The sequence below is a fragment of the Lolium rigidum genome, chromosome 2 (assembly GCF_022539505.1).
Source record: "Lolium rigidum isolate FL_2022 chromosome 2, APGP_CSIRO_Lrig_0.1, whole genome shotgun sequence".
In the NCBI taxonomy this organism is placed as follows: Eukaryota; Viridiplantae; Streptophyta; class Magnoliopsida; order Poales; family Poaceae; genus Lolium; species Lolium rigidum.
Genome location: NC_061509.1, coordinates 13,482,407 through 13,626,585, shown reverse-complemented (window position 1 = coordinate 13,626,585; position 144,179 = coordinate 13,482,407). Strand labels below are relative to the sequence as shown.

The 144,179-nt window shown below is 44.8% G+C and overlaps 4 protein-coding genes across 4 annotated transcripts; all 4 read right to left on the bottom strand.

The window, feature by feature from the left end:
- Positions 1-62,757: 62,757 nt before the first annotated feature.
- Positions 62,758-63,329, bottom strand: LOC124689235 (auxin-induced protein X10A-like). The gene has a single exon (XM_047222791.1). The coding sequence runs from the start codon at positions 63,139-63,141 to the stop codon at positions 62,758-62,760; it is 384 nt and encodes a 127-aa protein (XP_047078747.1). The 5' UTR covers positions 63,142-63,329.
- Positions 63,330-76,935: 13,606 nt separating this feature from the next.
- Positions 76,936-77,460, bottom strand: LOC124689234 (auxin-induced protein X10A-like). The gene has a single exon (XM_047222790.1). The coding sequence runs from the start codon at positions 77,317-77,319 to the stop codon at positions 76,936-76,938; it is 384 nt and encodes a 127-aa protein (XP_047078746.1). The 5' UTR covers positions 77,320-77,460.
- A 21,942-nt stretch (positions 77,461-99,402) lies between these two features.
- Positions 99,403-99,792, bottom strand: LOC124689233 (auxin-responsive protein SAUR21-like). Its single transcript, XM_047222789.1, has one exon. It carries the CDS (start codon positions 99,790-99,792, stop codon positions 99,403-99,405), a length of 390 nt encoding a protein of 129 aa, XP_047078745.1.
- A 4,747-nt stretch (positions 99,793-104,539) lies between these two features.
- Positions 104,540-122,076, bottom strand: LOC124689232 (protein SEMI-ROLLED LEAF 2-like). Its single transcript, XM_047222788.1, has 19 exons — positions 121,924-122,076; positions 121,458-121,532; positions 121,249-121,364; positions 120,966-121,080; positions 120,737-120,865; positions 119,731-119,778; positions 119,359-119,561; positions 119,070-119,266; positions 118,708-118,994; positions 118,375-118,524; positions 117,800-118,261; positions 117,513-117,662; positions 117,121-117,196; positions 116,835-116,962; positions 116,361-116,561; positions 116,129-116,266; positions 115,940-116,059; positions 115,523-115,738; positions 104,540-104,880 (listed from the first exon to the last, which is right to left on the bottom strand). Exons 1-19 carry the CDS (start codon positions 122,074-122,076, stop codon positions 104,740-104,742), a joined length of 3,105 nt encoding a protein of 1,034 aa, XP_047078744.1. The 3' UTR covers positions 104,540-104,739.
- Between the last annotated feature and the right edge of the window lie 22,103 nt (positions 122,077-144,179).

Sequence of the window (144,179 nt, the reverse complement as noted above, 5' to 3'; positions counted from 1 at the left end):
CCGGTCTCGGCGGCGCCGTCCCAGGTATCGTCATCGTCGCCGGTGTCGGCGGCGGCCCCCCGGCCCTCTCCCTCGGAGGCGGTGTCCCGGCCCTCGTCGGTGGCCCCCTGGCCCTCTCCCTCGGAGGCGGCGTCCCGGCCCTCTTCCTCATCGTCGGTCGACTCGGCGGCGGGCTTCCGGGGCCGCTCGTAGCCCTCCCAGAAGTCCTTGTTGGCCTGTCTCTCTTCTTCGTTCTGGCTCCTGGGCCTAGAAGTGCTGCCCGACATGTTTATTTGCACTTCATTAAAAAGAGGCAAAAAGTTAGTACAAAAGTCAACAAAAAAATTCGGCATGACCGTTGCTAATTTTTCTACGTAGGAGTGCCCATTTCTCAACCGAAACGGAAGTTAATCAATGCTTCGGGAGAAATGGGCAACTCAATGAAATCCCTGCAAAAATATCCACCATATACACCATATATCCAACATATCCACCATATATCGGCCATACAAAGTTGCCCATCTACAATACATCAAACAAAAGCCAACATAAACCTGGAGCATCTATTTCAGCATATTTTTGAACCTGGAGCAGTACAACAACAATGACTTTCTTAACCTGGAGCATCTATTTCAGCATATTTTTTTTAACCTGGAGCACTACAAAAATCCTGGAGCACTACCACCTGGAGCACTACACAACCTGGAGCACTACACAACCTGGAGAACTACACAACCTGGAGCACTACAAAAACCAGAGTACATTAAAGCTAACACTTCAAACCAGAGAACTGCACTTCAAGTTTTTAGCTAACATTAATTCATTATATATGGGCAGTACCATTGGTACAACATATAGAGAACTGCACAAAAGCATATACAAGATAATGAGCATGAGCATGAGCATGATCATTTCATAAATGAATTCAAATAGTAGCAAGCCAACCAGTAGCTACTGCCAACATGTGACTTCAAATGAAAATGCTATTATTCCAGAGATAATTAAATAGCAGAAGCTTGAGCATCATATGGAAATGCTAGTGACTTCAAATGAAAATGCTATTACTCATAAATATACATTACAAAAGGCAGTAGCTAGTGACTTAATTTTTTTATAAATTCAAAGAGAATTATTCTCCAAAATGGGTCAGAGACAAGCCACTGGGAATATTCCCCAAAATGGGTCAGGAGAGCCTGTCCATTTTTGGTTCAGGAATATTCTTCAAAATCTGTCATATTTGGTCAGGAGAGACAATGCATGTACTGATGGTTCTTGCTAGGAGAGGCATTTTTGGTTCAGAGGAATATTCTTGCTAGGGCAGAGGTGGCCGAGGTGAACTAAATCCTAGGCAGTAGTAATTGGCGAGACGGAGAAACAACAACAAATAGTAGGTTGTAGCTTGTTCATTCAAATAGTAGGCGGTAGCTTTTTATCTCTAAATTCAAACGAGTAGCATTTCATGTACTAGTAGCATTATTATCTTGAAACCCCAAGCAGTAATTCAAAATCAACAAATCCTAGGCAGTAACATTTCATTTTATTAACCCAAGCATTTTCATTTTATAAACCTAAATTTTCTACTGCCAACAAATCCTAGCATCAATTCAAAATCAACTAGGCCGTAGCATTTCATTTTATTAAAAAACCTACTGCATTGTATTGAAAAACCTACTGCTTTGTTCATTTTATTGAGCCATGTACATCAACAGAGTAGTAGCAGCTTCATCTTAATATTCATTTAAACAAACTTCATTCTTTTTCGGAGAGAACTTCAAGAACTTTATTAGCTCTACTGCAAGCAATGAATTAAAAAAAACAGCAAGCAATGAATTTAAAAAAATAGCAAGCAACATTATTCTTGATAGCATTTATTTAGATGCAGTGGTTTATTACTCCAAGTAAGGAAGCAATTCTACTGCATTCATTTGCTACAACATTAGCTTGTTCATTTTTATTTGCTACTGCATTCATACTAACCCTCTTTTGACTCTCTGTTACAAAGCAAATTGAGCATGATCATTTCAAACTACCAATATAATGGACAAGCATACTGCAATAAAGCATCTGCCAATTCAAACCATCTCCTAGCAATTTTTATATATGAACCATTTGCAACCAATTTTTATGAACTACTTCATGAGTATTGCATTTTAATTACGTGAGTAGGCAGTAGTTTGTTCATTAAAATAGTAGGCAGTAGCTTTTATCTCTACTTACAAATGTATCTGCACATTAAAATGGGTCTAGATACAATCTAAACAAAGTTATTTTGCAAATGGCAAGCTTGACATGGCACTGATGATGATCAAATGGCAAGCTTGACATCATTTATTTTGCATTATTCTTGACAACATTTATTTTGGTGAAGAACCAGAGAAGAAGAAACACTGAACAAACACTGAATTGGCAAAATTGTACTGCTATAGGCATTCATAGGCAAGCAAAATTGTACTGCTATAGGCATTCATAGGCATTCATAGGCAAGCAAGTGGGGATCGAGCACAGCGGATTGGGGACGGGCCGGCGGGCACATGACAGTGTGGGGAGGGGGACAAGGGAGTGGGGAGGGGGAGAGGGGCTCTCACCGAACGGCGGCGGTGGCAGGGCTACGGTGGTGATGGCGTGGTCCTCCTCCTCCTCCTCCTCCTCTGCGGCGGCGGCTCGGGCTCGCGCTCGCGCGTCCTCCTCCTCAATCTGCAGCGGCGGCTCGGGCTTGGGCGTCCTGCTCGGCGGTGGCGTGGCGGTCCTCCTCCTCCTCCTCCTCGGCGGCAGCGGCGCTAGGTGGCGGCGCTTGGCGGTGGTGGTGGTTGCGCGAGAGCAGTGTGGCGCTAGGGTTGTGAGTGGGGAAGAAACTGCTATTGAGCGGGGAAGAAAGGGTCGATCGAGTTATTTCACCAAGTGTCCAAATTCTGTGGCGCACCCCTCTAAGTGCGCCACAGAATTAAGCTTTCTGTGGCGCATCAGCTCTGACATGCGCCACAGAATTCCTTAGTTCTGTGGCGCACCTAAAGGGGCGTGCGTGCGCCACAGAATTTAGACACTTAGCAAAACAAAACGGTTTACTGCTGTGTCCTGACAGATACATAGCACTAGTCTAGTGGTTAAGGCCAATGTTAGGCAGTTAGTAGCCAGGTTCGAACCCTGGCTGCCACACAATTTTTATTCCTTTTTTCATATTTTAGTTACATTTCAATAAATAACACAACATTATTTAGTAATTAGTAGGGAATTATAAATTACTTGTCTCATACAAACATGTTCTTGTTTCTCTCACACACATGCATGTACTTGTCTAACACACACACTCACACACATGTGATAGACCAAAAAAGATCTTCTTCGTCCCGGCTTCGAGCTCTAGCGTCTCTTCGCAATCTTCTTGCCCTTTCGGTTGTTGGCGGTTGAATACTTTATGCTGGCCACCTTGAGATTTCTTCGCTTGAACGGACAACCTTTAGAGGGTAGGGAGGTCTTCCTTCTTACTTTACTAGTAGTAGGCATGTCAAAGTGCCTGTCGAATTCCTCCTCGATCTTTGGGTCACCGTTCTTGTCCAAGTCTTCCTCGTTGGCGTCTCCTTGCATTCCTATGATGCTCCTCTTGCCCCTCCTCACGACAACACGGCTAGGCCTCGATGGATCGGTGATGAAGAAGCATTGGTCAACTTGGCTACCGAGTACCCATGGCTCATTTTTCGCGGATGCGTTCTTCCATTTTGCATCGGGTATAACCATGGTGGTGAAACATCGGCCTTCTTTTTCGACCTTCTTGGCCCATCTCACACGAAACATTGGCACCGTCTCTCCACAGTAATTGAGCTCCCATATCTCCTCGATCCTTCCAAAAAATCTTTCCTTGACATTAGTCTCGTCATCGGCGTATGACAACATAGTTACTCCTGAGTTTTGATTTTCACTATTTCTGTCCTTTTCCTCGGTGTAGAATCTGTAATCGTTGATGTTGTACCCCTGATAGGTCCTTATGTTATGCCCGGGGCCCTGTGATAAGGTGTATATGAGTTTTTCATCTTCGGTAGAAGGCCTTTTTCTCTGTGCTTCAACCAGTTGAGTTTGCTTGAACCAACGCGTGAAGCTGGAGTTGTGCTCTTTGGTTACGTCACCCATCTTCCTCGGCCGGCCCATATCGATGTAATTCTGCTCGATCATGCTTTTATGCTCTTGCACTAAAGGTTCGATCAGTTTTAAGTGTTGTAGCGCGACCCGGTGAGCCCTGTCAAAGTCGTCGCGTCGATTGGCAATGCCGACATGGACTGAGCGGTAGCCCTCGCGGTGACCGACTCTAGCCAGCCTGCCGAGGTGCGTCCTGGGGGTAGACCAACATGATCCTCGTCGTCCTCGGTGCTTAGATAATTCGGCGGAAGGAGATGCACTCGTAGGTCGAAACCCCTTGGCCATGCTTGCGTACGGACGGGCCCTATTGCGAACGTGTCCTTTCATGACACCGTTCTGCCTTTCGAAAGGCATCATGTTGTGGAGGAACGTCGGGCCGAGCTGCTTGATGTCTTCAACGGCATGGAGAAGGAGATGGACGCATATATCACAGAATGCGGGCGGGAAGTAAATCTCGAGCCCATATAGTATCACCACGATCTCATCCTGTAGCATCTTGAGCTGCCTCACGCCGATCGACTTCCTGGTGATAACGTCAAAAAAGTTGCAAAGGCCAAACAGCGTATCACGGACGTGCTCGTCCATTATGCCTCGGATCGCAACGGGAAGTATCTGCGTCATGAGCACGTGGCAATCGTGAGACTTCATCCCGGTGAACCTCTACTTCGCTACGTCCAGATATCTGCTTATATTCCCCGAGTAACCGTGAGGAACTTTCACTCCTAGGAGGCACCTGAAAAACTGCTCGAGCTCCTCCGGACTCGTTGTGAAGCAGGCAGCGGGAAGCAGCACCGCGTTCTTCTTAGCCCTTTTGCGGAGATGTTGAGTCCCTTCCGTATGATCATCATTCTCATCATCGTCGTCGTCAGTATCGGGGGCTTGAAGATCTTTCCTGATGCCAAAATGTTTCAGATCGTATCTTGCTTTCGGTTCATCCTTGGACTTTTCTGAGTTGCAAAGAGTGCCAAGCGGACTCTCGGTAACGTTCTTCGTAATGTGCATGACATCGAGGCTGTGGGGCGTGTGGAGGACCTTCCGGTACTCCAAGTCGTGGAAAACAGACCTCGCTTTCCATACACCGAGCAGCGGCTCCGGCTTTGGTCGCTTCTTTCCCGGCGTCGGGCACTCCTTCCAATTTTTCGGAAGATCATCGATTTATGCACCGCTCCTCGGGCGTGGGGGTCCATCGGGCTCATCTTTACCATTGAACAGGTCACCGCGTTTTCTCCACGGGTGATCCAAGCGAAGCCACCTTCGAGCACCTGAGTACACGGTTTTCGAGGACCCTGGATCCCTTGGTAGCTGTAGATGCGGCGTCTCGTCCATGCACTTCACACAGCCGTTGAACCCGTGGCTGACCGGGCAGATACATATGGGTAACTAGGATAGTCCGTGACCGTCGTGATCAACGCGGCTCTCATATCGAAATAAGTTCTAGTGTAGGCGTCCCACGTACGGGGTGGCGTCTTCCACAACGTGTCTAACTCCTCTTTCAGCAGCCCGAGATACAAATGCATGTCGACACCTGGTTGTTTCGGCCCCTGAATGAGAATACTCAGGTGTATGTACCTTTGCTTGGTGCACAGCCAGGGGGTAGGTTGTAAGGCCATACAAACACAGGCCAGGTGCTATGCGTGCTACTCTGGTTGCCGAATGGATTGAGTCCATCAGTGCTCATACCCAGCCTGATGTTCCTTGCGTCGCCCCCGAACCTAGCAGGGAAGGCGATGTCCAATGCTTCCCATTGTCCAGCGTCTGAAGGGTGTGTCAGCACATACCCCATCTCCGGATCTTCTTCGGGCTTCTGCCTTTCCGCGTGCCATTGCATGAGCTTTGCTTCCTTAGGGTCCACGAAATACCGCTGCAGACGGGGAGTGATAGGAAAGTACCATACCACTTTTCGAGGTACCTTCTTGTTCCCAACCTTGTACCGTCCGTGGCCGCACACCGGATATGTGGTTCTGTCCTTGTACTCGCACCTATAAATCACACAATCATTAATGCAAGCGTGGTATTTTTCGTGCGGTAGGTCAAGGGGGCACACGACTTTCTTGGCCTCCTCGATACTACTTGGCAATGTGTTCCCCTCCGGGAGACGATCGTGCCAGAATTTCAAGTTCTTGCTGAAGCTGGAATCGGTCCACTTGTTCTGCGTCTTCATCTGCAGGTAATCAAGCGTTACATGCAAGCGCGTATCATGCGGACGGCACCCAGGAAAGATCGGAGTCATCCCGTCTTCCTCCATTTGCGATAGCTTCGCTCTCTCTCTAGCTGCAACTCTATCGTTGCTCGTCTCCTGGAGGAGCAGATCTTGAACATGAGAGTCCCGCAAGGCCGAAATTAGCGGGGTCACGCCGGAATCTTCTTCTTCATCATGATGATCTTCTCCGCCTCTTCTTCTTCATGATGATCTTCTCCGCCGACTTCTTCTTCATGATGATAATCCCCGTAGACATGATGATAGTCTTCTTCATGATGATAGTCATGTCGCTCGACATGGTCTTCATGCGCACCATTTGATGGGGCCGGCCGCGCCCGGTTGTCTTGCATGAAACCGCGCCTCGGCCAGGTGCTCCTCCAGTTGTCCGGAATCAGGGTTGATCCAGCGCTCGAGTTTGCATGATCGACATGGACATCTTATCTGGCGCCTATTGTTCCGAATCATGTCCTCTTTCGCGTCTATCTTGTATCTAGAGATTCGAGCGGAACTCATCGAGAGTACCATGCTTGCCTCGCAAATGATATACATATAACAGGAAATTAGAACCGCAACACATGCACACACATGCATGGGCCGTACCTCTCCTCAAGGTATTACATGTAGCGAAAAAATTCGGCATGACCTCTCCTCAAGGTATGACATATGGGTAGTGCAAAAATTTGCCGAAACGGAAATGAATCAACATTTCGGCAAACATCCGTGCACCACACCGGCACACACACACACACAAGCGCTTCACCTGCAACAAGCATCCATATACACGCAACAAGCATCCATACACACGACGGCCACACAAGATCTACAAGCATATGCATGTCTCCTCCAAGCATATGTATGTCTCCTCCAAGCATATGTATGTAACTACTCACCTTATAGATTCGACACCGAGACGAGACCGCGATCGATGAGTTCGAGAGGAGGAGAGAGTATGGAGAGCCTTCTCCTCAACTCCAATTATGTACCAACCAAAGTAAGTGCAATAAATACCCAAGCAAGTGAAAGGTAGAGCCAAAATGGTATGAGAGAGAAGGGGGGACGAGCTAGATGGAGGAAGAAGAATGGCTTGTGTAGTGTGGTAGGTGGGAGGTTGGCCCACTTTTGTATATCTGGTTCGCTAATTCTGTGGCGCACCGAGCACATAATACCTTATTTCCGTGGCGCACCGGGAAAGCTGCGCCTACGGAATAGCTTATTTTTGTGGCGCACCGAGTACCTGCGCCACAGAATAACCATTTTACTGTGGCGCACCCGGGTCGGTGCGCCATAGAAATAGTAAAACCAATGATTGGGGGTGACAGGGTGTGAGCCCCACTAAGTTTTTGTGGCGCACGGTCTCCTGGTGCGCCACAAAATTAAGCTATTTCTGTGGTGCACCTTACCTGGTGCGCCACAAAATAACTTTCTGTGACGCATTTTTAACGGTGCGCCACAGAAATAAGCTCCGCCTATAAGGGTTTTCCTGCTAGTGTACATGCTTCGTATTTTCTTAGCATCCATACTTTGTATGTGGAGGTGTACTGATTAAGAGGATGGTGGGTTAAGTCAAGGTGATAGGTATACATATAAGTTTTGCTCTTCAGAATGCATGATGCGCCCATTAGCCTTGCACGTGGACTTGCAATTTTTTTTGAAAGCCTTAGCTAATAGGATTGCGCCTAAGATGGATTCCCTGACTGCTGTGAATCAAAGTGCATTCATAAAAGGGAGGTCAATCCATCACACCTTCATGCTTGTTAACCAATATGCAAAAACATTTCATCGAAAGAAAGTCCCAACTCTGTTCTTGAAACTTGACATTGCCGGGGCGTTTTGGAAAAGCACGACTTTGGTAGACGTTGCATATCTTGGTTCATACTACTATTTTTTTTTCGAAATGGAGGAAATATCGCTCCAGCTTCTGCATCCAAAGGATGCACACGGCTTTTTTTTATTAAATTATTCACAACACCTAAGAAGAGCAATATAAAAGATCAAACTCGAAGCCACCTCGCTAAACCTACAGAGGGATGAAGGGGGTGACAATTCACCAACTCATATCATCCAAAAACCAAATACCTTCCCAGGCTACCCAATAGCAGATGAGAAGCACATCCAGTCAAGCAGACTCTCAGCATACGCCAACGCACACGCCATAGAAGTTGCTACCGCCGTCTTCCTCGACTCCATCTTCAAGAGAGATCATCGCATTGATCATGTCAGGCCTGCCATCGATGCCTCCACGGCGGCCAGACGACTCCACCATCCTGCGCGTGTCCATCACACTGCATTCGTCCCGAGACACCACTACACCATGCCGTGGCGACTCGACTACACCGACACAGCAAAAACACACCGCTCCACCTCAGCACCACCGCCATCCGTTGTCTGCTCCAAAAATGATACCCACAACAGGGAGAACGGCGTTGCGCGTCGTCATCGTCCGATCCGGGAGACCCGGGTCTAGGGTTTCCCCGGAGCAGCACCGGGCGAAGAACGCAGACTCGCATAGACAATGCCTTCAACAAGGTAACGACGAAACGTGCCGCCATCATCCGCCATGACCGAAGTCCGGGCCTGCTTTCACCGGCAGCTGCGCCTTGCCGAGTGTAGTGCCAAGACGGGCAAAGATGACACCTTCGACAAGGTAACGACGTCGACCGACGTCGCCATCATCCGCCAAGACCGAGGTCGAGGCTCAGTTTTCACCGGCCGCCATGACACCCCGGACTAGATCACCATTGCCGGAGACCTGTGTGAGATTGAACACTCGCAAACACCAGGGTTCTTATCAAGAGCACATGGGGAGAAAACTGGCATGGCCGAGGGCTGAGACAAGGTGACCCAGTTTCCCCAATTCTTTTCATATCCATTTTGGATGCCCTCAACAGGGTTTTCTGCATTGCTGAAGAAAAAGGGCTCTTACAGAGTTTACATAGATGGGAAATTAGGCATAGGCTATCTCTTTTTGCTGATTATGCAGTAATGTTTCAAAGGCCTGAAAATAAGTAAACTTTTGGCGACTAGAGCATTACTGAAATTATTTGGTGAGGCCTCTGGATCAAATGCAATCTTGGAAAATGCGCTATTGCACCAATTGCTTGCACAGACTTGGACATGCAGGAGGTGATCCAGCCCTTTCCATGCCAAGTTGTGGATTTTCCATGCACTTAACTTGGGCTCCCCATTTCCCTGAACTAAGGAAGACAGATTTGCAGGGAATAATAGATTCCATTGCCAGACGGTCTTGCCACATGGAAAATTCTGATGCTAACTCATAGCGGAAGGCTGATCCTGATCAAAACAGTCCTCTGAGCCATTGCAGTATATCATATGCTCTCCTTCGACTTGCCACCTTGGGTGATTAAAAGCATAAATAAGATCTGTAGAGCTTTCTTATGGCATGAAGCCAGGGAAGTAAATGGGGGGCATTGCTTGGTGGCATGGAACCAAGTGTGCAAGCCCACTCAATATGGGGGACTTGGAGTTCATAATCTGAAAATGCTAAATGATGCCCTAAGGATGAGGTGGAGGTGGTTCGAAAAATCAGGCCCTTAAAAGCTTGGACAGGGTTACAATTTAAACTGTCAGAAGAAGCCAAGGAAATGTTCAAGGCAGCAAATCAGTGCATTGTGGGAAAAGGAGATAGATTGAACTTTTGGATTGATAGATGGATCAGTGGTAGGAGTCCTTCCCAAATCGCACCTGGCTTAATGTAATTTGTTCGAGCAAGGGGGCAAAAGAAGGACAATCTCAGAAACCATGCACAACAACCAATGGGCGCAGAACATCCGTGGTACATTGACGATCCAAGCCTTAGCACAGTATATCGATTTTTAGGTCATCATCATTGCCAGCGTTAGCAGAAGAAGTGGACACCTGCAGATGGCGCCTTACACTGTAGCTTCCAGTTATGCTGCACTCTTTCTGGGCACAACAAAAGCTCATTATGCGCGGTGGTCGCCCCGTCGACCCTGCGTCAGATCTGAAGTCGGCGGCCGGCGGCTGCGCAGTTCCCACCCCAAGGCCATGGAGCCTGGCGTCCTCGCCGGATCCGCGGGCTTTGTTGGGGTGGCAGGGTCGGGGGCTCTGGCCGGGAGAGATCCTTGGCCGGCGGGGCGGCCACAGCGTCGGCGACGTCTCGGACGCCGTCATCCTTCTTGGAGGCGATGCTGAGGTACATCCTCCTTCCCCCACCCTCCCCTTGTGCCCGGGTGAAAACCTTAGATCTACGGATTGGGCGGCGACGGCGCTCCGGCATCGTTCTTCTCCTTGGAGACGTCGCCTTGGGACGGCGGGAGGTGGGCGTTCTGCGTGTGTGTTTTGGTCTGCTGGTGGCGGCGTTTGCCGTCTCTTTTTCGGCGAGCTCTGTCTGGAAGCTGAAGTCTTTTGGGGTGCCGGTGAGGTGGCCGGTGGCGATGCTCGTTGTTCTTTTCGTGCGGTGATCTTGTCTGGCGATGGTCCTTGGCACCCTGCCCAGGTGCTCTTGCGTGCTCTAGGGTGAGCTGCTCCGCCTGCTGATGGTTCGACGCCCTACGATCCAGGGTGAGAAGGTTGGGGCCTTCTTCGGAGGTGGAGGCGGATGACAGGCTGGCTGCGTTGCGCCAAGACTTGATGTCGACAGGGCTCTCCGGTGGCGAGCTGCACGGCATTGCTTCTCCTAAGCTTTGCCTCCCCCTTTAGATGATGTCATCAAGATCAAGTTGCGTTCTTTGTTATCTTTAGTGTGTTTGGTCCTTGATGTTTGTAAGCTGTTTTCAGCACTTTGTAACTCTGCCGTTGTGGCTTTATTAATTTAAAACTGGACCTTTGGCCTTATTTTTTTTAAAAAAAGCAGAGCATCCCTCAAGGGATTTTTTTTTCACATGGCTGGTCATGAAGAAGAGATGCTGGACCGAAGATCACTTAAGTAAAAGAGGCCTCCCTGCGCCGGTACAATGCACCTTCTGTGATCAAGATGGTCAAACTATGAACCACATTATATGACTGGCTGCCTTTTTTCAAAGGAATTGTGGCATAGTTTGTGTAGACAGAGGTAGATGCCAAACATCACTCCGCCTGTAGATGTTACCGTCACAGATTGGTGGTATCAAATGTTGCAGTCGTGGCTACAGCAGAAAAGGAGGAAGCTTGCCACTATGATCATCGCAAGAATGTGCTAGTATTTGAAAGATGCAGCACACAACAACACTGTCGGAGGTAGTGAGGAAAGCAAAGCAAGAACTGGAAGAGGTATGGTCCCTCAAATGGGCTGTGTGTGGCGAGTGGGAGGACTCGAACCACATTTTCTTCCACTATGCCCTCGCTAAATTTATGTGGGCTTCTGGGATGTGTCTGGAACCCTGCAGGGGCAGGGGACCTAACAGCCATCTCACAAGGCCTGACGGGACACATAAGATGCCGATTGAAGGAAAGTTTATCGCCCAGCCAGCTGACTGTATGTTCAAAATGATTATCTATCAGCAGGTTTGGAGACTGCTTTGCAGGCCAGGAGACAGGCTAGCGCTTCGTGAAGTGATGGGACTGCTAATGCGAGGACGAGAGAAGACAGTTGATCCTTTTGTTCCTCTAGCTATATGTAGTTGCCTATGACGTGCTTGTGAACTTTGATTGTCGGTGCTTGCGTGTGTGTTTGTAAGCTGAATTGGTGGTTGTTAAACTCTTGTGTTGCAGCCGGTTTAAGGTCTTCACTTTAAAAAGTTATGGGATGCAGCAGAAAAGGAAGCGGGGCATCCGAGAGGAGTAGATTAAATTCTGTAAGCAAACGGCAAGGCCGTGTGTAATACAATTCTTGTAAAAACTCCTTTTTCAACCATATTGCGATGACAACAACCAATTTGGTTGCCTGTCCTTGAAAAAAGAATGCACTTGAACACGTGAAGAATTGCTATTTTATCCATGTAATCCAGACATCAGACAAGTTACTACTGTTGTGGAGGCTTAGGCTTGACCAAACTGGAATCGCAGGCCACGATCTTGAGCTTGGGGATTTTCTCCGACATCTCCTCGTTCCTAAACATGACGTCTCTGAGGTTGAAAGTCCAGACGTTGTCGCAGTAATTGTAGGTGCGCAGACTGCCCTGCTGGGAGACAATGAGGGGGAGCATCATCGATCTAAATGCAATCGATGGATGGATGGAAAATTATTTACTTCATGTAAGTATGGATTTAGAAGCAATCTAAATGAATGTAATGTCCTAAAACGACTTAAAAATGACATGGCAAGTAATAATTCTTCTACTTCGAAGTAAATAAGTTGTCATATATATATTTCAACATCAACTATAAGGCACAGGAAAATCAGTAGCGATGCTACAACTTAATTTGCAGACAATATATATGTGTATCTCAGCATTCCCTTGAGACCTCTATGCGTAGGAGATCATGAGTAGAGATGGGTACCTTGAAGAAGGCCCTGCTCGTCACCTTCTTCTCCAGCGCGGCGCTCATGGACTACAAACAACGCAAGGTGATCAAGACAATGGGACTCATCACCATGTTTATATAGGGTTTTGTCAGTTAGCGTTGGTACCTCATCGAACTGCAGGAGGACCCGGATGGCGAGCTCGGGGGTGAGCGCGCCGCTGAAGACCATCTCGTCCAGCGTCTCCGTGAGACTCATTCCGATGGCGGACCGCCGGTACATCTCGAAGGCGGCGGCCATTATCCCTTTCCCTGCCACGGTATCAGAGTTGAGAGCACCACGAACAGTTTCAGTAAGATGCCCTCACCACCCTGGTACCGATCGCACGCACGGATTTGGACGACATCTCACGATTCACGAATCATATACACAATTGTTTTTCTACCGCAAGCCGATTAAATCTCGCAGTTCGCTCCTGCCTGTTGAATTAATCGATCAACACCCGCCGCCTCACCTCGATCGCCGACGTCCCTACGGCCCTGATTCGCAAAGAGAGACGAACCCTAGAATCCTAGATGCATATGGGTCGCGCATCTCGCCACCCACCGACTCCGGCGGGCGAATTAAGCCCGGGTTCCCCCGCCTCCGCCCCGCAGCAACCCAAGAAAATCCCCCGCCTAAAAAAGCGCACGGATCGAACCGCGGGGAGTCAGGCTGGCTCTTACCGCGTGCGCGCGCCGGCGTTCGGAGGGCGAGGCTGTTCGGATCTGGGACGGCGAGCGAGCGAGGCCTCGAGCGGAGAGAGAGGAACGGGAGGAGGAGGATTTTCGAATCGGGGTGGTTATATATGGACGCGGTGGAGAAGGTATATATAGGCGGAGGTGGAGTGCCGCCTCGGTGGGCTCTAGGTCGGTTGCTTTGCCGTGAGTACAGGAACAGATGTCGACTTGTCACCACCTCGGCTAGGTCATAAGAGCAATAATCTCCAACGGGAGCTACGAAAATCGCACGCTGCTCACCCGTTTGCGTCGGTCTAAATGATCGAATTTGACTGCGTATTTGTTTAATTACGTTGGTGTCCCCGGCCGCAGGACATAATTTTTTTAAGGGTTTTCCATTCTTTAAGAGAAACTTAATTTACATAGTGGTGAATAAAGAAAAAAATAAAAATAAAACTAGAGGGCGCATGTATCGCCTGCTACCCGAGCCTACTCCTCGTCATCATCATCGAGCACGGAGAAATCCAGTTGGCAGACGACGGAACATACGTCGGTGCTACCGGTGGTGGAGGTGGAGGTGGAGCAGCCGGGTTGAACGACAGAGGTGGAGGCGGCGGCGGGTGCGGGACCGAGTTCTGCAGCGCATGTTGGAGGGCCTCATCCCTCTGTGAGGCATGCCGGCATGATGTCGGTGGCGTACCGGGGCAGCGGCGGACACATCGGCCATTCCACCTCTGACACGAGGATCCGAGCCTCGCGATCTCATCGTTGGCCATCGTCGCCGGCAGTTTGAACTTCCGGCCCTCCGTCATGGCCGTCTGCCACTCGTGGAAGACGCAGCCGATGAAGTCGTCTGAGTTGTCCTTGGCCTCCTTGTTGTGGTAGGCCAGCGCGTCGTCATCCTGGGAAGGCGCGGGAGGAGCCGGTTGCCGTGTTCCACGAGGAGGCGCGGTAGGGTGCGCGCTAGAGGCTGGTCAAACGGGAAGTCTCAGTCATTGAGGGATCCCGCCTTCCTCCTCAGATCCGTCCCGGTCTCGCGCCAGGTGTGCCATACATTGGAGTCCACGCCGAAGGCAGGATCGGCACGGAGGTCCGCCGACAGGTACTGCTGCCTGCGCCGGATCTCAGCGATCCTAGCCGGCTCGTGATGAGGCACTGATACGCGTACATCACGCGTCCGTTGGGAACCCCAAGAGGAAGGTGTGATGCATACAGTGGCAAGTTTTCCCTCAGTATGAAACCAAGGTTTAATCGAACCAGTAGGAGCCAAGAAGCACGTTGAAGGTTGATGGCGGCGAGATGTAGTGCGGCGCAACACCAGGGATTCCGGCGCCAACGTGGAACCTGCACAACACAAACCAAGTACTTTGCCCCAACGAAACAGCGAGGTTGTCAATCTCACCGGCTTGCTGTAACAAAGGATTAGATGTATAGTGTGGATGATGATTGTTTGCAGAAAACAGTAGAACAGGTATTGCAGTAGATTGTATTTCAGTAAAGAGAATTGGACCGGGGTCCACAGTTCACTAGAGGTGTCTCTCCCATAAGATAAACAGCATGTTGGGTGAACAAATTACAGTTGGGCAATTGACAAATAAAGAGGGCATGACCATGCACATACATATTATGATGAGTATTGTGAGATTTAATTGGGCATTACGACAAAGTACATAGACCGCTATCCAGCATGCATCTATGCCTAAAAAGTCCACCTTCAGAGTTATCATCCGAACCCCTCCAGGTATTAAGTTGCTAACAACAGACAATTGCATTAAGTATTGCGCGTAATGTAATCAATAACTACATCCTCGGACATAGCATCAATGTTTTATCCCTAGTGGCAACAGCACATCCATAATCTTAGAGATTTCTGTCACTTCCCCAAATTCACGGAGACATGAACCCACTATCGAGCATAAATACTCCCTCTTGGAGTTACAAGCATCTACTTGGCCAGAGCATCTACTAGTAACGGAGAGCATGCAAGATCATAAACAACACATAGATATAAATTGATAATCAATATAACATAGTATTCTCTATTCATCGGATCCCAACAAACACAACATATAGAATTACAGATAGATGATTTTGATCATGTTCGGCAGCTCACAAGACCCGACAATTAAGCATAATGAGGAGAAGACAACCATCTAGCTACTGCTATGGACCAATAGTCCAGGGGTAGACTACTCACACATCACTCCGGAGGCGACCATGGCGGTGTAGAGTCCTCCGGGAGATGATTCCCCTCTCCTGCAGGGTGCCGGAGGCGATCTCCTGAATCCCCCGAGATGGGATTGGCGGCGGCGGCGTCTCCGGAAGGTTTTCCGTATCGTGGCTCTCGGTATGGGGGTTTCGCGACGGAGGCTATTTGTAGGCGGAAGGGCAGGTCAGGGGGCCACACGAGGGGCCCACACTACAGGTCGGCGCGGCCAGGGCTTGGGCCGCGCCGCCCTAGGGTGTGGCCACCTCGTGGCCCCACTTCGTCTCCTCTTCGGTCTTCTGGAAGCTTCGTGGCAAAATAGGACCCCGGGCGTTGATTTCGTCCAATTCCGAGAATATTTCCTTACTAGGATTTCCGAAACCAAAAACAACAGAAAACAAGAATCGGCACTTCGGCATCTTGTTAATAGGTTAGTTCCAGAAAATGCACGAATATGACATAAAGTGTGCAAAAAACATGTAGATATCATCAATAATGTGGCATGGAACATAAGAAATTATCGATACGTCGGAGACGTATCAGCATCCCCAAGCTTAGTTCTGCTCGTCCCGAGCAGGTAAACGATAAACAAAGATAATTTACTGGAGTGACATGCCATCATAACCTTGATCATACTATTTGTAAGCATATGTAGTGAATGCAGCGATCAAAACAATGTAAATGACATGAGTAAACAACTGAATCATATAGCAAAGACTTTTCATGAATAGTACTTCAAGACAAGCATCAATAAGTCTTGCATAAGAGTTAAATCATAAAGCAATAATTCATAGTAAAAGCATTGAAGCAACACAAAGGAACATTTAAGTTTCAGCGGTTGCTTTCAACTTGTAACATGTATATCTCATGGATATTGTCAACATAGAGTAATATAATAAGTGCAATATGCAAGTATGTAGGAATCAATGCACAGTTCACACAAGTGTTTGCTTCTTGAGGTGGAGAGAAATAGGTGAACCGACTCAACATAAAAGTAAAAGAATGGTCCTTCAAAGAGGAAAGCATCGATTGCTATATTTGTGCTAGAGCTTTGATTTTGAAAACAAGAAACAATTTTGTCAACGGTAGTAATAAAGCATATGTATCATGTAAATTATATCTTACAAGTTGCAAGCCTCATGCATAGTATACTAATAGTGCCCGCACCTTGTCCTAATTAGCTTGGACTACCGGGATCATCGCAATGCACATGTTTTAACCAAGTGTCACAAAGGGGTACCTCTATGCCGCTCGTACAAAGGTCTAAGGAGAAAGCTCGCATTGGATTTCTCGCTATTGATTATTCTCAACTTAGACATCCATACCGGGACAACATAGACAACGAGATAATGGACTCCTCTTTTATGCATAAGCATGTAACAACAATTAATTTTCTCATTTGAGATTGAGGATATATGTCCAAAACTGAAACTTCCACCATGGATCATGGCTTTAGTTAGCGGCCCAATGTTCTTCTCTAACAATATGCATGCTCTAACCATAAGGTGGTAGATCGCCCTTACTTCAGACAAGACGAACATGCATAGCAACTCACATGATATTCAACAAAGAGTAGTTGATGGCGTCCCCGAGTGAACATGGTTATCGCACAACGAGCAACTTAATAAGAGATAAAGTGCATAAGTACATATTCAATACCACAATAGTTTTTAAGCTATTTGTCCCATGAGCTATATATTGTAAAGGTGGAGAATGGAAATTTAAAGGTAGCACTCAAGCAATTTACTTTGGAATGGCGGAGAAATACCATGTAGTAGGTAGGTATGGTGGACACAAATGGCATAGTGGTTGGCTCAAGTATTTTGGATGCATGAGAAGTATTCCCTCTCGATACAAGGTTTAGGCTAGCAAGGCTATTTGAAACAAACACAAGGATGAAGCGGTGCAGCAAAACTCACATAAAAGACATATTGAAAACATTATAAGACTCTACACCGTCTTCCTTGTTGTTCAAACTCAATACTAGAAATTATCTAGACCTTAGAGAAACCAAATATGCAAACCAAATTTTAGCATGCTCTATGTATTTCTTCATTAATAGGTGCAAAGTATATGATGCAAGAGCTTAAACATGAGCACAACAATTGCCAAGTATCACATTATCCAAGACATTATAGCAAATTACTACATATATCATTTTCCAATTCCAACCATATAACAATTTTAACGAAGGAGAAACTTCGCCATGAATATTATGAGTAGAACCTAAGGACATACTTGTCCATATGCTACAGCGGAGCGTGTCTCTCTCCCATACAATGAATGCTAGGATCCATTTTATTCAAACAAAACAAAAACAAAAACAAACCGATGCTCCAAGAAAAGTACATAAGCTGTGATGGAATAAAAATATAGTTTCAGGGGAGGAACCTGATAATGTTGTCGATGAAGAAGGGGATGCCTTAGGCATCCCCAAGCTTAGACGCTTGAGTCTTCTTGATATATGCAGGGGTGAACCACCGGGGCATCCCCAAGCTTAGAGCTTTCACTCTCCTTGATCATGTTGTATCATCTCCTCTCTTGATCCTTGAAAACTTCCTCCACACCAAACTTAGAACAACTCATTAGAGAGTTAGTGCACAATCAAAATATACATGTTCAGAGGTGACATAATCATTCTTAACACTTCTGGACATTGCACAAAGCTAATGAAAGTCAATGGAATCAAAATATCCATCGAACATAACAAAACTGGCAATGCGAAATAAAAGGCAGAATCTGTCAAAACAGAACAGTTCGTATTGATGAATTTTATCGAGGCACCAGACTTGCTCAAATGAAAATGCTCAAATTGAATGAAAGTTGCGTACATATCTGAGGACCACTCACGTAAATTGGCATAATTTTCTGAGTTACCTACAGAGAATTTTGCCCAGATTCGTGACAGCAAAGAAATCTGTTTCTGCGCAGTAATCCAAATCTAGTATGAACTTTACTATCACCGACTTTACTTGGCACAACAAAATACTAAACTAAGATAAGGAGAGGTTGCTACAGTAGTAAACAACTTCCAAGACACAAAATAAAAACAAAGTACTGTAGTAAAAACATGGGTTGTCTCCCATAAGCGCTTTTCATTAACGCCTTTCAGCTAGGCGCAGAAAGTGTGTATCAAGTATTATCAAGAGATGGTGCATCTACAGCGGGGTGTGGAGTTTTCTCAACCATGCATAGTATATTGGATACATAAGTTTTAGCTTCTCCCTTTTCATTAGTCTTGGGCTTGCTACTCTCATCAAACAAATTTTCAGGAACAAGCCAAGCATAGTTATTTTCTAGTGCTTCATGCATTGCTAGGAGCTTACATGATATTGGTGCTTTGATCTCCCCACCATCATTAATATTATTAGTGTACTTTATTCTATCCATATCCATCTTTTCAAGGAGACTAACAAAATTGGTATAAGAACCAAGCATATCATATTTAGCAAAGACCTTTCTAGCCTCTCTTGCTATACCACCAAATTCTCTAAGAAGGGTTTCTAAAATAAAATCTTTCTTTTCCCCTTCTTCCATATCACCGAGTGTAAGAAACATGTGTTGGATTATAGGATTGAGATTAACAAATTTAGTTTCCATCATACGAACTAAAGCAGCAGCGGCAATTTCATAAGTAGGAGCAAGGTCTACCAAGTGTCTATCTTCAAAATCATCAATGGTACTAACATGGTTGAAAAATTCTTCTATATTATTTCTCCCAATTATAGACCCGCGCCCTACCGGCATGTCTTTTACGGTAAAATTAAAAGGAAGCATGTTGAAACAAGTAAAGCAAATATAAGTAACTAATTTTTTTGTGTTTTTGATATAGCAAACAAGATAGCGAATAAAGTAAAACTAGCAACTAATTTTTTTGTATTTTGATTTAGTGCAGCAAACAAAGTAGTAAATAAAACTAAGCAAGACAAAAACAAAGTAAAGAGATTGCGATGTGGAGACTCCCCTTGCAGCGTGTCTTGATCTCCCCGGCAACGGCGCCAGAAAAAGAGCTTGATACGCGTACAACACGCGTCCGTTGGGAACCCCAAGAGGAAGGTGTGATGCGTACGAGCGGCAAGTTTTCCCTCGGTATGAAACCAAGGTTTAATCGAACCGAGTAGGAGCCAAGAAGCACGTTGAAGGTTGATGGCGGCGAGATGTAGTGCGGCGCAACACCGGGGATTCCGGCGCCAACGTGGAACCTGCACAACACAAACCAAGTACTTTGCCCCAACGAAACAGCGAGGTTGTCAATCTCACCGGCTTGCTGTAACAAAGGATTAGATGTATAGTGTGGATGATGATTGTTTGCAGAAAACAGTAGAACGAGTATTGCAGTAGATTGTATTTCAGTAAAGAGAATTGGACCGGGGTCCACAGTTCACTAGAGGTGTCTCTCCCATAAGATAAACAGCATGTTGGGTGAACAAATTACAGTTGGGCAATTGACAAATAAAGAGGGCATGACCATGCACATACATATTATGATGAGTATTGTGAGATTTAATTGGGCATTACGACAAAGTACATAGACCGCTATCCAGACATGCATCTATGCCTAAAAAGTCCACCTTCGAGGTTATCATCCGAACCCCCTCCAGTATTAAGTTGCTAACAACGGACAATTGCATTAAGTATTGCGCGTAATGTAATCAATAACTACATCCTCGGACATAGCATCAATGTTTTATCCCTAGTGGCAACAGACACATCCATAATCTTAGAGATTTCGCCACTTCCCAGCATTCACGGAGACATGAACCCACTATCGAGCATAAATACTCCCTCTTGGAGTTACAAGCATCTACTTGGCCGGAGCATCTACTAGTAACGGAGAGCATGCAAGATCATAAACAACACATAGATATAAATTGATAATCAACATAACATAGTATTCTCTATTCATCGGATCCCAACAAACACAACATATAGAATTACGGATAGATGATCTTGATCATGTTCGGCAGCTCACAAGACCCGACAATTAAGCATAATGAGGAGAAGACAACCATCTAGCTACTGCTATGGACCCATAGTCCAGGGGTAGACTACTCACACATCACTCCGGAGGCGACCATGGCGGCGTAGAGTCCTTCGGGAGATGATTCCCCTCTCCGGCAGGGTGCCGGAGGCGATCTCCTGAATCCCCCGAGATGGGATTGGCGGCGGCGGCGTCTCTGGAAGGTTTTCCGTATCGTGGCTCTCGGTACTAGGGGTTTCGCGACGGAGGCTATTTGTAGGCGGAAGGGCAGGTCAGGGGGCCACACGAGGGGCCCACACTACAGGACGGCGCGGCCAGGGCTTGGGCCGCGCCGCCCTAGGGTGTGGCCACCTCGTGGCCCCACTTCGTCTCCTCTTCGGTCTTCCGGAAGCTTCGTGGCAAAATAGGACCCCGGGCGTTGATTTCGTCCAATTCCGAGAATATTTCCTTACTAGGATTTCGAAACCAAAAACAGCAGAAAACAAGCAATCGGCACTTCGGCATCTTGTTAATAGGTTAGTTCCAGAAAATGCACGAATATGACATAAAGTGTGCAAAAAACATGTAGATATCATCAATAATGTGGCATGGAACATAAGAAATTATCGATACGTCGGAGACGTATCAGGCACCGGCGGGACAAGCACCCAGGGGCAGCTGAGCCGCCAGATAGGTGCACCCCCCCTTAGTGGTGGCATGACGTCCAGTTGTTGTGCATGAGTCGTGCTAGGTCGATGGGAAGTAGGACCATGTTCGGCCACATCTCCTTCTTGATGCCGCTGGCGGATGCCTTAGAGTCATGCTTCTTCTTCTCCATGGTGATGCGGCAGCGCGCGGTGGTGAGGGTGGGAGCAGAGGCGTTGGTGGTGTGGGCGATAGAATGAACGATCCCGATCACCTTTAAAAGGTTGGGCGCGCGCGAGACACGATGCCATTGATGGCAGAGCAGAAGTCCAGCCGTCGCCCGCCATGCCTGGTGCGCACGCAGAAGGCGAGGCAACGCCATTGATGGCGAAGGCTGCGGCGCAGACGCGGAAGCGAAGACCGCCGAAGCGATGCACTCGAAACAAGCTTCGCGCATACTGCCAAGTGGGCCCGTGGGACTAGCGAGTGGTCACGCGGAGCTTCCACCGAGACGCAAATTTTGGCCTCGTTTGCGTCTCCACGGATAGCCCGGTCACTATGCGTTAGGATGCTGGCATTTTTCGCCCGCGTGGTCGCAAATGTCGCTCAACGTCCATTTACATCACCCCGGTGGAGATGCCCTAATCCCACGCGAGCCTTGTGAAAGTGCATGGAGCCCCCATGTGTGGTTTTGGTAATTAATGACAATCCCTATGGACTAATGTTTGCATTGAGTTATATTTGTAGGGGTTGTCCATAGGCAATGCTTGAACCATATGTTGGCTTCAAGATTGCAATAAGAAGCAAATGAAGGAGATCAAGTGTCAAGTATGTCTTGAAGATGAAGATGAAGTGAGCCCTCAAGTTACAACATAATGAAGTGCAAGTTCAAGATGAGCCATCTCGAAGAGAGCCTTTGCTTGAGTCTTGCCATCCATATGGTGATCATGGATATGGTGATCATGGTGGATTATGGGGGAGCAATCCACAAGACTTCATCAATCAAGCACAATCAAGAAAGGCGTTCCATCTTGTTGAGGTCAAGATCATCATCATCGAGCTCAAGTGGAATGCGCAAGTATAAGGTTTGCTCTTGATAGGGTTTCTTTCTCACCGGTCTCATAGTGTAGTTGGAGACCGGTTTATAGTTTAGTTGCCGTACTATCAAGAGGGCTCTCGAGTGAGTAACTCGATTGTATCATTCGGAGAGAGCTCAAACCTTTGCATCCTTGCATCATCTTTCTTGGTTGTTATTTGGACCTTATCCATGTGATGTTTTAGAGCTTGTGCTTATTCTCATGACAAGCTCTAGTTCATCGAAAACGGATTTCGCATAGATCACTTGTTGCGTTTTCGAGTTTGGCTCATCATCTTTCTTGGTTGTTATTTGGATCTTATCCATGTGATGTTTTAGAGCTTGTGTGCATTCTCATGACAAGCTCTAGTTCATCAAGAATGGTTTTTGCTTGGGCAACTTGTTGCATTTTCGAGGTTGGAGGTTTTACCGGTATGTCTTTCTTAGATAGGTTAAACCTTTCATCATTTTTTTCTATACTCCTTTGTTGTACTATGATAGTTCCCTGCATGATCTTGTAGAGCTTGTTACTAGCTTCGAAACGAGTCCAAGATCATCAAAATCGGAGTCCAGATACTCAAGTTATGCTTTTTCTAAGTTTGCCCAAAGAGTGGAGTTTGGGCTGGCCGGTAGTACCGCCCGAGCACGGCCGGTAGTACCGCCCGCGGTACCGGAAAAGAGGCCGTGCCTCATGATACGTCTCCGACGTATCGATAATTTCTTATGTTCCATGCCACATTATTGATGATATCTACATGTTTTGTGCACACTTTATGTCATATTTGTGCATTTTCTGGAACTAACCTATTAACAAGATGCCGAAGTGCCAGTTCCTGTTTTCTGCTGTTTTTGGTTTCAGAAATCCTAGTAAGGAAATATTCTCGGAATCGGACGAAATCAACGCCGAAGATCTTAGAATCCCCGGAAGCATCCAGAACACACGAGAGAGGCCAGAGGGGGGCCACAGGCCCACCAGAGCATAGGCTGGCGCGGCCTAGGGGTGGCCCGCGCCCCCCTATGGTGTCGTTGCCTCGTTGACCTCCTGACGCCGCCTCTTCGCCTATTTAAGCCCCCTCGACCTAAAACCTCGATACGGAAAAGCCACGGTACGAGAAACCATCCAGAGCCGCCGCCATCGCGAAGCCAAGATCTGGGGGACAGGAGTCTCTGTTCCGGCACGCCGCCGGGACGGGGAAGTGCCCCCGGAAGGCTCCTCCATCGACACCACCGCCATCTTCATCACCGCTGCTGTCTCCCATGAGGAGGGAGTAGTTCTCCATCGAGGCTCGGGGCTGTACCGGTAGGTATGTGGTTCATCTCTCTCCTATGTACTTCAATACAATAATCTCATGAGCTACCTTACATGATTGAGATTCATATGATGATGCTTGTAATCTAGATGTCGTTATGCTAGTCAAGTGGGTTTTACTTATGTGATCTCCGGAGACTCCTTGTCCCACGTGTGTAAAGGTGACAAGTGTGTGCACCGTGTGGGTCTCTTAGGCTATATTTCACGGAATACTTATTCACTGTTATGAATGGCATAGTGAAGTGCTTATTTATATCTCTTTATGATTGCAATGTGTTTTGTATCACAATTTATCTATGTGCTACTCTAGTGATGTTATTAAAGTAGTTTTATTCCTCCTGCACGGTGTAATGGTGACAGTGTGTGCATCCGTGTTAGTACTTGGCGTAGGCTATGATTGTGATCTCTTGTAGATTATGAAGTTAACTATTGCTATGATGGTATTGATGTGATCTATTCCTCCTACATAGTGTGAAGGTGACAAGTGTGCATGCTATGTTAGTACTTGGTTTAGTCGTGTTGATCTTTCATGCACTCTAAGGTTATTTAAATATGAACATTGAATTGTGGAGCTTGTTAACTCCGGCATTGAGGGTTCGTGTAATCCTACGCAATGGTGTTCATCATCCAACAAAAGAGTGTAGAGTATGCATTTATCTATTCTGTTATGTGATCAATGTTGAGAGTGTCCACTAGTGAAAGTATGATCCCTAGGCCTTGTTCCTAAATATCGCTATCGCTGCTTGTTTACTTGTTTTCATTGCGTTACTACTGCTGCGTTACTATCGCTTGTTTACTCGTCCTGGGCAAAGCACTTTTACTGGTGCCGTTGCTACTGCTCATACTTATTCATACCACCTGTATTCCACTATCTCTTCGCCGAACTAGTGCACCTATTAGGTGTGTTGGGGACACAAGAGACTTCTTGCTTTGTGGTTGCAGGGTTGCATGAGAGGGATATCTTTGACCTCTTCCTCCCTGAGTTCGATAAACCTTGGGTGATTCACTTAAGGGAAACTTGCTGCTGTTCTACAAACCTCTGCTCTTGGAGGCCCAACACTGTCTACGGGAAAAGGAGGGGGGCGTAGACATCAAGCTATTTTCTGGCGCCGTTGCCGGGGAGGAAAGGTAAAAGGCACTCATAGTTCGGTTCTAGGTAACAGTACTTTTACGGCACCATTGTGTTTGTGCTCGAAGCTATTTCCTTTAGATCCTGCAATTGCATCTTTTTGTTTCTTGTTTACACTAGTTAGGCATAATGGAAAACAACAAAAATATGAGAGATCTTTATGAACTTTATCTTGAATTAGGACATGATGTGTTTGAAGAGAGAATTAAAAAACCCATGGAACTTTATATGCATGCTAATGGGAATGTTATTAATATGAATGCTTTGAACACTATTGTTGCTAATGCTATGGAAAATTCTAAGCTTGGGGAAGCTGGTTTTGATGAGCATGATCTTTTTAGTCCCCCGGGCATGGAGGAGAAAATTTACTTTGATGATACTTTGCCTCCTATTTATGATGATTATAATGATAGTAGTCTTTTGTTACCGCCTGTTATGGAGGATAAATTTGATTATGATTACAATATGCCTCCTACATTTGATGATGAGAATAATAATGATAGCTACTTTGTTGAATTTGCTCCCACTATTACTGATAAAATTGATTATGCTTATGTGGGTAGTAATAATTTTATGCACGAGACACATGATAAGAATGCTTTATGTGATAGTTATATTGTTGAGTTTGCTCATGTTGCTACTGAAAGTTATTATGAGAGAGGAAAATATGGTTGTAGAAATTTTCATGTTACTAAAATACCTCTCTATGTGCTGAAATTTTTGAAGCTATACTTGTTCTATCCTCCTATGCTTGTTACTTTGCTCTTCATGAACTTATTTATTTACAAGATTCCTTTTCATAGGAAGCATGTTAGACTTAAATGTGTTTTGAATTTGCTTCTTGATGCTCTCTTTTGCTTCAAATACTATTTCTTGCGAGTGCATCATTAAAACTGCTGAGCCCATCTTAATGGCTAAAAAGAAAGAACTTCTTGGGAGATAACCCATGTGTTATTTTGCTACAGTACTTTGTTTTATATTTGTGTCTTGGAAGTTGTTTACTACTGTAGCAACCTCTCCTTATCTTAGTTTTGTGTTTTGTTGTGTCAAGTAAAGTCTTTGATAGCAAGGTTGATACTAGATTTAGATTACTGCGCAGAAACAGATTTCTTTGCTGTCACGAATCTGGGTAAAATTCTCTGTAGGTAACTCAGAAAATTATGCCAATTTATGTGAGTGATCCTCAGATATGTACGCAAATTTCATTCAATTTGAGCATTTTCATTTGAGCAAGTCTGTTGCCTCAATAAAATTCGTCTTTACGGACTGTTCTGTTTTGACAGATTCTGCCTTTTATTTCGCATTGCCTCTTTTGCTATGTGGGATGGATTTCTTTGTTCCATTAACTTCCAGTAGCTTTGGGCAATGTCCAGAAGTGTTAAAAATGATTGTGTCACCTCTGAACATGTGAATTTTTGATTATGCACTAACCCTCTAATGAGTTGTTCTAAGTTTGGTGTGGAGGAAGTTTTCAAGGGTCAAGAGAGGAGGATGATATACTACGATCAAGAAGAGTGAAAAGTCTAAGCTTGGGGATGCCCCGGTGGTTCACCCCTGCATATATCAAGAAGACTCAAGCGTCTAAGCTTGGGGATGCCCAAGGCATCCCCTTCTTCATCGACAAATTATCAGGTTCCTTCTCTTGAAACTATATTTTTATTCGGCCACATCTTATGTACTTTACTTGGAGCGTCTGTTTGTTTTTGTTTTTGTTTTTGTTTGAATAAATGCTTGTGTAGGAGAGAGACACGCTCCGCTGGTTCATATGAACACATGTGTTCTTAGCTTTTAATTTTCATGGCGAAGGTTGAAACTGCTTCGTTAATTGTTATATGGTTGGAAACGGAAAATGCTACATGTAGTAATTGGTATGATGTCTTGAATAACTTGATACTTGGCAATTGTTGTGCTCTTGTTTAAGCTCTTGCATCATATCCTTTGCACCTATTAGTGAAGAAATACATAGAGCTTGTTAAAATTTGGTTTGCATGAGTGGTTTCTCTAGAGTCTAGATATTTTCTAGTGAGGTGTTTGAACAACAAGGAAGACGATGTATAGTCTTATAATGCTTGTAATATGTCTTTTATGTAAGTTTTGATGTACTAGTTCGTGCTTGTGTTTGCTTCAAACAACCTTGCTAGCCTAAAACCTTGTATCGAGAGGGAATACTTCTCATGCATCCAAATACTTGAGCCAACCACTATGCCATTTGTGTCCACCATATCTACCTACTACATGGTATTTCCTGCCATTCCAAAGTAAATTGCTTGAGTGCTACCTTTAAACAATTCAAAATTTATCACCTCTGATTTGTGTCAATGTTTTATAGCTCATGAGGAAGTATGTGGTGTTTATCTTTCAATCTTGTTGGGCAACTTTCACCAATGGACTAGTGGCTTCATCCGCTTATCCAATAATCTTGCAAAAAGAGTCGGCAATGGGATTCCCAGTCCCAAATTAATTAACAAAAATAGACACTCCTCCATGGTATGTGATTGTTGGACGGCACCCGAAGGATTCGGTTAGCCATGGCTTGTGTAAGCAAAGGTTGGGAGGAGTGTCATCATAATAAAACTAAAATAAAAAGGCACTCCTTCATGGTATGAGATTGTTGGCAGTGCACCCGAGGATTCGGTTAGCCATGGTTTGTGAAAGAAAGGTTGGAAGGAGTGCCACACAAAAATAAAATAAAATGGGAGCCGCTCTTTGAAGGTTTGTCTGGCAAGGGGGTTAGAGTGCCCACTACCATTCGTTGACAACAACAAACACCTCTCAAAATTTTTCTTTTATGATCTCTATATGTTTTCAAAACCAAAGCTCTAGCACAAATATAGCAATCGATGCTTTCCTCTTTGAAGGACCTTTCTTTTACTTTTATTGTTGAGTCAGTTCATCTATCTCTCTCCATCTCAAGAAGCAAACACTTGTGTGAACTGTGCATTGATTCCTACATACTTGCATATTGCACTTATTATATTACTCTATGTTGACAATATCCATGAGATATACATGCTACAAGTTGAAAGCAACCGCTGAAACTTAATCTTCCTTTGTGTTGCTTCAATGCCTTTACTTTGAATTATTGCTTTATGAGTTAACTCTTATGCAAGACTTATTGATGCTTGTCTTGAAGTACTATTCATGAAAAGTCTTTGCTATATGATTCATTTGTTTACTCATGTCATTTACCATTGTCTTGGATCGCTGCATTCATTACATGTGTTTACAATAGTATGATCAAGTTTATGATGGCATGTCACTCCAGAAATTATCTTTGTTATCGTTTACTCGCTCGGGACGAGCAGAAACTAAGCTTGGGGATGCTGATACGTCTCCGACGTATCTATAATTTCTTATGTTCCATGCCACATTATTGATGATATCTACATGTTTTGTGCACACTTTATGTCATATTTGTGCATTTTCTGGAACTAACCTATTAACAAGATGCCGAAGTGCCAGTTCCTGTTTTCTGCTGTTTTTGGTTTCAGAAATCCTAGTAAGGAAATATTCTCGGAATCGGACAAAATCAACGCCGAAGATCTTAGAATCCCCGGAAGCATCCGGAACACACGAGAGAGGCCGGAGGGGGCCACAGGCCCACCAGAGCATAGGTCGGCGTGGCCTAGGGGTGGCCCGCGCCCCCCTATGGTGTCGTCGCCTCGTTGACCTCCTGACGCCGCCTCTTAGCCTATTTAAGCCCCCTCGACCTAAAACCTCGATACGGAAAAGCCACGGTACGAGAAACCATCCAGAGCCGCCGCCATCGCGAAGCCAAGATCCGGGGGACAGGAGTCTCCGTTCCGGCACGCCGCCGGGACGGGGAAGTGCCCCGAAAGGCTCCTCCATCGACACCACCGCCATCTTCATCACCGCCTACTGTCTCCCATGAGGAGGAGTAGTTCTCCATCGAGGCTCGGGGCTGTACCGGTAGCTATGTGGTTCATCTCTCTCCTATGTACTTCAATACAATAATCTCATGAGCTGCCTTACATGATTGAGATTCATATGATGATGCTTGTAATCTAGATGTCGTTATGCTAGTCAAGTGGGTTTTACTTATGTGATTGGTAACCCACAAGTATAGGGGATCGCAGCAGTCTTCGAGGGTAGTATAACCCAATTTATTGATTCGACACAAGGGGAGACAAAGAACACTTGGAAGCCTTAACAGCGGAGTTGTCAATTCAGCTGCACTGGAAACAGACTTGCTCGCAAGAGTTTATCGATAGTAACAGCTTTATAGCAGTAGCAGTAGTGAAATAACAGCGAACAGAGTAACAAAGACAGCAGTAGTGATTTTAGTAAACAAGCAGGATTAAAATACCGTAGGCACGGGGACGGATAACGGGCGTTGCATGGATGAGAGAAACTCATGTAACAATCATAGCAGGGCATTTGCAGATAATAATAAAACGGTGTCCAAGTACAAAGCAATCAATATGCATGTGTTCCAATTATAGTCGTGCGTGCTCGCAATGAGAAACTTGCACAACATCTTTTGTCCTACCAGCCGGTGGCAGCCGGGCCTCAAGGGAAACTACTGGATATTAAGGTACTCCTTTTAATAGAGTACCGGAGCAAAGCATTAACACTCCGTGAACACATGTGATCCTCACATCACTACCATTCCCTCCGGTTGTCCCGATTTCTGTCACTTCGGGGCCATCGGTTCCGGACAGCGACATACGTATACAACTTGTAGGTAAGATCAATAAACAATGAATATCATGATGAAACAATAACATGTTCAGATCTGAGATCATGGCACTCGGGCCCTAGTGACAAGCATTAAGCATAACAAGTTGCAACAATATCATCAAAGTACCAATTACTGACACTAGGCACTATGCCCTAACAATCTTATGCTATTACATGACCAATCTCATCCAATCCCTACCATCCCCTTCGGCCTACAGCGGGGGAATTACTCACACATGGATGGGGGAAGCATGGCTGGTTGATGGAGAGGCGTTGGCGGTGATGATGGCGATGATATCCTCCAATTCCCCGTCCCGGCGGAGTGCCAGAACGGAGACTTCTAGCTCCCGCGACGGAGTTTCGCGATGTGGCGGCGTTCTGGAGGCTTTCTGGCGATTTCGACTTCTCCCCGTGCATTTTTAGGTCGAAGGCAATTTATAGTCCGAAGGAGGGCGTCGGAGGCCGAGCGAGGGGGCCACACCACATGGCCGCGTGGGCCCCCCTGGGCCGCGCCGCCCTATGGTGTGGGGCCCTCGGGCCTCCACCTGATTTGTCCTTCTGGCTCCGTCAGTATTCTGGGAAATAGGGCCTTCTGCATAAATTCCGAGGATTTTCCTGAAAGTTGGATTTCTGCACAAAAACGAGGCACTAGAGCAGTTCTGCTGAAAACAGCGTTAGTTCGTGTTAGTTGCATCCAAAATACACAAATTAGAGGCAAAACAATAGCAAAAGTGTTCGGGAAAGTAGATACGTTTTGGACGTATCAACTCCCCCCAAGCTTAGCTTATTGCTTGTCTTCAAGCAATTCAGTTAACAACTGAGCGATAAAAGAACTTTCACGAACACATTTGCTCATATGATGTATATATTCTCATGCTATGGCTAATACTTAAGCAGTTCATAATGAGATACATGCAAATAAGATCATTCAACAGCTATGTCAATCATGGAGAGGTACCAACAATTAATAATAAGCGTCATAAATCATGTATATAAGCAGGATTGCAATATTCATAAGAGAGTATGATAAAGTGGTATCTCGCTTGTCCATATTTGATCAGCAAAACATAAATGCTCAGGCACCTCTGAAGTTCATAGAAAGACTAGAAGTAGTGATTGTCAAAGATAAAAGCATCAAAGTTATACCACAATCAATCATATTTTGAGACAAGCATATTATACTAAGAATGACAGTTGTGCTCTCAAGATAGTGCTCAAAGAAAGAATGGAGACAAAACATAAAAGTAAAAGATTGACCCTTCGCAGAGGGAAGCAGGGATTAACATGCGCTAGAGCTTTTCATTTTTAAAACAGGAGTAAAATTATTTTGAGAGGTGTTTGTTGTTGTCAACGAATGGTAATGGGTACACTAACTACCTCGCCAACCGGACTCCCAAGAGCGGCTCCCATGAATTATTTGCATGTTTATGTGGCACTCCTTCTAACCTTTCTTACACAAACCATGGCTAACCGAATCCTCGGGTGCCTGCCAACAATCACATACCATGAAGGAGTGCCTTTTTATTTTAGTTTTATTATGATGACACTCCCCCCAACCTTTGCTTACACAAGCCATGGCTAACCGAATCCTTCGGGTGCCGTCCAACAATCACAAACCATGGAGGAGTGTCTATTTAGGTTAATTAATTTGGGACTGGGAATCCCGTTGCCAGCTCTTTTTGCAAAATTATTGGATAAGCGGATGTGCCACTAGTCCATATGAGAGTCCGTCAAAAGTAAATGACAAGGTTGAAAGCTAAACACCACATACTTCCTCATGAGCTATGAAACATAAACACAAATTGAGAAGCATTTTGAAGGTTTTAAAGGTAGCGCATGAGAATTTACTTGGAATGGTTTGAAATGCCATGCATAGGTATTTATAGTAGACACTTTGGAACAACTTGGTTTTCAGGTGTTTGGAAGCACGAGCAGCGTTCCCGCTCAGTACAAGTGAAGGCTAGCAAAAGACTAGGGAGCGACAAATCAAGAGAGCAAGAATCGTCATAATCATGCTTGCGGCAAAATAAATTAACGGAGGCATAAAAGTGATACAAGAACTCGAAGCAATATAAATCATCGAGGCTTAATTGACTTTGGTTCAGTCATATGCATGCGTGAGCATGTGCCAAGTCGATATAAATGAATTATTCAGAGGAGGATACCACAATGCCATACTTACTTATGAATAAAACAATGCAAGCAAACATCCATGACATGCTACTCATATTAATAAATTGGAGCTAAACATGAGAGATCATAAACTACTAGACTTTCTCAAATAACATATACCTCACATGAACCAACTAAGCATGCTCACATGGATGAGTATATGTACAAAAATGAAAACAAATAGAGTTCATACCAGCCTCTCACCACAATCCAATTGTCGTAGATCGTCATTATTGCCTTTCACTTGTGTAGCTTGGATAATATAAAATGAAAACCACGCTCCAGCCACCGAAGACCATTGAACTCATGATGAACTTATCAAACCAAAGAAGAACAGCAAATATTTTTGGTGTTTTCGAATTGGAAACAAGAACAAAAGGAAACAAGCAAACAAAGCAAAATCTTTTTGGGTTTTCTTATAGCAAACTAGCAATAGCAAATAAAGCGAAACAAATGCAACAAACCAAAGCAAATAAATGATGAAGAGAAACAACAGAAATATTTTTGGTCTTTTTGTGTTTTGGGAAGTAAACAAAGCAAAAACAAGAAATAGCAAACTAGAAAACTCGCATAAACACAAAGCAGCAGAAATTCGTCAAACTTGACAGCAGTACAGTACTCGATTTTTAATAAATTCTTCCACTGCTCAAATCGAAAAGTGTTCAACTAATGAAAGTTAGATAACAACCTGAGGAACATGCACAAAAATTGGCTTCGCAAAATACTGTTCTGGATATTTTTGAGAATTTTTACGGTAACAGTCCAGAATCTGTTTTCAGGCAGCACTTCCCCAAATATCATCTTCCTCTCATTAGAAAACCACTCAAACAAACAAAACAAGTATATACAAGTATCCAGCAATCATAATATGCAAAGAATAAGTGATGCCGGTATACCTCCCCCCAAGCTTAGGCTTTTGGCCTAAGTGGAGTTTAACCCCAACGAGGGTCGCTGTTCCTCGCCGGTGGATAATTCATGGCGTAGTCATAGTAAAGTTCCTGTGCAGAAGAAAAGCGTGAAGGCTCCACATGCCCAACATGTTGATGCGAGGAACTTGCTGCATCGGACGATGAGTCGAGGTGTTCCTCAGCCTCCTCCGTGTTGTCTCTTGCATGATGGCCTCCTCCCTCTATGTGTGCATTCAGTGCACCTTCCGTGACCGACCAATCCTCCCTGGAATCAAGGTTAAATAGAACAGGCGCAGGCAATCTTACTAGTTTCTCAGTTTTCTTAGTTATTCTCCAGACTTTCTTATAAAATGTCATCTTGTAAAACAGGTTACCCAAGTTAGACGAGTCAGAAACAAATTCATGTCTAATCATAGAGACTATGTCAAGTTTTTATATGGAAAGTGGAATGTCAAGATGATGAGGTTCTACATTATGCAAAGCTAGTAAACGAGAGGCGATGAGACCTCCACAAATTCCACCTTTCTCACGGTTAGTAGCAAGTCTATAAGCTATCAATGCCCCCAAATTATAAGTCCTACTACCTTGCAATGCCGCAGCTAGAAAAGCTAAATCCGGGATAGATAGTTTACCACCAATCTTTCTAGCAAGAACGCATTTAGTAATGAAATAGGCAAAGTAGCGGATAGCCGGGAGCTGAATGCTAGTGATTTTACCACTATCCTCTGAGAGACTCCTTCCATAGCAAATCATCTTGAAGAGGCTTAAGATTTCTTGCGGCGATCCCCTTATCTTCTCGCATGATCCCCATTGCGGTACTCTAATTGCTGCACAAAAATCACCGAATGGCAAGTTGACAGCTTTATTATAAATTTTATACCGAACCGTGGGGTTAGATCGCGACCAATTGAACTTAAAGTCCTGCACAACAGACATAGTTAATTTTGCATATTGGCTTGGTTCTCCTTCAACAAAATCACTCAGCCCTGCACGAGAAATTAGACTCCGAACATCTTCCAATATTCCTGCACTTCTCATGAAATCCGCGCACGGGTAGTAAGAGGGGTATACTCCCTCTTCACGGTTCACTCTCATAACTTGTTGGACCTCCAATTCTTGTTGGTTAAGTTGATATCTATTCCACTCCATTTTCTGAAATTTTCAACAAACAATATAAAATTTGATTTGGTGACATATAATCAAGGGGAACTACTATAGGAACTTGCTAGAGTACTAATCATGCATCAAAACTAGTTTATACAACTTAGAACAAGCATGCAAGCTCACTAAACATGTTACCTACAACAGCAAAATATTCAAGATATACTCAACCAAACGAAATTCTATTTGGATAGGCGGAGGAGTCACATACCGGAGAGCAAATGTGCCAAATTTCAGACAGAAATCTGGGCTGAGCAAAGAGATCGAAAAATCCTGAGCTCTTGAGCAAAAACGCGAGTGAGAGAAAGCTGGTTCGAGTTTTTTCGGGAGAGAGAAGACTCTGGGAGAAAGAGATGAAGTAGTGGGGCAAGGAGGGGCCCACACCGCACCAGCAGGTGGTGTGGCACCCTGGGGTGCCCCACAGGTCATCCTCTGGTGCTCCCAGGTGCCTCTTCGAAAATAGGACCAACGGTATAATTTTTGTGAATTTTTGAAAACTTTGAAAAATGCACATTTCTGGGTATTAAGTTTATTATTACTGGCCAGAAATTTTTTGAAAACTCTAATTAAGTAAGGAACTTTGCAAATCAAAAGTGCTACAGCAAGTAAGACAAGTGGAGTGAGAAAGAGATGTTGTTTACCGCCTCTATGCATATAAAAAGTATTCGTTAACAAGGTTGATCAAGTCTTGCCACCGAATAATTTTTACATAGCATAAGAAGAAATAAACCTCAAATCAATCATGTTACCTTGAATTGTATTGATATGGATCCAATCATAAGATTTTGATAACCTTCTTTAGGCTCATATATAGGACAATCAATAGTTCCAATTTTGATAGTTCTCACATTAGAAATAGTATTGACTCCACATACTTTATCAATCTTCTTGGGGAAATAGACAGTATGCTCCTTATCATCAACATTGAAAATAACCTTTCCTTTATTGCAATCAATAACAGCCCCTGCGGTGTTAAGAAAAGGTCTCCCAAGAATAATAGACATATTATCATCTTCAGGCATTTCCAACACAACAAAATCAGTTAATATCAAGCAGTTAGTAGTAACTTGAACAGAACATCCTCACATATACCAACAGGATAGCAAGAGATTTATCAGCCATTTGCAAAGATATATCAGTAGGTATCAACTTATCTAGATAAAGTCTCTTATAAAGAGAAAAAGGCATAACACTAACACCGGCTCCCAAGTCACATAGAGCAGTTTTAACATAATTATTCTTAATAGAACAAGGAATAGTAGGTATACCTGGGTCGCCCAATTTCTTCGGAACCTTGCCATTGAAAGAGTAATTAGCAAGCATAGTGGAAATTTCCTCATTGGGGATTTTCCTCTTGTTAGTAACAATATCTTTCATATACTTTGAATAAGGAGGCAATTTAATAGCATCAGTCAAAGGGATTTGCAAAAATAAAGGTTTCATCCAATCACAAAATTTATTATAGTGTTCTTCTTCTTTTGATTTTAGTTTCTTAGCAGGAAAAGGCATTTGCTTTTGCACCCAAGGTTCTCTTTCATTACCATGTTTCTTAGCAATAAAATCTTCTTTAGTATACTTTTTATTTTTATCATGCTTTTCAGGTTCATCTTCTACCTCTTCTTTATCAGAAGCATCATTCTTATCATTATCATTATCATTATCATGTTCATTACCACTTTCAGTTTCAGCATCGGAAATAGAAATACTATTAGGATCATTCACAGGTTCAGAGGATTCTACAACATTCTTATGTTTCTTCTTCTTTTTCTTCTTAGAAGGAGCACTAGGTTCAATGCGTTGAGAATCTTGTTCAATTCTTTTGGGGTGCCCTTCAGGATATAGAGGATCCTGGTAGAGACACCACCTCTAGTTGTTACTTCATAAGCATGTTTCTCTTTAGAATTATTATTTAGCAAGTCATTTTGCACTTTAGTGAGTTGATCAATTTGAGTTTGAATCATTTGAAAATGTTTAACAAGCACCTTAACATCATTGGAGGTTCTCTCCACAATATCATGCAAATTGCTAATAGCTTGAGAATTTTCCATTAGATGATTCTCTACTCTCATATTAAAATTTTCTTGCTTAACAATATAATTATCAAACTCATCTAAGCATTGCGCAGAAGGTTTTGAATACGGAATATCTTCCCTAGTAAAGCGTTGAAGGGAGTTTACCTCAATCATGGGTGAAGGGGGAATTATCTCACATATATCTTCTATAGGAGGTAGATTCTTCACATCTTCGGATTTAATACCTTTCTCCTTGAGAGACTTCTTAGCTTCCCGCATATCATCATCATTCAATTCAATTAAACCCCTCTTCTTCAATATTGGCGTTGGAGTTGGTTCAGGTGTTTCCCAATCATCATGATTCCGGCTTATTCTAGCCAATAAATCTTCAGCTTCGTCTGGAGTTCTTTTCCTGAAAACACAACCAGCACAACTATCCAAATATGCTCTAGATTCAATGGTTAGTCCACTATAAAATATATCAAATAGATTATTCTTTTCTAAATCATGTCCAGGTCTAGCTCTGATAAGAGAACAAAATCTTGCCCATGCCGCAGGCAATTTCTCTTCATCTCCTTGATCAAATCTGTAAATTCTCTGTAAAGCAGCATGTTGAGCACTAGCAGGAAAGTATTTTCGAAAGAAAACATCACGCAAATCAGATGGACTTTTAATAGAACCAGGAGGCAAATTATTATACCAAGTTTTAGCATCATCCTTTAATGAGAAAGGAAAATTTTAATGACAAAGTAAGTACGCATCTTGATATCATCGTAAAACAAGCTACTCATAGAAGAAAGTTCATTCATGTGTTCTACAAAGCACTTTCTTTTTCAGTACCACAAAAGGGTGCTTTCTCTACAATAGCTATATGAGATAGATCAAGAGAAAAACCATAATCTTTATCCTTAATGCATATAGGAGATGTGGCAAATTCAGGATCAGGAGATAGCTTATGTTTAACAGTATATTGTGCGAGAAACTTTTTAATGTTTCTTGCATCAGTAATAGAATTGCATTTATCAATAAAATCATCATTAAGCTCCACATAATCTTCATCAGGATCATCACTAGAATAATCAAGTTCGTGTGAACTAACAGTGTAGTGGCATTTTCATTAGGAGTTTCAAGCATTTTCAATTTGTCTAGACCTAGCAATTGTAGCATCTAGAAAGGATCCCAATGAACCACTATCATCAAGCACAGCAGAAACATTATCAATATTATGAGAGTTTTTAGATTCAGCAGACGTACCAGCTTGCGAAGCTTGCGGCGGTGAAACAAGTTGACTTATCACAGATGGTGAATCAAGTGTAGCAGAGGTACTCAGAGTTGTACCTTTTCTTGTAGTGGATGGTAATATGGCGACTTTAGAATCGCGAGCTTTACCCATGATGGAGAATTTGCAGCGAACAATATCAATCCAAGTGAACTTCCAAATAAAGCTATGCTCCCCAGCAACGGCGCCGTAAAACGGTCTTGATAACCCACAAGTATAGGAGATCGCAGCTAGCCTTCGAGGGTAGTATAACCCAATTTATTGATTCGACACAAGGGGAGACAAAGAACACTTGGAAGCCTTAACAACGGAGTTGTCAATTCAGCCGCACTGAAACGTACTTGCTCGCAAGAGTTTATCAAGAGTAACAGCTTTTATAGCAGTAGCAGTAGTGAAATAACAAGAACAGAGTAACAAAGACAGCAGTAGTGATTTTAGTAAACAGCAGGATTAAAATATCGTAGGCACGGGGACGGATAACGGGCGTTGCATGGATGAGAGAAACTCATGTAACAATCATAGCAGGGCATTTGCGGATAATAATAAAACGGTGTCCAAGTACAAAGCAATCAATAGGCATGTGTTCCAATTATAGTCGTACGTGCTCGCAATGAGAAACTTGCACAACATCTTTTGTCCTACCAAACCGGTGGCAGCCGGCCTCAAGGGAAACTACTCGGATATTAAGGTACTCCTTTTATTAGAGTACCGGAGCAAAGCATTAACACTCCGTGAACACATGTGATCCTCACATCACTACCATTCCCTCCGGTTGTCCCGATTTCGTCACTTCGGGGCCATCGGTTCCGGACAAGCGACATGTGTATACAACTTGCAGTGTAAGATCAATAAACAATGAATATCATGATGAAACAATAACATGTTCAGATCTGAGATCATGGCACTCGGGCCCTAGTGACAAGCATTAAGCATAACAAGTTGCAACAATATCATCAAAGTACCAATTACTGACACTAGGCACTATGCCCTAACAATCTTATGCTATTACATGACCAATCTCATCCAATCCCTACCATCCCCTTCGGCCTACAATGGGGGAATTACTCACACATGGATGGGGGAAGCATGGCTGGTTGATGGAGAGGCGTTGGCGGTGATGATGGCGATGATCTCCTCCAATTCCCCGTCCCGGCGGAGTGCCAGAACGGAGACTTCTGGCTCCCGCGACGGAGTTTCGCGACGTGGCGGCGTTCTGGAGGCTTTCTGGCGATTTCGACTTCTCCCCGTGCGTTTTTAGGTCGAAGGCAATTTATAGTCCGAAGGAGGGCGTCGGAGGCCGAGCGAGGGGGCCACACCACATGGCCGCGCGGGCCCCCCTGGGCCGCGCCGCCCTATGGTGTGGGGCCCTCGGGCCTCCACCTGATTTGTCCTTCCGGCTCCGCCGCATTCCGGGAAAATAGGGCCTTCTCGCATAAATTCCGAGGATTTTCCCGAAAGTTGGATTTCTGCACAAAAACGAGGCACTAGAGCAGTTCTGCTGAAAACAGCGTTAGTCCGTGTTAGTTGCATCCAAAATACACAAATTAGAGGCAAAACAATAGCAAAAGTGTTCGGGAAAGTAGATACGTTTTGGACGTATCAGTGATCTCCGGAGACTCCTTGTCCCACGTGTGTAAAGGTGACAGTGTGTGCACCGTGTGGGTCTCTTAGGCTATATTTCACAGAATACTTATTCACTGTTATGAATGGCATAGTGAAGTGCTTATTTATATCTCTTTATGATTGCAATGTGTTTTATATCACAATTTATCTATGTGCTACTCTAGTGATGTTATTAAAGTAGTTTTATTCCTCCCGCACCGTGTAATGGTGACAAGTGTGTGCATCCGTGTTAGTACTTGGCGTAGGCTATAATTGTGATCTCTTGTAGATTATGAAGTTAACTATTGCTATGATGGTATTGATGTGATCTATTCCTCCTACATAGTGTGAAGGTGACGAAGGTGCATGCTATGTTAGTACTTGGTTTAGTCGTGTTGATCTTTCATGCACTCTAAGGTTATTTAAATATGAACATTGAATTGTGGAGCTTGTTAACTCCGGCATTGAGGGTTCGTGTAATCCTACGCAATGGTGTTCATCATCCAACAAAAGAGTGTAGAGTATGCATTTATCTATTCTATTATGTGATCAATGTTGAGAGTGTCCACTAGTGAAAGTATGATCCCTAGGCCTTGTTCCTAAATACTGCTATCGCTGCTTGTTTACTCGTTTCATCGCGTTACTACCGCTACGTTACTACCGCTTGTTTATCGTCCCGGGCAAAGCACTTTTCTCGGTGCCGTTGCTACCGCTCATACTTATTCATACCACCCGTATTCCACTATCTCTTCGCCGAACTAGTGCACCTATTAGGTGTGTTGGGGACACAAGAGACTTCTTGCTTTGTGGTTGCAGGGGTTGCATGAGACGGATATCTTTGACCTCTTCCTCCCTGAGTTCGATAAACCTTGGGTGATCCACTTAAGGGAAACTTGCTGCTGTTCTACAAACCTCTGCTCTTGGAGGCCCAACACTGTCTACAGGAAAAGGAGGGGGCGTAGACATCACCTCACAGATGGTTTCCCGTGTGTTTGGGGCGCTCGGCGGTACCCCGGCCGGTACCTCGGCCGGAGGCTCCGGCCTCCCCCTCCCGGCCCGCAGCTCCTTCGCCTCGCTCTCCCTCACGCGCGCAGCATACACGGGCGGTAGTACCGCCCCTAGCTGGCCGGTGCTACCGGCCCCAAGTCGAGGGACCCAACGGGCAGAAAAATGTGCCCCTTATTTAAGCCTTCTTTCCTCTCTCTCTCTTAGTACTTCTTCTTCAACCTTTGGCTCTCCACCATTGTTGCATCTTGAGAGCTCCTCCTCTCCCCCAATCCCTCCATGATTCTTGCTCAAATTTGAGGAAAAGAGAGAGGTGTTCTAGATCTATATTTGCACCAATCATATTCCCCTCTTTGTGAGGGAATCTCTAGATCTAGATCTTGGAGAGAAATTTTGTGTTCCTCTTCTTATATTGTTCTTCCTCTCTTATTCCCCCAATAGCTTTAGTAGCTTTGTTGGAATTTGAGAGTGGAGGATTTGGGCATCTTTGTGGTGTTCTTGCCATTGCATTTGGTGCATAGGTTTGAGTCCTCCACGGTGATTCGTGGTGGTGAAAGCAAGAAGGTTGTTACTCTTGGGTTCTTGGAACCCTAGACGGATTCTAGACCTTTGTGGTGATTTGTTGGGAGCTTCCGATTAAGTTGTGGATGTGTGCCCCAATCTTTGTGTAAGGCCCGGTTTCCGCCTCGAAGGAAATCCCTTAGTGGAACCGTGACCTAGGCCTTTGTGGCGAGGGTCACCGGAGATTTAGGTGAGGCGCCTTCGTGGCGTTCGTTGTGTGGTGTGAGTACCGCATCTTGGCGTGAGGCCTTTGTGGCGTTGGTGTGCATCGAGCAACCACACCTCAAGGTGAGCCTCTTGTGACGTTCGGGAGCACTAAGCCACCGCACCTCTCCAACGGAGATTAGCACTCGCAAGAGTGTGAACTTCGGGATAAATCTTCGTTTCCCGCGTGCCTCGGTTATCTCTATACCCGAGATTTTTACTTATGCACTTTACCTTGTGATAGTCATCGTGCTTGAATATATATATATATCTTGCTATCACATAAGTTGCTTGCATTGCTTAGCATAAGTTGTTGGTGCAGATAGGTGAACCATAGTATATAGGCTTTGGGCTTGACAAAGTAAACGCTAGTTTTATTCCGCATTTGTTAAGCCCATCTCGAAAAAGTTTTACGCCTATTCACCCCCCCTCTAGGCGACATCTGTGTCCATTCACCTTGTTTTTCTAAAGGGTAACGCTAGGCGTCGGGCGCCTGAAAAACGATCCAAAAATCGGTTGTCTTCCGCGCCCTCCGATCGCAATCCAACGCCCACAATCAACCGCAATGCATGTTTTGTGTTTAGCCCCCCAGATTTTCGAAACTCAACCCGCACTCCTTGCCTTCCCCAGTTAGACCCAAAAGGTATATCTCTTTAGATCCGACCTTCTCACTATTTACAACAAAAATGCCACTATATGACAGATTCTAGTCATACATATTGCAACAAAAAATCTCTTATTCTGTTTACAATATATAAATATAATTACAACAAAATCTTCACAGCAAAATTTTAAAAATTAATGTTATAAAATGTGGTTTAATAAAAAATATTTTGCTACAGGTTGGTTTACAACAAAAAATGACAACAAATTACAACAAATCACCAAAAAATTACAACAGTAAATTAACTACAAAATCTACATTTTTTTCACAACAGTTATTATGCCAAAAATATATTTACAACAAATCAATAATATATTTGCAACATTAATTAACAACGAAAACAATAACTAATTTGGGCATTTACAACAATGGTCAGCAACAATTTTAATAGAAAACAACAATTCCCATGCTAAAATTATATTTACAACAAATCGGTAGTATATTTACAATATTAATTAACAACAATATCAATAACTAATTTGGGTGTTTACAACAATAGCCATCAAGAATTTTAACAGAAAACAACAACTCCCGTGCTAAAAAAATATTTATAATAAATCAGTAATATATTTACACTATTAATTAACAATAAAAATAACAACTAATTTAAGTGTTTACAACAATAGCCAGCGGACAATTTTAACAAAAAACAACAGTTATCATGCCAAAAAATATACTTACAACAAATCAATAATATATTTACAACATTAATTAAGAAAGGAAAACTACAAAGAAACTACCGTACCAAACCTGTTTGGCCCAAACGTGCTAGCTATACGGGTTGCCGATCACATTGGTGTTGGGCTAGCTACGTGGGCCTTAGCGAGTGGCTGGCGAGAAGCCCAAAGGAAACGCTAGCTAAAGGCCAACGCGTCCTGCGGCGTCGGAACACACGACCCCCCCCCCCCCACCGCGTCTGATGTAATAACTCACATCATCTCCCACCGCAGAAAAGTATTCATCCTCATTATAGCTACTGCCGCTGCATGTTGAAATTTCGGACCTGCTCCATCCCTGCAAAATACATAGGCCCCTCGGCCATCCCAGAATTCGCGACCGCTTGTAGCAGCCATACCCTCACCCTCACTGCTGCTCCCTAGACATAGACGACGGAACTCCTTCGGTCATGAGCCCCGCCGACAGGAAACTCATTTGTAGCATAGGCATCCAATACCATATCCCCATGGCTTTGCATGAGACACGACCATCACAGGAGAAAACAAGCTCTAACCCCGACCGCTTGTAGAACTCGCAAGTAGGGCTTGTAGGATCGGTGGCCGCCGCTTTCAGCACTGGCAATACACATTTAGCATCGCCAACGGCACCGCTTGCAGCAATGACAGTAGGGCTTGTAGCAGCTGGCAGAGGATCGGTCGTAGCATCAGCCGGCGGCCGGTTTTAGCATTGACTACTGGAGCTCGTGGCACTTGCAGTAGAGCTTGTAGCATCGGCGGTGGGCTGTCCTAGCAGCGGTGCCGTCCGGTAGTATCATCGGGGCGCCTTGTCTCAACATCGAATGCGGCCCGGCCGTCATAGCAACGCGAGGCCAACAACGTAGTGTGTGCTCTATATTGCAGTAGTGGCCGAGGATGGGGAGCTCGCTCTTGGAGGCGGGTTTAGTAGCAAGCTGAGGGAGAGGTCTCTGTGGGGGCCGCTTGTCCACTGCGCACTGGCAGAGGGTGGTGGACTGGTGGCGGGTTGATCTTCCAGGTGATTAATATCATTTTCCTTTTTTGAGAGAAACTTTGTTTTGCTAGTAAAATAAAATCCATGGTAAAAAAGGAAAACTAACAATCGAAGGCGGATGTGATGTTCGTGTTAAGACTAGTACATGCTTTCCCTAAGGCAGCCAGCTCCGTCCTCCTCTTGCAGTGATGACGGTAAGTCACCACTTCTCCTAGTAGGGTTCCAGGTAGATCTACATTGTTCCTGTTGTACTAGATCTTGAACGGATGTAGTGTGCGTGATTTGGCGGGCTGCATTGATGGCATGCTAGAAATAGATGAGTAAGATGTTGACCCTTTTGCGATTGTAGAACAACTAGGTTGAACTTGATCTTGTCCCTAGTATGTTGAGTTGGTTGTTCACCATTTTGTGCTGCTAGGAATAGTTGGTTTTAGTTTTCCGTGTAGTTGTACAACTGGATCTTGGATACTCACTGTCCAGGTTTATGTGCAATGTTTATGCTCAAATCCACTTCAATGTTTACATGCATCTGTTTCTAAATAAACAGTGATGTTAACTAAAGATAATCTGGCTAAAATAAATTGGAATGGATACCAAAAGTGTTGCTTTTGTGATTCTAATGAAACTCTTCAGCATTTGTTTCTTGTTTGTCCTTTTGCAAAATTATTTTGCGCATGGTTTATTTAGCTTACAACATTCCGCCTCCTAATAATATTACTGATATGTTTGGTAATTAGTTGAATGGTGTAAATAAAATTGATAAAGCTAGGATACACATTGGAGTTTCATTGTATTGGGCTATTTGGACAAGCCAAAATGATATTTTTCAATAAACATAAGGGAATATATTTTTTGCAGGTTATTCGACGGGTTGTGCAGTAGATTCAGCTATGTGCCTAATATTCTCCCGGAGGATTAGTGGGAGTACGTGGTTATTGGATGCAACTGCTTGTTGATGGTTGTTCGGGAATTCTTTTTCCAGACTACTGGAGGGTTGTCATCTTATTAGACTCACAAATGTTTAGTGTTTTGATGCTTCTCATTTTTCTATTGTTGATACATGTCTCAACCTTATCTAATCCATCATTGTAATAATGGAATGATATATTGGTACTTCTCAATAAATGAAAGGCCGTTTGCATCTATTGATGTAGTCGAGGCTAGGGTGTTGCCCCCATGTCGAAAAATATGCATATGTTTGTAGGACTCGTTCTGCAATGATTTCACCCAGTCTCTAGTCCCTCTTGCAGAATTCGAGATCCCTTCTGTGTCGATGAGAGCCAGGCACGAGCAAACCCTCCACCCAAGATAGCTCCCTTGTATCTTTAGCCCCAAGCATCTAGAGCTTTATGAGTGTCGTTGCTGCCAATGTTCAAGCCAAGATTGCCAACGCCCAGAAGAAGGTGCACATGAAGGGGACCATGAAATGGCTCCCTTACATGTCCACCTTTGTTCTGAACAAGATTTCTTCCATCATCAAGCGCGGAGTGCGCACTGAGAAGGGTTTCAAGGAGATCCATCTCAACGCTTGCACCAAGGCCTTCTTCGAGCACTGTGGCGTTAAGGTGTCTGGAACTCATGTGTACAACCACCTGAGGAAGTGGAGGGTGCGTTGGATCCACATTAGCAAGCTGAGAGACGTAAGCGATGCCCAATGGGATGATGATACCTACACCATCCTCCTATCCCAAGAGAACTACCAAGGTCATGTCGTGGTTAGCTCAGTGCCTCCATGATCTCACTTCATCACAAGTAACAATGCCTTCAAGTCTAACAGACTCTCTGTTGCAATCATAGACACACCAGAAGGACGTTGAGTTCCTGAACAAGACCATCAACAACTATGTGTAGATGCAAACCACCTTCTCGTATGATCTTGCCACCGGCAGGTATGCTAGGGGGTCAGGTGAGCCCCTTGGTACTCATGTTGCACCTGAGGATGCTGACACCCAAGACTCGGACACTGTCGTCCTTGATGGTCCCGAGAAGCAGCCTGATGATCCTCCATCGCCACCTGGTGGCAATGGCAAGAGGAAGATGTACGCTCTAGGTGACGACGAGATTCAGGCCTTTACCAGCATGACCATGTAGGATAACGTTGCATAGAAAACAAAAAATTTCCTACCGCGAACACGCAATCCAAGCCAAGATGCAATCTAGAAGACGGTAGCAACGAGGGGATTATCGAGTCACACCCTTGAAGAGATTCCAAAGCCTACACGATGAGGCTCTTGTTGCTGCGGTAGACGTTCACTTGCCGCTTGCAAAAGCGCGTAGAAGATCTTGATCACGGCGCCACGAACGGGTAGCACCTCCGTACTCGGTCACACGTTCGGTTGTTGATGAAGACGACGTCCACCTCCCCGTTCCAGCGGGCAGCGGAAGTAGTAGCTCCTCTTGAATCCGACAGCACGACAGCGTGGTGTCGGTGGCGGTGGAGAAATCCGGCGGAGCTTCGCTAAGCGTGCGGGAAGTGGAGGAGCGGGGCGGCTAGGGTTTGGGGAGAGGGGGGCGCCGGCCACTAAGGGGTGTGGCCACCTTGGTGGTTGTTGGGGTGGCCGGCCCCCTCCCCTTGGCCCTCATTATATAGGTGGAAGCCCCAAGTGTTGGACTACAAGTCTCCGAATAAGATCCGAACCCAAAACCTTCCATGTGATAGGGAAACCTACCTAAGGTGGGAATCCCACTTGGGGTGGGATTCCCCCTTCCATGTGGGGTGGCCGGCCCCCATAGGGGGAGTCCACTTGGGACTCCTCCCCCTCTAGGGTTGGCCGGCCATGTAGGTGGAGTCCCTTTGGGACTCCGCCTTCCGTAGTGGTTTCTTCCGGACTTTTCTAGAACCTTCTAGAACCTTCCATAGAACCTTCCGGATCATTTTAAATCTCATAAAATGACTTCCTATATATGAATCTTATTCTCCGGACCATTCCGGAACTCCTCGTGATGTCCGGGATCTCATCCGGGACTCCGAACAAATATTCGAACTCCATTCCATATTCAAGTTCTACCATTTCAACATCCAACTTTAAGTGTGTCACCCTACGGTTCGCGAACTATGCGGACATGGTTGAGTACTCACTCCGACCAATAACCAATAGCGGGATCTAGAGATCCATAATGGCTCCCACATATTCAACGATGACTTTAGTGATCGAATGAACCATTCACATACGATACCAATTCCCTTTGTCACGCGATATTTTACTTGTTCGAGGTTTGATCATCGGTATCACTCTATACCTTGTTCAACCTCTTCTCCTGACAAGTACTCTTTACTCGTACCGTGGTATGTGGTCTCTTATGAACTTATTCATATGCTTGCAAGACATTAGACGACATTCCACCGAGAGGGCCCAGAGTATATCTATCCGTCATCGGGATGGACAAATCCCACTGTTGATCCATATGCCTCAACTCATACTTTCCGGATACTTAATCCAACCTTTATAACCACCCATTTACGCAAGTGGCGTTTGGTGTAATCAAAGTACCTTTCCGGTATAAGTGATTTACATGATCTCATGGTCATAAGGACTAGGTAACTATGTATCGAAAGCTTATAGCAAATAACTTAATGACGTGATCTTATGCTACGCTTAATTGGGTGTGTCCATTACATCATTCATACAATGATATAACCTTGTTATTAATAACATCCAATGTTCATGATTATGAAACTAATCATCCATTAATCAACAAGCTAGTTAAGAGGCATACTAGGGACTCTTTGTTGTTTACATATCACACATGTACTAATGTTTCGGTTAATACAATTATAGCATGACATATAAACATTTATCATAAACATAAAGATATATAATAACCACTTTTATTATTGCCTCTTGGGCATATCTCCTTCAGCCTCCCACCCGCACTAGAGTCAATAATCTAGATTACATTGTAATATACCTAACACCCATGGCATTCCGGTGTTGGTCATGCTTTGCCCTAGGGAGAGCTTTAGTCAACGGATCTGCTACATTCAGATCGTGGTGTACTTTGCAAATCTTTACTTCTCCATCTTCGATGTACTCGCGAATCGAGTGGTAACGCAGCTTGATATGCTTCAGCCTCTTGTGTGACCTTGGTTCTTGTGCATTGGCGAGGGCACCCATGTTGTCACAAGAAATGACTAGTGGGTCCAATGCACTAGGAACCACACCGAGCTCTACAATGAACCTCTTCATCCATACCGCTTCGATGAAGCCTCCGAAGCCGCTATGTACTCTGATTCCGTTGAAGACTTCGCCACCGTGCACCGCTTCGAGCTTGCCCAGCCTATCTGCAAAGACCATTCAATATAAACACGTACCCGGATCGTGACTTAGAGTCATCGTGATCAGTTTTCCAACTTGCATCGGTGTAACCGCTTACAACGAGCTCTTGGTCACCTCCATAACAAAGAAACATATCCTTAGTTCTTTTCCAAGTACTTCAGGATATTCTTGACCGCTGTCCAGTGGTTCCATTCCCGGATCACTTTGATATCTGCTAGTCAAACTAACAACATGTGCTATATCCGGTCTAGTACATAGCATGGCATACATGATAGATCCTATCGCCGAGGCATAGGGGATATTACTCATCCTTTCTCTTTCTTCTGCCGTAGCCGGTCCTTGAGTCTTACTCAAGACCTTGCCTGGTAACATAGGTAAGAAACCTTTCTTACTTTCGTCCATTCTAAACTTCTTTAGAATCTTGTCCAAGTATGTACTCTATGATAGCCCTATTAGGCGTCTTGATCTATCTCTATAAATCTTAATGCCTAATATATATGATGCTTCACCAAGGTCTTTCATTGAAAAACTATTATTCAAATAACCTTTTACACTGCTTAATAGTTCTATATCATTCCCAATCAATAATATGTCATCTACATATAATATCAGGAATGCTAGCTCCCACTCACTTTCTTGTAAATACAGGCCTCTCCATGACACTGTATAAACCCGAAGTCTTTGATCACCTTATCAAAGCGTCGGTTCCAACTTCTTGATGCTTGCTTCAGTCCATAGATTGAACGCTGAAGTTTGCATACTTTGTCAGCATTTTTAGGATCGACAAAACCTTTGGGTTGTACCATATACAACTCTTCCTCAATGTCTCCATTAAGGAACGCCGTTTTGACATCCATCTGCCAAATCTCATAATCGAAAAATGCAGCTATTGCGAACAAAATCCTCACAGATTTTAGCTTCGCTACAGGTGAGAAAGTCTCATCGTAGTCAACTCCTTGAATTTGTCGGAAACCCTTTGTGACAAGTCGAGCTTTATAGACAGTAATATTACCATCAGCATCTATTTTTCTCTTGAAGATCCATTTATTCTCGACAGCCTTTCGGCTATCAGGTAAGTCTACCAAAGTCCATACTTTGTTATCATACATGGATCCCATTTCAGATTTCATGGCTTCTTGCCATTTGTTGGAATCTGGGCTCATCATCGCTTCTTCATACGTCGCAGGGTCCTCATCATTGTTATCCACAATCATGACATTTAGACAAGGATCATACCAATCAGGAGTGGCACGTTCCCTTGTCGATCCGCGAGGTTCAGTAGTTTCCTCGTTCGAAGTTTCATGATCATTATCATTAGCTTCCTCTCGTTGCCGGTGTAGGCGGTACAGTACAACTTCCGGTCATCGCGCTACTCTGATCAACAAGTATAGATTCATCAATCTCATCGAGTTCTACTTTTCTTCCAAGTCACTTCTTTAGTGAGAAATTCTTTCTCAAGAAAGGTTCCGTTCTTAGCAACAAAGATTTTGCCTTCGGATCTGTGATAGAAAGTGTACCCTATAGTTTCCTTAGGGTATCCTATGAAGACGCATTTCTCCGCTTTGGGTTCTAGCTTGTCCGGTTTTAACTTCTTTACATAGGCTTCGCAACCCCAAACTTTAACGAACGACAGCTTAGGTTTCTTGTTAAACCATAATTCATAAGGTGTCGTTTCTACGGATTTTGATGGTGCTCTATTTAAAGTGAATGCGGCTGTCTCTAATGCATAACTCCAAAATGATAACGGCAAATCAGTAAGAGACATCATAGAACGAACCATATCTAAGAGAGTTCGATTACGACGTTCGGACACACCGTTTCGTTGTGGTGTTCCCGGCGGTGTCAATTGTGAAAGTATTCCGCATTTCTTTAAATGCATGCCAAACTCATAACTCAGATATTCACCTCCACGATCAGATCGTAGAAATTTAATCTTCTTGTTACGTTGATTTTCTACTTCACTTTGGAATTCCTTAAACTTCTCGAAAGTTTCGGATTTATGTTTCATGAAATAGATATACCCATATCTACTCGGATCATCTCGTGAAGGTTAGAACATAACGATAACCACCGCGCGATGCTACGCTCATTGGTCCGCACACATCGGTATGTATGATTTCCAATAAGTCGGTAGCTCGCTCCATCATACCGTAAAATGGAGTCTTAGTCATTTTTCCCATTAAACATGCTTTGCATCTATCAAGTGACTCAAAGTCAAGTGATTCAAGTAATCCATCGGTATGGAGTTTCTTCATGCGTTTCACTCCAATATGACCAAGACGACAGTGCCACATATAATTAGAATTATCATTCAATTTAATTTGCTTAGCATCAATGTTATGTATATGCGTATCACTACTATCGAGATCTAACGTAAATAAGCCATTCTTTTCGGTGCTCGACCATAAAAGATATTATTCATAAAAATAGAACAACCATTATTCTCAGACTTGAATGAATAACCGTCTTGCATTAAACAAGATCCAGATATAATGTTCATGCTCAACGCGGGTACAAAATAACAATTATTTAGGCTTAAAACTAATCCCGAAGGTAGATGTAGAGGAAGTGTGCCGACAGCGATCACATCGACTTTGGATCCGTTTCCAACGCGCATGGTCACTTCATCTTTCAGTAGTCTTCGTTTATTCTTTAGTTCCTATTTCAAGTTACAAATATGAGCAACCGAACCAGTATCAAATACCCAGGTACTAGAACGAGAACCAGTGAGATAAACATCTATAACATGTATATCAGATATACCTTCTTTCTTCTTCTTGACAAGGCCGCTCTTCGCATCAGCCAGCATACTTGGAGCAATTACGCTTCCAAGTGTCCCTTCTCCTTGCAGTAATAGCACTCAAGCATCGTGCTTAGGGCCGTTCTTAGGTTTCACAGGAGGCGTGGCAGCTTTCTTGCCACCCTTCTTGAATTTTCCCTTAGACTTGCCCTGTTTCTTGAAATTGGTGGTCTTGTTGACCATCAACACTTGGTGCTCTTTCTTGATCTCAATCTCAGCAGCTTTTAGCATGCCAAAGAGTTCAGGTAACTCCTTGTTCACGTTCTGCATATTGTAGTTCATCACAAAGTTCTTGTAACTTGGTGGCAGTGATTGAAGGACACGATTAATTCCCAGTCTATTAGGAATCACTATTCCCAAGTCACTGAGTTTCTTCGCATGCCCGGTCACGGCGAGCATGTGCTCACTAACGGAGCTGCCTTCTTCCATCATACAGCTGAAGAAATGTTTTGATGCTTCATAGCATTCCACGGCCGCATGAGTCTCAAATATAGCTTTCAGCTCATTCATCAACTCATGAGGATCGTGGTGCTCAAAACGTTTTTGAAGATCGGATTCCAGACTGCACAGGATGGCACACTGAACTTGAGAGTACCGAGCTTTCCGAGTCGCGTAAACAGCTTTTACTTCATCGGTTTCAGTTTCTGCAGGAGGGTCACCTAGCGGTGCATCAAGCACATATTGCAGATTTCCGCCGAGAGGAAGATCCTCACATGACGGAACCAGATCGGTGAAGTTGCTACCGTTGCTCTTAAGTTTTTCTTTCTCTAGGAACTGGTTAAAATTGATTGGGGACGCCATCTCTACAACATATATTTGCAAAAGTATAGACTAAGTTTATGACAAATTGAGTTCAAATTTTAATTCAACATAATTAAAAACTAGGTGAACTCCCACTCAAAACAATATCCCCCGCATTGTCTTAGTGATCACACGAACCAAATCTACCGCACCTAAGTCCGATCATCACGAGACAAGGTGTGATTTCAATGGCGAACACTCAAAGTGTTCATCATATCAACCATATGATTCATGCTCTACCTTTCGGTATCACATGTTCCGAGACCATGTCTGTACATGCTAGGCTCGTCAAGGCCACCTTAGTATCCGCATGTGCAAAACTGTCTTGCACCCGTTGTATGCACTTGTTGATTCTATCACACCCGATCATCACGAGATGCTTCGAAACGACAAGTCTTGGCAACGGTGCTACTAAGGATGAACACTTTATTATCTTGAGATTTTAGTGAGGGATCATCTTATAATGCTACCGTCGCGATCTAAGCAAAATAAGATGCATAAAAGGATTAACATCAAATGCAGTTCATATGTGATATGATATGGCCCTTTTGTCTTTGCGCCTTTGATCTTCATCTCCAAAGCACGGACATAATCTCCATCTTCTTCGGGCATGATCTCCATCATCATCGGCGTAGCGTCAAGGTCAATGGCGCCGTCTTCATGATTGTCCTCCATGTAGCAACTATTACAACTACTTTGAAATACTACTCAACATGAAATTTAAAGACAACCATAAGGCTCCCGCCGGTTGCCACAATACAATAATGATCATCTCATACATATTCATCATCACATTATGGCCATATCACATCACCAAACCCCGCAAAAACAAGTTAGACGTCTCTAATTTGGTTTGCATATTTTACGTGGTTTAGGGTTTTCGAGAGAGATCTAATCTACCTACGAACATGAACCACAACGTTGATACTAATGTTGTCAATAGAAGAGTAAATTGAATCTTCACTATAGTAGGAGAGACAGACACCCGCAAAGCCTCTTATGCAATACAAGTTGCATGTCGAACGAGGAACAAGTCTCATGAATGCGGTTATGTAAAGTTAGTCCGAGCCGCTTCATCCCACTATGCCACAAAGATGCAAAGTACTCAAACTAAAGACAACGAGAGCATCAATGCCCACAAAACCATTGTGTTCTACTCGTGCAACCATCTATGCATAGACACGGCTCTGATACCACTGTAGGATAACGTTGCATAGAAAACAAAAAATTTCCTACCGCGAACACGCAATCCAAGCCAAGATGCAATCTAGAAGACGGTAGCAACGAGGGGATTATCGAGTCTCACCCTTGAAGAGATTCCAAAGCCTACAAGATGAGGCTCTTGTTGCTGCGGTAGACATTCACTTGCCGCTTGCAAAAGCGCGTAGAAGATCTTGATCACGGCGCCACGAACGGGCAGCACCTCCGTACTCGGTCACACGTTCGGTTGTTGATGAAGACGACGTCCACCTCCCCGTTCCAGCGGGCAGCGGAAGTAGTAGCTCCTCTTGAATCCGACAGCACGACGGCGTGGTGTCGGTGGTGGTGGAGAAATCCGGCGGAGCTTCGCTAAGCGTGCGGGAAGTGGAGGAGCGGGGCGGCTAGGGTTTGGGGAGAGGGGGGCGCCGGCCACTAAGGGGTGCGGCCACCTTGGTGGTTGTTGGGGTGGCCGCCCCCCTCCCCTTGGCCCTCATTATATAGTTGGAAGCCCCAAGTGTTGGACTACAAGTCTCCGAATAAGACCCGAACCCAAAACCTTCCATGTGATAGGGAAACCTACCCAAGGTGGGAATCCCACTTGGGGTGGGATTCCCCCCTTCCATGTGGGGGGGTGGCCGGCCCCCATAGGGGGAGTCCACTTGGGACTCCTCCCCCTCTAGGGTTGGCCGGCCATGTAGGTGGAGTCCCTTTGGGACTCCGCCTTCCGTAGTGGTTTCTTCCGGACTTTCTAGAACCTTCTAGAACCTTCCATAGAACCTTCCGGATCATTTTAAATCTCATAAAATGACTTCCTATATATGAATCTTATTCTCCGGACCATTCCGGAACTCCTCGTGATGTCCGGGATCTCATCCGGGACTCCGAACAAATATTCGAACTCCATTCCATATTCAAGTTCTACCATTTCAACATCTAACTTTAAGTGTGTCACCCTACGGTTCGCGAACTATGCGGACATGATTGAGTACTCACTCCGACCAATAACCAATAGCGGGATTTGGAGATCCATAATGGCTCCCACATATTCAACAATGACTTTAGTGATCGAATGAACCATTCACATACGATACCAATTCCCTTTGTCACGCGATATTTTACTTGTCCGAGGTTTGATCATCGGTATCACTCTATACCTTGTTCAACCTCGTCTCCTGACAAGTACTCTTTACTCGTACCGTGGTATGTGGTCTCTTATGAACTTATTCATATGCTTGCAAGATATTAGACGACATTCCACCGAGAGGGCCCAGAGTATATCTATCCGTCATCGGGATGGACAAATCCCACCGTTGATCCATATGCCTCAACTCATACTTTCCGGATACTTAATCCCACCTTTATAACCACCCATTTACGCAGTGGCATTTGGTGTAATCAAAGTACCTTTCCGGTATAAGTGATTTACATGATCTCATGGTCATAAGGACTAGGTAACTATGTATCGAAAGCTTATAGCAAATAACTTAATGACGTGATCTTATGCTACGCTTAATTGGGTGTGTCCATTACATCATTCATACAATGATATAACCTTGTTATTAATAGCATCCAATGTTCATGATTATGAAACTAATCATCCATTAATCAACAAGCTAGTTAAGAGGCATACTAGGGACTCTTTGTTGTTTACATATCACACATGTACTAATGTTTCGGTTAATACAATTATAGCATGACATATAAACATTTATCATAAACATAAAGATATATAATAACCACTTTTATTATTGTCTCTTGGGCATATCTCCTTCAGACCAAGGCCATCAAGGACGTCGCTCATGACATTAGGAAGAACAAGCCCACTGACGTGAACCCCGGCCTGTACTAGGCTGTGATGGACTTTGTTGGTTTCATGGAGGAGCACCTCATGGCGACGCTGAGCCACCTCATCGGGCATTAGCTTTGTGGGCACGAGGGACACTCACAAGATCCTCTGGCTGAGGACCTTCCTCGGCAAGTACTACAACTAGGCTGGTTCCTACCATGGGGTTCGGGAGGCATGCATGGATGTGATGTTGATTATGATGATCATGACTTGATGTATATTTTGTTGGTAGCTAGGGTTTACAAACTTCTGATGGCATGTAGTATAATGAGGTGGTAAATACTAACCCCTCATATGATGGTGAACTGGCGGTGTTAGGATGACACCCACTTTTGATGTGGTTGTAGGTTGACACCATAGTAGTTAAGGATGAACTTGTGATCCACTTTTGGCAATGATCATGCATGCTCCATTTAGTTTCAGATCTTGTGTGAACTTATAATGCTTTTCAAATTACTTTTTTCGTGATTTTGATCATGTACCTTACTTGTTCTTCTTTCTGCTATTTAGCGGTATACGGTGTTCAAAGGGAGGCAACCAGGGATTTAGAATTCGTGGAGGATCTGCCAAGCACAAGTGAATGGCTTCTCCAACAGTATCTGCAGAGGGTCGATACCTTCGATCCGGTGTACCGGATGTAGTATAGTTGCTTTTTCCCTAGAAGATCTAGGTTTATATCGATCCGTGGGAAGCAACTACCGTGGTGGTTTACTCAAGCAAGATCTTGTTAACTTGTAAAATTTTCGTCTCACCGGTCCTTCAACTTTACTTGGGGTTTGTGAATCAATGAATGGAGATAGGCCAGGGCTAAGGTTTTACCTACAGCTTTGCATACATGTTACGGGATAAAAGATAATAATAATCATAATTATAATAAAATCAATTCAGATTACATTCTTGTGGGCGATGCATCATTATGTAATATAGACTCCAGTCGAGCTAGTTGTCTATAGACTATTGTCCAACCTATTCACTCCAGTCGAGTTGGTTGTGAAAGATGATTAAGTGATCCATGAACCAAAACATTGAGATTAATGACATCATCGTTATTCCCTAATGGATCTCAAACTACCACCATACTCCCCCTAATGTCACTGGGTTTCGCAAAAAGCAACATATTACCACTAATCTCACCTCATTACCTTTATCAACAATCTCGATCTAGGGTACTTGGCAAGTCCTAGATTGAGGTAGGAGATAGATATACACAATCATACACATATTTAAATGAAAATTGAGCACAACACCCATGTAGAATTAGATGCACATGATGATGCGAGGACTACTCACACATGATAAGATCAACAATCATAAACATTGCAAATGAATTCTTAAGATTAATGTAAAATAGTCTTACAATGCCACCAATTGTGACGAACTCAAGAGTACAAGTAGAATCTATGGCTAAAGAGAGGTTGGAGGATGGAGATGTTGATGAAGATGGCGATGGAGCAACGACTCCCATCTCCTCAGATGCGATTGGTGAAATGGATCTCAGGGTAGCTTCTGATTTATGTGTGGTGTTTCTTCTCCGCGTATCTTTTCAGGCGGTTGTGATGTCCATCATATATAGGCCCCTTTACGAAAGTTGTTCTGTTTAACAAGGGGGAAGGCGGTGGCACATGGCATGGGAGCGTCGTATAGGCGGTCTGCGGTCGTACTATTGCTCCCCAAACTCCTTGCTGCTTCTCTTCGTGGCCTCTTTGACTTAGGGGATTTGGAAACTTGGAAATCTTCATTAACTGCTCTTGATTCTTTCCAGAAAATGTCCATATCTGCACAAGGAGAAATAAAAGAAGGGATTTTTAAATCTTTGCAATAACTAGTGATTAGTGGCAAGTTGAGAGAGATATTTCATCAAATACTCGATCAATATCAGACTTAAACATGGATAAAGATGGTTATTTTTCACAGCCATCAGTATGAGATACTCTGGAGGAGGTACAAGAGGAGTTCCAAAATTTCTTGGCTTATCAGGACATGCCTCTTCACGCTATGCTTGATCAAGCTATGCCTTCTCGGCCAATTCAGCAACAGCCAATGCCTCATCACCCTATGCATCACTAGCCACTGCCCCATCATCCTATGGCTGTTATAAGAATTCCATTAGCGGAGGTAATACCTCAGTCAAGAGGCATCATGCATGCTCAAAGATGGCATTATCGTTGCTCTCTTGGTGGTGATCGTCAAGTTTATTGTGTACTAGTAGGTAGCGTGCATGATCGGATGTAACTGTGTGGCAGGACATGTGTTGGTAGCCTCACCAAAACGTTATGCAAGGTGACCATAAATTCCCTCATGTGGAAAACAAACAACTTTGATTTTGCACTACAATAGCCAAAATGGAGTTGCACACGAAACCAAACAAAGTGGGGAAAGTTGCCCAACTCATGCGAGCAACACGCATGCATGCCACCAAATGGGCTGCACAATTTGACCCAGTGTCTGTTTCTAGCGAGCAGTGCCCACCCCATCACTGCCTAACTGGGCCAAAAAAAATTATGCGATCTACCAAACACACCATAACAATATTTACATTCAAAGCGCATCAGAAAATTGTGATAAACCCTGGACTCCGGTCGAAATTGGCCAGACGGTGCCCAGCACAAACTCTCCTCAGCCGCTTCCTGTACGGTCTTTCAGGTTATGGGTGATAAACAATATGATTGAAGATGAGGCCAACACGCACATCCGAAAACACGAAAAAAGGTGTAGTCCGGCGCTTCGCCAAGAAGGCGTTCCAACGGAGTTTGCATGTTAATGACGTGACTAGGGAGTCGATTGATGAGAAAGCATGCTGTGGAAAATGCATCACTCCAAAAGCGAAAAGGAACCGAAGCATGAGCAAGAAGGGTTAAGCCAGTTTCCACGATGTGGCGATGTTTACGCTCTGCGGTACCATTTTGTTGGTGTGTGTGCGGGCAAGAAACTCGATGAGATATACCAATATTACTAAAGAATTGGTTGAGTTTAATGTACTCTCCTCCACAATCAGTTTGAACATGGATTATTTTTCTATTGAGAAGACGTTCTACATGACGCTGGAATTGCAAGAAAATATCAAAGACATCATTCTTGCGTTTGAGAAGATATAACCAAGTAAAACGACTGTATCCATCAATAAAACTGACATAATAAGTGTGTCCACTAACAGAGGTTTGAGCAGGACCCCATACATCGGAATAAATAATCTCATGTGGTGCTGAAACTACATGAGTGGAAAGGGAAAATGGCAATTGATGAATTTTGCCTTGTTGACAAGCATCACAAATTACATTATTATGCAAATCTAACGAAGGAAGCTGGCGATGATGCAATATGTGTTGAACTATGGGGGTAGCTGGATGTCCTAAACGACAGTGCCACTTCTCGCGTGACACCTTTATTCCACTGAAGACTTGTTTTGCAGGAGAGTCATCAAGGCGATAAAGACCTCCGTAACACCGACCGCTAAGGAGTATGGCCCTCGTGTCCCGATCCTTGACAAAGAAAAAATGAGGGTGAAACTCAAAGAAAACTCTGTTGTCTAAAGTGAATCGACGAACCGACAAAAGGCTACGAGTAACGGATGGAACATGTAAAACTCCTTTAAGGTGCAGAGATTGAGATGAAGGAGTAGGAAGACTAGAATGGCCAATATGATGAATTTGCATACCATTCCCGTTTGCGGCGTGGACTTGATCATTGCCGCGGTAGTTCTCCTTCACCGTGAGTTTGTCGAGCTCGTTGGTGAGATGGTCGGTGGCGCCGGTGTCCATGTACCACCCCGGATCAACCGAGTGAGAAGAGGTGTGACCATGGCCATGAGTGGTAGCTGCAGCCACTTGACGGTCCATGTAGCGTCCATCATTATCCACACCGAGGTACTCTTGTTTGAAGCGTTTGAAGCAGCGGGATGCGATGTGCCCGGCCTTGTCACAGATCTGACAAATAGGCCGGTTACCGCTGCCTCCACCAGAACGTGCACCTCCTCCAGATTGGAAGGCGCCACCTCCTCCAGATTGGAAGCCACCACCTCCACCAGATTGAGGAGCACCACGCGAGCCTCCGCCTGCTCCAGATTGGAAACCACCACTTGAGCCGCCAGCAGGTTTGTTGGTGTAGAACGGCTTGGGCGGGTTCCGCTGATCCGCACCCGAGCGGAAGTCAGGGCGGAAGGAGTTCTTGCTGCTGCGGTAGGAGGAGTGGGCGGAGAAGCCACCATGACCGCCTTGAAGCTCGGCCTTACGAGCCTCCACTCGTTGCTTCGTACTCTGGAGCTGCGCGAGCAGATCACGTACCGGAATCGGAGTGGTCCGGTTGGTGATGACCGCGACGAGGGGATCATAGTCATCGTCCAGGCCATCGAGGACATAGCCGATGAACTCCTCCGGACGCAGGGGCTGGCCGATGGAGGTAAGGGTGTCGGACATGGCCTTGATTTTGTTGAAGTGGGTGGTGATGGAGAGCTCGAGTTTCTTCGTCTCCTGAAGCTGGCGACGGATGGCCATGAACCTCGCAGTAGTTTGCGAGGAGAAGCTGGCGGCGAGGGCGGACCACGCGTCCTGGGAGGTGCTGGAGAAGAGGATGAGGCCTTGCACAGCCTCACTTGACGTGAACATGATGGCGGAGAGAATCGCTGCATCTTGTTGGTGCCACGCCGTGTACTCGGGGTTGTAGAAGCGGCGAGGGGCCGTCGCATCATCCGCGGCCTTGGGGTTGTCGATTTCCTCGGGCGGGCAGGGAAAGCTGCCATCAACAAAACCCAGAAGTAGATGACTTCGGAGTACTTGAGTTACATGAGCGCGCCAATAGAGATAGTTCTCGGCGCCAAGACGGACGGTGATGAGCGGGGCGAAGTTGAACGGCCCGGCGGAAGAGGACGATGAGGAACCGGCGGCGAAGGAGAGCTTGGGGTTCGCCAACCTTGATCCCGTACTGCTGCTGCTCCTGGCAGAGGACAAGGCATCGCTCCCCGCAGAGATAGTCATCGTCGCAGCGGAAGGCTAGGTAGATGCGATCTGGGCGAGTTGTATTGTAGGCTCTGGTACCATGAAAAACACGTAGTTTGGTAGGGTATGGATCGTGCCTTGAAGGGTCACGTACTTGCTGTATATATACTCATAGATGGATAGCAAACGTACAGCTCAAGGCTTTACAACAGACGTACATCAGATCTCAAGCAGATCCTAACGTTCCTAGGTTGTTAGCTACAATATGTTACAACGTTACAATCATATTGTTTATCAATGGGCACTCCACTCAATTGAAGATCCTATGGGTATTCCTGAGTTTGGTGTATGGTACCGTCCAGTGACCGATCGTTGTAGGGTTGTTTGTCATTTTGCGCCAGCCCGTTCTCTTTTTATGTTGGTTTCTTGGCTTGAGCCCAGTATATTTTCTGAGGTAGTACTGTACATCTTAATCTGTATTATCTCAAGACAGTGATCTCCTCGATATGTACAATATGTCTGTTTTATTTTCTTTATCTCTCTTTCTTGTTGTGAACTTCTTTTGCTTTTAATGGCTTTGGCAGTTATGCACAATGGTAGTTTTTCTGACAAAGATACAATATACAAGCCAGCACTTTGCTTGCACGGTTCAAACATTATAGATGTCACACATTAAGTTCTTTTTATTAAATTTGAGATTTGACATGTGCTAGCTTTTAACCATCTCAGCAAGTTCCTCTTGCAGAAAACAACAGACGTGCTTTGTAATGCGCACATATAAATACAGACGTGCTCTGTTCTTTCTTGCCATCTGGAGACATTTGCTCCATGGCGAAGTTAGAGGCGGAGAATACCATGAGGGCCGGAGTAGAGGACTAGCAATGGAGGTTCAAGTCTCTGCGCTGTTGAGGGACTTGCTTGGTGTTCTGTTTTTCGCAGCAGCAGTATGGAAGTGGGGGCGGCAACACAGGTGAAGCTCAGAGTCTTGCCTTTCAGGATGAAAATCCAAGGTCTGGCCTTAATTGGTTGTGCCTGGCAATGACCTTGTTGGAGGCATTGTTTTGAGAGCGGAGACTATCTTCAGGGTGAAAACCTAAGATTTTTGATCGGGCGACGACGGTGCTTGTGCACTGTTCCCTTCTTGGAGGCGTCGCTTTTTGGAGAGCCTGGGGTTCAGGTGTTGTTTTGGTGGTGGATGTCCTGTTGCTGCTAAGGCTGGAATACCGTAGCGGGATTTTTATTTTCTTAGTTTCCTTTTTCTTTTTTTGGCTGTGTGCATCCGTACTGCCATTAGGGTATTGCGTTGTTGCAGAGGCTGGGTGTAATTGGTATCTCTCGATATTAATATATTCCCTTTATCGAAAAAGGGGAGAAGTCCTGGCTCTAGAAAGTAGGAACTGTGGGAATTAAAAATTGTGCCACCTAATTCAGTGTTGCGAGCTACAAGTATCTTGTTACAAACTGTAATTCGGAACTTCTGGATGCTAATCAGAGTTGTAGATAGGAGTGCAGTTTCTCTAGCTAGCTTGCATTCTCTAGCCTAAATTCCAGCTGGGAGGTCCAATTGGGCACGGGCTGTCTGTTCATCCATAGTGTGAACAGATCAACGAAAAAGAATCTCTCAAGTGCAAATGGAAAAACAGTAGTCCAACTATTATTCATCCAGAACATCGATAGCGAAGAGAATTATCAATAAGATGAAATCTGGATCATGGCAAGTGGGACCAGGACAAATGTCAGTGTGACGACGCCAATATTTTCTGATTCCCTTTGTGACAACGGAATATGCATCGCAAATTCACCCCGATTAAATCAGTTAATCCATCTGTTGCTGATAGGCATAGCTATATATACATATATAGGTCGGAAACTCAGATCTTTTTTGATCAACCATACAGAGGAGCAAGAGGATGCATTCAGGCATGTAATTAATCAATCATCTTCATATTAAATCAAATCATCATTCATCCGTTAATTTCAGAGCCCTTACAAGAACATAATTATTCCAAACAGGAGGCACAATATCTATCTACTGCTCCACCACACACAAATCATCATGTGTGAAACAAAAAACCAAAAATAATCGTTTTTATGAACCCAAAAATCAGATCATCCTTCATCCTTCATCCGTCAGAACTCAGAGCCCTTACAAAACATATTTGTTCCAGACTCGAAAATAACATCTATCTACTGCTCAACCACAGACAAATCATCATGTGTGGAACCAAAAACCAGAACCAATACCAATGGTTAGAGCATCTCTAGCAGATCCCGCAAACGCGGCCTGCATCGCTTGTATGCGGTTTTTGGCGAAAAAACGGACCAGGGTAGATCCCGCATATCCGCGAAAACTGCAAAATATTTTGCAGGCGTCGGCAACCGCGGCTCCCGAAACCGCACAAAAGCAGTTTTTGGTGCCCTATGCAGGCTGGACTGCATCGCGTGCGAAGGAAAGCTCCCCATTCTTCGTTCCCGCACACGGCCGCCGCCGCCGCCGCCGGAATCCCCCTCGCCGCAGGTTGCTTGCGCCGCCATGGCCACCACCGCGAACCCCGCCGCGAACCCACCGGGTCCCCGCGCTCCGTTGCGGGGATCGAATCGACCGCCACCGCGATCCCCAACGCTCGATCCGCCGCCGCTGCCACCGGCCAGCTCGATGTGGCCAAGCGCAAGCGGCTGGGCACACACGTCGTCGCCGGATCTTCGTCGGATGCTCCTCCTCGAGCGGCATCCAAGGGCAAGGTGTCGGGGAGGAAGGGCGGCGCCAACAAGACCGCGGCGGCAAAGACGGCGGCGAAGAAGGCGCCGGTGAGGAAGAAGGCATCCATGGCGGTGCTGAATGCGGCCACGGCACCCGTTCCCGCCGACGGCGACTCGCCAAGGTAAAATTTCCCCTTTCCCCCTTGCCGACGGCGGTGAATTTTGACGCCGGTTTCTCTTCCGCAGGCCCGTCGAGCACGAGAGCTTCGTCGGCATGCTGAACTCGGCGTCGATCGACATTGACATGGAGCCGCTCGGAGAGGATTACGACGAGGCCGCGGTGGACTATGAGATTGGCGTGGACGACGGCACCGATGTGGAGTGCGAGGAGGTGACTCAAACCGAGGGGGTGACTCAAGAGGACGTCGTCGGCGTGTTGCTCGATGCTGCACCGGCGAAGAACAAATCGATCCGTAGCTCCAACTACAGCGAGTTGGAAGACGCGGCTTTGATCAATGCGTGGGAGTCGGTGTCGATCGATGCACAAGAAGAACTCCGGGAGGCCGGATGGAAACAAGAGCGCGAAAGAGAAGCTAAGGAGGCAAGCCGAGGCTGCGGGGTTGAGGGAGAAGATTGACGAGATGATGAAGTCCAAGGAGCATTTGGTGAACAAGGCATTGGAAACAAAAATGTTGATCATGGAAAGGAAAAGCCAAGAGAAGCAAGCCAAGTGGGAGCTACTCCGGCAAGATGAGCTGCGCAAGGCTGCCGTCGAGGAGAAGAGGGCTAATGCCGATGAGAAGCGCGCCATGGCCGAGCTCATTGCGGAGGAGAACAAGGTGATGATGATGAACCCCGGCAACATGGATGAGCTCACAAAGGAATGGTGGAATCTATCTAGGATGGAGATCTTGGCAAGAAGAAGAGAAGCGGCGGAGGCTCGCGCTGCTGCAGAGGAGGCAGCTCGTGCGGCGGCAAGTGGTGGTGGTGGCGGCGGCGGCGGCGTCGATGACACGGTGACGCGTGGTGGTGCATGATTTATCATCGAGTTGCATCGCGTTATCTCTTTTTTGTTAGTCATTGTCGGCGTGCTCCATGTTTAGCTGGCTGATCGTGATTGTCATGTTTGAATTCGGCTGTATTAAAACTTTGCAGATTTTGGGGCATTTCGTCGAACACCTTCGAAATAAGGGACAAACCTGTTTTGCGGTTTAGTTTACGGTTTACGTACATGTTTCGGCCGAGCAGATCCGCATGCGAAAACCGCATAACAGCATATTCGGGAATATGCTTGTTATGCGGTTTCGCATGCGGATCTGCTCAGCCTGGCAAGCTTCGGCCTGCATATCGCGTTTTTCGCGGCCTGCATACGCGCGTATGCGGTTTGCGGTTTGCGGGATCTGCTAGAGATGCTCTTATACGCTATCGGTTGGATGGGCGTCATGGTACTCATCCAAACAATTAAGGCAACAAAAATGCTTCTTCCCCTGCCACCATACGTGACCGGTCCCACGGCGACAGCTAGGCCTAGCTCGATCACCAGTTCACCGAGGTGCTCCGCCTGCCCCCGGCCGCGCTCCAGCGGCGCTGCCTGGACTCGGCCGCGGGCAGGAGCTCGGCGACGGTGGCGACGAAGTCCTCCTCGCGGCATGGGATGCGGAGCCCGCCGGCCTGGCCGAACCCGAACTCCTCGGCGGCAAGCTCCATGAGCGCCCGGAACGCCGGCTGGCAGAGGAGGCTCATGGGCACCACGAAGCGCCGCGCCTCCGCTCCCACATACACCGCGAAGTACCCCTTGGGCACCGACGCCGTCTCGCCGTCGACGAGCAGCGCCGAACGCAGGCTCTGGCCGTCCCTCTCCGGCGACGACGACTTCCTCCCGCCCAGCTTGGGTGCCCGGAAGTACCCCATCGTCAACATAGTGCCCCCTCGAGGAAATGAAGCAAGATCGAAGCTTTCCGTGCCAAGAAACGGCGACACGATCTTGGTTGGGTGAATGGGTGTGCTGTGTGCAAGAGCTGGGAGTGCTCGGCGATCTTGGCTCTGCTCCAAGAAGCTCGCTGGGAGAGGATTAAGAGGATGAGGAATGGGGAGGGATCAAAGCATGTGATGGCTTGGGGTTCTTGTGCAGCATGTGTTGTTATATTGTGGCTGCTGAGGTTGGTCGGGGTGTGAGGACAAGGCGAGGAGGAGTCTTCATAGCTGGAGCCTTGTAGCAAGTGTGTACGCTTCGAAACCGACCCATTGATTGCTACGCGTACGCCGCACATGACCGATTTGGCGTCCTCTTCATGTGGGTAGCCAAATGTGTGTATTATTAGCATCGAGCTATTCTCTACCCGGCACACATTATACAGGGTCAATATATAGTTTGTGTTCATATATGTTCTCCAATCTCCACTAATTTCCTTTTGTTATATCGATCCATGTAGGCTGGGTTCGATGATTCGGTTCAAGATTTATCTTATTTGATATGTTGTGGAATGAACGAGTCAATATTGTTGTAGCTGTACTAGCTAGCTTGCTAAGCTGTTCTTCAAGCAGTTGGCTGTTCCAGTTACTCCCATGAGTGTAAGACAATCGAGTCAATGGCCTGTGTTCATATGTGTTCTCCAATAATTTCGCTAAGTTGTTTAAATCAAAGTAGGCCAGGGTGCTAGGATGATTCAATTCAATATTTATCTTATTTTTGCTATGGAATGGACGAGTCAATTAGCTAGCTGTTCGATCTACTCCAAGCAGTATGTTGCTTCAATTATCTAGGCTTTTTCAAAGAAGCATGGCCCATGTATGCCTAAGTTTAGGGTCCATCACAATGAATTCATCTTTTAAGTGGAACAATTTTCTGTTTTAAATTCACTCACTAATCAAAAATCAGCACACGTGAGCCCCACTGGAAGAAGTTGCCAGGAAAGTTCTGTTGTGGGTCCACCAACTTCCACCGTAGCAGATAGACTGATTGGGTGCTAAGATCCATTTTTCTTTTTGATTTTGCTAACTCTCAGTGGCTTAGAATTTGCTTAGTTCTCAATCGACTTCTGCCATAGGACTGCAACCTGACTTGTAACTGAGGTTTTTTTAGTTGTAAGTAAACAGGGTTTTAACTTTGAAAAAAGTTTGAACCGTTGGATTGACTCGTGATTTGTTGTCATGAGTTGCAACACGGGTCGCAGTTGACTTGGACAGTTGAATTGCTTTGTGATTTGTTCTAGTTCATGCTACTAAGGGAGTTGCAACATTCGCTGTGATTAAAATTCAATGACGTCATCTGACTGAAAATTAGGAAGTCACGCCCTTTTTCTAAAATTTGCATCATTGTTTAATTTTTAAAGTAATGCTTGTGGTGCGTCAAGCCGTCAACACGGGCATGCCCACGCTATATGTTTTGGAAAATTAAAATCCTTGTGAGATTCGTGTAAACCAAAGAGATATACTTTAAAACTTCACGATACTTATAGTGAAGATTAATACACACATGAGGAAGACGCCAAGACACTCATTTGGCTAGAAGATCGAGAGACCATTTTCACATTCGAAACCTTTCGAAGGGAGCTGAATAAAAGGCTCGTAGAAATTAACGTAGTGCCTTGGCAGCGACGGTGATGACGTGACAGAGTGGCTGGAAGAGAGGATGAAATGGTACGATCGGAACAAGATATCGTGGATGGGTACGTACGAACTGCGAAGGGTACGGTCGAATGATTAGCGCGAGGTACGGATAGCACTATGGGTTAGGTAGCACGCCACTTCCTCCTCCCATTTCTTAATGATCTTGTTAAAGAAACAGGTCCGAGTGATTCTTGGGCATCTTTCCAGGTCGTAATCGATATCTGCTCTTGTACTTCTATGGATCATGTATACATGCAGGGCACCCTTTCCCGCTTTCAAGTGTTAATATTCTTTTGAGAGAATATACATAACAATGCATAATCCATCCAGGGTTCTAACTAGATAATTGTAGTAATTTTACCCGCAAAAAAATTGTAGTAATTTGCCAGCTGTTTCATAAATAGTTCTGTTATTTCAGTGTAATCCGGTTTTTCCAAAGAACCATGGGCATGCCTCTGCATAAGTTACTCACTCCAGTCCAAAACAAATGTAGTAATTTTTTCTAAATGTGAATTTGTCTACACAGTAAAGATCGTACATATACATTCATAGCTAGATAAAGTTATAACACTTATTATAGAATGGAGGTCGTAGTAAAAAATACACAAATCCATCTACGAAAATAGATAGATTTGGTCAGTGTTCCTTCCAATCTACACTTCTCTTCATCGGTGATGGTTGCTGCTCTCTTGTGCTGGTCCTTTGGGGCTTATTACGACGAGTTCTCGTTCATCTACTACAACAAACTCTGCTATGATAAGTTTTGCCCGGCTCTAATGAGGGAGGGGCAAGGACGGCGGCACGCCTTAGGCTCGTTCGAGTGTTTGTGGTCGTCGCTAGGTGATTCAAGGATTTGTTTGCAATTTTTATTACTCTTGAGATTTCTTGTACTGCTCTAAAGTTTATAAATATATCATTGCACTTTTCACAAAATAACAAATAAAAATAGCATGTCAATGTTTTAAATTTACCGATCTTGTGCGTCAACGGTAAGGTCGATGATAGTATGGACAAAACAAGACAGAATGTATGATCAAAAGAAGATATTATATTCTTCATGGATGAGTGCGAAGGGTAAGGTACAAATGGATGAATGTGGCAAGGTATGGTACGGATGGCACTAGGTACTAACAACAAACTGTTTGTTTACTCCCTACTGCACAAAATATGTATTCCGCATTTGAAACATTCTTGTTGTTTATATAAAAACTTTTTTGTGGGGAGTAAAAATATCCAATTTCCATATATACAGACTTAACTTTTATTTTTATGAGGTTCGTGCAAACGAAAGATATACTCCATAAAACTCATAGTGCCATGGTGGAAATTTAATCTAGCAAGTCAAGAAAATTCCTATGCATGTACATATATGTCCTCATTTACCGAAAGAGGAGCCTTATTTCCCAAGAAGAAGGGACATGTAGAAATTACTAAGCTTCGTGCTTGGGCGTCCACGTTGATGACAGAGTGGAGCACGGAAGAGGACGAGACAGTACAATATTGTATTTTTCATTGATAAATGCATAGGATATGGTACGGTTGAATGAATGTGACCAAATACGTTAGGGTGCAAACAATAAAATGGTTACGCTCTTCAGGGATAATTTTCCTTAGTTACTTGGATCATGCTAGGATGCCAAGATGATACAGTTCAATATTTATCTTATTTAATACGCCAATGCATGAATGAGTCAAGTGGCTAGTTGTACTTTTGGTAATTGTTCAATTCCAAGAAATTTTGAGAGCATCTTCAATAGCCCGATCCAAATGTACTGCGCAGTGATCTTTTGTGACTGGGCTGTCAAAATATGCGTCTAATCCAGTGTTTAGTGGTATCCGAAAGAGTGAGATCACTGGTCAGCTCACCAGTGTGAGTTCTGATCCAGTGTGCATCTTCTAGGAACTGATTTAGCTATAAACTCAAACAGCTAGGTCCATCTCGAAGATTAGGCTGAACTTCATCTTGGGGTTAACTTAGTTAGGTGGATTCCTGGATATTGTTGTGATGAAGGAGAGTGTGTGTTGTGATATCCTGTAAGTTGAGAGTGTCTCTATAGGTTTGTAGAGTTTGCGCGATTTTGCTTAATCCCACTAAATAGCCTTTGACCTTCTTTGCATCCTCTAAGTCCTCTTCGTGCCTTAAGTACAAAGGATGACTGGTCGATGAAGCTTATACGTTTTGAATTCTTGTTAAATATGAACCCGTACTTATTGCTACTTTGAGATAATACCAAGTAGATATGAAGACATGTTCGATGAAGAACGACGCTAGCAAGGATACGTCATTTGGTTATCTTCAGTATTCTTAGCCCCATTTGTATTCTTGTTCGTACTTAGATGTATTTGGCTTTATGTATGATTTTTTGATCTTTGTATTTTATACATTTGTATTCTGGACTTATTAAAGTCATTATTGTTGTTGTAATATAAGTTCTTTTGTGGGCTATGTCATGACTTGTTGTAATGATTAGTACTTGTGATTGATTCCACGCGCATCACGTACATTTTTCGAAGTGTACGAGTCACTTGGTGGCTGATACGTCTCCGACGTATCGATAATTTCTTATGTTTCATGCCACATTATTGATGATACCTACATATTTTATGCATACTTTATGTCATATTTATGCATTTTTCGGCACTAACCTATTAACGAGATGCCGAAGAGCTAGTTGCTGTTTTCTGCTGTTTTTGGTTTCAGAAATCCTAGTAAGGAAATATTCTCGGAATTGGACGAAATCAACGCCCAGGGACCTATTTTGCCACGAAGCTTCCAGAAGACCGAAGAGGAGACGAAGTGGGGCCACGAGGTGGCCAAACACCAGGGCGGCGCGGCCCAGCCCTTGGCCGTGCCGGCCTGTGGTGTGGGGCCCTCGTGCGCCCCCCTGACCTGCCGTTCCGCCTACATATAGGGTGTGTTTGGTAGTCCGGGTGAACACAGATTTACTCTCCCACTTGAGATATGGTGAACTCATACAAGTTGGGTTGAGATTTTGTGATGTGTTTGGCACCTCGTATGTGCTGAGATAGGATGAATCGATACTTTCTTTGGAGGCATATGTGGACTGAGATAGACCCAAAAACTAGAAATTTCAGAGAGGTCCAGATTTTTACACAAAACCCCCTAAGTAGACAAATAAAAAGCAATCAGGTCCGGTGCTCATCTCCACCACGCCATGGATGCCTGGGAGCACTACGCCGGCGGCGACGGCGGGCGGTCGGCTGTGGCGGGCGCCGCGGAGTTTGGCGGTGGAGTGCGGTCGGCGACGGCGCGTGGCGCGGCGGCCCGTGGCGCGGCGGCGCGTGGGATTTCTGTCGTCCTAGCGCGTGGAGGGCGGCCTGCGGCGGCGCGTGGCAGTAGGCCGGCGGCGGAAACGTGATGAGGAGGGCGGGCGCGACGTCCGGTGTTGTTGCGCCGGGGATCTCCGGAGAATACGGCAGCCGGCGTCATCTATGGCAGCCGGCTCGGGGGTTGGTTTCGGGAGAGGAGGCGCTGCCTCGTTCGGGTGAGAGAAAATGTGAGGTGAGATAGGTGGGGAGTGGGGGTCTGGGGGTGCGGGGGGCGCGCGGATGGAGAGTTTTGCGGGATGAGTTCGCCCAGGCTGACTTGTGAAGCTCGATTTGAGCTTCACAACCCGGCCTGGCTGAGAGGGCTTTTTCGTATGAGGTGAGCTAAGCTGAGATGGACCGACTCAGTCTAACAAACAATGGATGGTTGATTCAGATCAGCTGAGATGAGAATATCTGGGTTCCCCCAGGCTACCAAACACACCCATAGTCTTCGTCGCGAAACCCCCAGTACCGAGAGCCACGATACGGAAAACCTTCCAGAGACGCCGCCGCCGCCAATCCCATCTCGGGGGATTCAGGAGATCGCCTCCGGCACCCTGCCGGAGAGGGGAATCATCTCCCGGAGGACTCTTCACCGCCATGGTCGCCTCCGGAGTGATGAGTGAGTAGTTCCCCCCTGGACTATGGGTCCATAGCCGTAGCTAGATGGTCGTCTTCTCCTTATGTGCTTCATTGTTGGGTCTTGTGAGCTGCCTAACATGATCAAGATCATCTATACGTAATGCTATATGTTGTGTTTGTTGGGATCCGATGGATAGAGAATACTATGTTATGTTGATTATCAATCTATTACCTATGTGTTGTTTATGATCTTGCATGCTCTCCGTTGTTAGTAGAGGCTACGGCCAAGTTTTTGCTAGTAACTCCAAGAGGGAGTATTTATGCTCGATAGTGGGTTCATGCCTCCATTAAATGCAGGGACAGTGACGAGAAAGTTCTAAGGTTGTGGATGTGTTGTTGCCACTAGGGATAAAACATTGATGCTATGTCCGGGGATGTAGTTATTGATTACATTACGCATCATACTTAATGCAATTGTCTGTTGCTTGCAACTTAATACCGGAAGGGGTTCGGATGATAACCTGAAAGTGGACTCTTTAGGCATAGATGCATGCTGGATAGCGGTCTATGTACTTTGTCGTAATGCCCAATTAAATCTCACTATACTCATCATATCATGTATGTGCATGGTCATGCCCTCTCTATTTGTCAATTGCCCAACTGTAATTTGTTCACCCAACATGCTATTTATCTTATGGGAGAGACACCACTAGTGAGCTGTGGACCCCGGTCCATTCTTTTACATCAAATACAATCTACTGCAATACTTGTTCTACTTGTTTTCTGCAAACAATCATCATCCACACTATACATCTAATCCTTTGTTACAGCAAGTCGGTGAGATTGACAACCTCAGCTGTTTCGTTGGGGCAAAGTACTTTGGTTGTGTTGTGCGGGTTCCACGTTGGCGCCGGAATCCCTGGTGTTGCGCCGCACTACATCACGCCGCCATCAACTTTCAACGTGCTTCTTGGCTCCTACTGGTTCGATAAACCTTGGTTTCTTACTGAGGGAAAACTTGCCGCTGTACGCATCACACCTTCCTCTTGGGGTTTCCAACGGTCTCGTGCTATACGCGTATCAAGACTGTTTTCTGGTGCCGTTGCCGGGGACCTGAAGAAAAGTTACACCACAGAGATCTCTAACTCCCACGTCAACTTTGTGCCAGCAACTGTTTTCTGGCGCTGTTGCCAGGGAGATCAAGACACGCTGCAAGGGGAGTCTCCACAATCCAATCTCTTTACTTTGTTTTTGTCTTGCTTTATTTTATTTACTACTTTGTTTGCTGCATTATATCAAAATACAAAAAAATTAGTTGCTAGTTTTACTTTATTTACTGTCTTGCACACTATATCAAAAACATAAAAAAATTAGTTACTTGCATTTACTTTATCTAGTTTGCTTTATTTACTATTGCTAAAATGAGTAATCCTGAAGTTGAAGTTCGTTCGTTTAAGCAACAAGGGGGAGAATGTTTAAAAGATGCTTGGTATAGAATTAGTGATTCCCATAATAGGTGCACTAAGAAACACTCCACCACTATCCTACTCAGGAATTTTTATGTTGGTATCTCTAGCTGGAATAGGTATGTCCTTGATTGTCTCGCGGGAGGTAACTTCCTAGGCGCTCCTGCTTTAGAAGCTAGTTGCATTATTGAGAGTCTATTTGGAATACCACCTGTTAATGAAGTTAAAATTGAAATCTCTCTTGAAGATATCATGAAAAAGTTGGAAACCCTAGAGCAAAACCTTCAAAGTATTAATACTAATTTGGGAGCATTACTTGATAGCACTGATAAACTTGATAAATCTCTAGGAGGAATTAATGAAAGAGTTGCCATTTTAGAATCTAGTGCTATTCATGATAATCAAACCCAAAGGATTAGTGAACTTGAAGAGGCTATGGGAACATTGGGTTCAACCTTTTCATCTATAAAGTTTAGGGAGAAAGCTTATGTGGGTAAGGAGCAAAAGTTCATGTATGTCTCTAAGGGGCCTAAACCGAAAAGCTATTATAGGCCTAAAATTGATAAAGCTCTTAAAACCACTATAGATAAGGGAGCATCTAAGATACCTAATGGGATAAATTTTGAAAATGATGTTGATGCTTCATCTCTTGATAATACTTGATACACACTTTCTGCGCCTAGCTGAAAGGCGTTAAAGAAAAGCGCTTATGGGAGACAACCCATGTTTTTACTACAGTATTTTTATTTTATATTTGAGTCTTGGAAGTTGTTACTACTGTAGCAACCTCTCCTTATCTTAGTTTTGTGCATTGTTGTGCCAAGTAAAGTCGTTGATAGTAAGGTTCATACTAGATTTGGATTACTGCGCAGAAACAGATTTCTTTGCTGTCACGAATCTGGGCCTAATTCTCCGTAGGTAACTCAGAAAATTATGCCAATTTACGTGAGTGATCCTCAGATATGTACGCAACTTTCATTCAATTTGATCATTTTCATTTGAGCAAGTCTGGTGCCTCTTTAAAATTCGTCTTTACGAACTGTTCTGTTTTGACAGATTCTGCCTTTTATTTCGCATTGCCTGTTTTGATATGCTTGATGGATTTTTCGATTCCATTAACTTTCAGTAGCTTTGTGCAATGTCCAGAAGTGTTAAGAATGATTATGTCACCTCTGAGCATGTAAATTTTGATTGTGCACTAACCCTCTAATGAGTTGTTTTGAGTTTGGTGTGGAGGAAGTTTTCAAGGATCAAGAGAGGGAGATGATACAATATGATCAAGGAGAGTGAAAGCTCTAAGCTTGGGGATGCCCCGGTGGTTCACCCCTGCATATTTCAAGAAGACTCAAGCGTCTAAGCTTGGGGATGCCCAAGGCATCCCCTTCTTCATCGACAACATTATCAGGTTACTCCCCTGAAACTATATTTTTATTCCATCACATCTTATGTACTTTGCTTGAAGCGTCGGTTTGTTTTTGTTTTTGTTTTTGTTTGAATAAAATGGATCCTAGCATTCTTTGTGTGGGAGAGAGACACGCTCCGCTGTTGCATATGGACAAATATGTCCTTAGGCTTTACTCATAGTATTCATGGCAAAAGGTTGAATCTTCTTCGTTAAATTGTTATATGGTTGGAATAGGGAAATGCTACATGTATTAATTGCTAAAATGTCTTGGATAATGTGATACTTGGCAATTGTTGTGCTCATGTTTAAGCTCTTGCATCATATACTTTGCACCTATTAATGAAGAAATACATAGAGCTTGCTAAAATTTGGTTTGCATAATTGGTCTCTCTAAAGTCTAGATAATTTATAGTATTGAGTTTGAACAACAAGGAAGACGGTGTAGAGTCTTATAATGTTTACAATATGTCTTTTATGTGAGTTTTGCTGCACCGCTTCATCCTTGTGTTTGTTTCAAATAACCTTACTAGCCTAAGCCTTGTATCGAGAGGGAATACTTCTCATGCATCCAAAATCCTTGAGCCAACCACTATGCCATTTGTGTCCACCATACCTACCTACTACATGGTATTTCTCCGCCATTCCAAAGTAAATTGCTTGAGTGCTACCTTTAAAATTTCTATCCTCTACCTTTACAATATATAGCTCATGGGACAAATAGCCTAAAAACTATTGTGGTATTGAATATGTACTTATGCACTTTATCTCTTATTAAGTTGCTTGTTGAGCGATAACCATGTTCCTGGGGACGCCATCAACTACTCTTTGTTGAATATCATGTGAGTTGCTATGCATGTCCGTCTTGTCTGAAGTAAGGGAGATTTACCACTTATTTAATGGTTAGAGCATGCATATTGTTAGAGAAGAACATTGGGCCGCTAACTAAAGCCATGAATCATGGTGGAAGTTTCAGTTTTGGACATATATCCTCAATCTCATATGAGAACATTAATTGTTCCTACATGCTTATGCATTAAAGAGGAGTCCATTATCTGTTGTCTATGTTGTCCCGGTATGGATGTCTAAGTTGAGAATAATCAATACGAGAAATCCAATGCGAGCTTTCTCCTTAGACCTTTGTACAGGCGGCATAGAGGTACCCCTTTTTGACACTTGGTTAAAACATGTGCATTGCGATGATAATCCCGGTAATCCAAGCTAATTAGGACAAGGTGCGGACACTATTAGTATACTATGCATGAGGCTTGCAACTTGTAAGATATAATTTACATAACACATATGCTTTATTACTACCGTTGACAAAATTGTTTCTTGTTTTCAAAACCAAAGCTCTAGCACAAATATAGCAATCAATGCTTCCCTCTGTGAAGGGCCTTTCTTTTACTTTTATGTTGAGTCAGTTCACCTATTTCTCTCCACCTCAAGAAGCAAACACTTGTGTGAACTGTGCATTGATTCTTACATACTTGCATATTGCACTTGTTATATTACTTTGCATTGACAACTATCCATGAGATATACATGTTACAAGTTGAAAGCAACCGCTGAAACTTAATCTTCCTTTGTGTTGCTTCAATACCTTTACTTTGAATTATTGCTTTATGAGTTAACTCTTATGCAAGACTTATTGATGTTTGTCTTGAAGTACTATTCATGAAAAGTCTTTGCTTTATGATTCATTTGTTTACTCATGTCATTACCATTGTTTTGATCGCTGCATTCATTACATATGCTTACAATAGTATGATCGAGGTTATGATGGCATGTCACTCCAGAAATTATCTTTGTTATCGTTTACCTGCTCGGGACGAGCAGAAACTAAGCTTGGGGATGCTGATACGTCTCCGACGTATCGATAATTTCTTATGTTCCATGCCACATTATTGATGATACCTACATGTTTTATGCATATTTTATGTCATATTTATGCATTTTCCGGCACTAACCTATTAACGAGATGCCGAAGAGCCGATTCTTGTTTCTCGCTGTTTTTGGTTTCAGAAATCCTAGTAAGGAAATATTCTCGGAATTGGACGAAATCAACGCCCAGGGGCCTATTTTGCCACGAAGCTTCCAGAAGACCGAAGATGGGACGAAGTGGGGCCACGAGGTGGCCAAACACCAGGGCGGCGCGGCCCAGCCCTTGGCCGCGCCGGCCTGTGGTGTGGGGCCCTCGTGCGGCCCCCTGACCTGCCCTTCCGCCTACATATAGTCTTCGTCGCGAAACCCCCAGTACCGAGAGCCACGATATGGAAAACCTTCCAGAGACGCCGCCGCCGCCAATCCCATCTCGGGGGATTCGGGAGATCGCCTCCGGCACCCTGCCGGAGAGGGGAATCATCTCCCGGAGGACTCTTCACCGCCATGGTCGCCTCCGGAGTGATGAGTGAGTAGTTCACCCCTGGACTATGGGTCCATAGCGGTAGCTAGGTGGTCGTCTTCTCCTTATGTGCTTCATTGTCGGGTCTTGTGAGCTGCCTAACATGATCAAGATCATCTATCTGTAATGCTATATGTTGTGTTTGTTGGGATCCGATGGATAGAGAATACTATGTTATGTTGATTATCAATCTATTACCTATGTGTTGTTTATGATCTTGCATGCTCTCCGTTGTTAGTAGAGGCTCTGGCCAAGTTTTTGCTAGTAACTCCAAGAGGGAGTATTTATGCTCGATAGTGGGTTCATGCCTCCATTAAATGCGGGACGAGTGACAGAAAGTTCTAAGGTTGTGGATGTGCTGTTGCCACTAGGGATAAAACATTGATGCTATGTCCGAGGATGTAGTTATTGATTACATTGCGCACCATACTTAATGCAATTGTCTGTTGCTTGCAACTTAATACCGAAAGGGGTTCGGATGATAACCTGAAAGTGGACTTTTTAGGCATAGATGCATGCTGGATAGCGGTCTATGTACTTTGTCGTAATGACCAATTAAATCTCACTATACTCATCATATCATGTATGTGCATGGTCATGCTCTCTCTATTTGTCAATTGCCCAACTGTAATTTGTTCACCCAACATGCTATTTATCTTATGGGAGAGACACCACTAGTGAACTGTGGACCCCGGTCCATTCTTTTACATCAAATACAATCTACTGCAATACTTGTTCTACTGTTTTCTACAAACAATCATCATCCACACTATATATATAATCCTTTGTTACAGCAAGCCGGTGAGATTGACAACCTCACTGTTTCGTTGGGGCAAAGTACTTTGGTTGTGTTGTGCAGGTTCCACGTTGGCGCCGGAATCTCTGGTGTTGCGCCGCACTACATCTCGCCGCCATCAACCTTCAACGTGCTTCTTGGCTCCTACTGGTTCGATAAACCTTGGTTTCTTACTGAGGGAAAACTTGCCGCTGTACGCATCACACCTTCCTCTTGGGGTTCCCAACGGTCGCGTGCTGTACGCGTATCGGTGGCGCGTCTCCTAAAATCGATGTTGTGCGGATTTTGGAGGAAACATTTAAATCCGCATAGTACCGGTTTTGTGGCGGCACGAAGGAACCACCAAACGTTTGCGAAAACCGATATTGTGCGGATTTTGGCAAAAATGCTAGAATTTGCATAGTACCGGTTTTGGGGCACCACATCGGCGGTGAGCACGCACTGCGGGTCGGAAGGGAGCATGCAAACCACCGGCCACGACGGAAGGCCCAGCGAGTGCCGCTGGTGCAGCGAGTGGATCACCAGGAGGATGGCCACAACCACGAGCACCTCCACCACCTTCTACAACTTCGGGAGTAGGGTAATCTAACTACGTGCAAGGCACCACTCACTAACACAACCAACACCATGCCGACACGCGGAAAGACCACCATGCCGCTGTCACCGACGGTTGCCAAAGCGGTTACACTGACTACATGTGAGAGCATCTCCAACAGAGCCCGTAAATCCCGCTGGAACTGAATTTTTCAGGCGGATTTACGGGTTCGGGCCGAAAGTGGCGCATAAGAGCGCCTGAATCGGTGGGCCGGCCTGTATCAGAAGTTTGGGGGCCCGAGAAACTGGACTGTCGACCCATATATATACAGGCCGTGGAGGGGGTAGGGTTCCAAAACCCTACTCCCTCCGCCGCGCACCCGGTTGGACTTCCAGCGAGCAATCGCGGAGCCACCGCCGCTTCTCCTCTCTCTCCACCACCACCGTGACCGCATGGCCGGGGCGAACAACGGAGGCAGGGGAGGCGGGAGGATTGGCGGGAGCAACCCCCCCCCCCCCCCCGTCTTCCAGTCCGAGGCCTTGCGGCGCAAATGGAATCGCATCGAAGGCGCTCGAAAGCGGAGCGCGCGGCGCTAGACCAACTGGGGTCTGACGCCGCCGGGGAAGCTCGCGCGCTATGCAAATAGCGGCGAGGGTCGTCCTCGGCCGCGTCCGGAGGTGCGTTGTGGCGGCCCGCCTCGGACAGCAGCGACGAGGAGGAGGAGGTGCCGTAGGAGGAGGTGCCGGTGCGCACCCTCCAGCTGCAGTCCGGGGACTTCGTCCTCAACGACGAGGAGGAGGCGACGATGGTCCAGCAGGTGGCCGTCATCTCCGCTGCCGAGGCGCGCGCTTCCGCCGCGAGGAAGCGGAAGCCGTCCGTGCCGTGCACGAGTACGAGGCCGCGCAGAAGGAGGCGGCCGTCCGCCGCGTGAAGCAGGAGGACGTCGACCTCGACTCCGAGTAGGCCGCCTCAAATGCAATGTATCTATCAATCGTATCTATCGAATTATACCTAAATATAGTTGAATTTCAGTTCTACTGCTTGTTTGCGATGATCACTTTATCGGCAATTTTGAAATCGACGTTTTTCGGTTTCAAATACGGGTGCTGGGTGCTGTTCTGCGCCACTCTAAAAAAACGCTCGCTTTTTGTTTTTCGGGAGAATGAACTCATTTTTTCGGTTTGGAAGAATAAGAGCTCTACTAGAGATGCTCTAAGACGCCTCTCACAAACACGACCAGCACCACGCCGCCATCGGGCCAGGCCCGCTTGGGCATGTAATATCTTTTTTATGAACCAAAAAATCAGATCATCATTCATCCGTCAGAACTCACAGCCCTTACAAGAACAAAACTATTCCAGACTCGAAACAATATCTATCTACTGCTTCACCACAGATAAATCATCATGTGTGAAACCAAAAACCAATACCAATGGTGATACGCTATCGGTTGGATGGACGTGATGGATCATCGCACGACGGCTCGTCGGCGCGCGGCCATGGCACTCATCCAAACAATTAAGGCGACAAAAATGCTTCTCCCCTTGCCACCTTACAGGTCCCGCGGGCGATCAGCTATGCCTAGCTCGATCACCAGTTCACTGAGGCGCTCCTCCTGCCCCCGGCCGCGCTCCAGCGGCGCTGCCTGGACTCGGCGGCAGGAAGGAGCTCGGCGATGGTGGCGACGAAGTCCTCCTCGCGGCATGGGATGCGGAGCCCGCCAGCCTGGCCGAACCCGAACTCCTCGGCGGCAAGCTCCATGAGAGCCCGGAACGCCGGCTGGCAGAGGAGGCTCATGGGCACCACAAAGCGCCGCGCCTCAGCGCCCACATACACCGCGAAGTACCCCTTGGGCACCGACGCCGTCTCGCCGTCGACGAGCAGCGCTGAACGCAGGCTCTGGCCGTCCCTCTCCGGCGACGACGACTTCCTCCCGCCCAGCTTGGGTGCCCGGAAGTACCCCATCGTCAACATAGTGTCCCCTCGAGGAAATGAACCAAGATCGAAGCTTTCCGTGCCAAGAAACGGCGACACGATCTTGGTTGGGTGAATGGGTGTGCTGTGTGCAAGAGCTGGGAGTGCTCGGCGATCTTGGCTCTGCTCCAAGAAGCTCGTTGGGAGGGGATTAAGAGGAGGAGGAGGAGGAGGAGGATGAGGAATGGGGAGGGATCAAAGCATGTGATGGCTTGGGGTTCTTGTGCAGCATGTGTAGTTATATACTTATATTGTGGCTGCTGAGGTTGGTCAGGTTTTGAGGACAAGGCGAGGAGTCTTCATAGCTGGAGCCTTGTAGCAAGTGTGGAATTCTGTATACGCTTCGAAACCGACCCATTGATTGCTACGCGTACGCCGCACATGACCGATTTGGCGTCCTCTTCATGTGGGTAGCCAAATGTGTATAGTATTATTAGCATCAAGTTATTATTCGCTAACCGGCGCACATTATACTGGGTCAATATATAGTTTGTGTTCATATATGTTCTTCAATAATTTTCTTTTGTTATGTCGATCCATGTAGGCTGGGTTCAATGATTCGGTTCAAGATTTATCTTATTTTGTTGTGGAATGAACGACTCAATTAGCTAGTATTGCTGTAGGTGTATCAGGCTTTAAATAGCTGGCTATAGGCTATAGCCGCGGCCTCCTAAAACTTCTATATCTCGGCTATAGCCTGGCTATAGCCGGTTAGTTAAGGATTTTAGCATCTTTAGCCAGTCTATAGCAGTTAGCCCATCATGCAGGAAAGGCTATTACCGGCTATTTAAAACAGAGGTAACAGCTAGCTAGCTAAGCTGTTCTTCGGGCAGTTCGTTGTTTCAGTTACTTCCATGAGTGTAAAACAATCGAGTCAATGACGTGTGTTCATATGTGTTCTCCAATATTTTCGCTAAGTTGTTTGAATCAAAGTAGGCCAGAGGGTGCTAGGATGATTCAATTCAATATTTATCTTATTTTTTTCTGGGGAATGAACGAGTCAATTAGCTAGCTGGGAGTCTCAGATAGCTGTTTCAGACCTTCAGTTATCCAGGTTTTTTCAAAGAAGCATGGCCCATATATGCCTAAGCTTAGGGTCCATTACAATGAATCCATCTTTTAAGTGGAACATTTTTCTGTTTTAAATTCACTCGCTAATCAAAATTAGCACCCGTGCGTCCTGGGGAAAAAGTTGCTAGGAAAATTTTGTTGTGGGTCTAGCAACTTGGACCGTAGCATTTTTTTTCCGGCTTTGCTAACTCTGAGTCGATTGAGAATTAGTTTAGCTCTTAGTCGACTTCTAAACCATAGGATTAAAGTGTGATACGTGGGCAACGTGATCTGCAACTAACAATTTTTTAGTAGTAAATAAGGTCTCGACTTATAAAAAAATTGTTCGGTCCGTTGCATTGCCTCGTTATTCGGTCTAGTCACAAGTTGCAACATGGATTGTAACTGACTTGGACTGTTGGATTGCTTGTGATTCGTGCTACTAGTGAGTTGCAACATTGGTTGCGACCAAGATTCGACGATATCAGCTAACTGAGAGTTAGGGAGTCACACTTTTTTTTCAAAAATTTGCATCAGCGTTTAATTTTCAAATTGACGCTCGTGGTTGCATCAGGGGGTGATATGTTTTGGAAAAATAAAAGCAGAAAGCTAACTTATCTTCTTGTAAGATTCGTGTAAACCAAGAGATATATACTTAAAACTTCACGGAATTTATAGTGAAGATTAATACACACATGAGGAAGACGCCAAGACACTCATTCGGCTATCGAGAAACTATTTTCACATTCAAAACCTTTCGAAGGGAGCTGAAGAAAAGGCTCGTAGAAATTAACGTCATGCCTTGGCGGTGACGGTGATGACATGGTAGAGTGGCTGGAAGAAGGGACGAAATGGTGATATTGTAGATGGGTACGTACGAACCGCGAAGGGTACAGTCGAATGAGTGGCGCGAGGTACGGATGGCACTATGGACACTACTAGAAAAAGGCCTAACCGTAAGATCACTAGCAGTGGCGCACCCCTCTAGTGGTGCGCCACTGCTATTTAGCAGTGGCGCACCAAAAACAGGTGCTCCACTGCTATGAAAATACTAGTGGCGCACCATAACAACAATGCGCCATTGCTATACATTTTTTATAATCCAGCCCCACCCCAGACTTAGCAGTGACGCACCTATATTAGGTGCGCCACTACTATCTCAACTAGTAGTGGCGCACCTGTAAGTAGTGCGCCATTGCTAAATGTGAGGCAAGGTTATAAATCAGGTTCAGGGTTAGCAGTGATGCACCACATATATGTGCTATATGTGCGCCACTACTACCTCAAATAGCAGTGGAGCACTTACATGTGGTGCGCCACTATACTACACACCCACCGGCCCAATCCCCACCCAGCACCACGCGCCCCACCACGGACACGCCTCCACGCGTGCCCACCCACCGCACCACCCCGACGCCTCCTCTCTCCAATTTGGGTCGCACCAAAGTCCCCAACCCCTCCGCCCGCACTGCCAAGTCCCCAACCGCACCACCCAGACGCCTCCTCTCTCCGCGTCCAAATCCGCCAAGTCCCCAACCCCTCCACCGTCGCTTCCTGCGGCAAATCGACCGCGCCTGCGCCGCCTCTCCTCGCGCTCTTCCTCGAGCCCAGCCTCCAACTGGCCCCGACCGGTCCCTGCCCCTGGAGACGCCGCGACCCGGACCTCGTCGCCGCCGACTTCTTCAACACCCGCCTCTCCCGCCACGGCGACGCCGACGCTGCCGGGTGGGAGATCCAGTCCCAGCCTCTCCCGCCACGGTGACGCCGATGCTACCTCATCCTCCACAAGGTGAGCAGGAGCGCCGCGTACAGCCCTCTGACGCACGCCCTGGATCTGTACCTCCACCACACCGAACTTCAGTTCTACACCCTCCCCTCCGAAGATGGGCCGGCGCCGTCCCGCGTGGTCTGCGTCATCCACGAGCGCGGGCGGTAGGAGCGCGCCGCAGCATTCTCGTATGACACCATGGAGTGGCAATTTTTCCCGAAGAATCCGCTGCCGCTGCCCGGAGGGGCCGGGACAGGCAGGGCATTGCGTGGGCTCATCTGGTGGCTAAACTGGATGTGTGCCCGCGCCCGCGGCAGTGGAGCCCAAGTCCCCCAAATCGGTCGTTGCCGTGATGCGCTCCAGGAAGGTGCCTCCTCAACGCCACCGAGCACCACCGCCGGCGTGGAGAATTCCGACCGCCTCCAACACGCGCCAGGAGATGCTGCAGGTCGGGATCCGGCCCAACACGCAGCCAAGCACCTCGCGTTCAACGCCGCCGAGCACCACCGCCGGCGTAGTCGATTCGATCCGATCCGATCTGGATCTGGATCTAACTTTTTGCGTCCAGGCCCCTGTAATTTTGGACATTAGATTAGAGTTGTAATGACGTTTTTGCGTCCAGGCCCCTGTAATATGTGATATATGGATTAGATATGGATATCATGTTTTGCACACAGACCCCTGTATATATTTGAAATCAACCCGCAGCTCATTGGACGTGGTGGCCAGCCTATATTTTTTAATGAAACAATCGTACCGGTGGCGCACGGTGAAGTAATCCAGTGCGCTACTGTTAGCAAGTAGTAGTGGCGCACCACCTACTGCGCCATTGGTATGTCACATAGTAGTGGCGCACCACTAGTGCGCCACTACTAAAAGTTAGCAGTGGCGTGATATTAGTGGCGCACCACTAGTGCGCCACTGATGTCTAAAATAGGTGCGCCACTGATGTCTAAAATAGGTGCGCCACTGATAACTGTTTTCCTAGTAGTGGGGTTAGGTGTAGCACGCCACTTCCTCCTCTCTTTTCTTAATGATCTTTCTAAAGAAATAGATCCAAGTGATTCTTAGGTATCTTTCCAGGTCGTAATCGATATCTGCTCTTGTACTTCTGTGGGTCATGTATACACGCACGGCACCCTTTCCCACTGTCAAGAGTTAATATACTATTGAGAGAATATGTATATAACAATGCATAATCCATCCAGGTTTCTAACTGGATAGCTGTAGTAATTTGCTTGATGTTTCCTTAAACAGTTATGTTGTTTCAGTGTAATCCGGATTTTCCGAAGAAGCATGGGCATGGCTCGTGCATAAGTTACTCACTCCGGTTCAAAATAAATCTTTTTCTAAATGCAAATTTATCCACACACTAAAATAGGTCTATAAACATTTGTAGCTAGATAAAGTTATTACACTTATTCTAGAATGGAGGTCGTACTTAAAATACACAAATCCATCTATCAAAATAGCTAGATTTGGTCACTGGTTCTTCCAATCTACACTTCTCTTTATCGGCGATGGTTGCTACTCTCCTACACTTGTCATTTGGGCTTAGTACGACGAGTTCTCGTATGTCTACTACAACAAACTCTACTATGATAAGTTTTTCCCGGCTCTAATGAGGGCGAGGGGAGAGGACAGCGGCGCGCCTTAGGCTCATTCGAGTGTTTATAGTCGTCGCTAGGTGGTTCAAGGATTTATTTGTAATTTTATTACTCTTGAGATTTCTTGTATTGCTCTTAAAATTTATGAATATATCGGCGGAGTTTTCTAAAAATAAAAAAACATGTCAATGTTTCAAATTTACCGAGCTTGTGCATCAGCGGTGACATCGATGATAGGATGGACAAAAGAAGATGCAAGGTGCGATCGAAAAAAGATATTGTATTCTTCATGGATTAGTACGAAGGGTAAGGTACAGAGGGATAAATGTGGCAAGGTACGGATGGCACTAGGTACTAACAACAAACTTTTTGTATACTCCCTACTACACAAAATATGTATTCCGCATTTGAAACATCGTTGTTTTTTTATATAAGAACATACCTTTTTGTGGGGAGGAAAAATATCCAATTGCCATATATAGAAACTTAACGGTTATTTAATGAGGTCTGTGCAAACGAAAGATATACTCCATGAAACTCATGGTGCCATGGTGGAAATTTAATCTAGCAAGTCAAGAAAATGACACGAATCTATGCATGTATAAAACAGAGGCCTTATTTCCCAAGAAGAAGGGGCGTGTAGAAATTACCAAGCTTTGTGCATCAGCGGCCATGTTGATGACAGAGTGGAGCCTGGAAGAAGACATACAGTACAATATTGTATTTTTCATTGATGAATTCACAGGGTAAGGTACGGTTGAATGAATGTGATCAAGTACGTTAGGGTGTTCTCTTAGTTATTTGGATCAGGCTAGGATGCCAACAAGATGATACAGTTCAATATTTATCTTATTTAATATGCCAATGCATGAATGAGTCAAGTGGCTAGCTGTACTTTTGGTAGGTGTTCAATTTCAAGCAATTTTGATGCTACACTCTCAGTAATCGGGGATTTTTTCGAAGAAGCATGGCCTATTGATGCCTAAATTAAAAGTGGAGAAATCCACCTTTCAAGCGGAACATGTTTCACTTCTAAGTTCACTGACGTCAACTAACACTGGTGGAAAAAGGGCCTTTGGTCGCGGTTCGCAACTGCCATTAGTCGCGGTTGCGCAACCGCGACCAAATGAGCGTGACTAAAGGCCCCCCCCTTTAGTCGCGGTTGCTTACGAACCGCGACTAAAGGCCCGTCCACGTGGGCGCCAGGCGACCGTCGGGGCGGAGGACCTTTAGTCGCGGTTCTTCGGCCAACCGCGACTAAAGGCCGCCGCAGGTTTAGGGTTTTAGGCCCCCCTAAACCTGCCCCCCTAAACATATTTTCTGTTTAATTTGTATATTGTTTTATTTCTTTTGTGCTTTATTGTAATTTTGAAGGAGTTTCACATATTCTACGGTACTACATATATACATGCATATGAATGTACAATTTCAAACAAATTTGAAATTAGAACCAAAAAGAATTCAAGAGGAATATACAATATATATTCAATATCATCGGATGACCATATACAAGTTTGAACAAGTTTCCATACATAATTTAATGCATGTATAGTTCTACGTCCTCGCAATGGTGTTCTCCTTTAGGATCGAGGACTTCCCTCCTGAACCATCCAGCTAGTTCCTCTTGAAGTGGTCGGAAGCGAGCTTCTGGACTAAGCATCATCCGGAGGTTATTTCTCTGAGCATTGAGATCACTCGGAACGCGCTCAGAGGTGTATCTCCGGATCATCTCACAGACATAGTATCCACACAGATTGGTTCCCGGTGGCTGCATATCGCCACCATTCCTAGCCTTTGACCGCATGAAATTTAGCTCTTTTTTGAATTCACCGACCTTTGTATCTGCGAACCGTCTCCAAACCCTACGAGGCAAAGAAAATTAAATGAACAAGAGAGTTATTAGTTAATTACTTGAAGCTTAATTAGGAAATGAACGAAATAGGCCGATCGATATAGAGCGCAAATGAATGAAAACAATTACTTTTGAATCATTCGTCTCATGTCGGCCCACTCCGTCTTATCCATATTCAGAGAGTCGTGGACGATACATTCTGATTTGTCAACTTTAATTACTAGCAGAATCCAGTGGAACCTGCGGACACGATACATGCACAGTACGTCATGCATAACTCATCGATTAGCCGGCCACATACCATGCATGGAGTAAACAAAAGAGAATGTGCTCAAGACATAAACACTCACCCAAAATGGTAAGAAAATAGAATATCACTTTTGAGTTCCTGCTTTTCAAGAAACCGCCACAGGTCTTTCTCCACGTCGGCGGGGTGATGCTTTAACGTATATCCATTAACGATGTGTGGGTCAATGAACCCAACATCATGGATGCTCCTTACTCTGCATTCCTTAATCTTCAATCTGCATGTATAATAGCGGACACAACAATATAGTTAGGACATATATATATATATATATATATATATATATATATATATATATATATATATATATATATATATATATATATAGTGCGAGGCAATATGAACGAGATGGGGTAGAAATAAATCACTTACAGAACGTAGCAACTGATGATAGATTTGTCGAGCTCGCGCAGATTGAAAAGCTGGAACAATTCACTCAGATGAATTTGTATAGAGTATTGTTTGAAGTGATGCTCATATCCAACTTCAGCAAAAATATAATCTTTGGCATTTTTATGTTTTATGTAACCCTTGTACCAGTTCAGCAGACCTTTCATTTGTGGAGGTAGATCCTCTTCTTGCGCAGGCTCGACGAGAGGCCCATTCTTCACATATGTAAGTACTACCTCCTTCACTGGCGCCTCATCAAGGCCTAACAGTTCACGAAGAGTAATACCTAAGTTGGCCGCTTGTTCTCTGGCACTCGTTACAGTCAATCCCTGTGCTGCCGCAGCTTCTATGATTTCGGGGCATCCGGACCGGCGGCTGTCACTATAAGCGGGGCAATCGATTGTTTACTTTGTTCCCCGAGCTGGGCAACAACTCATTTCCCGCTTTGTGCACTTTGTAATTCCGCTTTATCGGCCTCCTCTTTCTTCTCCTTGAATATGCGTGCTCGATTCTTTAGTTCACGTGCATAGTCGTCAGGCAGATTCTTTGCGGCTTGGGACGGTGTGTTCAAAAATGACTTAGCCCACTTCTTTTGCTCATCAGAAAATACTGGCTTGGGGTCGGGCTCTCTTTTCTTCTTGCAGCCCGCCTTCCATTTCTCTAAATCAGCAGTCGCGGCCGCCTCGACTTCCTCGGCACTACGTTCCCAAGGCCTCGTGGGGAGAGGCTTCAGTGATGGCTCCGGTACCTTTGTTTTCTTAGGTACGTAAGGGTCCGGGTTAATAATCCAGGACTGCTGCTTCGCTTCTTCGCCGGAGGTGGATTGGGGGCGGCGTCGCTACGCCGCCCGGGGCGGACTAGGGGCGGCGGCTGCTTGCCCGCCGGAGGTGAATTGGGGGGCGGCGTCGGCTGACGTGAAGGAGGTGTAGGTGAAGCACCACCACCACCACCGCCACCGCCGCCACCACCACCACCGTAGGGGGGTGGACTTGTTGGCGCCTCGCCTGGAAACTTGATAAACTTCTTCTACCATAGAATGAACTGGCGCTTGACATCTCCAAGTCTTGTCGCCCCTTCAGGTGTAGCAATGTCAATGTCCAGGTCCTCAAACCCTTGGACTATGTCCTCCACCGTGACACGAGCATAGCCATCTTGAATGGGGTTGTTGTGGTGGAGTGCTCCAGGTGGTAAAGCACTGCCGATGGCTACCTTCATGGACATGTTCCCGATAGGATAATACAGATGACATGCTTTCATCTCCTTTATGTCGTCCACGGGGTAGCGAGGAGGCTCCGGTGCAGTAATTTCGACCACCAGAGGCTCCGGTGCAGTAATTTCGATCGTCGGTGCACTAGTCGGTGGGGCCTCCGTGGAAGCCACGCTGCTTCTCCGCTGCTGGCTTCCGAGATCCAATGGATGATCTTCATGTTGCGCCCGAGCTGCATCTCTTTCGGCTACTAGTACACTCACGGTTTTCTTCATGACATCCATTTCCGATGCCAACCGCGCCACAACATCTGCTTCCCGATCCATCTTTCTCTTACGGCTTCTGTAACCGTACGGGTCATCGTTGCGGGGAACCCTACTTTCCACGGAATGTGCCCCATGCCTCGTACACGTCCTCCGTGTTCGGGATTCCCGAGGGCTTTTGTCGGGGCGTCGTTCTCTCTGTTGAACTTGATCCTCCCTCTTGAGCATCCCTCATTTCCTCAATAAGCTTTTGGGTGGGTTTAATTATTTTGCCCTGGTAAACACACTCCCCTGTCTCCGGGTTCAGCGATCCCCCATGCCCGTACCACCAGCTTTTGGCCCTTGGGTCCCCTCCCTCCGTACCTGGACGGATTCCTCGCGCCCTCAGCTCGTTCTCCATCTTCTCCCACCTAGGCAGCCAAAAGCGATACCCTCCTGGGCCCCATAATATGATTGTACTCCTTCTTGGCCGCATTATCCTTATTTTTTCGATATTTCAAGGAACTGCTCCGATTTCTTTTGCTTCACAAATTCTGGCCAATCATGTTGCAGTTTCTCATATTGTCCTTTGAAATCCGGAGTCTTGCCCTGCTTGACAAAGTCATGGGCTAGATTTTGCTTGTATTTCCGGAATGCGTTGGACATCTTAGAAAGAGCGAACTGTTTGACTAGCTTGCACCTCTCCTTGTTTTCCTCAATCTTGTTACCCTCCTCATCGTATTTGCGGTATTCGGAGGTAGAACGAAATGTTCCATAAGCTTGTTGAAGCAATCTTTTTTTGTTCTCTTATCGACAAAAGTGAAACCAAGACGTGCCTTCTTTGGCTCATTCCACTCCTGGACGGTGATCGAGACGTTGTCTCTAACAACGGCTCCGCATTGGCTCATAAACTTGGTGGCGTTCTTGCGGGGCTCCAGCGGCCTGCCGGTTGCTTCCTCGACAACCTCGATGGTGCATGTTTCTCCTAGTTTCATCGTCTTGGTTGCGCCACGCTTTGACGACGTACTCGATTGTTTCGACGATCCGGCCGAGGGCTAAAATAAGAAAGAGAGTCGCGCGCGTTAGTACACACATATTTATTCAAATCGATCAGTTAGTTTGTATCACCAGAGGCTCAATGTATATATATACCTCGGCGCCGGAGGTGGTTGCTACTTCCAATTGAAGATCGCCGTTTATCGATGTTTCTTCGGCATCATCTTGCTGACGGCGCCCTTCATCTTCACCCTCAAGGTTCAGATAAGAAGAGATATCATCTTCTTCTTGTCCGGTCGGCACATATAGAATATCGCCGTTTATGATGCCGAACATATGGTCTTCAAGGTCCGGATCATAGTTGTCCATAATCGTGTCAGCTCTATCGTCCGACATATGTCAGTCCTGAAAACATGTAGTAAAAACAAATTAATTGTGTATATGCATTATCACATCTCTTCTACATATAAACAGAGAGGGCGACGAGGGAGGCGAGAGGGGGGACGCAGTGACCGCGTGACCGAGAGACCGGTGGCGGTGGCGAAAGGGCGGTGCCGGTGGCGGTGACGCGTATTAGATGTGTATATGCGGACGATCGACCTCGCCTCGCAGTGACCGCGTGACCGAGAGACCGGTGGCGGTGGCGAAAGGGTGGTGGCAGTGGAGGTGGCGGTGCCGATCCTCTCTCTCGTAAAAAAACAAAAAAACCCCACGCGTATACGGAGGGGGCGGCGAGGGGCCCTCGCCGCCCCCTCCATATACACGCGGGGTCGGTGGCGAAAGGGCGCTGGCGAAAGGGGGGCGGCAGCGGCGGCGCTCTCGGGCGAGGGCGACGACGTAGAAGACGACGGCGACGGAGATTGAGGCGGCCGGAGAGGCGTTCGCGGCGCGCGGAGACGTACGGGTTCGCGGCGCGCGGAGACGTACGGGTTCGCGGCGCGCGGAGACGTACGGGCGCGCGAGTAATTATAATTACGTGTCTTTAAGCTTTATTCCTTACAAAGTAATTATATTTTTAGAATTTTTAGAGTTATTTGTTAAGTTAATTAATTGTTAAGTTAATTTTTAGAGTTATTTGTTAAGTAATTATATTTTTAGAATTTTTAGAGTTATTTTAATTGTTAAGTTAAAAAAACAAAAAAAAACGAGAGAGAGGCAGGCGCCTGTGGCGCGCCCCGCCCTCTCTCTCTCCCGCGGCGCGCGGTACGGGTGTGGGCGCGCGGCGGAGGTGTGCGGCGGCGGTTAGGGTGGGCGGCGCCGGCGGACGGTAGGGTGTGGGCGCGCGGCGGCGCGCGGAGGTGTGCGGCGGCGGTGGAGGGGTGTGCGGCGGCGCGCGCGGTGGTGTGCGGCGAACGACGATGTTCGGCGCGCGCGGACAGAGTCGACGACGTACGGGGGCGGGTGGCGGCGGTCGATGGCGCGCGACGGCGTGCAGGGGCGTCGTCGAGGAGGCGTCGGCGGCGTCGTCGAGGCGGCAGAGGAGGCGTCGGCGGCGTCATCGAGAGGCGGCAGAGGAAGTCGATCTCTCACAATACACGAACGGGCGGAGGAAGAAGAACTGGCGCGGCCGTTCGGCCGCGCGATATTTATAGTGAGAGGGCTTTAGTCGCGGTTGGGGTCACCAACCGCGACTAAAGCCTTTTTTCGCCCCATTTGAGGTTCCCGCGGAACCTTTTTCGAAATTATTTCGTTTTCTAAATGTGAAAAATAAAACTAATTCAATTCAAAATTTTAAAAATACAAATAATATATCAAAAAATTCAGAAAAATAAAACTAATTCATTTCAAAATATTAAAAATACAAATTATATATCAAAAAATTAAGAAAAATAAAACTAATTCATTTCAAAATGTTTAAAATACATATAATATATCAAAAAATTCAGAAAAATAAAACTAATTCAATTCAAAATTTTAAAAATACAAATAATACATCAAAAAATTCAGAAAAATAAAACTAATTCAATTGAAAATCTTAAAAATACAAATAATATATCAAAAAATTCAGAAAAATAAAACTAATTCAATTCAAAATTTTAAAAATACAAATAATACATCAATAAATTCATAAAAATAAAACTAATTCAATTCAAAATCTTAAAAATACAAATAATATATCAAAAAATTCAGAAAAATAAAACTAATTCAATTCAAAATTTTAAAAATACAAATTATCAAAAAATTCATAAAAATAAAACTAATTCAATTCAAAATTTCTTCCCGGCCGCCTCTGTCTTCTCGTTGGCCCCCTCTTCCCGCCGACCCCCTCTTCCCGCCTCGTCTTCCCGCCATTTCTTCCCTGTCTTCCCGCCTCTTTCTTCCCGCCAATTTCTTCCCGCCAATTTCTTCCCGCCTCTTTCTTCCCGCCACTTTCTTCCCGCCTCGTGTCTTCCCGCTCCCATTTTTCCCGCCATTTGTCACTACATATATGTAGCCCGGCTTGGCCAGCATTATCACATCTCTACAATCATCACTCTCTCATGGCTTCCACCGCACCCACTCTAACCTACCGGCGAGGTGGAGGAGCTTTGCGCCTCGAACTACCCTTGCCCACCGGGCTACCGCGTCCCCGCCGGGCCGGAGCCTAAGCGCCGGCGGCGTGCCGGTCCCTCCCGTCCCTCGAGGTGCTGCGCGCCGGGCGGCCATCACGAACCACTACTACCTCGACCTCACGCCGGAGCGGCGGATGAATCCCCGCCGGCATCCCGATAACCGAGCATACTTGGGACGCCTTCTTCATCAATCGGCGTGAGAGGGCGCTCGCCGGGTATGAGGAGGACGGTCCGCCTCCCGGAAACTTCCACGAGGCCGGCCGTCGGCTATGGTGGTACGGCCGGACTCGCAGAGCGTCATGGACTACATCACGACCGGCGATATCCCCGCCTGCGCTACCCTCGGTTCGAGCCACGAGCGCCGCCCGACGACGGCGACGACGGCAGCGACGACGACGGCGGCAACTTAGAAGGCGACGACTACCGGTACAACGGCGGCGGCTATGAAGACTACGAGTATGCATATTATATGCCTAGGCGGGAGTATGGCCGAATCACTCCAAATTTCATGTATCATCAGTGCTATCTCGAGTCAATTGAATCATTCGAAAATGGACACCAAACACATCACGGGTAATATAATTCACATGATCCATTCAACAAAGTTTGGTACAATAAATTATTACACATCATTTCTTTCCTTGTGTCCCCGCTTGCTTACGATTGTGCCGTATCCATGGAGCATCCTCATCATTTAACTTAATGCTTGGGTCGGTGTTCACTTTGAAGGGCGGAATTTCAGCAAACATATTATAATCTTCGACATGACTGTCTTGTCCTCCACTCCCACGATGTTTCTTTTCCCTGAAAGAACAATGTGGCGCTTTGGATCATCGCATGATGTACTGATCGTTTTCTTATCTTTCCGTTTCCTCGGTTTGCTACTCATGTCCTTCACATAGAAAACCTGAGCGACATCTTTCGCTAGGACGAATGGTTCGTCAAGGTAACCAAGATTGTTGAAATCCACCATTGTCATTCCGTATTGCTGGTCCACCTTTACCCCACCTCCCGTTAGCTTGAACCATTTGCACGGAACAAAGGGACCCTAAAGGAGGGTCCATAGTCAAGTTCCCATATCTCCTCTATGTAACCATAATATGTGACCTTTTGCCCATTCTCGGTTGCTTGCATCAAAGCGGACACCACTGTTTTGGTTGGTGCTCTTTTTATCTTGGGCGATCGTGTAAAATGTATTCCCATTTATCTCGTACCCTTGGAAAGTTGTTATAGTCGAAGATGGTGTCTTGGCCAACATGTACAGCTGATCTACAACATGATCGTCATTCATTAAATGTTTTCTCAACCAAGCTGCCGAAAGTCTCCATGTGGGCCTTCCTAATCCGGGATTCGGGCTTCCCGGGATTGTCCGAGCGTAAAATATTCTTGTGTTTCTCAAAGTACGGAGCCACCAAGCTGGAATTGGTCGGAAGCTGTGTGGTGTGCTTCGGTCGGAGAATGGCCGTTCATACATATCGTTGATTTCCTTCCGATCGTGCCTTTTCCACTTAGTCTCCCCTCGTGCCGCGATCGAGGAAGACCAATCGGCTTAAGGTCGGGAACAAAGTCAACACAAAACTCAATTACCTCCTCATTTTCATAGCCCTTGGCGATGCTTCCTTCTGGCCTAGCACGGTTACGAACATATTTCTTTAATATTCCCATGAACCTCTCGAAGGGGAACATATTGTGTAGAAATACAGGATCGAGAATGGAAATCTCATCGACTAGGTGAACCAGGAGGTGCGTCATAATATTGAAGAAGGATGGCGGGAATACCAACTCGAAACTGACAAGACATTGGATCACATCGTTCTGTAACCGTGGTAGAACTTCCGGATTGATTACCTTCTGAGAGATTGCATTGAGGAATGCACATAGCTTCACAATGGCTACTCTAACATTTTGCGGCAGGAGCCCCCTCAAAGCAATCGGAAGCAATTGCGTCATAATCACGTGGCAGTCGTGAGACTTCAGGTTTTGGAACTTTTTCTCCGCCATGTTTATTATTCCCTTTATATTGGACGAGAATCCGGAAGGAACCTTCATACTGCTCAGGCATTCAAAAAAGATGACCTTCTCTTCTTTGGTCAGAGCGTAGCTGGCACGACCTTGAAACCGTTCCGGATGCCGGTCATCAGGGTCTTTCAAACTTTGCTGGTCCTGCCGTGCTTCCTTTGTATCATTTGACTTTCCATACACGCCCAAGAAGCTTAGGAGGTTCATGCAAATATTCTTCGTAACGTGCATCACGTCGATTGCAGAGCGGACTTCTAGGACTTTCCAATATTCTAGCTCCCAGAATATAGATTTCTTCTTCCACATGGCTGCGTGCCCGTCGGCTCCCTTCGGAACCGATTGTCCGCCGGGACCCTTTCCAAAGATGACTTTCAAATCCTTGACCATATCAAATACCTCGGCACCGGTGTGTTCCGCGAGGCTTCGGCCGGTGATCTGCCTTGCCATTGTAATGCTTGCCTTTCTTTCTTCTTGGATGACCTTTCGGAAGAAATCGACGATGCCCAAGGTACACGTTCTTCTTACAATTTGGCAAATGTACACTTTCGGTCTCATGTAAGCGGTGCGTGCATGCATTGTATCCCTTATTTGACGAGTCCGAAAGGTTACTAAGAGCAGGCCAATTGTTGATGGTTACGAAAAGCAACGCTCGTAGGTCAAATTCCTCTTCTTTGTGCTCATCCCACACACGGACACCAGGTCTGCCCCACAGCTGTAAAAGTTCATCAACTAATGGTCTTAGGTACACATCGATGTCGTTGCCGGGTTGCTTCGGACCTTGGATGAGCACTGGCATCATAATCAACTTCCGCTTCATGCACAACCAAGGAGGAAGGTTGTAGATGCATAGAGTCACGGGCCAGGTGCTATGGCTGGAGCTTTGCTCGCCAAAAGGATTCATGCCATCCGTACTTAGACCAAATCTTATGTTCCTTGCGTCAGCTGCAAAATCTTTGAACTCTCTCTCGATCTTTCTCCATTGCGTTCCATCTGCGGGGTGTCTCAACTCCCCGTCCGACTTACGGTCCTCTTTGTGCCATCGCAACAACTTGACATGCTCTTTGTTCCTGAACAGACGTTTCAACCGTGGTATTATAGGAGCATACCACATCACCTTGGTGGGAACCCTCTTCCTGGGTTTCTGGCCCTCAACATCGTCACCAGGGTCATCGCCTCTGATCTTATAACGCAATGCAGTGCATACCGGGCATTCATTCAAATTCTCGTATTCACCGCGGTAGAGGATGCAGTCGTTGATGCATGCATGTATCTTCGGAACCTCTAAACCTAGAGGGCGAGACAACCTTCTTTGCTTCGTACGTCTTGCCGGGCAACTCGTTATTCTTTGGAAACATATTCTTCAACATTTTCAGCAAGTTTTCAAATGCCGAGTCAGCTACACCTGCATGTGCCTTCCATTTCAGCAAATCCAGTATGCAGCCCAGCTTTTTCAGACCATCATCGCATCCGGGGTACAGCGCCTTCCTGTGATCCTCTAACATGCGATCCAAATTCTCCCTCTCCTTTTCAGTTTCGCGAGCGTCTCCATGCATCGGCAATGGTCCGACCAAGATCATCAACGGGATCATCACGTGCCTCTTCTTCACCTTCCCTTCACCTTCCCCTTCACCTTCAGCATCCTCCATGAAAGTATCACCGAAATGAGCAAGATAGCTTTCATCGATGAAATCATCCCCTTCTTCATCTTCTTCCATTATAACCCCTCTTTCTCCATGCTTGGTCCAACAATTATAGCTTGGCATGAAACCGTGCCGAAGCAGGTGCATGTGAACATCTCTTGAGGAAGAGTAACCCTTCGATTCTTACGGTTAACACATGGACGAGATAACAAACCCCCCTGCTTGTTCGCATTAGCCACTACGAGGAAATCTTTCAAACCCGTAGTGAACTCGCCGGAGAGTCGGTTACCGTACATCCATTGCCGATTCATCTGCATTATTATAATATAAAATATATAATTAACTATCATGCATTTGTTAAACTAACTAGCTACAAACAATATAAATTAAACAATGAACTACACACATGCATATTTTATCAATGACACATCAAAGGTTCAAGTTGCTAACCGCGATCGAGGAGGAAAAAATAAATGAGAAAGCTCAAGTGTGGCTCCAACACTTCATATCATGTTTGTTTCATGCTCTTGGGGCATTTCATCAAACACCTTATGTGCATAAGAGGAACCAAAAGCAAACCTAACACCCACTTGTGAAGTTTGTGAAGAGAATGGCTCCAAATGGCTAAGTGTTGGCTGCTGGATGGGTATATATAGGGGAGGGGCTTTAGTCCCGATTGGCACAGCCAACCGCGACTAAAGGCCTTCGGGCACCTTTAGTCGCGGTTGGCCCGGCCAACCGCGACTAAGCCCCCACGTGCACCAGCTGGCCACCGAGCGCCCTGGTCCCAGGCCTTTGGTCGCGGTTCGCCTCCCGAACCGCGACTAAAGGTCCCATTAGTCGCGGTTCCTATAGCTTCGCGACTTATGGGGCTGGACGGAAGCCTGTTTTTCTACCAGTGTAAGCTTTAGTCCAAGTAATCTCATATACGTTAAATGTATGTTGCCAAGTCATCTTAGAAGCACCTAATGTTTGCGAGGAAAGAAAAAACGGTAAACAAACTACTCCTTCAAATCCATATTACTTGTAGCTGAAATAAAATGCATGCGAACCAAAGAAGACAATAAGACCTCATGGAACACATAGCTAGTGGAAATTTCTTTACGCATGCCAAGAAGACGGTAAGACACTCATTGGATAAGAGAAACCCTATTTCACCTAGAAAACAATAATACAAGAGAAACCTTTTCCAAAAAAACTGATCAACAAAAGACGTGTAGAAACAATCGCCATGCATAGGCGGCGACGGTGAGTGGCCGAAAGAGGACGAAAAGAAGATATTATATTCGTGGTGGATGAGTAATTAAGGGCAGACCGCACGGTTCAATGAGTGGTGCGGGGTACGAATAGCACTAGAGGTTACTCACTCCCCTTAAATAAATACACCCTAATTACTGTTCAAGTAAAAAAATACTTTGACTAATTTTTAATAAGAAATGATATATTAAGATAATCATATAGAAATAGTGTTATAAATGTTAAAACTACTTTTTATTTAAGCTATATTCTTTCATATCTTTTTAGGTCTCAGTTGATCTCTAATGATTAACTGTCATACCTAGCATATGGTTCGAGCGATGCATACAACACCACCGAGGACGGTGATAGAAATTCATCGCCATCTTGTTGACAAGATCTAGAAACCACCATCCAGATCTGGTCCAGCATATCCGCGCAGTTGCACCAATGCGCTCACCCCGGATGTTGCCGTCTCCGCTATCTTCCACTGACCATCTTGAAGGTGTAGATCGATGCGTCGACTGTCGTCACGACATCCAATGAAACCACCGTAGTGCTAAGCAGCACCACCGCCCTCACCTATGCACGTTCAGGTCGTCGTTGATACACAATGGAACCATGCCACCGAATACAATCTGCCGCGACAGCTTGAAGGCTCCGGAAGATATGTCTTGTGTAGAACCTACGGATCAGTTATGACTTAGCGTAGCACCTGTCGGCCAGGCATGACTTGACATCTCCGTCGAAAAATCTGTGCAAGGCGAAGTCGCACCCCCATCGCCACCACCATACAACATGACCCTCCAACCACGTTCGACTTCAAAAACGATGCCCACAAGAGGGTCATGGCATGGATGTCACCATCGTCCAATCGGAGGCACCGTATCTGAGGTTTCCCCCAGAGCAAGGATGGGAGGGAGACAAGCACCCGATCCTAGGAAAACACCTCAAGAGGTAAACGATGCGCACATACATCATCGTGGTCAGCTCTGGCCAATATCTAGAGCAAACTTGCATTTGGCACCCACTCGCCGAGACTCTCCAGTTAACCAGTCCACCTTCAGCCCTTGCCCCTTGGCGCCGGCCAATCGTGGCTAGGGTGGCCCCATCCTCATCAGTGGCCAAGTCTGGCTGCCCACGGTGCCCCCCTGTCGCGTGCTCCTGCTAGACGCTGAGACGATGAAGATGTTCCAGGCCACCACGTCACGCTAGCAATGCCACGATGACCCATTCACCGCTGCCACCTGTTGGACCGCCGGAAACACCATGGTGCCCAGCAAAAAGCACGAACAGCGTTAACGTGCACACCCGCTTCCCATTCCATGATATGAAGGCCTGCCCAGCCCCAGATGGATCACGGGCAGGCTCGAGGTCATTGTCGTTGCGGCAGCAGGGGCGCCTCCCCTGCAGGGAGACCGCGTCTCCGCCGTGCCACACGCTCTATCGGTGTCCCGCAACACCGCGCCACCAAATCGCCGATGAATCCGTGTGCAACCGCCCTGCCTAAGAACACGTCGCCACCGTACAAGGGAGCGAACCCCGCTGCCGCCATCATCCCCCTACCCGGGCTTTGCCCAGCAGGTCTTCAACGGTTCACGATATCAGAGACGGCAGTTACCTTGCTTGGCCGCGCAAATGCGATCACCTTCGAGTTGCTCCGTGTGACCTGGAGGTACCGTTTCCTGTTGTGTTTTTCTGAAAATGGGGGAAATTTTACTTTTCGGCACTTGGCACCAACTAAGGATGCACACAACCATTAAGCATGAGTCCTAGAGTTTTTAATCTTGATTAAGATTAAATCCTAATCCTCCAGATAAATTTCATAAGTACCAGAACCAGCCTAGGTGATAAGTATAAATAGAAACTTCAATTCGTATCCATGAGGATTTGAACGCATGTGTTAAATTTATACATCTACTTTCGCAACCTGTTGAGCTAGGCTCACTTCCTAAATGCATACAGGGCAATACGGCACCCTTTTCACGTTTTGGAGTGCGATAGTACTGCATATACAATTCAGGTTCCTTAAGATCATGTGGCAATATCATAGTGACCGAGGGTGAGGAGGGTTGCTTGCGATGACTAATCACGTAAATCAAGCTAAATGGCATAATACCAGCTTAAGTAGGTCCTCAACTTTGGAAGCTGCATGTTTTTTATAAAGGGCGTTTTATTATTTGAAAGATTTAAGCTTACACCTAGTCTTTGCATAGCTGAGATAAACACAGCTACACAAACATTGACGTCCAATGGTGGACGAAAGGTAAACTATAAAATGCACAATACAGTCGATCAAGTCAGAACCAGAACGAACGCCTAGGGTGGTGGAGATCCAATCAACAAATTACGCTACTACCCGTGTTGCAAAAACAAATCCCTCTCTATGTCCTCCAAATGTGTAGATACCTCCATAAATAAATCACATTTTTCAACGCGCTGAATAGACAACCATAAATGGAGCAAAATAGTGCATAGGTGAAAGGACATGGCTGCCACCTAGGTGTGAATAGGAGGTTTGAAACTTCTAAAATAAAGGCTTCGAAAAATGTGGAATAAAACTATTGTTTTAATATGTGAAGCACACAACTTATTGGATACCCCAGAAACACCACCAAGCAGTCTAGGACTGAAATACCCAAGAGAAACAAGCTACGGGTACAAGCAGCTGAAGGAAGATACTCATAAACTTTAATTTCCACGTACGTGGAGAAATCAAAATGATGAACCTAATGCAATGGCAAGTCCTTCACTATAAATTCCACCAAAGCTATAAGATCTTATGGGGGAATAAGAGGGAAAGAGGAAAGGAAATCCATAATGAACTCCAAGATCTAGATCTACTATATTCCTCTCACTTAGAATATTGATTGGCAGAAATGTAGATCTAGATCTTCTCTCACTTTTCCCTTGAAAAGATTCAAGAAGCATAAGAGAAATAGGGAAGTAGGGCAAGCTTTGAAGGTTAAAAATGGAGGAGGGAGATTAGGAAAGAAGCAACTCACCCATGGAAAGAAGGGGAGCTTTTTATAGGTTACCCGACAAAGTATAACCGTTACAACCACTTAACACCGGAGACTCTGCCCCCATATAGAACATAAGGTAGACTTGAAAACAGAGAGACCACGTTCAGACCGGAGTCTTCGGCCGTGGGAAAGACAGAGCTGAAATCAAAACAACTACAACTTGAGCATCCGAATTCCGATATTAATGATCTTGGGCTCGTTTTGAAGCTAGAAGCAAGATCTACAATATCATGAAGAGAACCAACATAGTACAGAAAGGGAGGATATAACTCAATGAAGAAAATTTGACATATCTAAAAGAACATACAGGTGAAAACTCCAATAACAAAAACGCAATAGATAATGCAAATGAAATCCGTTTTCGATGAACATGAGCTTGTCACGGAGATTTAAAAAATCTCTAAATCCTCCAATGGATAAGTATCAAATAAGAAACAACAAATATGATGACAATGATGTAAAAGTTTGAGCTCTCTCTGAATGGTACGATTAAGTTACTCATTCGAGAGCCCCTCTTGATAGTACGGCTATCTATCATATAAACTGATCTCACAACTAAACTTGGGACCGCTAAGAAAAAACCAATCAAGAACAAACCTTTTCTTTGCGCATATTTCACTTGATCTTGATGATGATGATTTTGTCCACCTCAAGATGAAATGTCTTTCTTGCTTGCACTTGCTTTTTGAAGTCTTGCGATTGCTCCGCCATATTCCACTATGGGAGAGCTTATATTTAGACATATCCTCACATATCTATGATCTCCATAAGGACGGGAAGCTTAAAGCATATGATCTCTTTAAGATGGCTCATCTTAAACTTGCACATATTTTCTTATTTCTTCATTATGTTGATGTTTTGAAGATAAACATGAGAGCTCACTCTAGCTTCTTCTTCAAGACATATTTACCACTTGATAATTCTTCATTTTCTTCTTCTTGCATCCTTGAAGCCAACATATGGTTCTATAATTGCCTATGAAAAAGTTCGACAAATATAACTCAATGCAAAAGTTAGTTCATAGCGATTGACATTAATTACCAAAACCACACATGAGAACACCAAGAACTTTGAGCCGGTAGAGAACCTGCAAGAGAGAAAAATAATTTATCATTAAAACCCTTATTATTTATACATAGTCACATCGACTAAATAATGGCAAGCTCTCCCGCCCTAATAAGTTTCGTAAACCTATGATCCACCCCATTTAGCCAGTTGCCGAATATAGTAGCAACGTTACATGGTGGATATAAGGTAAAACCTATTTGGATGACTAACCATATAGATCTAGCAAACTTGCACTAGAAGACTATGTGTTGATAGTATTGTCATGATGAGAAATTGTCCTTATGATAATTAGAACTATTCGAAGATACCGCGTAAAAACTTTTATTTTTAGTGATATCTTTATTTTCTAATTTTTATTATTATCAACTGGCACGTTAGGCTAGATCATAGCACTATACATGGACCCCGCATAGAATTTGCCACTCTCGTGTAGATTCTAATAAAACTTGTCAGTTCCATGCACTAACTAGACCATATCTAGATGCTGAAGCAAAACATTCCAAGATGCTAGTTTTGGACCAACAAGTTTTTTCTGAACGTCACATTCGGAGGTAAAGTTTCCATCAAATTTGCTAAATTATTCGACTTAGGAAGCACAATATTGTATATAAGTATATTGCATGATATTGTTCGTGGAGAGTGGCATTACCAAGCCACTTATCCAGAACCTTATACATTGCAAAATAACCCCATTAAATCAGTGAATCCATCCATTGCTGATCGGCATATCTATATATAGCTCAGAATATCAGATCTTCCGATCAGAACAAGAGGATGCATGCAGGCAACGTAATTAATCAATCATCTTCATTTTAAATCAAATCATCATTCATCCGTTCAATTTCAGAGCCCTCACAGGAACATAATTAGACTCAGGAGACACACTATCTATCTACTGCTAGCTCCACCACAGACAAATCATCATGTGTGAAAACGAAAACCAAAACCAAAACGAATGGTGATCCGGAATCGGATGGATGGATGGGATGACATGGATCATCGCACGACGGCGCGCGCGGACAGGCATGGCACCCATCCATCCAAACGATATAGGCAACAAAAATGCTTCTCCCATGCCACCGTACGTGATCGGTCGCACGGCGATTAGCTAGGCCTTGCTTGATCACCAGTTCACCGACGCGCTTCTCCTCCCGCCGACCGCGCTCCGGCGCCGCTGCCTCGACTCATCGGGCAGGAGCGCCGCGACGGTGGCGACGAAGTCCTCCTCGCAGCAGGGGATGCGGAGCCCGCCGGCCTGGCCGAACCCGAACTCCTCGGCGGCACGCTCCATGAGCGCCCGGAAGGCTGGCTGGCAGAGGAGGCTCATGGGCACCACGAACCGCCGAGCCTCCGCGCCCACGTACACCGCGAAGTACCCTTTGGGCACCGTGCCGGTCGATTCGCCGTCGAGGAGCAGCGCCGCGCGCAGGCTCTGGCCGTCCCTCTCCGGCGACGACGACTTCCTCCCGCCCAGGCCCAGCTTCGGTGCCCGGAAGTATCCCATCATCAACATAGTGCCTGCTGCCTCTAGGAAACAAAGATCAAGCCTTGCGGTGCCAGGAAACGGCGATCCTCAGGATCTTGGGTGTGGAAGCAGCAAAGAACTGGAGGAGGGAGAGTGGTTGGTGATCGGTGCGATGTTGGCTCTGCTCCAAGAAGCTCGCTAGGAGGGGATTAAGAAGAGGATGACGAGGAGGAAGGGGGAGGGATCAAAGCATGTGATGGGTTGGGGTTCTTGGCCGGGCAGCATGTGTAGATATATCGTGGCTGCTGGGGTTGGTTGGGGTGTGAGGACAATGAGAGGGCTTTGTTCTTCGGAGTCTACATAGCTGGAGCGCCTTGTAGCAAGTGTATAATTTTGTATGCGCTTGGAAACTAACCCATTGATTGCTACGCGTACAACGCACATGCTAGCTAGAACTTGCTGATAATACCAGGTATTTTTAGTGCCACACGGATGTTGTAATGTTGAGTTGCATGCATCAACTAAGCAGATCAAGTGAAATGGGAAAATGCACTTCGACGTGAAAACTTAACAACACGCGTTAATTTTGTATTGCAAGTGTTAATTTTCGTAAGCGCATTGAGTTCGTCCTCGATCTGCAAAATTTAATAGTAGAGAAAATATGTGGTGATACATTTCATGGAAGAAAAGATGATACTGCTAGGTTTTCCTAGTATGCAATGTAATGTTTATAAATATACTATTAGTAGCAACTACTATTTCTCTAAAAGACAAAAGTTATCCGGAGTCAAGGGTTTGCGTTCATATGTTCTCCAATAATTTCGTTTAGTTATTTGGATCCTTATTGCTAGGGTGGGTTTGATGATTCGGTTCAAGATTTATCTTACTCCCTCCATACCGGATTAATAGGCAATTACGCACTTCGAGAAATAAATTTGACTATAAATTTGGTCAACAAAACATGAGATATATGCCACAAAAATTATACCATTGGATTCATATTCAAAAAATGTTTCCAATAATATAATTTTTGTGATGTATATCTTATATTTTGTTGACTAAATTAGTAATCAAACTTGTTTCTCGAAGTACGTAATTGCCCATTAATCCGGTATGGAGGGAGTATTTAATTGGTTGTGGAATGAACGAGTCAATTAACTAGCTGTAGCTGTACTAGCCAGCTATCTGTTCTTCAAGCAGTTTTGCTGTTTCAGTTTCAGTTATCCGTTTCTCCGAATAAACATGTTCCACGATAGCCTAATTTAAGGGTTTTAGTTTTATATAAAGTTCATTGTCTTGCAGAAATGAGCTTCTCTGTATAAAACCCTTGCAAACGAAAGAGAAATACTCCCTCCCTTCACAGAATAATGTCACAGATTAATCTAAATTTAAATGTTTCCATAGATACATTTAAATTTAGACAAACTTATGACATCTTTTTATTGAGAGAGGTGGTACTTGGAAGCTCGCCGTAAGGCATGGTGGAGATTAATATACATAGTAGACGCCAAGGCACTCATTTGGCTACAAGAGAGACCATTTTGACCTAAAAAGAAATACAAACTAGTGAAACCCTTTCGAAGGGAGCTGAATAAAGGCGCGTAGAAATTATCGTCGTGCGTTGGCGACGACAATGTTGACATTGCCAGAGTGGCTGGAAGAGGACAAAATGGTACGATCAGAAGAAGATATCGTAGTTTTCATAGATGGGTGCGCACGAAATGCGAAGGGTACGGTCGGATGAGGTACGGAATGACACTATGCGTTAGGTAGCATGCCATTTCCTCCTCTCGTTTCTCATTGATCTTCTTAAAGAAACAGATCCGAGTGATTCTTGGTATCTTTCCAGGTCTTAATCGATATCTGCTCTCTTGTACTTCTTTGGGTCATGCATACATGGCACCCTTTAAACAGTTTTCTTGTTTCAGAGTATATGACAGCGCCATAATCCATCCAGGGTTTCTAACTGGATAGCTGTACTGATTTGCTAGCTGTTCCTTAAACAGTCTTGTTGTTTCAGAGTAATCCGGGTTTTCCGAAGAAGCATGGGCATGGCTCATGCATGCCTAAGCTAGTTTTTTTTTTTTTTGCGGGTAATGTTTAAGCTAGTTAAGACTTAAAAATACAGGAATCATGTCTCTGTTTTAAATTCACCGACTAAGGTTGGTCTGATCTAACTATTCTCAGATCATTGAGCGTAAGACATGAAGTTCTCACTCGGCCACATACTGAAATATTTATTCACTTTCAAAATATCTATTGCTTGTGGGAGAAAAAAAATCTAATTCCCATAGAAATATGACAAGTTTTTCTTTTTTGAGTGGAGGAACTAATCGTTTTTATGAAATTCATGCGAAAATATGGGATATACTCACCCACCGAATGTATAGTGGAAATTAATCTACACAAACCAATAAAATGCCAAGAAATTCACACATGTATATCCCCATTGGCTACAAGAGAGGCCCCATTCCCAAGAAGGGGTGTGTAAAAATTACCGAGGTTGTGCGTCAGCCGGGACGTTGATGATAGTGGATGGAAGAAGAAGAGACGGTGAGATCGAAAGAAGATATTGTATTCTTCAAGGATGAGTGTGAAGGGTAAGGTACGGTCGGATGAATGTGACAAAGTACGGATGGCACTAGGGTACAAACAAAAAAAATCTTTCTTTACTCCTTACTACTCAAAATATTTATTTCACTTTCAAAACATCGTTGTTTTTGAGAGAAAATGTTATGTTTCTTGGTGATAGAAAATAATATTCTTATGAGGTTCGTGCAAAGCAAAGATATAGTCCATGAAACTCATGGTACCATGGTGGAAATTAATCTAGCAAGTCAAGAAAATGCCATGAAACTGATGCATGTATATATTTCCTCATTTGCCAAAAAGGAGGCATTACTTCCCAACAAGAAGAAGGGGCGTGTAACAACAAGAAGAAGGTGCGTCAGTGGCGACGTTGGTGACAGAGTGGAGCACGGAAGAAGAGAGATGGTACGGTCGATAGAAGATATTGTATTCTTCGTGGATTAGTGCGGAGGGTAAGGTACGGTTAAATGAATGCGAACAAGTACGGATAGCGCCAGGGTACAAACAACAAACTGTTTGTGTTCATACGTGCTCAGCAATAATTTCTCTAGTTATTTGGGTCAGGCTAGCTAGGATGCCAAGAGGTATATTTCAATAGTTATCTAATTTAATATGCCAAGGCATGGATGAGTCAAGTGGCTAGCTGTACTTCTGCTAGCTGTTCGATCTCCAAGCAATTTTGATGCTTCAGTTTTAGTAATCAGGTATTTTCCAAAGAAGCATATCATGTTCCGTTCTTGCCTAAATTAAGTGGGGATCGGTGGAGGAATCCATCTTTCAAGCGGGCCATCTTTCAGTTCTAAGTTCACCTACTAACGTCAGCTAAGATTTAGTCTAATTAATCTGAAATCCGCTAACTTTAAGTTGCCAAGTCATCTCAAAAGCTTCTCTCGTTTGTGAGGAAAGGAAAAAACAGGAAACAAGCTAGTACTTTTATAAAATGCGTGTGAACCAAAGGGATACTTAAAACATCACGGAATGCATAGTGGAGATTAATCTACTTGAAGAAAATGCCAAGAAACTTATGTATATATCTTCACTGGCTACAAGAGAAGAGGATTTTTCGAAGGGAGCTGAAAAAGAAGGGCGGGCGCGTACGTAGAAATTATCGAGCCTGTGCGTTGGCTGGCGGCGACGCTGATGAGAGAGTGACAGAGTGGATCGAAGAGAGGACGAAACAATATTATATATACGATCAGAAAGAAGATATTGTATTTATCGTCATGGTTTAGTAAGTGCAGACGGTACGGTCGAATAATGGTATGAAGTACGGATGGCACTAGGGTTAGGTGGCACGCCACTTCCTCGCGTTTCTTAATCAAACTCAGAGTGATTCTTGATATCTTTACAGGTATCACGCGTTTTGGAATATAATAGTGCATAGATTCCAGGTTTCTAATTCTAAGGCTATGAGGCAATACTGAAGTGACGAATGACGACTAGCTATCCACATGGGTTTACAGAAGGTGATCGTGGAGACGGATGCGAGGTCGTCAATCTCTTGAAGTATCCTGGGCGGTAGTAGGTCAATTATTACTAGTATCTCCCAATAAATAAACGAGCTTAGTGGGCTTTTCTCTAGCTTTGAGATTAATCATGTATGGCTAATATGCCTGCCCATACATGTGCTCATAGAACTAGTGCTGCTAGAAGGAGGTGCATGTAGATAATATCACTACCTTCTTAGAAGATACCCTCTGTACATAATGAAAAGGAAGTGCTCGTGCCTGTTGCTCCAAAAAAAAAAGGCTTAAAGCATTCTAATCCCCGTGTTTAATCAATAAAGCTCCTGATTCACACAAAAAATTCTGAACTTCAGAGCGTCTACAAAGGCGTGCCATGGGACGTGACGAAAATACAATAAAGCTGACCCTCACTCTAAGAAGCAGAACTAGAGTTCTATGGCAGGTCTATTTTCTTCTTTTACTATCAACAAATGTTTTGGTTTCATTGACTTCGTACACTTGCACCAAGTACAGATGACACAAGACAATAGACAGTCGTTTGATTCTGGTGGTGGTGGCGCTGATCCTCCCAACGCGTCAAGCCTGCCGTGACTTGTTTCCTCTGCAACTACTAACTCCCCAACCAACAGAAGGGCAACGCCAGGCTGACCCAACCCAAGCCATGTGAGCCCAACTGCTCAGCTACAAGGTGAGGGATGTCAGAGTTCCTGGAAGCCCGCAGAACCCAGACGCATTGACACGACGACACAACAAACTACTCACATTACAGGGAAGTGTTGCATTACAAAAGATATACAACACACGCAATGGCATACAGGTACATTCACGAGGGGTAAATTGAGAAACATCACCGAATGTAAGCATTACGTGTTGGATGGTATTCTCCGACTCAACAACCTTCGGTCGGTATCACGGAGTCATGGTTTCCTGTGCTGGAGCATCAACAGCCTGCGGCCTTCAGGAAGTTGTCGTACGGGCTTGATGCCGGCAGCTTTAGCAGATGTTGATGCTGCAGGTTACCACCGGTCTGGGCGCCACCATCTGTTGGGTAGTTTTCCTGGAGGAAAGGGTTTGTATTTTTCTACAAGCAAAGAATGGTCAAGAGTTAGCTCCTCACGCACACTGCACGATCTCATTATCCATTTGTCTCCCGATTCCTATAAAAATTGGCATGCGTGCCTATTGTCAGGAGAGCAACAGCGTTCCGGTTCTCTCTTTTCGTGCGATGCAGTGTTCCAGTTCATGTTTTGTTGTCTTATCTCGAACAAAGTTGTCTTCTTTTCTACGTGATAGTTGTTGGACAGTATATGGGCTCCATTCTATCTAGTGAAGGAGATATGCCCTAGAGGCAATAATAAAGTGGTTATTATTTATATCTTTATGTTTATGATAAATGTTTATATATCATGCTATAATTGTATTAACCGAAACATTAGTACATGTGTGATATGTAGACAAACAAAGAAGTCCCTAGTATGCCTCTTAACTAGCTTGTTGATTAATGGATGATTAGTTTCATAATCATGAACATTGGATGTTATTAATAACAAGGTTATGTCATTGTATGAATGATGTAATGGACACACCCAATTAAGCGTAGCATAAGATCTCGTCATTAAGTTATTTGCTATAAGCTTTCGATACATAGTTACCTAGTCCTTATGACCATGAGATCATGTAAATCACTTGTACCGGAAAGGTACTTTGATTACACCAAACACCACTGCGTAAATGGGTGGTTATAAAGGTGGGATTAAGTATCCGGAAAGTATGAGTTGAGGCATATGGATCAACAGTGGGATTTGTCCATCCCGATGACGGATAGATATACTCGGGGCCCTCTCGGTGGGATGTCGTCTAATGTCTTGCAAGCATATGAATAAGTTCATAAGAGACCACATACCACGGTACGAGTAAAGAGTACTTGTCGGAGACGAGGTTGAACAAGGTATAGAGTGATACCGAAGATCAAACCTCGGACAAGTAAAATATCGCGTGACAAAGGGAATTGGTATCGTATGTGAATGGTTCATTCGATCACTGAAGTCATCGTTGAATATGTGGGAGCCATTATGGATCTCCAGATCCCGCTATTGGTTATTGGTCGGAGTGAGTACTCAACCATGTCCGCATGGTTCACGAACCGTAGGGTGACACACTTAAAGTTGGATGTTGAAATGGTAGAACTTGAATATGGAATGGAGTTCGAATATTTGTTCGGAGTCCCGGATGAGATCCCGGACATCACGAGGAGTTCCGGAATGGTCCGGAGAATAAGATTCATATATAGGAAGTCATATTCCAAGTTTGGAAATAATCCGGTGCATTTATGGCAGGTTCTAGAAGGTTCTAGAAAAGTCCGGAAGAAATCACCATGGAAAGTAGAGTCCCGGAGGGACTCCACCTTGCATGACCAGCCAACCCTAAAGGAGAGGAGTCCAAGGTGGACTCCCCTAGGGTGGCCGGCCAACCCACCTCAAGGAAAGGTGGGAGTCCCACCTTGGGTAGGACTCCCTCCTTGAGTAGGTTTCCCACATATGGGAGGTTTTAGTGTTGGGGTCTTATTCGAAGACTTGGACTAGAACTCTTGGGGCTTCCACCTATATAATGAGGGGCATAGAGAGGGGGCTGACCACTTCAAGCCTCAGCCTTGGCCGCACCCCTTAGAGGGCCGGCGCCCAACCCCCTCTCTCCCCAAACCCTAGCGGTCTCTCTCCTCCACCACATTCCGCACGCTTAAGCGAAGCTCCGCCGGATTTCTCCACCACCACCGACACCACGCCGTCGTGCTCGTCGGATTCAAGAGGAGCTACTACTTCCGCCGCCCGCCGGAACGGGGAGGTGGACGTCGTCTTCATCAACAACCGAACGTGTGACCGAGTACGGAGGTGCTGCCCGTTCGTGGCGCCGGAAGCGATCGTGATCAAGATCTTCTACGCGCTTTTGCAAGCGGCAAGTGATCGTCTACCGCAGCAATAAGAGCCTACTCTTATAGGCTTTGGAATCTCTTCAAGGGTTAGTCTTGATCATCCCCTCGTTGCTACCGTCTTCTAGATTGCATCTTGGCTTGGATTGCGTGTTCGCGGTAGGAAAATTTTTGTTTTCTATGCAACGTTATCCTACAGTGGTATCAGAGCCGTGTCTATGCATAGATGGTTGCATGAGTAGAACACAATGGTTTGTGGGCGTTGATGCTCTTGTTATCTTTAGTTTGAGTACTTTGCATCTTTGTGGCATAGTGGGATGAAGCGGCTCGGACTAACTTTACATGACCGCGTTCATGAGACTTGTTCCTCGTTCGACATGCAACTTGTATTGCATAAGAGGCTTTGCGGGTGTCTCGTCTCTCCTACTATAGTGAAGATTCAATTTACTCTTCTATTGAAAACATTAGTATCAACGTTGTGGTTCATGTTCGTAGGTAGATTAGATCTCTCTCGAAAACCCTAAACCACGTAAAATATGCAAACCAAATTAGAGACGTCTAACTTGTTTTTGCGGGGTTTGGTGATGTGATATGGCCATGATATGATGATGAATATGTATGAGATGATCATTATTGTATTGTGGCAACCGGCAGGAGCCTTATGGTTGTCTTTAATTTTCATGTTGAGAGGTATTTCAAAGTAGTTGTAATAGTTGCTACATGAGGTGAACAACCATGAAGACGGCGTCATGAACCTTGACGCTACGTCGACGATGATGGAGATCATGCCCGTTGATGATGGAGATCATGTCCGTGCTTTGGAGATGAAGATCGAAGGCGCAAAGATAAAAGGGCCATATCATATCACATATGAACTGCATGTGATGTTAATCCTTTATGCATCTTATTTTGCTTAGATCGCGACGGTAGCATTATAAGATGATCCCTCACATTAATATCAAGATAATAAAGTGTTCTCCCTCGTATGCACCGTTGTAATAGTTCGTCGTTTCGAAGCATCTCGTGATGATCGGATGTGATAGATTCAACGATTCACATACAACGGGTGTAAGCCATGTTGCACACGCGGAATACTTGGGTTTGCTTGACGAGCCTAGCATGTACGGACATGGCCTCGGGACAACGGAAACCGAAAGGTTGAACACGAGTCATATGGATGATATGATCAACATGTTGATGTTCACCATTGAAGCTACATCATCTCACGTGATGATCGGTTTTTGGTGTAGTGAATTTGGATCGTGTACCACTTAACAACTATGAGGGATGTTGTATTAAGTGGGAGTTCATTAGTAATTAGATTAAACCATGAACTAATTATCTTAAACATAGTCTGAGTAGTATTTTGAATTAATTTTGTAGTATTGGCATCCGTTTACTACTATGCGCTAGTCTTGTAATTGAGATAGAAATACTGTTAAAATCGACAAGAAACTTTACGGTTTGGTACCGTATTGTTAAAGAATCAAGAATTAATTAAGTCCTATTGCAAACTTTTAGTAAACCTCACATTGTTGATTCAAAGAGCTATGGTTTCAATTAGTACCTAAAGTTATCTTGTCTCCGTGAAACTTGAAGTTCAAATCTGTTTGAAAAGTAAGGAGCTGAAAATTTAGTTTTCGTAAATAATCAAGGTATGAGATATATGTGATATCTAAGACCTTATTGCAAGATGATAGAATATAATTTGGTGAGACTACATGAACTCATAAGTTTTATGGGAATGTACGAAGGTTGAAGACGCAAGGCGTCTCAATCCTCCAACTATTGGGGCACTAACGATATTCGCATATCCATGAAGTGACCATCCTTAATATGCACCGTTACTAAAACTCGTCGTTTCGAAGCATCACGTGATGATCGGGTGTGATAGATTCTACGTGTGCATACAACGGGTGCAAGCTAGATTTGCACATGCAAATACCAAGGTTAAAACTTTACGAGCCTAGCATGTACAGACATGGTCTCGAAAAGTCGTCATGATATGATGGATAAAATTATGAGTGAAATTGTTCATCATATTACAAAGTTACTAATAGTGAAATCTGGAACACTTGTCATATGATGATCAACTTCAAAGTAAGAACCTCAAGGTTATTGGTATTTGACCAACAAACCTAGAAGTTATTAATGTTGAAGTGTTTTTCCGAATAATGAGGAAAGCTAAAAGAGAAACCGCAAAAGATATTTTGGCAAAAAGAAAAGAAAAGACTAGAAAGTCTAGCTCAAGTGTATATAAATGATATACATGTTATGGTTGTATTCCTAGTTAAGTCACACAATGAAATTCTTGGGTATTAGTACCATATTGGTTGGTATGAAGTGTCATACAAAACAACGCAATACAAGAATACAATGGCCTAAGTGATCGACAAGGAATATGATAGAAAAGCACGTCCGGAACAAAATAAAGTGTTATTATGTTCGTCATTGGCATTCTATCTAGCCCTTAGAATTTATAATAAAGAACTTAATAATTGTTATTTTGCTCGGTCAAATGAAAACAATGAGTTGTTCAAATTATGACATTACTCCATGTACGATGGATAAGTTATTATAAATCTTAATGGTGAAACACACATACATAAAATCGACGCTAAAATGCCATAAGGCAAATGATTTGAATTCCACTTATTTGTGGAACCGCCATTTAGGTCATGTTAGAAAGGAACGCATGAAGGAACTCCATGCAAATGGATTTTTGGAGTCATTTGATTTTTGAATCATTTGACGCTTGCAAATCTTTTCTAAAGAGAATGATTAAAATACCGTTCATAGGCCAAGAGTTGAACGGGCAACAAACTTAGTGGAAAAATACATAATGATGTATATGGTTCACTGAGCATAGTTGTGTGCGGGAGATTCTTCTACTTCATGAAAACTTTCAACAATAAATTGAGTATATATATGGATATATTCGATAAGGAAGAAGTTTGAAACATTTGAATGGGTTCAAATAAATTTCAACATGAAGTGGAAATCAACGTAATAGAAAAGTCAAATATCTATGATTGGATCATGGTGGAAATATTTGAATTACGAGTTTTAGCGAACATCTAAGAGAGTTATGAAATTATTCTACAACTCACATTTCTTGGAGTATCATAATGATGATATAGTATCCGAGATATGTATCCAAACCTTGTTGGATCAATGATGAGATAAAATATTGATGCCATTATATTTTTGTGGATTATGCTTTAGTGACTACCGCTTTTACACTGAATAGAGCATCATCATGATCCGATGAAATGACATCATACAAGTTATGACATGGGTATAAACCCTAATAGTCTTTTCTTTAAATTTTGGTTTAAGAGTTTACAACCAAAATCGGATGAATGTCTTCGTTGGTTATCCCAGAGATTTAATTGGGAATTCTTCCCACAAGACAAAGACAAAAGTGTTTGTCAATGTTCTTATTTCCAAGAAATTGTTTCTAGTGAAGTATTTGAGTGGGAGGATAATATAATTTGATAAGGTTTATGAACCTGAGCATAATGATCGCAGTAGCGCGAAGCATCGGAATTGGTTTCGGAAGCGGCCACGACGATCATGGCTCCCATGACTACAAAGTGTTTTATCCATGGAGATCGAAGTACATATTGAACCTCATCGTAGGTATGGTTTACTTTGTGATCAAATAAATGATTTGTGGACAAAGGATTGATTTTGAACAATGATAAACCAACTACAAACAAAGAAGTTATGATGGGCCCTGACTCCGTTAAAATGGCCATGCGCCTTGAAATCCATAATAGATGAATACTTTTTGAAAGTAAATGGATCTATAGACTTGGATGAAATATCATTAAAGAAAGCTCGACTTGTTGAAAAATAGTTTACAACAAAGTTCAAAGAGTTGACTACGATAAGATTAGATCTTCCGTAGCAATGCTTATAGTCTATGTGGATTATTCTAGTAATCACTACATATTTCTTTTAGGAGATATGCTAGTAGGATGGCAAAATACATTACTTATCGAAGTATGTATTAAAGGTGTATACAAGATACAACCAAGAGTTTTGCTGGTCCGTGGAATACTAGATAGGTATACGAACTTCAATTGGATGAAGTAAGTATTACGGAGTAGGAATCTTCACCGGATGAAATAGTCAAAGAGTTTTTTGATTTCATCGTAGACGATGAAGAAGCTTGCATTTGCAAGAAATTAAGTGGGAGCGCTGAGACATATTTATAATACTTTATGTAGATGACATATAGTTGGTTATAAATAATGTAATTATATGCTTGATTAAAATGTTTCATTGAAAATTAACTTCAATGAAAGGATATGGACTAAAACATATTTAGTGTCAAGATCTATGAAGATAGATTGAAACACATAATAAGTTTAAGTCAAAGTACATAGAATGGATATTGAAATAGTTCAATATAGAAATATTAAGAAAATGTTCTTGTCATGTGAAGGTTTAACAAGACTTGAGTGTATCTGACACTCGATGAGTAAAAAACACATGAGTGATTTTAGATCACGAATAATATGTACAAAATCGTATATCTTGTGCTCTAAAATGTTATGAGCATATACCGGAATGATTCATAAGATGATCATGGGACGACAGTAAGAATATCCTTGAGTACTTTAGAAGAACTAAGGATATATATATTTTTGTATGAAGAAATGACAAACAAATCGCTGTAAGGTGTTACAACGATATTGGTTTTGTCATATATAAAATATAATTTCAATCTCAAATTAGACTAAGTGTTGTTTTAAAAGTAGCACAATGAGCTAGAAGTTGTCTATGCTAGATTTAGAAGAGTTCTAAATATTGTGACGGAATCTACAAAAGAAGGCAGAGTATGTCATTGTTTTGACAATGACAAAGGATGTTAAGTCAAGAGGTTCTTTAAGAACTTGGTGTATTTCCGACGAGTCGAACTTTGAAGCTATATTGTGTGTGACAATATTAGTGACATATTTCGGATCGCGGAATTAAGGTTCCACCGTAAGACCAAACTTATTTAATGCCGACTCATTTGGAAATGAGTGATGCGTTGAGACGCAAATGAATTACAAAATACATACGGTTCCGAGCTTGTCGGATCCGTTGACTAAAACCTCTCCCGTGAGCGAAACATGATAAAGCACCGAAGGCCAAGGTGTTATATCTTTACAAATGTAAACTAGATTATTGACTCTAGTGCAAGTGGGAGATCGAAGGATATATGCCCTAGAGGCAATAATAAAGTGGTTATTATTTATATCTTTATGTTTATGATAAATGTTTATATATCATGCTATAATTGTATTAACCGAAACATTAGTACATGTGTGATATGTAGACAAACAAAGAAGTCCCTAGTATGCCTCTTAACTAGCTTGTTGATTAATGGATGATTAGTTTCATAATCATGAACATTGGATGTTATTAATAACAAGGTTATGTCATTGTATGAATGATGTAATGGACACACCCAATTAAGCGTAGCATAAGATCTCGTCATTAAGTTATTTGCTATAAGCTTTCGATACATAGTTACCTAGTCCTTATGACCATGAGATCATGTAAATCACTTGTACCGGAAAGGTACTTTGATTACACCAAACACCACTGCGTAAATGGGTGGTTATAAAGGTGGGATTAAGTATCCGGAAAGTATGAGTTGAGGCATATGGATCAACAAGTGGGATTTGTCCATCCCGATGACGGATAGATATACTCCGGGCCCTCTCGGTGGGATGTCGTCTAATGTCTTGCAAGCATATGAATAAGTTCATAAGAGACCACATACCACGGTACGAGTAAAGAGTACTTGTCGGAGACGAGGTTGAACAAGGTATAGAGTGATACCGAAGATCAAACCTCGGACAAGTAAAATATCGCGTGACAAAGGGAATTGGTATCGTATGTGAATGGTTCATTCGATCATCGAAGTCATCGTTGAATATGTGGGAGCCATTATGGATCTCCGGATCCCGCTATTGGTTATTGGTCGGAGTGAGTACTCAACCATGTCCGCATGGTTCACGACCCGTAGGGTGACACACTTAAAGTTGGATGTTGAAATGGTAGAACTTGAATATGGAATGGAGTTCGAATATTTGTTCGAGTCCCGGATGAGATCCCGGACATCACGAGGAGTTCCGGAATGGTCCGGAGAATAAGATTCATATATAGGAAGTCATATTCCAAGTTTGGAAATAATCCGGTGCATTTATGGCGGGTTCTAGAAGGTTCTAGAAAAGTCCGGAAGAAATCACCATGGAAAGTAGAGTCCCGGAGGGACTCCACCTTGCATGACCAGCCAACCCTAAAGGAGAGGAGTCCAAGGTGGACTCCCTAGGGTGGCCGGCCAACCCACCTCAAGGAAAGGTGGGAGTCCCACCTTGGGTAGGACTCCCTCCTTGAGTAGGTTTCCCACATATGGGAGGTTTTAGTGTTGGGGTCTTATTCGAAGACTTGGACTAGAACTCTTGGGGCTTCCACCTATATAATGAGGGGCATAGAGAGGGGGCTGACCACTTCAAGCCTCAGCCTTGGCCGCACCCCTTAGAGGGCCGGCGCCCAACCCCCCTCTCTCCCCAAACCCTAGCGGTCTCTCTCCTCCACCACATTCCGCACGCTTAAGCGAAGCTCCGCCGGATTTCTCCACCACCACCGACACCACGCCGTCGTGCTGTCGGATTCAAGAGGAGCTACTACTTCCGCCGCCCGCCGGAACGGGGAGGTGGACGTCGTCTTCATCAACAACCGAACGTGTGACCGAGTACGGAGGTGCTCGCCCGTTCGTGGCGCCGAAGCGATCGTGATCAAGATCTTCTACGCGCTTGCAAGCGGCAAGTGATCGTCTACCGCAGCAATAAGAGCCTACTCTTATAGGCTTTGGAATCTCTTCAAGGGTTAGTCTTGATCATCCCCTCGTTGCTACCGTCTTCTAGATTGCATCTTGGCTTGGATTGCGTGTTCGCGGTAGGAAAATTTTTGTTTTCTATGCAACGTTATCCTACATCTAGCAGTATGTTTTCCTTTTCGGGTCCATGTGGTCCATTAGCCCAAGTGACCTGGGATGGTATATAAGTGAGATTGGTCTATTACAAACCCTAAGACATAACATAGCAGCTGATGGCTGCTGCCTCTAGGTTAGCCACTCTTCCTCTTCTACATGGTATCAAAGCCACCGGCGGCGGTGGTGGCGGCGCCGGCGACAACCAGGGTGACGATGATGGTGCTCCTCTGGTGGCTGCTCTGAGGGGCAAGCGTGGGGTGGTGCGAGATCTCGTGGCAGCAGATCCAAAGGAGATTGCAGGTAGTGGTGCTTGTGGTGAAGTTGTGTTGCTGTGATTGGAGATGGCGGAGGAGGATCTGGCCATGGCCAAGGTGCTTGACAAGCTAGCCAACTTGCTGGCTGCAAAGACATCAGATGGGGCATCTTCTGCTTCTTCTGGGGAAGGCAGGAAGGCTGCCGCACATGGGGAGATGTAGTATAAGCTTGAGCTCATGCCAAATGAGATCAAGCTCGATGGGGTTGGAAGTTATCTGAGTTGGTCCAGGAGGGGGATGTTGATTCTAAGGACAAAGTCGATGGAAGGGTACGTGTTAGGAAAGGTTCTTGAGCCTGAAGAAAAGGAGGGGCAGGAGTGGAAGAGATGGAATGCTCCAGATTCACTAGTTCTCACTTGGTTGCTGAATTCTTTGACACCTGCTCTTTCCACATCAACAGAGGTATGTACGCGGGCAAGGGAAATGTCATGCTGGTCTCTCAAATTGAAGGCACAATACACGATTTGACTCAAGGTGAAAAATCAGTGATAACATGTGGGAGAGTTGAGACGTGCATGGGCAGATCTGGATCACCTTGCCCCCTTGGTGCTGCCTCATTAAGAATGTGTGGCAGCAGTGAAGAAGTGGATTGAGGACAAAAGGGTGATGAAATTTTTGAAGGGACTGAATCTTGCATTTGAGGGCGGGAGGGATGCGCTGATGCATCTTCCTCAGCTGCCTACAGCTATGGCACAAGAAGAAATTAGGATGAAACAAATGGAGAAGCAAAAAACAACCAGTAGTATCAAGATCAACTGCAGAAGGTAGAAGCAGAGTACAGAGCCATGTCTCTAGGACTAAGTGAGATGCTATGGGTAAGAAACCTTCTGAGTGAGTTGAAGATCTTAAAGGATGGACACTTGAACGTGTGGTGTGATAACAAGTCAGCAATATGCATAGCAAACAATCCAGTCAGCATGATAGGACAAAGCACATTGAGATTGACAGATTCTTCATTAAAGAGAAACTAGATGCTGGAATTATCAAGATCGACTATGTGAGCACAGGGGAGCAGATTGTTGATTGTCTGACAAAAGGTTTGGCTGCCAAGGAGTGTGATCGAGCTTGTGACATGATGGGGATGATAGATATCTATCACCCATCTTAAGAGGGGTGTTGGATAGTATGTGGGCTGCATTCTATCTAGCAGTATGTCTTCCTTTTCTGGCCCATGTGGCCCAGGGATGGTATATAAGTGAGGTTGGTCTGATAGAAATCCTAAGACATAACATAGCAGCTGCTGGCTGCTACCTCTAGGTTAGCCACTCTTGCTCTTCTACAATAGCTTTGCATCTACTCCTTCGGATCCATAATAAGTGTTGGACATTCAATACAAAGTTGTACTAACTTTGTACTAAATCTCCGACACTTATTATTGATGGGAGTACCACTGAATCCCCGACACTTATTATGGATCAGGGGGAGTAGAATGGCAGGGAAAAACGATGACCCCGAGAGAAGAAGTACATTGTTCTGCCTCACGCACCTGCTCGTCGAAGATATGTGCCGCTTCCGCGTGGTTTATCGGATCGTTTTCGGGGATAGCTGCTTGCCAATTGTGTTTGAAGCTCATGAATGCAGACATCTTCTGCTGTTTTCCCATAGAAAGAGCCTCACACTGGCTAGTCATGTCCTTGAATGGCATGTCCGGAGCCGTTGACACCGAGTACCTTGCCGCCTGAGATGATGGGCCAGTGCCAACCTGTAGAATGCAGAGACATCAGTATGAATTGACAGCACAATTTTGGCAAGCAAGCATATCTTCTACTTACAGCCAAAATCTTTACTCTTCAAGTACTAAAAGATGGAGCAAGCAAAAGAAAGACAGGACGAGAATTTTATTACTAGTCATGCAAAAGAGGGGAAATGGGGGAGACTGATGGTTCTGGGAGCAAGAACATACTGTTTCTAGAAGCTCATCGATACCCAAAAGATCTGTTGTGGGAACAGACATGCCTTTACTAGTTGGCATAGTTTCGTATACTTCTGCCAAGGTTTCATTACCCATATCGATAAGTGGAGCCTGCTTGAAGTTTTCAAGTACTTTAGAACGTGAAAATAAGATGAGATATATTTTGCGACATCTATATACCTCTTGATGGAAGAAATCGTCTTCCGACACTGACAGTGGATTTTTGCTGGGTGCTTCAAAAAACTGAGCATTTATTGGACACATTTCGTCAGGACAGAAGTCATTTAGCAGTTGACTTCTTATACTTTCTAACTCCATCTGAAGAAATTGGAAAAGGTCATCACTCGCATGGTGAATGGAATTCAGTTCGAACAACATAACAGAGGCATAAGAAGAAAGAATGGAATATTACATCTGGTAAATCTGTTAAACTGTTCATGATCATTGAGGTCATGAATTGTCGTGAATGGCTCCCTGTTAAGTTTACTGTTGAAAGAAACTTCAAAGCGTTAGCATCATCCTCTGGTGATCCATATGTCTTAGATGGATCTTCTGAATAATCTTTCACAGCCTGAAGTTTGGTCTCATGTACTAAATGAAGAAAGGGATCCACCTACAAAAAAGTACCAGATGAAGTTTAGAAAGGAGAGAATACATCAAGGCAACAATACTGACTCCAAGAAAAACATTATTAGATAAATGTACCAATGGGCATCATGTAGCGTGTGATTAGTGCAGTTAACTAAAAATAATTCGACGCATGCATTATTAAATGCCCCTTCACCAGTTTGTTCAATTCCCAAGAAGCATGTCACAGACATATAGTTCAATAAGGAAACAAACTATGCCATAAACAAGATATAATGAAATTTGATGAGACACATACTGTTCTTTCATTGAGCAAAGAGTTGCAAATTGGGATGAGAGGCGCCACATTGAAAGCTCTTGAAGAGAAAATGATCATAGATGTAGCCAAAGTAAACAAGGACCGACGACGAGATGGTGACAGAGAATCTAAGAACACAATGGAGACACAATTGGTTATGTAAGTGGATTTAAAGCAAACATCGGTAACCACTAGGCCTATGGTGCATAGTTTTGTTTGTCATGCGAAAATAGAACTTGTGTTTCTTTTGCGACAGATACTAGTCCCAGTGATTTAACCACCTTACCTGTTTCTTGGAGTGAACGTGCCATTAAAGAAAATGCAACCTGGAAACTGGGAGCAAGAGCCTCAAATATTGCCATCTGAAGGAGCAGAGGGAGAAAATATATGTGATATCTATTCCAGACAGATCAGGAATTAAGTTTCAATAGTGTGTAAAGAACATTACAAATGAGGCATAGATATCAGACTACTGAAAATGAAAACTAAATGAACAACAGTGCATGATATTAATATTAGATGGGAAATTTCCCTATAGAATCAGCAAATCATATAAATCAGATTTACAAAACTAAATGGCTTATACATGCACTGTTAAGAATAAGAACTGAAAGCAACAGAATATTAGACAGAGTAATGGAAAGAAAAATACAGATATATAAGATGGCAGTTAAGTACCTTCGACCCAGAAAACAATAGAAGCAAACTATAAGTATGAGCAATAGCTTCATAATTTTGAGGAGAATTTTTATGAGATATCGCTTGAGCCCAAATGGATGACAGTAAAAGTGTGGCCTGGTGACTGCTTAATCTTAAGAAAGCCCATTCCTGAAAGTATAAGAAAGGTAGCTCGAACTTAGAAGGAGCTGAACTGTAGCAAAGGTTTTGCTCACATGTTAATAGCATGTTATATACTCTCATTCTGAACAGAAGGTTGAGATAACGTTGCACATGACACAACATACCATTTCATTGCATGACTCAGTTGAGGAATTTTGACTTTCCTTCAAGGACACAGAAGATCGCAGAGATGATGAAGGAACCCTTTTAATAGATAAATTAGGAACTCTGAAGCTGCGTCTACGGCTTTGCGAACCAGACAAGTTCTTGGGCGAAGCAGTTTCATCACCAATACCGTATAAAGTTTTATTCCGGCTTCCATCCTGTGTACTTTCCCTGAAGGAGGTTTTGTCCCTCCTCAACTTATCAAACAAAGCAGCTGAAGATGAGAAAACAGAGACAGCCCTTGAGAGTGTCCTCTGAATTTCCTGCTTCTTAAGCTGGTCTGGGGATTCTGAATGAGGGAAGGGAGAAACAGAAGATGGGACAAGGACAACAGAAAATATACGGTGTGCAGAAACACGAATTTCATGGTCAGGGTGGACCATTGCTAACAGTAATTGGTGAAATAGTACTTCCGGAAATACCTGGAAGTTATGGTGGATAATCAGTTTTCAGAACATAAATATTGCTAAGTTTCCAGAACATAACTATGGCTATAGAAACTAGAGAAAATTGCATTCTGGTTAGGACAGCATACCTTATTCTTATAGGACAAATTCGGAATAGATGAAATTATTTGGGCAGTGCGATAAACTGCAGATGTAGTTGCTATAGCAATAAGAGGAGTTCGCGAGATATTCTCTAACATCACAGACATCATGTCAAGGACAGGTCCAGCATCACCTACCTGATCAATAATACCAGACAATAAGTTGTAGGCCCTATAAAGGTGACAAGCTCAATTTGAAATTAACCATAATGATAATTATGCAAACAACACCAAGAAGCTTCTGGTAAAATTGCAAAGAATAAAGTAAAGAGAAGAAAGTAGAATGTCATAAAAAAAAGTTTTCGTTTGAGAGGAAAGGACCTTCTTGGATAGCTGGACTATGCAGTCGTCAACAGCCTTCCGGAGTTTGTCATTCCACTTTACCAGTTCCAACTCTCTGCTGCCTACAGCAACCTGCAATGTCTTCTTCATATGTCTCACAAGGTCACTTAGAGCACCAATCGTTGCTGCTGAAGCCTGAGCTCTTGATTGTTCTGCAAGGGAAGCTATCACCTCCACGATGCTGAGTTGCACCTCTGGTTGCTTTGATACAGACTTGTGTTCAATGTGCTTTACCAATATTGATATCATGAGGTTCATGTTTTGCCCTGCAGAAGCTGGTTACATTAAATAAACAAACACTTGCATGTACAGTCTCAAAGGTTCTGGGACAAATGGAGCACCTGAATTTTCCATCAACATTTGCATGTCCAATAAAACAGAGAGAGCAAGTGTGTTCAGGGATGACCATGAATTATTATTATCAAAGTGACGAAATAGGGACTCCAGAACACGACGGAAAGTGGTCGCCTCCCTGGATAGCTTGGCCATGTTGTGCACACAGATTCTTGACCAAAAGTTAGGATCCTTTGCATCTTTCCTGAAACACACGAGACAGTTCAGAACAGCAGCGCACGATACTTGAGATGGTGACAAACTGAAGTGATAGAAATTCAAAGAAGATTATATTACACAGGCAGTTGAATTTCTCCCTTATCACTAACTATGCTCTTCCAAGAAGGTATCCTAGAGATGGTAAATGAGGAAGGAGAGGAAGAGGCACGACCCTCTGCTTTAAGAACTTCTTCTGTCCGCCCACTTCCTGGAGCTTCGGGACCATTATTGTCATCGTGCATCTTTTGAGGCCTATAGCTTTCCAATACTACTTGAACAACCTAGAATTTTATTTAAAGGCCACAGTTAAAAAAAATGACATCAGGTATGCTTAGAAAAATCACATTCAGCAATCTAGCAGTAAATACTAGTGTCATAGATGTCAAATATTTAAAAGGTGTGCATTCATATAACAGAAAACGCAATTCAAGAACTATAACAGATACTCACATTATCAAACTCGGATGAGATATGAGAAAGCTCACCCATAAACCAGATCTGTTCAACACAAGAAAATGAATAGTCAATATTGAAGGATACTTACTTCAGTTAGTTTGCAATGACAGGTATAAAAATTGTAATTAGAAAACAAAAGTAAAATCAGAGGTTACTACATGAAGGATCGATCTTGGGCTGCAGCTGGTGCGATCAGCTTAGACGCCTTGATCCAGTACTTAGAACTAGTGGGTTGAGTTTTAGGGTGATCGGTTGTCCTGGGCTTGTAAATATTTGTAAAAAACTCTCGTTTCTATCAATGCCACAAAACCGAGTGCTTTTTGTGTTTTCACGAAAAAATATTTTGGAAAGCGCACAAACTTCTGAGGGGTGATCCAGTGATATATAATTAATTTAAATGACTTGAAGAGTTGGGTAATATCGTCTAAAAAACAACTAGACATTTCTACTTTGGCTGCTCAATCAATTTAGAAGAATGACGAGAAAATATAGCTACAAGGGTTTGATGCAATTACCCCTAGTTATGACATACTACCTCCGTTTCAAGGAATAAGGCGCACGCGTATTTCAAGACGAACTTTGACCATAAAAATTGAGCAATAAAATTTTAATTTTATTATATGTAATTAGCACCGTTGGATTCGTACTGAAAAGCACTTTCTAATGATGCTAATTTCATACAAACAATCTTTATATATTTAAATTATTTTTTGGTCAAACAAAAAACACGTAAAAAGAGGACGCCTTATTCCTTGAAATGGAGGTAGTAAAGCGAAATCTTGGAACCACCAAATTGTGATGGGCATTACAACGTTCGAAGCTTGATTAGCGCTACACTTTGACATTGTTAACATGATTTCAAAATTTCAACCCCTTCACATCTGTTTTAACAGAGTGAAATGTGGGATTTGCAGAAAACGCCAGGAGAAACGGTACAACGGCAGATACTCATAATGACAGGCAGGGCGTTCCACCAAAAAAGATCATGCAGAGAACATACCATAGCTGAAAGGGCTTGGAGGGCTGCTGCACGGAGTGCATTAGACTTCTCTTCCACCTTGACTACCTGAGCTAGTTCACAGAGTCTTGGGACAAGTTCTTCCATATTGAACTGATACGTTCCATCCACCTGGAATGAACATAGGAGTCAGAGGATGCTTCTAGCTTGGAAAAGATTTATGGAGCAGATAAAGGCATACAGTGCTGGCTGGCTATACATATTGGGATACCTGACAGACAATAAAATCAAACAAGGTTTCACACCCTATGATGCGCATATCATCCTGCCTCGTGTGATCCAAGAGAGTGCATATGATGCTCAGCAAGCTGCTTGCTAGTAACGGCCTGCACTGAGCGAATCATATTTTAACCTTTACAACCATTCGAAGAGAAATTACCAATACGGAAACTATCTTCACTCGACAGCCAAGTCTCTGGACTGCTCTCCATGGAAGGGAGCAGATTTGGTACAAAACCACTGAAACGTAAACTGGAAGTCTGCACATGACTTACATCTGGTCTTTACAAGATACCAACAATCTGCGGTATATCAGCACAACCACTTTCGCAAAACCATACTGCTCCTTCCTCAACTCCTTGTAAAACCTTTGCTCCAAGTATTCAGTGATCTGCACACATAGTAACAGTGCAGGTCTATTAGTAGCTGTAAGCTGTCGGGTGCATAGGTCCAGGGTAGACAAGCAGGGCAGTGAAGACAGTACGTTTGGCACGCGGTGAGGGTTCCGAGCAACATAGTCGCACAGCTTCCCGATCCTCCTTTCATTCGGCGGCTCTTCCTGCAATCGCGAGAAATTGTGTCATGTTTCCATAGAGCATCATCAGCAAGGCAGCTAGCTATCAGATAACTGGTGTAGGTCGTCATACTGTCGCAGCTTCTACTTTAGTGAAAACTAGTACCAGGCTATCAAAGAATGAACCTAGTGGCTTGAGAAAGCAGAGGCAGAATTTTATGCTACGGTTGTCTCCACATTTTCAGCAGTTGGTCAATGGAAACGGGAGGCCAACGACACGGCCGTAAGCATCGGCAGTCCGTAATTACAGTACACGGGTACAGTAGCGATTGATTTCATCTCATTTCCTCGTCTTCCAACGCAATGCAATACTAGAAGGGGAGTCAAATGCCGAGCAGGGATAGAGCTACGGAGGAGGAGGGGATCGGATTTGAACCTGCGTTGCGGGGAAGATTTCGGCGAGGATCTTCTTGTAGCGCTTGACGGGCTGCCTGGAGCGGGCGCGCAGGGAGGGGCAGAAGTAGCACAGCCCGCCGCACGCCGGCAGCACCTTCCTCGACACTACCCCGGACACGGACGCGCTGCCCATTCCCTATCCTCCTCCGCCGCGTCCTCGACCACCAGAACCGAGACGACCCCGCGCGCGCTCCCCTCCTCGCCGTCTGCAGCCGATCGAATCGCCTCTCCCGATCGCCTGGGCTACCAGATCGGGTCAACGGGAGCGGAGCACGGCGCCTGGCTGGTGTGGCGGCGGAGGATCCCCGCCGCCGCCGACCTGCCGCCGTCGGCCCGCGACGGTGGAAGGAGAGCGCGGGAGGAAGAGGGGAAGGAACAACGGCCGGCCCGGGAGTTGCGCGAGGATGTGCGCGCATTTGCTAAATTTTTTGGGGAGGTCATGCCGGTCCTACCTGTCAGTGACAGGTGGGCGCTGACGGGTCAGTGGGTCCCAGCTGCCGTCGTGGGCCGCTGCGGCCGGCGGCCGGCCACCGGTGCTCACCTGCTGCGGCTATATCTTTCTTCTTTAGCTCTCGAATATGTCAGAGGTGTGCAATTAAATATACATGTATTATGCAGACATATAGCATTTCTCTCAAAATAATGGGTGTACACTTGTACACCTAGATGGCTAATTATATAACGGGCTCCACCGATGCATATAATGCAGCATAGTACTATATAGCAGTACTTGCAGGCGAACATCCTCTTTGGCTCCCGACCTCTAGTGCTCAATTTATTGTAAAAAAACAAAAAAAACATATTTAAATGTTTTTAAAAAATAAAAATGTAGATATAGTCAATGATGTACCCTACAAACACACACACAAAATTGTAACGTTAAATCCCTTAAATTCAAGGCTATAAAAACTGACAAAATATGATGAACTGAGTTTTAAAAATAAGCACTGTTCACTATACTCATATTTATTTATTTTATTTTTGTGTGGCTCAACATAAAAATATTTTAAATTAAGATTCTAATTGTTTGTAGAATACATAAATGTGTAAAACAAAAAAAATCTACAACTTTTAAAATCTTGCAAAAATATTTTTTGGTTTTTTTTTAATAATGGAGCACTCGAGCTCTGCTAGAAATCAAGGTTTTAAATAGCACGCTATTTCTCCGCTTAAATATCAAAGAGTAATTTTGCTCGATGTGACGCTATTTGCGAAATAGCATGCTATATCGCGCTAAAACTTCATAGCATCAGCGCGCTACTTTTTTCAGTCAAGTTGGTTTCACTTTTTCGTGGTAATGAATTGCAATCTGTTGGTTCCACTTCTAAATCAGAAGATAATATCGCTATGCTAATAATTTTTAGTAAATAATTTATACTATGTTGTTGCCTTGTGAAATGTTGATGTTAGCCTTCTAAAATATTTGAGATATTTTTTATATGTGATTATGTATGTATGATTGAGTCACTTTTGGACTACATATCAATTCGTTCTAATAAAATTATTTATTTTTAGGCTATATTTAGTATTATTTTGAAAACGATATTTCAAATATATCACGCTATTAGCACGATATAGCGTCCATAGCATTTGAAGGATGCTGCCGCTATTTCATTTAGCACGCTATTTTAAACCTTGCTAGAAATCCTCTTTCATATTTTATTTTTCTTAGTTAGGACTTTTTTTTGCGGGGACTCTTGTAAAACCCGATTTCTAATTCCTGCCATAGCACTCTGTTGTCTTACCGGGTGCACACCTCCCGCGTGCGTCCGATTAAGACCCGGCGGTTCGCGAGTGGAATGTTTGGGCACCACAGTGTCTAGATGTGCTTTTTCTAATTCCGATGGCCATCCCGTCCAAATCCCCATCTCTCCCTAGCATCTGGTTTGGAGGCGCTCAACGGAAGACGGGAGGGGCGGCGCCACCACATGGAGCTGCAGTGGCCGTCTCCATGGCGCGCTGCCGGAAAAGACCCCGCCCCTACCGCGCGCTGCAGGGGCCGCCTCCATGGCGCGCCGCCGGGAAGGGTCTCGCCCCTACCACGCGCTGTTGGCCCCGTCTCCATGGCGCGATGTAGGGGATTTCTCTACCGCGCGCCGTCGGGAAGGGACTCGCCCCTACCGTGCGCTGCTGGCCCCGTCTCCATGGCGCGCTGGGAGGATGGCCGTCTTCATGGCGCGCCGCCGCGAAGGGCCTCACCCCTGCCGCGCTCTGCTGGCCTCGTCTCCATGGCGCGCCAGGGGGAAGGGCCTCAACTCCAACGCCCGTCGCGGGTCCAGCACGCCGTCGGGCTCTGCCAATGGATCGAATCCTCAATAATAGCAGGTTCTCTATATTTTCTTCTTGTAAATTTTAGAGCTAGGATATACTTTTTGATTATTTATACATCTAGATTTTTTTTTTCCTTTTTCTACATCCAGAATGATGGCAACAGATGTAATTTTTTTCTTTTTCTACATCCAGATCTTGAAAATATTAGGTTTCCACACATTTTCGTATGTAATTTATTTCTTTTTTCTACATTTACACTGCCCCTTTTTTACATCCTCAATTGGAATCACAAACACTAGTATATTTTCTGGGATTTAACTTTTTGTAGTTAAACTCCAATTTTTTACATGCAAATATTTGTTCTGAATTCAAGGAAGAAAATAAGAATATACAAGATGCATTTACTTTGTGTTTTATTTTGTGTGAATTTGTACGCTATCTAGAGCTGTCTTTTGTTTCTGTCATGAATTTGCAACGGAGCGGGGTAATGAGAAGGCGGTTCCCGTATTTTACGTGCAGACCCGGGCGGTAGAAGGAAAGAGGGATCAAAACTTTTCTTATTTTGGAACACGGAGATGTCGAACCATTTTATTTCCTAATTTGGGTGGAGCACCGTGGTAGACTAATTAGTGCTATAGCACCCTGTAGCAGGGTCCCTTGTAAAAGCCTAAACCCTACCTCTCAGTTAGGATCGATCGAGGGGACTGGTGGTAGTCACCTCGCCGGCGACGATGAACCGCCGGTTCCTGTACATGCTGGTCAGAGCCTCCCCCTTGTGCGGCTCTTACACGCTGCGACGCACGAACCCGTCCCGCCTTTTCTACCCCATGGACTCGCCGGAGCGAGCGGCGGCGGCGGCGGCAGCGGCAGCAGCTGGAGCTGCGAGGGCGGCGACGTCGAAGGCGGAGGCAACGGAGAGGCCGGTGGAGGACGCTCGACTGCCTCCGGCCACCACGACCTTCCGTTGCTACAACACCGACAGGCCGCACTTCGCGCTCCTAGGCCGCAATAAGGACAAGATCCTCGTCCTGGACGAGAACGAAGCCGTCAGCCGCGCCGTCCTGTACGACGACGCCTCGCGCTGCATCCACATGTTGCCCAGCCCGCGGGAGCCCAAGATAGAGCCCTTCTCTGTCGCCGTCGGCGACAACCTGTACCTCATGGAGGGGAATCCTCAGGGCGACAAAGATGACTGCGACGAGCACGAGCGATCGCAATACGAAGCTACCGTCGAGGCGCTTGTTCCCGGTGGCGAGGACTCGTACTGGTGGCGCTCCGTCCCGCCGCCGCTCTACGCCGCGCGGACGTGTAATCTCAACGACGACGTCAGGGCCTACGCTGCTGTCGGCGGTTCCAGCATCTGGGTGTCCACGGATTTATACCAAGGCACGTTCGCCCTCGACACGGCGAGCGGCGCGTGGAGCAGGGCCGGCGACTGGCCGCTGCCGTTTGTAGGGCGCGCCGAGCACGTCCCGGAGCACGGCGGCCTCTGGTTCCGCCTCTCTGACAGCGGCATCCTCCACGCGTGGGACCTTCGGGCCGAAGGCAGGCCGGCGGCGCGGCGCACGCGCGGGCATATCAGCGACATGGCCGAGGGGCTCTTGGTTGGATTGGAGGTCGCCCACCTTGGCGACGGGCGGCTCTGCGTCGGCAGGCTGTTTGAGGTTAAACGAGAAGGATCACGCGAGCACTGCACCTGCTGCCGCTACCACTGTAGGCCTTCGCGCGTACTCTTCGCCATGTTCACCGGCGTGGAGGTGGAGGACGCCGGCGACGGGACGGCGTTACACCTGATCGAGCACAAGTCGTGCAGATATAGCTTAGGTGTAGGCAAGTCCGCCCAGTTTGTGTTCTAGTTTATTTCAGAGCATTTTAGATTGATTGTATTTTCTACTCCTTTTTTTAAATCAATTGTATTTTCTACTCCTAAAATAGTTCCAACAAGGGAGAGTGATAATAAGAGAGAGTTGGTAGAAATTGGGATGCATTTTAGATCCTTACAGTTCTTGCAAATTTTAAGTATATAGTTAAGAAAAAAGAAACATAATATGCTAGGACCCAACCATTGATAGAAATTTAGATCTAAACATGCTCGCTAAATGAATTTGGTAGCTCAAAAACTACCGACCTTCTGAGATTGGCATTGGATTTTGAATAAATATAGAATTATTCTAATTAAAATTCAAATAATCCATATATGCATGCTATTTGTTATAACATCCTATATGTAACTTCAGCACCCGTTCGAAATCGAATATCCTTATCCTGGCTAGGCTCTTTAAAATCGGATATGAATACCTTAAAACGAATTCGAGACCGATTTTGACGCTGAAATTATTCTATTCATTTACACCCCTATACAGAGTTCTTAGTGACTAGTTTTATAGTTTTTATAGGGGAAGACTTGTAAAAAGACTGTTGGCAAACGCATAAGCCCTAGCCCTCGTTAGGCAGCCAGAGAAGATCGATCAGGCGGCCGGCCGGGCGGTACTCACCTCGTGCTCGCGGCGACGATGAAGACGAACGAACAGGCGGTTCCTGTACATGTTGGTCAAAGCAGCCTTCGGGGAACACGGCACGTACACGCTGCGCCGCATCAACCCGTCCCGCCTTTTCTACCGCAAGGATTCGCCCGAGCGCGCGGCGGCGGCGGCAGTTGCTGGTGTTGCGAGGGCGACAACATCGGAGGCGGCGGCGACGGCGAGGGTGGTGGAGAACGCTCGCCTGCCTCCGCCCACCACGACCATCCGCTCCGACTCCTACGGCCCACTGCGCTGCGCGCTCCTCGGCCGACACAAGGACAAGATCCTCGTCGCCGGCGACGAGGACAAGATCCTCATCGTCGACGACGAGGACGACCCCGTTTTCCGCGCCGTCATCTACGACGACCGCTCGCGCTCCTTCCACGCGCTTCCCAGCCTGCGTCATTGCATAATCGATCCCTTCTGGGTCGCCGTCGGCGACAGCCTGTGTACTTTGTGAGCGGCTACTACCACTATGACCGCTCCGGCGACGACGATGACAGCTACGACGACGACGCCGAAGACAATGACATCCACGACGAAGAAGACGACGAATACGCAGCAACAGTCGATGCGCTTGTTCCGGATTGCGACGGCCAGTACGCTTGGCGTGGCGTCGTGCCGCCGCCCCACGAGAGGATGGACTGGAACTCCAAAAGCAGGGCCTACGCGGCCGTCGGCGAGTCCAGCATCTGGGTGTCCGCGGGATGCCACGGCGCGCTCGCCCTGGACGAGCAAAGTGGGCGACTGGACGCTGCCATTCGTGGGGCGCGTCGTGCACGCCCCGGACCCGGAGCACGGCGACCTGATCTGGTTCGGCTTCTCGGGCGGCACCCACCTCGAAGCGTGGGACTTGCGCGCCGATGGCGGGCCGGCGTCGCGCCTAAGGTGGGGTGATATGCCCGGCGTGGTCGACGGGAATGTGTTTCAGTCGGAGGTTGCAGTCCTCGGCGACGGCCGCCTCTGCGTTGCCAGGCTGTTTGAGGTTCACAAACCGCCGCCGTTACGCGGGCACTGCTCCTCTGCTGCTACTACCGCACCCACCAGCACAATATTAGGCTTCCTCGCGTCTTCGCCATGCTCACTGGTGTGGAGGTGGTGGACGACGGCGGCGGTAGGGGGCTCCGCTTGATCGAGCACAAGTCCTGCCGATACAACATAGGCGTAGGGTGCAGCTTCGCCCTCGCCCAGCGTAACTTCGCCCAGTTCATATTCTAGTATTTTTCAAAGGGATTTGTGTCCTGATTTGGTGAGTGCTAGAGACTATGCTAAAATATGTTTTTTTCTCTCTTTCAAACGGGAATGAACTCATGTAGATGGTACACTCCCAAACTTTGAGGGATACTATAGGTACTTCAATAAGCTCAATGGAAAATGACAATCCAGTCGGTGCATAAAGAAGTTGATAGTTGTTAGATTATATGTTTCGGTTAAGCAAGACTTGTAACGCAAGCTAGGGTTTTAGGCTTAGTCGGTTGGCTCTACTATTTATATCCCTTGTACCCCAAACAGTTTTTGCATCAATTGTGAGACATAATACAATCCTACATGGTATCAGACTAATCGATCTTGACCTATGGCGCCGCCGCCTAAGCCGCCGCCGCTGCCGCCGCCTGGTTACTTCGACCAGCACGCCAAAGCCGTCGCCGCCGCCGAGGCCTCGACCTCTTCTACCCCTCCCACGGCTACTCCTCTCTCCTATGCAGACACCATAGCCGATGTCACCCCCTTCATACCTATTACTTTAGATCTTGCCCAACACAACTACTACCATTGGCGCCACCTCTTTGAGGTTCACCTCGGGCGCTGCAACCTCCGTCACCACATCGTCGCCGACGCCGCCCCTCGTCCTGACGACGCTCGCTGGACCACAGATGATCTCGCCATCATCCAATGGATCTACACACGCGTGTCCATGGAGATTTTCAATCTCGTTTTCCGTGAGGCCGCCACCGCCGCCGCCCTCTGGGCGTCCCTGCGCCAGCCTCTTCCGAGACAACGCCGACGCCCGGATCAACAACCTCCACTCCGCGATCCGCAACACCCCTCGGGGGACTCCTCGCTCGGCGTCTACCGTCGGCGCATCCGGACGATGGCGGATGAGCTCCGCGAACTAGGCGATCCTATGCCTGATCGCCAGCTTATCAACATCCTTCTCCAAGGGCTCGGCGACCGGTTCAAGCCTCAAGCGGCCATGATTCCCTTCATGCAGCCTCGCCCTTCCTTCAAGGAGATCCGGTCCCTGCTGCAGAACGCCGATGATGACCTCACACGACGGGAGGCGCGGCCTCACGTCTTCGCCGCCTCCACCCGGCCGCCCTGTGGTGACCCTGCATACCACTGCATGTTGTAGTATGCCAGTCGTTGATATAACATTCACGAAGTACCATTCCGCAAATGTTACATCCCTCAGAGTAGTACAACAGAACATAGCAGGTCCATAACTCATTCACATCTTATTACAATTAACATACACATGTCGTCTCGGAGTTCCTCTTGGGTCCTAAGAGGATTACTCCTGGGTTCGAGGCGAACCCAACTTAACTTACAATACCAGAGTCTCATTAATCTAAACATTTATTTCATCGAGCAGCTAAATATTAAGAGTTCGTGCTGCTCGGCTACTACTACTCTCGGATATCTCTAGGCTTGATCTCCTCCGGAAGCCTCCCCGGATCCGTAGACTATGAGATAGTCTACGCCTTCAACTCCTCCTGAGAGGTCTGGTTCCTCGTAGCCGATAATCTCGGCTCCTTCATTGTTGTCGTAGTCCTCCTCCAGACGGTTCAGACAATCTAAGCATGGGATTTAAGAGTGGTATGAGTACGAGCGTACTCAACAAGTTCATTATAGGTAAGAGGTGTTTAATGCACTAGCTACGATATTAGACCAGAAAGTCTAATACCAATGCAAGTTTTGATAAACATTTCTTCAAGAGATTGATTTTATTTCAAAGAGCTATGTCCGTCAGCTTTCACCGGTTTACTAGAACTTCATGGAGCTCCTTTCCGGCCGCGTTCGCAGTTCCTCATCCCGGAACAGGGAGTGACAGGTCACGATTCTTTACACTCTGCAGAGGTGTGTTGCTTTACCCATAAGAGATCTTAACCTTGGTGCCAACCGGGCAGCTTTCCCGTCCACACTTCCTTCGGTGTGAGGCCCGGTATAAGGTCTAGCCAATCATGTTCCTCCGCTACCTCGAACACCCACCCTTTGTTGCATGCCCCGACCCTGGGTCCTCGTCGGTCCCATTATTCCCACTCACGGGTGGACCCCGACCACGACGACAGTTTGGGATCGAACCAAACTCCTTCGCCGGTAGCTGCAACCCATCATAGACCGCAATACCGTGGGGACTTAAGGCTTCCCCGGCCAACCGCTTGCACTTCGAGCGACAAGTGTCTACGGACTATGCCGTGGGGACTTAAGGCTTCCCCGACCAACCGCTTGCCCCGACGGATACAAGTGTCTACGGTAAAGCGCATCCGTTGATGAACGAGAGGTGGAAACACTTTTGACTACTCCGTCCCACTCCGGATCTTATGGTTAACACGGGTATTACGGCACAAGAATCACTGGCGACATTTGTTGTTTAATCCTAGATGGATATAAACCCGTGCAATGGAACCTCCACCATATCAACACAATCCATGGTTCCATTGCCCACCACATAGTCATATTCATAGTTATGAAAGTAGTGGTTTTGATTTTTGTGCAATAGTGATAACCATAATACTTTGCAAGTAATTTGATAAAAATACTCAAATGATATGAGCAAGTGATGAACTTGCTCGAACACCGCAAAGTTTTGCGGTTGGAAGGTGTGGACTGACCCTTGTCCTCTCGTCTCTGAAAAATAGCATCATTGTCCGATAAGGGCAATGGTTAAAGAAGCAATTATGCATGATTCCATTTTTAGGGTTTGTTCCCCCCTTCCGATGTCGTTATTATTTCATGTAAGAGGTTAATACTAAGAATAATTTGAGGATACTTGATTTAAAGTAAAATACAACCTTGAAATGTTGTCAAGGTGTTTTTAAAGTCCAATTGCATTGATGGACTTATTTTCATTAATGAAAATAATATGTGTGATTTAAATCATTATTTAAATCCTTAACATAGGACTTATTCTTAATTGTCTTCAAAAATTCTCTTTGATATTTTATTTAAATAGAGAATTTTATGCTGATCCTTTTTCATATTTTTAATTTATTTTTAAGAGCTTTAAATAATTTTCTATTGAATTTCAAAATTTCATGTTTTTATTGAATTGTGAAAAGTCCTTTTTGCCCCTGGCCCACCGTCGGTGGAGCCCGAGTGGGTTGGGCTAGACCAGCTCGGGTCCAACCGACCCGAGCGGTCGGTCGCTCACTCCCGCACCTCGCGCCGCTCGTCCTAACCCTAATCCCCTCCGCTCTCACTGGCGACCTGCGTCGCCCGCACCGCCGCCGGCCGATTCCGGCGGTCTCCGGCCGCCATGGCCTACGCCATGGGGCGCAATCGAACCGCCAGACGACGGCGATTCGTTCTCTCCGCGTCGATTTGGAGCTGACGCCGTCCCTCGCTCGCCATCGACCCTCGTCGCCATGCCTAGGGTTCGGGATCCGCTTGATCCCGTGGTTCCCCAAGCTCCGGGCGAGATGGTGCTATGGCCGCCACGATGGGGTGGTGCTGTGGCGCCGCCATGGCCTGGCTTGGCCTGGCGCCGCCACGCCCTGGCGTGTGCCGCTGTGGCCGCCATGGTGGTTGGCCTGCTCGACCCTGGTACGTCCTCCACCTCTTCTTCTCTCATGTGTGCCTGTTCTTCTTCCTCTCTCAGTAGCTCTAGCTAATGCTTTCCTCCCAATGGAGGGCCTGCCGTCTTATTGCTTCGCTGCTCTGTTGCGCCTAGCTTGCTTGTGTGGCGTGTGCTTGCTGCTTGCTAGAGCTACCGCCATGAATCCTAGCTACGGTGCTGCCCTATTCCGCCTATTAGCTGGGCTTAATTCTTGCTATCTTGATTGTGCACGGTTACGTGCATGTTCCGAAGCCACATGCTTGTTGAATCTTGCATATCCGGCTTGGAACCTTCCACTGTGCCTCTGTTCTATTTACTATTCTTGCCAGTCATTCATGTGTATTCAATTTGGCTGCCCTGGCTTGATTACCATGTGTAATCCTTACAATTTGCAAGTTCCAGGGCACTGATATGCTGTCCCTTGTGCTCAATTTCATGTGTAAGCTTGGTTGAGCATTACTGCTGGTTAACTGCATGATTCAGTGATGAGTGATACGTCTCCAACGTATCTATAATTTCCGATGTTCCATGCTTGTTTTATGACAATACCAACATGTTTTGTTCACACTTTATATCATTTTTATGCGTTTTCCGGAACTAACCTATTGACGAGATGCCGAGAGGCCGGTTCTTTGTTTTCTGCTGTTTTTGGTTTCAGAAATCCTAGTAACGAAATATTCTCGGAATCGGACGAAATCAACGCCCAAGTTCCTATTTTCATCGGAAGCATCCGGAACACCCGGGAAGGACCGGAGGGGAGCCACAGGGGCCCCACACCACACCCCGGCGCGGCCGAGGGGCCGCGCCCCTATAGTGTGGGCCCCCGGAGACCTTCCGACTCCGATTCTTCGCCTATTTAAGCCGTCGTGACCTAAAACTTCGATACCAATTGACGAAACTCCGAGAAAGACTCCGGGGCGCCGCCACCATCGCGAAACTCCAATTCGGGGGACGGAACTACTGTTCGGCACCCTGCCGGGACGGGGAAGTGCCCCGGAAGGCTTCTCCATCGACACCGCTGCCATCTCCACCGCCATCTTCATCACCGCTGCTACTCCCATGAGGAGGAGTAGTTCTCCATCGAGGCTCGGGGCTGTACCGGTAGCTATGTGGTTAATCTCTCTCCATGTACTTCAATACAATGATCTCATGAGCTGCTTTACATGATTGAGATTCATATGAGTTTTGTATCACAATTCATCTATGTGCTACTCTAGTGATGTTATTAAAGTAGTTCTATTCCTCCCGCACGTGTGTAAAGGTGACTAGTGTGTGCACCGTGTGGTTCTTGTCGTAGGCTATGATCATGATCTCTTGTAGATTGTGGAGTTAATTATCATTATGATGGTATTGATGTGATCTATCCGGTTATGTTGATCTATCTTACACTATAAGGTTACTTAAATATGAACAAATTGTGGAGCTTGTTAACTCCGGCATTGAGGGTTCGTGTAATCCTACGCAATGCGTTCATCATCCAACAAGAGTGTAGAGTATGCATTTATCTATTCTGTTATGTGATCAATGTTGAGAGTGTCCACTAGTGAAAGTATAATCCCTAGGCCTTGTTCCTAAATACTGTTGAGTTACTACTGCTTGTTTACTGTTTTACTGCGTTACTACTGCTGCAATACTACCACCATCAACTACACGCCTGACAAGCTATTTTACGCGCAGCGTTGCTACTTGCTCATATATATTCATACCACTCGTATTTCACTATCTCTTCGCCGAACTAGTGCACCTATTAGGTGTGTTGGGGACACAAGAGACTTCTTGCTTTGTGGTTGCGGGGTTGCATAAGAGGGATATCTTTGACCTCTTCCTCCCCGAGTTCAATAAACCTTGGGTGATCCACTTAAGGGAAAACTTGCTGCTTGTTCTACAAACCTCTGCTCTTGGAGGCCCAACACTGTCTACAGAAAAGGAGGGGAAGTAGACATCATGCACTTTTCTGGCGCCGTTGCCGGGGAGGAAAGGTAAAAGGTACTCACACTCCGGACCTCGGCTACCAAGCTATTTTCCGCCATTGTAAGTACTCGAAGCTATTTCCTTTAGATCCTGCAATTGCAACTTTTTGTTTCTTGTTTACACTAGTTAGGCATAATGGAAAACAACAAAAAAATTGGTGAGCTTTTTAGTCTTTTTCCTGATTTAGAATTGTTTGATTCGAAAATTAAAAAACCTATGGAACCTTATTTGCATGCTAGTAGCGATGTTATTAGTATGAATGCAATTACTGCTAATGCTATGAAGAAGTCTAAGCTTGGGGAAGCTAGTTTTTGTGGTCTTTTTAGCTTCCCATCTTTAGGGGGAAAATTTGTTCGATAATGCTTTATCTCCCATATGCGATACCGCTAATGATGCTCTCGATATTTTGAATCCACTTGCTGAAAGTATTCCGTATAAAATACCTATGAAAATTATTGAACGTGTTATGGACAATCACTATAAAGGGGATGGAAGCTGTCCATCCTAGAGATCATTTCTTGTTTTTGCACGAATTATGTGGGTTATTCAAGTGTGCGGGTATCTCTATGGATGAAGTGAGGAAGAAGCTATTCTCTGTTTCATTTGTCACGGTAAGCGGCGCATTGGTATAAATTATTGGAGAATAGACATTCTCTTGGTTGGGAGGAAATTGCATCTCTCTTTTATTCTAAATTTTATCCTCCGCATGAAGTGCATATTGATAGGAATTATATTTATAACTTTTATCCTCGTGATGGAGAGAGTGTTTCTCAAGCGTGGGGGAGATTGAAATCTCTAATGCTCAAATGTCCCATTCATGAGCTCCCCCGTAATGTTATTGTTAACAATTTTTATGCGAGACTTTCAGGACAACACAAGGACTATCTGGACGCGTGTTCGGAGGGATCTTTCACAAGCAAGGAGGTTGAAGCTAGGTGGGATCTTCTTGATCGGATTAAGGACAACGCTGAAGGATGGGAGAACGACAAAGGTAAAGAGTCAGGTATAAATTATGATTATGAATGCATTGAAGCTTTTATGGATACCGATAAATTTCGAAATATGAGTGCTACTTATGGTCTTGACTCTCAAGTTGTTGCAAATCTTTATAAATCCTTTGCTTCTCATTTTGAACTGCCTAAGAAGAATTTTGATAAGTATCATGAACCTTTTAAAGAGGCTTGCATGAAGAATGAAATTGTTGTTAATTATTGCCATAAGCATGCTCAAACTCCTAAGAGTGCTATTTCCTATAAGCATGTTAATTTTTGTGGAATACATAGACCATGTGGAATTAATCAAATCAAAGATGAATATTGTATCCATCATGCTAATGAAAAAACTAGAAAGTGGTTTAGGGCTCTAGATGATCTTGGTAAAAAAGTTTGTGCCCTCTATCCTTTTATTTGTGAAGTTTGCCATGAAGTGGGTCATTTTAATTTTCAATGCTCCTCCAATGATAATTTGAACCCAATGAGTGCTGCAAATTTGTATTGTGATGATGAAATTTCTCCTAATCAGCATGATGAACTTACTTTATTTTTGGGGTGTGAAGAACTATCGAGAAAAATCTCTTTGTTACATATGAGTGATCTTGATATTGATGATGTCCTGCATGGGTGTTTTTCTTATTGCATTGATAATAGCCATACAAATACTTACATACAAAATATTTTAGAAGAAGACACCTTGCCAAAATATGATAGGACCGCTGTGTGTTTTCAACTAATTAATCAAAAGGAGGGATCCTCCCAAGTTTCTTCTATTGTTTCTGAAAGTAAATCAGGTTATGCGGACAAGCCACCCTTCAAGCCTCTTCCTCCTGAAGAAGGGAACGAGGAGAAGGAAGAGAAGAAGAAGAAGAAGGGAAAGAAGAAGAAGAAGAAGAAGAAGAAGAAGAAGAAGAAGGAGAATAAAAAGAAAGAGGTAACGGCGTATCCCCGCGTGAATGAGATAACGCTAGGTAACCGTAAGTATGTTGCTCCTAATGATTATTGTGATAATGAATCTGAATATGATGATCTTCCTATGCCCTTTACATACATTAGCAATCATGATTTGAATGAGCACACTACTTTTGATATTGCAAATCTACGGGAAATTAATTCTGAAAATGATGACAATGTGCCTCCGATCTTTGATGATTATTATAAAGAATGCTATGATATAGGTTCTAATTATCCTTATGAAACTTGTCATAGTCATGATTGGGTTACCAAAAACAATTCTCTTAATATGCAACTTGTTTACCATGTTCAAATTCTTGATAATAATCTTGCTCCAATTACTATTAATGAGAATAACTCTTCTTATGCCAAAATTAATGATACTTCTATGCATATGAACCATGATAAGAATGTTTTAAGTGATGGGTATATTGTGGATTTCATCAATGATGCTACTGAAAGTTATTATGAGAGAGGGAAATATGGTTATATGCATCTTAATAATATTAAGTTTCCCTTCTTTATGTTGAGAATCTTGAAGTTACTCGTGTTTTATCCTCTTATGCTTGTCACTTTGTTCTTCATGAATTCATTTGTGTACAAGATTCCTCTTCATAGGAAGCATGTTAGACTTAAATTTGTTTTGAATTTGCCTCTTGAAGCTCTCTTTTGCTTCAAATACTATTTCCCGCGAATGGATTATTAAAGCTGCTGAGCCCATCTTAATGGCTATAAAGAAAGAACTTCTTGGGAGATAACCCATGTGTTATTTTGCTACAGTAATTTGTTTTTATTTTGTGTCTTGGAAGTTGTTTACTACTGTAGCAACCTCTCCTTATCTTAGTTTTGTGTTTTGTTGTGCCAAGTGAAGCCTCTAATCGAAGGTTGATACTAGATTTGGATTTCTGCGCAGAAACAGATTTCTATCTGTCACGAATCTGGGATTTTCTCTCTGTAGAAAAATCAGAAAAATATGCCAATTTACGTGCGTGTTCCTCAGATATGTACGCAACTTTCATTAGTTTTGAGTTTTCTGATCTGAGCAAGCGGAAGTATTTATTAGAAATTCGTCTTTACGGACTGTTCTGTTTTGACAGATTCTGCCTTTTATTTCGCATTGCTTCTTTCGTTGTGTTGGGTGGATTCCTTTGTTCCATTACCTTCCAGTAGCTTTGAGCAATGTCCAGAAGTGTTAAGAATGATTGTGTCACCTCTGAACATGTGAGTTTTTGATTATGTACTAACCCCTCTAATGAAGTTTATGAGAAGTTTGGTGTGAAGGAAGTTTTCAAGGGTCAAGAGAGGAGGATGATATACTATGATCAAGAAGAGTGAAAGCCCTAAGCTTGGGGATGCCCCGGTGGTTCACCCCTGCATATTCTAAGAAGACTCAAGCGTCTAAGCTTGGGGATGCCCAAGGCATCCCCTTCTTCATCGACAAATTATCAGGTTCCTTATCTTGAAACTATATTTTTATTCGGTCACATCTTATGTGCTTTACTTGGAGCGTCTGTATTGCTTTTATTTTTGTTTGTGTTTGAATAAATTGGATTACATCATGCTTGTGTGGGAGAGAGACACGCTCCGCTGGTTCGTATGAACACATGTGTTCTTAGCTCATAATATTCATGGCGAAGTTTCCTCTTCGTTAAATTGTTATATGGTTGGAATTGGAAAATGATACATGTAGTAATTGCTATTAATGTCTTGGGTAATGTGATACTTGGCAATTGTTGTGCTCATGTTTAGGCTCTTGCATCATATGCTTTGCACCCATTAATGAAGAAATACATAGAGCATGCTAAAATTTGGTTTGCATAATTGGTCTCTCTAAGGTCTAGATAATTTCTAGTATTGAGTTTGAACAACAAGGAAGACGGTGTAGAGTCTTATAATGTTTACAATATGTCTTTTATGTGAGTTTTGCTGCACCGGTTCATCCTTGTGTTTGTTTCAAATAACCTTGCTAGCCTAAACCTTGTATCGAGAGGGAATACTTCTCATGCATCCAAAATACTTGAGCCAAACAACACTATGCCATTTGTGTCCACCATACCTTCCTACTACATGGTATTTCCTGCCATTCCAAAGTAAATTGCTTGAGTGCTACCTTTAAACAATTCAAAATTTATCACCTCTGATTTGTGTCAATGTTTTATAGCTCATGAGGAAGTATGTGGTGTTTATCTTTCAATCTTGTTGGGCAACTTTCACCAATGGACTAGTGGCTTCATCCGCTTATCCAATAATTTTGCAAAAAGAGCTGGCAATGGGATTCCCAGTCCCAAATTAATTAACAAAAATAGACACTCCTCCATGGTATGTGATTGTTGGACGGCACCCGAAGGATTCGGTTAGCCATGGCTTGTGTAAGCAAAGGTTGGGAGGAGTGTCATCATCATAATAAAACTAAAATAAAAAGGCACTCCTTCATGGTATGAGATTGTTGGCGAGGCACCCGAGGATTCGGTTAGCCATGGTTTGTGAAAGAAAGGTTGGAAGGAGTGCCACCCAAAAATAAAATAAAATGGGAGCCACTCTTTGAAGGTTTGCCTGGCAAGGGGGTTAGAGTACCCGCTACCATTCGTTGACAACAACAAGCACCTCTCAAAATCTTACTTTTATGCTCTCTATATGTTTTCAAAATCAAAGCTCTAGCACAAATATAGCAATCGATGCTTTCCTCTATGGAGGACCATTCTTTTACTTTTATTGTTGAGTCAGTTCACCTATTTCTCTCCACCTCAAGAAGCAAACATTTGTGTGAACTGTGCATTGATTCTTATATACTTGCTTATTGCACTTGTTATATTGCTTTGCATTGACAACTATCCATGAGATATACATGTTACAAGTTGAAAGCAACCGCTGAAACTTAATCTTCCATTGTGTTGCTTCAATACCTTTACTAAGAATTTATTGCTTTATGAGTAACTCTTATGCAAGACTTATTGATTCTTGTCTTGAAAGTACTATTCATGAAAAGTCTTTGCTATATGATTCAATTGTTTACTCATTGCATTTACATTGTTTCGAATCGCTGCATTCATCTCATATGCTTTACAATGGTATGATTAAGATTATGTTGGTAGCATGTCACCTCGGAAATTATCTTTTATCGTTTACCTACTCGAGGACGAGTAGGAACTAAGCTTAGGGATGCTGATACGTCTCCAACGTATCTATAATTTCCGATGTTCCATGCTTGTTTTATGACAATACCAACATGTTTTGTTCACACTTTATATCATTTTTATGCGTTTTCCGGAACTAACCTATTGACGAGATGCCGAGAGGCCGGTTCTGTTGTTCTGCTGTTTTTGGTTTCGGAAATCCTAGTAACGAAATATTCTCGGAATCGGACGAAATCAACGCCCAAGTTCCTATTTTCATCGGAAGCATCCAGAACACCCGGGAAGGACCAGAGGGGAGCCCTGGGGGCCCCACACCACACCCCGGCGCGGCCAGGGGGGGGCCACGCCCCCCTATAGTGTGGGCCCCCCAGAGACCTTCCGACTCCGATTCTTCGCCTATTTAAGCCGTCGTGACCTAAAACTTCGATACCAATTGACGAAACTCCAGAAAGACTCCAGGGGCGCCGCCACCGTCGCGAAACTCCAATTCGGGGGACGGAACTCGTTCCGGCACCTGCCGGGACGGGGAAGTGCCCCGGAAGGCTTCTCCATCGACACCGCTGCCATCTCCACCGCCATCTTCATCACCGCTGCTACTCCCATGAGGAGGGAGTAGTTCTCCATCGAGGCTCGGGGGCTGTACCGGTAGCTATGTGGTTAATCTCTCTCCATGTACTTCAATACAATGATCTCATGAGCTGCTTTACATGATTGAGATTCATATGAGTTTTGTATCACAATTCATCTATGTGCTACTCTAGTGATGTTATTAAAGTAGTTCTATTCCTCCTGCACGTGTGTAAAGGTGACTAGTGTGTGCACCGTGTGGTTCTTGTCGTAGGCTATGATCATGATCTCTTGTAGATTGTGGAGTTAATTATCATTATGATGGTATTGATGTGATCTATCTGGTTATGTTGATCTATCTTACACTATAAGGTTACTTAAATATGAACAAATTGTGGAGCTTGTTAACTCCGGCATTGAGGGTTCGTGTAATCCTACGCAATGCGTTCATCATCCAACAAGAGTGTAGAGTATGCATTTATCTATTCTGTTATGTGATCAATGTTGAGAGTGTCCACTAGTGAAAGTATAATCCCTAGGCCTTGTTCCTAAATACTGTTGAGTTACTACTGCTTGTTTACTGTTTTACCGCGTTACTACTGCTGCAATACTACCACCATCAACTACACGCCAGCAAGCTATTTTCTGGCACCGTTGCTACTGCTCATATATATTCATACCACCTGTATTTCACTATCTCTTCGCCGAACTAGTGCACCTATTAGGTGTGTTGGGGACACAAGAGACTTCTTGCTTTGTGGTTGCAGGGTTGCATAAGAGGGATATCTTTGACCTCTTCCTCCCTGAGTTCGCAAAACCTTGGGTGATCCACTTAAGGGAAAACTTGCTGCTGTTCTACAAACCTCTGCTCTTGGAGGCCCAACACTGTCTACAGGAAAAGGAGGGGGAAGTATACATCAATGAGCACCAAGTGCTTTACTTATTTATCTTGATCTAGGGTTCATCCTGCCTTGGGTGTGCTTCTGGATACAATCATTTAATTATCTATTTGGTTGCCTGTGAAACACTTGTTGATTATCTGTGGCCGCTTAAATACTTGGTCCATGCTCACGTTGCTTAGTGATGCTCTAGCATGCTCTAGCATGCTATGGCAAGCTCTGATGATCATGTGATCATCAACAGCTGATAATTGGTTTGCTTACCTGTGCCTGTGCATTGCTGTTACCTATTTATGTGCATGTGTGTGGCACAAATCAGTGCTGGTGCTTGCTCAAGCATCAGCTGATGCTTGCAATGATCCTTTAGATCATCTGCAAGGCTCTGGTGCTTTGATTACTTGTGTAGTTCATTTATCTGTATTAGCTTGCTTTATTAAATGGATAAATGATGTGAACTGCCTTGCAGTGATGATCATATTAATTAAATTAACTAGGGCTAGTTGGATGACAACCACTGGTTGGTACCCTAGCCCTCTACTGAACCCTACTGGGTGATGATGTGGTGGATTAAGGTTTTGGTTATGGGTTGAGGTGGCCCTGGCAGCTCTTTGATGCTGTCATGGGTAGCTCCCCCTCTCTGTGGCTTATTGAGGCTTGGTGGATACATCTCTGGGCAATCCTTGTTGGATTTCCGAGTGCTCTTTGTCGTTGACAAACTATAATAGGCACAAGTGGCCTATCTCGTCCGATGGTTAGCAAACCATGTAGTGCTAGGTGAGTTGGGTAGGCTAGCTGTGAATCTTTTCCTTGCTGGATGCTTTGGTTTACCTCAGTGTTAATACAGTGGGTTTGACCATTTCTTCCCTGGGATGATTTCTTCTGGCTTAATTCCCTTTTTGCCAGCATCAAATGGTTTGATCACCAGATGATGATGCACACAGGGTACCCATACCCTCTGGCTTGTGTATATGTTATGCACATGCTTATTTATGAGCAAAACAGAGTTTTGCTCAGGTTGTTCTTGTTTATACCTCACTCCAGCTCCTAGATGATTTGTTGATGTAGAGGTTTTGCTTCTGTGATGATCTTGTGGTTGGTTTACTTGCCCTGCTCCTCCTGGTGATCTTGTGGGGCTTGATTCAGTGTTGTGGTGAGTTAGCAGATTGAACAGCAGTGGCTGTTCTTGTGTTCTTGTGTTCTTGTGTTCTTATGTTCTTACCAGTGAAGCCTGTCGATGGATATGGCTTAGGGTTTGCTTCTGAAAAGCTTATATGTGGTGCTCCCTTGCTCTCCCTGGTCGACAGCTCTTGCTTGTCACTTTAGTGACTCACTGTGTGTGTGTGCTGCATGCACACATCCCTGTGAGCAGGCTGTGTGTGTGTGTGTGATGTCTACTTCCCCCTCCTTTTCCTGTAGACAGTGTTGGGCCTCCAAGAGCAGAGGTTTGTAGAACAACAGCAAGTTTTCCCTTAAGTGGATCACCCAAAGTTTATCGAACTCAGGGAGGAAGAGGTCAAAGATATCCCTCTCATGCAACCCTGCAACCACAAAGCAAGAAGTCTCTTGTGTCCCCAACACACCTAATAGGTGCACTAGTTCGGCGAAGAGATAGTGAAACATAGGTGGTATAAATAAGTATGAGCAAGTAGCAACGGTGCCGTAAAATAGCTTGCCGGCGTGTAGTTGATGGTGGTAGTATTGCAGCGAGTAGTAACACGAGTGAAACAATGAAACAAGCAGATAGTAACGCAGCAGTATTTAGGAACAAGGCCTAGGGATTAGACTTTCACTAGTGGACACTCTCAACATTGATCACATAACAGTAATAGATAAATGCATACTCTACACTTTTGTTGGATGATGAACACATTGCGTAGGATTACACGAACCCTCAATGCCGGAGTTAACAAGCTCCACAATTATGTTCATATTTTGGTAACCTTATAGTGTAAGATAGATCAAAAGACTAAACCAAGTACTAACATAGCATGCACACTCGTCACCTTCATGCATATGTAGGAGGAATAGATCACATCAATATTATCATAGCAATAGTTAACTTCGCAATCTACAAGAGATCATGATCATAGCATCAACCAAGTACTAACACGGTGCACACACCGTCACCTTTACACACGTGCAGGAGGAATAAAACTACTTTAATAACTTTGCTAGAGTAGCACATAGATAAATTGTGATACAAACTCATATGAATCTCAATCATGTAAAGCAGCTCATGAGATTGTTGTATTGAGGTACATGGGAGAGATGAACCACATAGCTACCGGTACAGCCCCGAGCATCGATGGAGAACTACTCCCTCCTCATGGGAGCAGCAGCGGTGATGAAGATGGCGGTGGAGATGGCAGCGGTGTCGATGGAGAAGCCTTCCGGGGGCACTTCCCCGTTCCGGCGGCGTGCCGGAACAGAGACTCCTGTCCCCCAGATCTTGGCGTCGCGATGGCGGCGGCTCTGGAAGGTTTCTATGGTTTTCGTCGAACGCCTCAGGGTTTTCGATCCAGGGGCTTTATATAGGCGAAGAGGCGGCGCAGGAGGGCTTCTGGGGGGCCCACACCATAGGGCGGCGCGGCCCCCTCCGGCCGCGCCGGGGTGTGGTGTGGGGCCCCCGTGGCTCCCCTCCGGCGGCTCTCGGGTGTTCTGGATGGTTCCGGGAAAAATAGGAACCCGGGCGTTGATTTCGTCCGATTCCGAGAATATTTCGTTACTAGGATTTCTGAAACCAAAAACAGCAGAAAATGAGAACCGGCACTTCGGCATCTTGTTAATAGGTTAGTTCCGGAAAATGCACGAATATGACATAAAGTGTGCATAAAACATGTAGATAACATCAATAATGTGGCATGGAACATAAGAAATTATCGATACGTCGGAGACGTATCAGCATCCCCAAGCTTAGTTCTCGCTCGTCCCGAGCAGGTAAAACGATAACACGTATAATTTCTGGAGTGACATGCCATCATAAACTTGATCATACTATTTGTAAAGCATATGTAGTGAATGCAGCGATCAAAACAATGGTAATGACATGAGTAAACAACTGAATCATAAAGCAAAGACTTTTCATGAATAGCACTTCAAGACAAGCATCAATAAGTCTTGCATAAGAGTTAACTCATAAAGCAACAATTCAAAGTAGAGATATTGAAGCAACACAAAAGAAGATTAAGTTTCAGCGGTTGCTTTCAACTTGTAACATGTATATCTCATGGATATTGTCAACATAGAGTAATATAATAAGTGCAATAAGCAAGTATGTAGGAATCAATGCACAGCTTCACACAAGTGTTTGCTTCTTGAGGTGGAGAGAGATAGGTGAACTGACTCAACATTGAAAGTAAAAGAATAGTCCTCCATAGAGGAAAAGCATCGATTGCTATATTTGTGCTAGAGCTTTGATTTTGAAAACATGAAACAATTTTGTCAACGGTAGTAATAAAGCATATGCATCATGTAAATTATATCTTATAAGTTGCAAGCCTCATGCATAGCGTACTAATAGTGCCCGCACCTTGTCCTAATTAGCTTGGACTACCGGGTCATCACAATGCATTGTTTTTACCAAGTGTCACAAAGGGGTACCTCTATGCCGCCTCGTACAAAGGTCTAAGGAGAAAGCTCGCATTGGATTTCTCGCTATTGATTATTCTTCAACTTAGACATCCATACCGGGACAACATAGACAACAGATAATGGAATCCTCTTTTATGCATAAGCATATACCAACAATTAATAATTTTCTCATTTGAGATTTGAGGATTGTTGTCCAAAACTCGAAACTTCCACCATGGAGCATGGCTTTAGTTAGCGGCCCAATGTTCTTCTCTAACATATGCATGCTTAACCATAAGGTGGTAGATCTCTCTTACTTCAGACAAGACGGACATGCATAGCAACTCACATGAAATTCAACAATGAATAGTTGATGGCGTCCCCGAGTGAACATGGTTATCGCACAACAAGCAACTTAATAAGAGATAAAGTGCATAATTACATATTCAATACCACAATAGTTTTTAAGCTATTTGTCCCATGAGCTATATATTGCAAAGGTGAATGATGGAATTTTAAAGGTAGCACTCAAGCAATTTACTTTGGAATGGCGGATAAATACCATGTAGTAGGTAGGTA

Bases quoted from the DNA above. Each gene is read 5' to 3' on its own strand.
- LOC124689234 (XM_047222790.1), bottom strand. From the start codon at position 77,319: ATGTTGACGATGGGGTACTTCCGGGCACCCAAGCTGGGCGGGAGGAAG.
- LOC124689235 (XM_047222791.1), bottom strand. From the start codon at position 63,141: ATGTTGACGATGGGGTACTTCCGGGCACCCAAGCTGGGCGGGAGGAAG.
- LOC124689233 (XM_047222789.1), bottom strand. From the start codon at position 99,792: ATGTTGATGATGGGATACTTCCGGGCACCGAAGCTGGGCCTGGGCGGG.
- LOC124689232 (XM_047222788.1), bottom strand. From the start codon at position 122,076: ATGGGCAGCGCGTCCGTGTCCGGGGTAGTGTCGAGGAAGGTGCTGCCG. The intron at 118,262-118,374 runs GTATGCTGTCCT...CATAACTTCCAG, and splicing joins ATTTGTCCTATAAGAATAAG to GTATTTCCGGAAGTACTATT. The intron at 116,267-116,360 runs GTAATATTCCAT...CAATTTCTTCAG, and splicing joins GTTTAACAGATTTACCAGAT to ATGGAGTTAGAAAGTATAAG.